We start from the raw sequence: 144,179 nt of genomic DNA on the forward strand, positions 1-144,179 counted from the left end.
CTACTGAGTGTACTTTCTATTTCCTGTATCCTGGGTCACTCATAATAAAACATATCTATTTACTTCCTCATCTCTGCTTGTTTTCTTTTTTTTTTTTTTTTTTTTTTAATTTTTTATTTATTTATGATAGTCACAGAGAGAGAGAGAGGCGCAGAGACACAGGCAGAGGGAAAACAGGCTCCATGCACCGGGAGCCCGATGTGGGACTCGATCCCGGGTCTCCAGGATCGCGCCCTGGGCCAAAGGCAGGCGCCAAACCGCTGCGCCACCCAGGGATCCCTCTGCTTGTTTTCAAGAAAGAAAAGGTAAGTAATTCATTTTGGGAGTTTTAATTAGTAGTTAGTAATCAGTCTGTCCTATAAATAAGCAAAATGGCTTATCTCTGGGTTCAGATGAGACAATATCATATTTCGTGTTTGGATTTAATGTCTTTTGGAGTGATGTGGAAGGATAATTTTCCAGAAATGCATTCAGTTGATTAAAGAGAGGAACCCTCTATTCCCAAAGAGGGTTCTGCCTATAATCAATTTTTCAAAAGGAAAAATTAACAAAAAAATATATCAATGCCAAATAATCTGTCTTTGCTAACAGTTTTGTGTAATCTATATCAAATGTGGTTTCAAGAAAATGTAAATACCTATTTATTAAGAATAAAAAATGTTCTCGATTAAGTCTAGTAATGGAAACTTCAAACACCATTCCAAAATTAATATGAGTCTGCAGTTCTTCTTTTTTTTAACCATCATCAATATTTATGGAGCATTTACAGTGTACTAGGCACAATAGAATATACAGAAAACATTGCCCCTGCTCTTGAGGAGCTTACATTCTAAAAGAAGAAAAAATACACCTCTTTTAAAATGGTATTTTTGTTTGGTGTTTTCTGCAAGGTACTGAGGAAATAGTCTGTAGGGTGAGCTTTAGGTATAACTTAGTCCCATCATTATTTAAAGAGAGAAAGAGGAAGGATTTTAAAGGCAGACAATGACAGACCATTCAGGATGGGTAGGGTTTACAAGGACATAAACACAATTTCATCAACTAAGGAGAGATTTGCTTCAGTAAATAGGATGAGGGAAATAGTTTGTGGAATGCAAGCAAAGGAAGCAAGGTATCCTTAGACATTGAGTGGAGCCAGAAAGAACATGTGGCCTTTTTTCCAAGTACATGGCCACCAACTAGGAATGGTTGGTGACAAGACAGAAGGCTATAAAGGTAATCTTGTGCACCTGACAAATAGAAAGAATAAAGGATCAAAATTGAAGGCAGGCTATAACAATATCAAGAAATTCTTAAAAACAAAAGTGATTTGGAAGCACAAAACTTTGTTAATGCTACCCAATGTCATGATGGGCCAAGAACATTGTGTCTTCCTAAGGTAGAAAATACCATATACCAAAAATTTTTTTTTAATTTTTTTTTAATTTTTATTTATTTATGATAGTCACACAGAGAGAGAGAGAGAGAGAGAGGCAGAGACACAGGCAGAGGGAGAAGCAGGCTCCATGCAGGGAGCCCGACGTGGGATTCGATCCCAGGTCTCCAGGATCGTGCCGTGGGCTAAAGGCAGGCGCTAAACCGCTGCGCCACCCAGGGTTCCCCCATATGCCAAAATTTTAAATGGAACGCATTACTTTTTTCCAATCAATCCCCTGTCTCTGAAAAAAAGCTTTTTTTTTTTTTTTTCAGGGTAGGGGAGGAATACAGGACATGGTTGGGAACAGTAGTAGTTATATTAGTAGTATTTTGTTATGATAAACTTTGTATTTAAACTTGGTAAAAGCCCATTAGCTGTCAAGAGGGAATAAGGAATAAATTTCCAAAAATGTACAATTTCCTTTAGAGAGGTTTCAGAACCAAGAATCTAATTTACATGAAAACCTGTAGAGAAAGTAGTTGAAAAGTCCATTCACAAAACTTTTATTCCACTTACAACTACTCAATACATGTGTTCTTAACAATTATGCTTAGATTGTTCATGAAAATTTCATAAGACACTAAACAAAGCTAGCCATCATCTCAAGTTATTTCCCTGTTAACTATTTTTACAGAACATGCATGTTAGGCAAGTATCAAAAAAAAAAAAAATCACAAGAGCAAAGAATCAAAACAAAACAAAACAGAAAAAAAAACTAACAAAAAGGTTAAATACATGGGATTTTTGTTTTGCTGCTATACTTGATATACATAAAGTAATGGATATCAAGCAATTCATTTTTACTGCGTCTTCACTTGTACATTTGTTCTTAGGTTGCCTGAAACATTTAAATACAAATAAAAGGAGTGTAGCAAAAATAATGAAAGCAAACAGCAGGTAACTTTCCAAATAATGGAATGTGAACCATTTCTGCCCTTAACCAGAGTAAATTGGGTCACAACTAAAGGAACACTCCTGCAACTGTAGTCAAAGGTGTGCACATCGAGAATGAGTATTCCACAGATACTCGTGGTTCACATTTAATATCTACAGGATACCCTTTCTACTACAGCCTTGTAAGTGCCCTAAACCTTAAAGTACCCACAATAACTACACCTGTATCTGGAACCAATTATCCCTTTTATTCCCCACCAGGACAAACCAAGATGTGGGCAGTTTTCGTTGCTTAGACGTGGAAGCAGTTTTAACACTGGCCCTTGTGAAGCCACAATGTACCAAAAGTACTATGCCAAACACTTATAACTAGTATAAAAATTCCACATCCCCATATTGGCCACCTCAAGATGAAAACAGGTAACTCCCTAAATATTAACTGGCTCTACTCCCCTAATATTCAACATAAAAACCACATGGGAAATATAGAAATTAAAACAGAAGTAACATAAACCTGTCATAAATCGTAAACAAAAAACTATTTGTGGGACAGCATGAATGACAAATGGTCTACTGTGTAAATTTTAGAATGAGGCAGACAAAAGTAGGAAGGCCAGTTAATTTTCCCCCCCTTCTCCTGCTTCAGTTTCGTCTCCTAGGGTGTCCGATGTCCACGATGTCAAGTTGTCTCTCAGTAATTGCATTATTAGCGTGCTGTCTTTGTGTGACTCTTCACTTAATGTATCAAGTGCAGCAATGGCTTCATCAAAAGCTGTCTTTGCAAGAGAGCAGGCTTTCTCCGGTGAGTTCAGAATTTCGTAATAGAACACAGAGAAGTTAAGGGCCAGACCCAATCTGATAGGATGTGTTGGTTGCATTTCCTTTCCGCTGATTTCAAAAGCTTCTTGGTATGCTTGTTGTGACTGATCCACAGTCCCTTTCTTGTCATCACCAGCAGCAACTTCGGCCAAGTAACGGTAGTAGCCTCCTTTCATTTTCAAATAGAAGACTTTGCTCTCTGCTTGTGGAGCACTGGGGATCAAACGCTTTGCCGGAAGAGACAGTACATCATTGCAGATATCTCTTAGCTCGGTCTCAATTTTCTCTCTGTATTCTCGAGCCATCTGCTGTTTATTCTCAGCACCTTCCATCTTTTGCTCAATACTTGAGACGACCCTCCAAGATGACCTACGGGATCCTACAACATTTTTATAAGCAACTGAGAGAAGATTCCTCTCCTCTTGGATAATTCAGCTCCTTGCTCAGTTAAGGACTTCATGCAGGCTGCCAAGTCATCATATCGCTCAGCCTGCTTGGCCAGATTGGCCTTCTGCACCAGCTCGACTTTATCCATGACTGGATGTCTGGAGTGGGTGCCGGCGGACGGACCAGGGCTCAGCAGTCTCTGGGCTGCAGCAGCGAGGCTGAGACCGAGCCTGAAGTTCTTCTAATGAATATTACTAACCTAACATACCAGAAAAGACTACTCATAGGGAATAAGATGATGAGTCGAACTTCTACATGTTTGTATTTTATTTATTTATTCACGAGACACACACAGAGAGAGGCAGAGACCTAGGCAGAGGGGGAAGCAGGCTCTCCGCAAGGAGCCTGATGCAGGACTCGATCCCAGGACCCCGGGATCATGACCTGAACCGGAGGCAGACTCTCAACCACTGAGCCACTCAGGCATCCCTACATGTTTGTATTTTAAACCTGCTTAACTAAAGGCTTCCCCTACCTCTGCTTAATCTAGATTTTTTTAAACTTGAAATTTAAAATGAATAATCAACCACTGTAATATTTGGATATGAGAATTTTCATAGGTAGAAAAATATTGAGTTCCCATAAAATTATTCAAAGAAGCCAATGAGAAGTTGGAAATATCTTGTTTATTCTGTTGTAAACACATGAATTCTTAAGGACTTGGAAAGGAAGCAAACAGCAACTTAAAAAAAAAGTCCTATTTGGGAGCTACTTTATCATTATGTTCTGTCCTCAAAACGATTGCCTTGAAATACAACTTTTCGGGGCACGTAGGTGGCTCAGTGAGTCAAGGATCTGACTTCAGTTCAGGTCATGATGTCAGGAGCTGCGTCAGGCTCCCTGCTCAGTGGGGAGTCTGCTTGTCCCTCTGCTCTCCCCCCTGTTGGTGCACTCTCTCTCTCACATAAATAAAATCTTTAAAAAACTGAAAAAATGTTTTCTCCACCTTTTCTGACTGTAAAATTATTTATCAGACTTTTAATCTAAATTATTTTTAGAAGTGTCAAAACCACAATAAACTTTATTGATGCATCCATTCATAGCAAGCTTTTAGTAGACAGGTTAAATGGACCTGATTTGATCCCAAATGTATCTGATTTCAGATGGTGAGATATTTATTAGATCCTTGTTTTCACTCCTTGATCTCTTCAGGTTATGCTGCTTCTAGGGTGACTTCTAAGGTAACTGTAAGTGATCCTGGCCTCTGGAGTTAACGTCCTGTGTAGTCTCTTCCTACATTTTTATCATAGTGTGTCCATGGGACCAAAAGAATACAGAAGTGATGGTGTTGTGATTTCTGAAGCTAAATGATAAAAGAGATTGAGGTTCTGGCTTTGTGATCAGCTGCCTGTCATGAGGATACTCAAGCAGTCCTATGGAGAGGTCCATGTCATAAAGAAATAAGGCCTCTGCCAACAGCCAAAAGGGAGGGAGCCAGTTGGAAGTAGATCCTCAAGCCCTGGTCAATCATTCATGGGACTACAGATCTGGCTGAAGGATTAACTACAACCCCATGAGAGAGCCCAAGCCAGAACCACCCAGCTAAGCTGCTCCTAGACTTCTAATGCACAAAAACAGTATGAGAATTAATGTTTATTGCAATTTTAAGGTTGTATTGTACTTTTTCATAATGTTTACTTGAAGAGGTTCTTTTTTTAAAAGATTTTATTTATTTATTTTGACAGAGAGAGTGTGTGTGTGAGCACAAACACACCAACAGGGGGAGGGACAAAGGCAGAGGGAGAGACAGAATCTCAAGCAGACTCCACACTGAGCATGAAGCCTGTTGCAGGACTTGATCCCTCAACCCTGAGATGGTGACCTGAGCTGAAATCAAGAGTCAGACACTTAACCACCTGAGCCACCCAGGTGTCCCACCTGCAGAGGCTCTTGAGGATTGATTGCTACATTCCTCACACTAAGAATTTTTAAAATTTTTTATTCTATGTTTTTTTTAAGACTTCTTTTATTTATTTGACAGAGAGAGACAGAAAACACAAGCAGGGGTAGAGGGAGAAGCAGACTCCCTGCTAAGCAGGGAAGGTGATGTGGGGCTTGATCCCAGGGTTCTGGGATCATACCCAAGCAGAAGGCAGACGCTTAACCAACTAAGCCACCCAGATGCGCCTCAAATTGAGAATTTAAATGAGCCTAAGTGCAGCAGTGATTCTTGGCACAAGCCTAAATTAGCTTTGCAGATTTTTAAATGTGAGAGCCTTTACATATAATCTCACTTTTGAAAAACATATTTATTCTTTTAATAATTTTTATTGTCAAAAATCAGAAAATTTGGGAAAATATACTTCTGTTTTCTCCAGATTACAAGTCAAATATGATTCTGTGGTAGGCCATTTTCCTCTCTTTCACTCCATATATTAAAAATTCTGATAGTGAGATCATTAGAAGCAGAGATAAAGAGTACATAAGAGGGAGGGGATAGCAGAGGGTTGAAATGTGATCTCACAGTTCCCTGTACCAGTTATTTTCTAAGATTCCCTTCTCACTCAAAGGAAATCAGGACAGAAGGTTTTCTATGTTTACATCTCCCCCTGGGACACAGCCAGTTTATAATTTCCTCAAAAACGGAGAGAAAACTGATTTCTCTTTATCAAAATTTGAAGACCTTCAGTAATAAAGATTAAAAGAAACTGAAGCACTCACGGGACAGGAAGTGGTTCTGTCTTCAGACAATGTGAGATACACACCTCATGCATCCCCATTCTCATTCCAACCCCAACTTTTCCAAAACAAAGAACACCTACCAGCTAACTCAAGACCTACAACACATTAGAGACAAGTGGAGAGTAGTAGGGTCTGAAGCAATTGCATACTTTAGTTTCTGCTGACAAAAAGACTAACGTTGCAGATAATAAAATACTGCTGATGCTTTACTGTTCTGTAGGAGTTGGTCTTTTATTACATACATTTGCAAAAAATCATTCACCTGCAATTTGGTATATATGCTTGCTCCTGGTATTGACATGCTTTTCAGAGTGTTCTCATATCTACTTCTCAGCAGTTTTATTACATAACCAGCTAGAATTATCTCTATTGAACAGATGACAAAAAGTTTGAAGAGGATTTTCTTGAAATCAGCTAGTTAGTAGCAGAGAAGAATATAATTCAGGCCTCCAGGAATTCAACACTGGGCCTTTCTCTAGACAACTTTCTCTGCTGAAAGCACTAGACAAATGTAAAGGACTTAGAAAAATAATTAATTAAGAACACTACCCTGGGTTTTAACTCACTTCAAAGTTCTTTAAAATTAATTCAAAATATTTTATGTAGTTATACTTTTTACTGTTTTATAACATGAGCTTATTATTCTAATATTAACTGTTTCTTACATCTGTGCACTTCTGTAGGTCTCTTCTATTACAAATAATCAGCATTGGTAAAATGAATAGCCTACATATAAAAGAAGGTTTCTTCAAACACTTACATTCAAACATTGACTAAGGTATGAATTTGTGATCATTAAATTTATACTATCCAAGTCAGCTTTTGAAGGATAAGCAGAATGAAGTAGAAGAGAGACAACAGCCATTTCTGGCTTGGACAAGTGGTCAGAAATAGGCCACAAATAGCAAATAAAACAGGGAATGTTAAGTGTGTTACCCAACTATAATACAAATGGCAGATGAGGTGGGTAAGGTGACCAGAGTACAAAAGGGATGGGGGGAGGGGCTGTTGGAGCGTCTGAAAAGAATCAATTAAAGCAGTAACTATAAAAGATGATGCCCTTTAAGGCCCAACTTAAATGGCTCTCCCTCTGTAAAAAATCGACTCCCATTTCCCAGAACAAAATTCTGTCCTCTGAATGACACATTGTCTCCCTGTAGACCTCATCAGGCCAAAGCTATCCATGACTTAGCACAAGGAAACTCTTATCTACTTTAAGTCAGGGTCTTTCTTGGGCTCATTAAACTCCTAACTATTCTTAGTGACAGGTTGGAGGTGGAGAATAAGGAAAGGATGAAAGGAAGGGGGAAATAATTTTAATATTTATTTAATGTCTACTATGAGCTTGAGATTGTGCTAGATACTCTATGTCATCTCATGAGACAACTAAGGCTTAGAGTGTTTAGTAATTAACCCATCAGTTTATCAACTGATAAGCGGTAAAGTCAAGAATTGAACCTAGTTCTTTCTTTCTTCAACACTGGTACTGAGCTGATTAAGTATTTGCTGGAAAAGTAGTTCCATCATGGCATTTACAAATGGCTGAAAGAAAACCTTTCACAGCCTTTTTTTTTTTTTTTTTTTTAAGATTTTATTTATTTATCCATGAGAGACACAGAGAGACAGGCAGAGACATAGACAGAGGGAGAAGCAGGATGCAGGACTGGATCCCAGGACCCCAGGATCATGACCTGAGCCAAAAGCAGACAGACACTCAACCACTGAGCCACCCAGGTGCCCCTCACAGTGGTTCTTAATGATTTCTGGGTCATAGGCCTATGGAAGAATCTCTCCCATAAAATTACATGAATGCAAACACATAGAACATTTTGCATACTAGTTCTGGAGGATCACAGAGCCCCCAGAGTGCACTCAAGGACTGGCCAAGGAACCATGGAAACTAAAGAACCTGTGGAGGGCAGCCTGGGTGGCTCAGCAGTTGAGCACCTGCCTTCAGCGGCCCAGGGTGTGATCCAGGAATTCTGGGATGGAGTCTTGCATCAGGCTCCCTGCATGGAGCCTGCTTCTCCCTCTGCCTATGTCTCTGCTTTTCTGTGTCTCTCATGAATAAATAAAATCTTAAAAAAAAAAAAAAAAGACTGTGGATTATAGTATTTCACACCACTCCTCTCCCATCCCATCCACCCCATTGCTCCTTCTTTCCACAGTCTGAGAGCAATCAAAAACCAGAGAAAATTTAAACACATGAAAAGTTTGATTGGGAAAAGTAAACGCAAAATTTCAATATAATACTGTATTTTAAAATGTCATGGAGCACTTCAGTGAGGGGATCTTAGAGAATGTAGTCTAACAATCTTTAAACTTCAGTTTTGACCTTCAGATCATGTATGATGTAAGACTGAGAGATGAGGTTATCAGAATTCATCCCCAAGAGAGAGAAATAACTGAAAATCAAACTGAATGGAAAATCCCAGGAAGTGTACTACCACTTAGGGGAAAAGAGGTATATTTCTGTCATTTTGCCTGAGGAATTTCTCTTGAAAAATATTTTTGGATTTTGGGGGCTAAGTCAAATGTTTCAAAAGAGGTTTGTATGGCTTTTGTTTATGTCCTGTATTGTTTCAAAGAGGATTTAAGACAGCATATAGGCATAGAGAAAATAGAACAAAATATTATGAATTAAATGTAGAAAGAAAATAAAGGTAGTGACATAAAATAAAGCCAGGAACGGAGCTGATTTTAAGACATGAACTCATGGGGTGCCTGAGTAGCTCAGCCAGTTAAGCATCTGTCTTTGGCTCAGGTCATGATCCTGGGGTTCTGGGATTGAGCCCCATGTCTGGCTCCCTGCTCAGCAGGGAATCTGCTTCTCCCCCTGCCCCTCCAGCACTGTGCTCACTCATATGCTCTCTCGCTCTCTCTCTATATCAAATAAGTAAACAAAATCTTAAAAAAATATGACTCATATGGTGACTACACCTTTTCTCCTTCAAGGTAATTTAAAATAATTATTCAGTACTAAGAGTTATGTATTAAGTATATGTTTTTCATAATTTATAAAATATCTTCACACACAATATCTTATTTGATCCTAAATTGACTGTGAGGCAGTTATTATCTACATTTTCCAAATAAGGCAAATGAGGCTCAAAGGACTTGAAAATCGAGTCTTTGCTCATTTCATTAGATTACACTGCCAGGCAGCAAGCGATCATTACAGCTCCTGTGCATCTCAGGAATGGAGTGATGCCACTCAGTTCTGTGCAAGCATAGTATACATCTGACTCATGGGGCCCCGCCCTTGTCAGGAGAGGATTACTGATACTTTACAGGTAGCTTCAGATCTGGAGGTTGGAGAGACATAAAATTAGACTTCAGACTTAGCTAAAATTAGCTTCAGACTAGTCCTTTAAGGTAACAACATTTAACTCCTTCACTTTACAGATGAGTACACTGAAGCTCTGAGAGGCCACATGATCTGTCACAATCATCCAGTTAATGGTAGGGCCACACCCAGAAGCCAGGCCTCCGAAGTTTTTGGGTTTTGTTTTATGCTATAGCTCTACATTCATTTCTATGATTTTTTTTTTTTACATGCCCAAGTCTGATCTTCTCTTGTTTCCCCTGGGTCCACCTGGTAAAGTACTATATGCATACTGACATGGCTACAAGACCTCGCATAACCTGGCACTAGTGACTTTTCCAGCGACTCACCTCCTCTAACAGTATGGGAACGCTCCTGACTCATAAGGATGCTCAGCTTTTGTGTGTCATCTTGATAGAGCTGTCCTGCTGAGGCTCTGAGTAAAGGCCATGTCTCTGAGAGTAGAAAACAACTGAGGGAACATTCTAGATATCTATCACTCATGAAAGACCTGAGGGAAGGCACTCAGGAAGGACAAAATGGCCACTAGGAGGTCTTGGGCAGGGACCTCCCCTCCCCCAAAGCAAAGATGAGTGAACCAGTTTATGCAATTCCAGGTAACTTTCTGTGTCAAATTCTTGCGTGCTATCCCTGAAACCTTGGTAAAATCCCCTCCAAATACTCCAGAAACCACCAATGAGTTCATACTTGGCAAGGCCACTCAAAGCATGTACTAACCCACGTTAGCCAGCTCAGCATGGAGGTGTCAGTAGAATTATATAGTGAGAGATCCCAAAGGGGAGAGAACGTGAGGCAAGAGGAACCAGGGTCACTAAATCCCAGTGACCCCCCCCCCCCCCCGCCCCCCGCTCCAAAGATGGTCCTTCCATTGCCTTGGTTCGGTAAATGAGCTTCCTCTTGCAACTCTAAATTCCTTCAATGGAGCCACGAACTTTGCAGACTCTGCTTCTCCTGCCTAAACTTCATTTCCCATTCTCCAACTTTTGTCCTTTGCACAAACTCTTCCCCATCATTCATATTCTTGATGCAAACATCACCTTCTCCCGGTAACACATCCTCACACTTCCACGAACTCTACGGCCTCCTCTTCCCAAACTGTTCCTTCACAACAGCGTCCGCCCTCCGTGGCAACGCTGCGCAATGCAGAGACATAGTATGTACTTAATAAATGTTGGTTGAATGGAACAAAAAAGATACTTTGTTTTTTCCTTTCAACCTATGTTTTTTTTCAGTAGGTAATTCAGGAACAGTGCAAAAAAGTTCAAACCGCACATAAAAGATTCAGGGAAACGCAGATGTGTCCTCCGTTCCCACCCGCCCTCCCCTTGATGCCAGCTGTGTTTCAGGATGGCTACAAACAGACGCTATTTCAGTCCACCCTTGACATGCTTTCTTTTTTACAAAATGGTAAAGATACATATATATAATGTATACGACAATAACATGTAATTCGTAAGCATATGAGCATATTTAGCATATAATTGTTATATATCTCATATACATAAGCAATGCATATAACATAAATATACATGTCTAGGGACGCCTGGGTGGCTCAGAGGTTAAGCGTCTGCCTGCAGCCCGGGGTGTGATCCTGGAGACCTGGGATCGAGTCCCACGTCGGGCTCCCTGCATGGAGCCTGCTTCTCCCTCTGCCTGTGTCTCTGCCTCTCATGAATAAATAAATAAAATCTGTAAAAAAAAAAAATATATATATATATATACACACACGTCTACACCGATTTCTGCGCCTTGTTTTTGCATGTGAGGCTTCTCTGTCGGAGCCTCGTAATATTCGGCCACAGGGCACACCACACTCTACTTCACGCCCCCTGACGCACGGTGAGCGACTCGCCCTGTCAAGCCCGGGTCTCCGAACGCGGGGACACCACCGCCCTCCGGCGCACCCCGCGGCGCTCCCGCCTCCCCAAGCACCTTCCAGGAGCCCAAGGCCAGGCCCGCGCCGAACGCGGCCGAACGCGGCCTCCGTCTCCCGCACGTGCCCGCGCGCCCCCGGCAGGGCGGAAGGACGCGGCGCCCATGCGCGTGGCGGCGCGGGGACCCGGCCCTCCGGTTCCTTCCCCTCCCCCGGCGTCCCCCGGCCGCCGGGGCCGCCCCTCAGCAGCGCCGGGACGACGGGCTCCGGGAGGCGCAGGACTCTCGGCGGCCGGGGCGCGGCCGGGGCGCGGCCGGCTCTGCGCTGGGCGGGGCGGGGCTCCGGGGGCGGGGCTCCGGGGGGGCGGGGCTCCGGCGTGCGGGGCGCGGCCGGCGTGCGCGGCTCCTCCCCTTTCCTCCGGCGGCGCCGGCGGCCGCAGCACTTCCGGGTCGGCGCGGAGGCGGGGCGGGGGTGCCGCGGCGGCTGTTATTGTTCGACTGAGCTCGGTCGGGAGCTGTCTCCACCGGCTGTGCGGGTGTCAGTTCGTCCTGCTTCCTCTCGGCCCTTAAGTGTCGGCGGCTGACGGCGACGGCTGCGGCGGGCGGGGCCTGGCGTTTCGAGGCCGAGTGGCGCCGGGGTGAGGGGCGCGGAGGAGGAGGAGGAGCAGTAGCGGGAGGAGGAGCCGTGTGCCCTGGCACCGAGCGGCCGCGGCCATGGCGTACGCCTATCTCTTCAAGTACATCATCATCGGCGACACAGGTGAGGGCCCGGGGTGCGGCCAGGCAAACGTCGGCGGCCTCCCGGCCGGGGCTGAGGGGCAAACGGCGTCTGCAGCGGCGCGGGCGCCAACGGCGCCTCCCTCCCTCCGTGCCGGCCGCGCCGCTCCATTTCCGCAGTGCTGGAGCTGGTGACGTGGGCACTGCGAGCCGAGCGGCCGCGGCCTGGCCGGGCCCTGTCCGCCGCCCCCGCCCCGGGCGGCCCTGCAGCTGGGGGCCGCGGCAGCCGCTTGCGACTTGGGACCTGGGAACCGTGTGACGGGAGGGGCGGCCCGGCCGGGGGTCACCGGGGCCTGACGTGGAGGACTGCACGCCCCGCCGCGGCCCCTCACCTTGGGCCTCCTCGCCGCCCTCGAGAAGGAAGATGGGAGGCAGATGAGAGCAGAAGGTGATGGGAGGAGGCCCTGGGCTCCCCGGTCAGTCCCACCTTTCCCAGCCTACACGCACCTGTCAGGGGCTGGGCAGGGTGCTCCTCGCGTGGGACAGGCGGCTGAGAAGGCTTCAGAGAAGGGAGCCTTAAAGGGGAAAAATTGTTTGTTTGCTTGTTTGTTTGTTTTAACACCCTCAAATCCCAAGTCAGAGTTAGTCGTGTTCCATCGCTTGGCGGCCGGGGAATTCCTTTCGAGGTCATTAAAGCGTGAAAGTTGTGTCGAGTTTGCCACGTGTAAACTGGGGTTATTTGGGAGTGATGCAAGGCCGGCCCGTGCTCTGCGTGTGCCTGTGTGTGTGTTGGGGGCACTGTGATTTCTTGGATGTATCAGATTCCGGGTGGCAACTGTCAGTTTTCAGGTGACACGATAGACAGTCTGAAGCAGAAAGGAATTCAGCGGTTCTCACTTGAGATAACATCAGAGTATATTTCGCAGATCAGTCAACAAACTCGTGATATATTTTTTTAATACCTGTGATTTTGGCATTCCTTTGAATCTAATAATAAAACTAAAGCTTGTTCAAGTGTTGTAACTATTTATATACCAGAGTCTGGTTTCAGTGAGGACTCTTGCACAACTTTGGACCATTTGCACAACTTTGGAAATGTAAGCAGCCGCTTGTGGTTGCACTAGTGATGTGGCGAATTCAGTAAGTAACACAAGAATCACGTTGATTGTTTATTGCCGGCTCCTAGAAAAACTTGCTGCTGTAAATACAGCTTTTTAGCAGGGTTGTTTTTTGTTTTGTTTTGTTTTTTTGTTTTTTGTTTTTCCAGGCGTGCCTGTACAGAGCCTGGATGGTTTTCTATGTAAAGTCTTGGGTAGAGCAGTGTTTTGCAGATGTTTAGTGGCCAGCTTATGTACTTTAAAAAAAAAAAAAAAAGCTGTGGCATGTTTTAAAGGAGAAGGAATTGGGTCTAAAGCCCACTGGAAAATTTTTATTTAGGCAGTAAACCCAAGTTGGAGAGGGAATTTATGTTAACTATGATATGAATATGTTTGAGAAGTACAAAGAAGGGTGGGAATAGACTTAGCAGTGGTGAAGATGCAGATTTTCCGCTTACTTACTGAGCATCTACTCTGGGTAGGGTATTGTGCTGGGAGTACTGGAGCTACAAATCACGCAAACTGGTGCTCTGTGCTCCTGGAATTTGCCCTCATTGGAAAACAACCCCCAGGCAGTTTATAGGGAAGACACTCCTTTCTTGCCATTGCTATTGTTATCACCTAGGTTCAGGCACTTGATGGCAGACTGTATACAGCAGTACTTTCTTTCCACTCCAGCCCATGTAGTTTCCTGTCAGATTAATCTTGGTGATACCTGGCTCTTAGGAGACTGGTCGTCTGTTCACGTTCTTTAGTTTCACCTTCCAGGAACTCCATTATTTTAGCCTCTGTTTTCTTTGCTGGCCTTCTTTCCCACTATTCCCTACCTTCTGCCAGTGAGGCTCAGTGGCTGATTTCTGTGCTTTTTCGTGGTTCCTTCTGCTCCCTCTGCTTAGAGTGTCTTCTCGGTGGAAATTCTATCAGTCCTTCAAAGTTTAATCCAGGTCTTCCATAATGCTTTCAAAGTCAAAATATATTAAGCTCTTTTGATGTGTTAGGCTTTTTCTGGTATCCTGGCTAGCAGTGAGTACTACTCCTTTATCTGGATGTATCATACTTTGTATTGTTCTTATATTAATGCCAGACTGCTTTATAGATTCTTGTGTAGACGTCTGTATTCGATTATATACCTCTGGAGGGCAGGAAAGATGTTTAATATAGCTTTGCATTTCAAGAAGTGCCTAGTAGAAGGCCATGTACATTTAATTAAATTAATGAAAGCATAGCCAAACAGTCCACTATGTTCATGTTTATATACATTAAAAACTTAAATATACAATTCTGCCGCTGACTTGGGCCAAAATCCTTTACCGTGTTTCCTTAATTCAAAATATATGCATAGTTATAAGGTACATCTAATGTTGTCTCCCCACCAAAAGATGGTATTAAATTAGTAGTGTGATAGCCATCCTGATTTCTTCAAAAGTCATAGTATGAAAAATATGTGTCTTAGGGTGAAGGAAATTGCTACTTTTCCTTTTTTTCACTTTCACTAGTTTATAATAAACTATCATTTTTAACCTTTCCTTTTTCTCTCAGTAATGAGATAAAATGAGAACAAATGTAAAAGTACCACACACACTTTGTCTTTCAGACTTCCTGCTTCATAGAGGAGACTTTTTTTTTTTAAGATTTTATTTATTTATTCATGATAGGTACAGAGAGAGTGAGAGGCAGAGACACAGGCAGAGGGAAAAGCAGGCTCCATGCAGGGAGCCTAATGTGGGGCTCGATCCCCGGTCTCCAGGATCACACCCTGGGCCAAAGGCGGCGCTAAACCACTGGGCCACCCGGGGCTGCCCTAGAAGAGACTTTTAAAGACTTTTTACGCCATCATGGTGATACTGTTGAAATCTTTGTTTTCTTAACTCTAGGGCCAAATGCAGTTAAAATGCAGTTTTAAATTTTTTCATTGGTACTGCTGTCATGTTCCTGAGAAACTATTTAGGTGATGTGTCATTTAAATCTAGATATAAAGTGGAAATTGGTTTTTAACAAGCATGGCCTAATAGCATAACCAGACAGTTACCAAATACAGAAAGAGAAAAATTGTAATAAACCTGTTATTGTTGCTCCTAAAATTTTGGCAACTGCTTCCCATTCTAACTTGATCACTAGCCCTCCTTCCCCTTCTCTGCCACTCAGCTAGGCACACAAAAGCTCAAAACCAGTTGTGTTCTATCTGAAATGACCCTCTTGCTTTGCCCCCCACCCAAAAACGATGAAAGATTAGGTCAAAACTTTTCCACTTGACCAAGTCCTGTTCTTTTAAGATTGTTAACAAACCGCATTACTCCCTGCTGCATCATACTCATCCCCTCCACTCTTCCTTCCTTCATTGGTCCCTTTTCTCCCCACTCCCACACAGTTTTTTTCTTCTTTTTCTTAAAATCTTTTGAGGATATGGGACGCCTGGGTGGCTCAGCGGTTGAGCATCTGCCTTCGGCTGAGGGCATGATCCCAGTCCCAGGATCCAGTCGCGCATCAGGCTCCCAGCAAGGAGCCTGCTTTGCCCTCGGCCTATGTCTCTGCCTTTCTCCATGTGTCTCATGAATAAATAAATAGATAGATAGATCTAAAAAGAAAAAATCTTTTGAGGCTAAGAGCTGTATACGAAAATAAATTTTTAGTAGTTAAGTAATGGGGCCCTTGGAGGAGGTGCTGCAAGCTTTACCTGGAAGATGATACTTGAGCTGAAATTGGAATGATGTGTAAGGATTTGCCAGGTGGGCATGTGGGAAATGTCTGGCAGGTAGTTGGAAGTACATGTGTGCCGTTCGATCAGACAATCTCACATATACTACTTCTTGGTGTTTGTTTTTTTTTTAAGTTAACTACTGAGCCTTAGTGGGAGCCATTTTACCAAAGACGGTGAAAGAGAGGGAAGGAGGGAGACGTGTGGAGTTGACACCAAGATCAGGTTTGCAGGAATGTGAAGGGGTGTTGAGTGTGTGTGTATGTGGGCGACGATAGGGGAGAAGTTGAAAGATCAAAAACCTACAACATAGAGGCAGAATCCCAGAGCACTTGGGGAAGAGTGGCATTAGATTCTCCAGAGCTTTAGAGCTGTGACAGAAGAACGCCTGTCTTGTGGGAGACACAAACTTGAGTTTCTTTAGGTTCTTGAGACTCACTTATGGTGGTTTCTTCTTTTTTTTTTTTTTTTTTTTTAAATAAAGATTCAGTGGCCCAACCCCCAGAGATTCTTACTAGGTCTGAGATGGAGCTCCTTGTTGCAAAACCTGAGGCCAGAAACATCAACCATTTTATTTAATCATATGAGCAAGTTTGTTGGATTATCTTCAGAAAACAAACTGGAAAAACAGAGAAATTCGAAGGTAGAAAAATTCCACTTATTTTATGATGAAATGTAGCCTGCATATGTATGTACATACTATGTATACTTGAATAGTTTTAAGGAACAGTAATGAATTACAACATATCCATGCTAAAGAAACACAGATCCTCATCACTTACTTCCTTTCCCAGGCTTCCACCAGCTTGAATTCTCTATTCTTCTCTTGCTTTTCTTCATAGTTCCGGAACTTTTGCATCTCTATATTGTTTCGTTTTGTCTGTTTTTAGGTGTATTAGTCCTGTTTAGTGAGAGAGCTAAAATATGTCTGAAACATACCTTTTAACATCATCTAGAATTTAGACAGTATAGTCTTTTTAAATGATTTTATATATTATTTGAGAGAGAGAAAGAGACAGCATGAGCAGGAGGAGCAGAAAGAGAATCTCAAGCAGACTCCACACTGAGTGTGGAGCTGGTTGCTGGGCTTGATCCCAGGACCCTGAGATCATGACCTGAGCTGAAATCAAGAGTCAGGTGTTTAAACTGAGTGCACCATACAGGTGCAGGTGCCCCTAGAAATATATTCTGGTCTACCTAAGTTGTTGCTTTATGCATGTTATTTGTAGTTGATTTTAGGATTTGTGACTAGCCCTTTTCCTTTTCTCTTTCTCTCCTAACTAGTTTGTTTGCTACTTGCTTCCCCTAACATTATAATTCTTGCTACTAAGACTTTGTATTGAATCATAGAGGCATGGTTGTGGTGGTCTCATCCTTTTTCCCTTCATCTCTCCTGATAAGCCTGCGTCCTCATCTCAAATAATGCCCCCCTCTCTTCTTTCTCAGTGCTCGTCCCTTTTGTTCTCTTTGACCGCTCCTGCTCCAACACAAAATGAGTTTTCTCCTCTCTCTGCCCCTCTGATCCCTCTTCCCCCATTTTATCTCGCCAGCTCTCCATTTCTTGCAGTAGCCAGTAATTTTGCTGGGTTTTTGAGGGATCCAAATTTTGCCAGCTCAGCTGTTTTCCCCCTCACTCTGGCCCAGCTGTGCTTGCTCCATTTTGTTATTTTTTCCTCATCCTGATCTGTGAGGCTGTGTCCTTTGCTACAAAAGATGCAACCACGTACTGATCTCCCTTGTCCCCCTTTCTAACTTTACTTTTTCCATGAAACTTTCCCATTTGGTTCATCAGCCTTGTTTATTTGTAAGTTTTAGAATATATGCTGTTCTTTACTTGAAAAGACATCTGGCAAAAAGATGCTAGATTCCCTCAGTTGTCATTCACCTGTAGTCACCCCCCTTTTAATTCGTACAGTATATTTCAATGAAAACAACTTGGGTCTTATCCTTTTTGAGATGCTGTTTAGAAGACCTGCAGTGGGTCCTGGACATCTATATTTTTTAAAAGCACTGTTTTTTAGTGGTAGTATGATGACATTCATCTGCAGGTCCGTCATGGGCCTTTGTGTATATTTTTCTAGAATGTATTTTTTATTCCTATTGTCAGATTTTCTGCTTTCTGGATTTTTAAGTTAATCTGTAAGTTATAGCCAGGCCGAATTTATATGGAATTCTTCATCACATTAGTTTTGGGTACTATCTGTGCAGTAGGTTTTCATGAGCCATTTTTCAGACTTATAGTTTGTACATGGTATCAAAACTTCGTTTTTTATTGCTTCAAAAGATATTTGAGGTTACCATTTTATAGATGAAGAAACTGAGCAGTGTCGTTTGGGGCAATTACTTATGTATTTCTTCCCTTTTAAGTTTTTACTCTTCACAGCTATGATGTAGCTCTTTAGGTTTTCTCTCAGTTTGCTCTTCAAAATGTTCCAATTTTCGGGTGTGGCTGACAGTGTGTTTCTGGTCATATCTGAGAGAGAAGGGAAGAAAATGAATGTCGATAGATGCATACTGCAGTGAAGCTCTTGGAGCAAGACAGTGCCTGGCACAGAGATGGTGCTTCAGAAAATCATGAGTTTTGTGCTAGGTAGCCTCCACTGGGTAGGCTACATGCATTGGCTAATTGATTTCTTTTTGTTTCAAGAAAGATTTAATGACATTTATATAAAAATTTGTGATAGTTTTATTCCTTCAAATGGGAGAAAGAAGGTACATTTGTTTTGTGTTGCTACCATAATAAACCACCATGCGCTAGAGGAGCTCAGAGAACACAGATTTATTATCTTACAGTTATGTAAGTTCATGTACATGTCAGCATGTGTCAGAAGTCTGATGTGTTTCTCAGCAGGCCAACATCAAGGTTTCAGCAGGGCTGGGTTCCCTTCTAGAGGGATTCGAATTGCTCTTTCAGGTTATTGGTGGAATATACTTTCTTGCCACCATGGGGCTAAGATCTCCCTTTTCTTGCTGGCTGTCTGTCATCTGGGTGACGCTCTCAGCTTCCAGAGCTCACCGCACCCACCTTCCTTGGTCCCTGGCCCCCATCCTCCATCCTCTGTCTTCAGGCCCAGCAACAGCAGGCCAGGTGTTTCCAGTGTCGCGTCTTTCTGACTCTTCTTGGGTCATCTCAGCTCTCTGACCAAAGCTGGGAAAGGTTCTCTGTGTGTAGACTTGTTTGATTAGATTGGATTTATCTGGATAATCCAAGATAATCCCATCTCAAAGTCTCATTTTAATCACATCTGCAAAGAGCCTTTTGCCATGTATAGGTTCTGGGGATGAGAGTGTACAGTTTTTTGTATGGGGGGAGTAGCATTATTCTGCCTACCACAGGGGGCTAAGGAGAAACTGTAAATTGAAAGTTTGAAGCAATATTAATTCTTGACTCTGTATACACCTTTATGAAGTAGGCACTGTATTAAGCTATACAAAGAGAGAACCCTGCTTGTTTACCTTAATTATAGTACGCATTATTTTTTTTAAAGCATGTATGCATATACTTAATCATTCCTGATGGTCTTGAAAAGCGTTTTTCCTCTGATTCCTCTTTAAAAGACTACAGTGTAGTGTAGTGAAGAATATAAATATACGGGATCCCTGGGTGGCGCAGCGGTTTGGCGCCTGCCTTTGGCCCAGGGCGCGATCCTGGAGACCCGGGATCGAATCCCACATCGGGCTCCCGGTGCATGGAGCCTGCTTCTCCCTCTGCCTGTGTCTCTGCCTCTCTCTCTCTCTCTCTCTCTGTGACTATCATAAATAAATTTTAAAAAATTAAAAAAAAAAAGAATATAAATATACAACCAGGATATTTATACATAAAGGGCTTTTTCTAATGGTGTGGCTCATTGAATCTGAGCAGTAATAATTCACGATGAAGGCTTGATTTTACAGGTGAGGAAAGGAAGACTGTCACATCACAGAGCTAGTAACTGACTAACATTTGGAATTTAATCCCAAGTCTTTCTGACTCCAAAGTCCATGCTCTCCCATATCATATGTAGTTCTTGATTCCTACAAATTCCATATCAGATTTTTTTCTTTTTTTAAGATTTATTTTTTTATTCCAGAGACAGAATGAGTGGGAGGGGCAGAGGGAGAGAGAATCTCAAGTAGACTCCTGCTGAGTGACAAGTGGAGACATGGGGCTCAATCTCACAACCCTGAGATCATGACCTGAGCCAAAATCAAGAGTCGGACACTTAACCAACTGAGCTGCCCAGGCACCCTGTATAGACGTCTTTTGTTGGCTTACCAACAACCGCTTGTTTTGTTGAGTTGCAATGGAAGTACATAGTCCCTCAGTCCCCTTTACTAAAACAGACATCACGTCCACTCATGCAAAATGGGTATAAAGGATAAGAAAATAGTAAAGTCCTGTATAAAACAAGAATAAAGTGTTTTCTCTGCCCCTTATCAGCTATATGAACTTGGGCAACATCTTTAATCTGCCTTGGTGCCCTCATCTATAAAATGGAATGAATATATGAGATAATATATGTCATAGTGACTTGAATAAGAAATGGTTACTAGGGCAGCCTGGGGTGGCTCAGTGGTTTAGCACCGACTTCAGCCCAGGGCATGATCCTGGAGACCGGGGATTGAGTCCCATGACGGGCTCCCTGCATGGAGCCTGCTTCTCCCTCTGCCTGTGTCTCTGCCTCTCTCTCTGTATCTCTCATGAAAAAATAAATAAAATCTTAAAAAAAAAAAAAGTCACATGCTCTACTGATTGAGCCAGCCAGGCACTCATGTGTGTTTTGTTTTAAACATGTTTTTTTTTTCTTTTTAACAGTGTTTTTATTATCTATTTCTGACTTTTTTTTTGCATAGGTAAGAGTATGTAGACTGTGTGTATTGATTCTTTAGTTTTTGAAGCTAATTTTGTAGCCAGCTACTTGGTCAGTATGTGTACATACATATTCTGTGTGTGCTTGAAAAGTGTATTGTGTATGCGGTTGGTTCAGGGTTCCATACGTGTTCACCAGATCAGACTTGATATCTGTATATTCTTAATAGTGTCTTGACTTTTAGGGTAAAATAACATCTATTATGACAATGCTTTTATTTTTGTTTTGTTTTTAGTTTTGTCAGAGTGATTATACCCCCAGTAAATTCTAGGGATAATTGGTAAAGTGTGTATGGGCTCAGGTCTTTTTTTCTTTTTTTTTTTTTTAAGATTGTATTTATTCATGAGAGACCCAGAGAGAGAGGCAGAGACAAGGCAGTGGGAGAAGCAGGCTCTCCACAGGGAGCCTGATGCGGGACTTGATCCTAGGACCTAGGGGTCATGAATTGAGCTGAAGGCAGCCACTCTACCACTGGTGCCCCCTGGGCTCAGGTCTTTGCATCTCACTGAAGAGTTATTCTTTTTTTTTTTTTTTTTTTTTTTTAAGAGTTATTCTTTGTCATTAAGTTATCCTCTACTTTTACATACTGTGAGGTTTTGTCTTGTTTTGTTTCTTATGTATTGTTTATTTGGTAGTGTAGTTTGGGGTTCTCAAGTGTTTTAATCTTTTTTTTTATTTTGGCTCATATTTGCTTAGTGTGTGTACTTTTTCATCATTTTTCCTTTTTTCTTTGGACCCAAGGGTTTATTTTTGTGCTTTGTTTAGGAAACAAATATTACAGATACAGTTGAAGCACTTTGTTATACTCTTCACTACTCTCCTAAATTTGGTGTTTATTATTTGTATGAAAGGTTTTAGATGATTACTACATATGTATGTGTGTATTTGTAAACAGTGCACAATTGTTTATATATTTTTTCAACTTTATATTGGAATTTTACTCAGACTTTTTAGTTCAGCATTATTTTGGGAGATTTATCGGTATTCATACATTTTGTTCTATCTTATTGATATTAATTGCTAGATTGGTTTAATTTTAATTAAATTATGTTGGTTTAATTTTACTTATATCCTGTTGTTTGACTCTACCACAATTTTCCCATTCTTTTCGCCTAAGGAAATTTTAGGCCAAGTTGCCTGAGTGGCTCAGTCAGTTAAGCATCTGCCTTTGGCTCCTAGAAGCCTGCTTCTCCCTCTCCCTCTGCCTGCTGCTCCGCCAGCTTGAGTGCTCTCTGTTAAATAAATAAATAAAATCTTAAGGGGAAAAAAAAGAAATTTTAGGCTGGATTGTCTGTGGTGTTTTAAAAGACAGTATACTACGTGGATTATTTTTGTGCCTGCCTCCTTGAACATGTTTGCTAAAGTTCTGGAGATAAACCTTTGAGTGGAATTGTGGGTACGAGGTGTGCACATCTGCTTTAGCTGTGAATTTAAATCATTATTCAGAGTAGTCATTCTTCGGAGTAGTTATCAATTAACTCTCATTCTTATTTTTTCACTTTTTTATAAAGCCCATTGTTTTTTATAAAGCCCATTGCTATTTTATTAAAAGATTCGGTCTGAGATGCTTTTATTAGGATAATTTAATCATTGATGGATGAATTAATTTAATTAATTTTAAGTGGAGCCCATTGCAGGGCTTGAACTCAGGACCCTGAGATCAATACCTGAGCTAAGGTCAAGAGTCAGACGCTTAACCTCTTGAGCCACCCAGGTGCCCCAGTCATTGACCAAATTGAATTAATTTATACTGTCAGGTCCCCACCCTTGCTCAGTCACATGGGCAGGGATCAAGGCATAGGTCGCAAGCATGCCCATTTGCCGTGGGCTTTTGGAGAAGGCAAGTACTATGTCCTGTTTTGGCTTACTATGCCCCACATAGGAAGCAATATGGTAGTCAGATTTCCCAAGCATGTGTAATGTGACCTATTCCTTGTAGGACAATGTGGAAAGAGTCTAATGGAAAGAAGATACTTATTACTAATTCTTATTGTGCACATGAACAATTAACTAAAATTCCTGAGTTTCCTACTTGTAAAATTAATATATTACCTGCCAAGTGTACCCTATAGGCTTGTTCACCAATGCTATACGTTTTTGGTTTTTGTTCTTTTCAAACTTTATAGCTGTCTTTGAAATTCAAGTGTCAGTAATTTGTTTCCCTCCATTTATTTACAGTTGATATGTCAGCGTAAGTGGTGTATTCATGCTTGTTCTGCTTCCCCCAGTGTTGTTAATATCGATGAATGACTCCTCCTTTAGCACTTGTCCAACTTTAGTAATAATTCCTATGCATCTAGGATAGAAGGCAAATACACTTGATCCTGAATGACATGGAGATTAGAGGCACCAACCCCCACAAAGTCAAATCCACTTATAACCTTGACTTCTCAAAAAGTTAACTACTAATAGTGTACTGTTGACTGGAAACTTTGCCAATAACATAAACAGCCGATTAACAAATATTTTCTATGTTACATGTATTATTTACCGTATTCTTACAAAGAAAGTAAGCTAAAGATAAAAATGTTAAGGAAACCATAAGAAAGAAAATACATTGATAGTACTCTACTGTATTTATTGAAAAAAAAAATCCATGTATAAGTGCACTTGCACAGTTCAAACCCATGTTGTTCAAAGGTCGACTGTAATATGTTAATCTAATTCCTCTCTGGTTATTTTAGCTTAGACAACACTCTTGAAAATTTTCCAAGAGCCTAGTATTTGTAATTACAATATCTTGATTAGTGCAAGGACCCCTTTGCTTGCTTGTTCCCTTGGTGAAGTTCAGACCTCTTCAACTTCTATTTTCTCATCTGGAAAAGACAGCAGGAATGCCTGGCTTATATCTATCTCACAGGATTTTTGTATTTGAAGTGAAAAAAATGTGTGCAGGTACCTTATTGTAAGCTGCAAAGTGCTTTATTAATAGTAATATCTTAGAGATAATTTTTCTGATTTGTTGAGCATCTTTAAGTTAGTGAGGGAGGTCTTGTCGATAGAAAAAGCTATTCATTTTGCTGACTGCGAACTGTAATTACTTGGGTTGAAGGAATAAGATCACATATTAATCAGCAAAATGGCAATTCTTTGATCCTGAGATTTTCTTTGGATTCCATAAAGGAAAGTTATTTCCTATCTCAGATAATCCTCACAGGCCACTTGAGATTGAGAATAATATCAAGTAGGAGGTGCCCTTTTTCACTAGTCTTCAGGAAGGATGTATTAAGATCAATAATTGTTTCCTCGATTTCTTCTGTACCCACTTTTGGTACCTTGAGATACCTCTCTTGATTTTGAACCCCCTTGGAAAGAGGCAGGCTTTTTTAGGTCTACAGAAGTCTTCAGTATAAATGAATCTGTTGATCAAAGGTAATCTTTTTATCTCTTTGGAGAAAGTATTGTTAGTTCAGTTTAGTCTTACTGTTTCAAAGGTCAAAGTAAAAGTACACGTTTCCAAAATCATTGATGGTCAAGGTTTTACTTCACTTGGCATAAAAATTAATAAATAGAGAAATGAATTAATTATAAATTAAAGCAATAATTGTGATTTATAATATAATACTTGGTGAATTGATTCATCTGCCTTTTAAGTAAAGGTTGTATAAGTACTTGTTATATTTTTTCAATATAACCTTTGGTATAAGATGAAGAAATTCTCCTGGTTTACCAGCTAGACGGATTTTTAAGTGGTTGAATAACTGTATCCATAATGGGCTGCCCTTGTAGGCAAGCTGCAGGTAGCAAGCTGCTGCTTAGTCCTGTTTTTTTTTTACATTTCACGTTAGTAACAACTTGGATAAAATCCAATTTGATTGAGAGAGCTAATTTGTGGATTATACCAGATAGAATCCAAAATGACCTTGACAGGCAGAACAATTGGCTAAATTTAGCAAAATGTAAATTAATGAAATTGAAGCCTTATATTTACTTTAAAAACCATCATTACAGGGACACCTGTGTGGCTCAGCCAGTTGAGCATCCGACTCTTGATTTTGGCTCAGGTCATGTTGATTTCTTGGTCATGGGATGGAGTCCTGCATTGGGCTCCACCCTCAGTGTGGAGTCCACTTGGGATGCTCTTTCTCCGTCTCCCTCTGCTGCTCCCCCTGCCCATGCACACGTGTGCTCTCTCTCTTTCTCTCTGAAATAAATAAAATCCTTTCTAAAAAGTAAAACAACCATACAAATACAAGATGGAGGTCAACTGGTAAGTAATATATATCCAGCTCTTAAAGTTTTACATGACTTGGTTCAGTATGAGTCAGATAAGTAAAAAAGCCAACAAAGGAATAAATGTGGGCAGTCCGGGTGGCTCAGTAGTTTGGCACCGCCTTTGGCCCAGGGTGTGATCCTGGGGACCCAGGATTGAGTCCCGCGTCGGGCTCCCTGCGTGGAGCCTGCTTCTTCCTCTGCCTGTGTCTCTGCTTCTCTCTGTCTCTCTCATGAATGAATAAATAAAATCTTTAAAAAAATTAAAAACAAAGGAATAAATGTGATGATGGTTAGTAAAGGTATAGTGTACAGATGAGGCAGGTAATAATTCTACTCTACAATTCAATTATGGAAACTTGTTTCAGAGGGGTATCTACACATTGGAGTCTATGCTCAAGAGACCAATAGTACGAGGGCTATATCAACCATGACACTGTAGGAACAACTCAAACTTTTTTTAAAATTTTCCCTCCCCCTACCCTGATACAATGGAAACATTTTAACCTAAAAAAAAAAAGAGAGAAGATTTAAAGGAGCATGTAATAATGACTTTTAAATAGTTAGGTGACTGTCAAATACAAGAGACTTAAATCTACCCTTTTTGAGGGGATCCCTGGGTGGCTCAGAGGTTTAGTGCCTGCCTTCAGTCCAGGGCATGGTCCTGGAAGCCCGGAATCGAGTCACACATGGGGCTCCCTGTGTGGAGCCTGCTTCTCCCTCTGCCTATGTCTCTGCCCTTCTCTCTCTCTCTCTCTCTCTCTCTCTGTGTGTGTGTGTCTCTCATGAATAAATAAATAAAATCTTAGAAAAAAAAAAAAACTACCCTTTTTGGCTTTTCATAGGCAGAACCAAAACCATGAGTAAAAGAGATTTGAACTTCGTATGAAATGGAAGGAGGGGACACCTGGCTGGCTCAGCTGGAAGAGCATGCAGTTCTTGATTTCGGGGTCATGAGTTCAAGCCCCACATTGGGTGTAGAGATTACTTAAAAACAAAAACTTTTTGAAAAAAAGAAAGAGCTTGTTAAATTGTGAGTTGGTTTGTTACTGGAGCTGTTCAGACAGGTTTGATTGACATATAATAGGGTTTGGAGGATGGAATTTATACAAAGATTAGAGGATTGGATTTGGTTTTGGTTTTGATTTTGATTTTTTTTAAAGAAAGAGAGAAGAGAGTGTGGGTGCGCACAGGAGTGGTAGGGGACAGGAGAGGAGCACAGAGAGAGTATCCCAAGCGGGGCCCTGTACCCAGCACAGATCATGATGCTGGGTTATATCCCACAACCCTAAGATCATGATAAGCTGAAATCAAGAGTCAGGCGTTCAGCCAACTGAGCTGCCTGGGCACCCCTCATTTTGTTTTTATTTTTATTTTTTTATTTTTTAAGAGATTTATTTATTTATATGAGGGAGAGAGAAACCCAGGCAAACTCCATGTTGAGTACAGAGCCCCATGCAGGGCTGGATCCCATGACCCTGAGATCATGACTTGAGCTGAAATCCCAAGAGTCATATGCCTAACCGGTTGTGCCACCCAGGTACCCCCCTCGTTTTTGTTTTTAAATAAATTTAAGATACTATGTGGGCAGTCCTGGAGTTAGAAAAATGAACAAGACTATCCTGTCCTATTGGGAAGACCAATTTGCCACAGGGATTAAAAGATAATAGAATAGCAACAGGTACAAAGTACTGAAGGAGCATCAAGAGGATTCATTCTAACTACAATGAATGGCTCATAACGTACTCAGATTTTCAGCAAACATTGAGGGTTGTGCTTTGGCTTTCATATATGTTCTCATGGTAATCCTAGGTACCTCTTTACTCCATTTTACAAATTATATATCAGGTATGATACTATTAGACGTGATCTCATTTGTTTGAATAATTTCCCCATGTAACAATCCTGTAGAATCAGTTTGTGCTTTTGTTCCTACTTTTATGTTATGTGGAGAACAGAGAATTGAGCTGAGCTACCCATAGATTATACAGAGTGTGGCAGGATGATAGGGTTCTTGTCAGGATTTCGTGGGGGCTTAAGACTAAAGGAACTCTGGGGACTATACTGTGAAGAGCATTGTGTGGCAAAAAGAGTTGATTTGTTTATCCTCTGGATAGATCAGAAAAACCTTATTCCCCATCTCTGAATGGTATAAATTTCTACCCTTAACTCAGATTTCTGGCAGGAGCTAGTGAAACCCTTTATACCTTTAAATCTTTTCTTTCTTTTGGGGCCTTTTCTCCCTCATTCTTTCTGGCTTCTAGTTTCCTTTCTTGGAGAATTTACCTGAGAAATGGAAAAACCATGTTGGATTTGAGCATGAATATGTGAATTTTCAGCCTTAACTGAATGAGTAAATCTTGTTAAAGTACGACTTACTAGTATTCTTTACTGGCTTTTAGGAGTTAAAAAAAAAAAGAGATCAAAATCCTTTTCATAGCACATTATTTTACCCACAGACTGTCATAATTTTCTTCACAGACCAACATTTAATGTAACTATTTTTGGCCACACAAGGTTTTACTAGTTATTTAAAAGCCACATCAATATGGACGTTGTTAGATGAGGCCCATGAAAGTATTGCTTATATGGTGTTTGATGCTAAAATAGATCCTTTGAGGAGCACCTGGTGGCTCAGTTGGTTTAGTGTCTGCGATCAGCTCAGGTCATAATCCTGGAGTTTTGGGATTGAGCCCTGCTTCGGGCTCCCCGCTTATTGGGGAGCCTGCTTCTCCCTCTGCCCCTCCCCTGGCTCGTGCTTCCCCCCACCCCCCAAATAAAATTAAAATAGATCCTTTGAAAATTTTATATATATACACATATATATATTTTTAATAGTGTAAGTGATAAATACTCGTGATAAAAAATGAAAATACCACCTCATGTAAGTAAACAATGGTTTTGTATATCCTTCCAGAAATTTTCTGTCTGTAAGCTTGCATGTATGTGTGTTTCCCAATTTTACCAATAGGATTATACACTTAGTACATTTTTTTTTTCTTTTGAGGGTATGTCTTAGTATTAACATATATATAAATCTGTCTCATTCTTTCTAAACACCTGTGTAGATGACCCATAATTTATTCAGTTACTGATTCTGTTATTCTTAGTCTGTGGTAGCAAACAGCAGAAACCTACTATGTGGTTAATTTAAGCAGAAGATTTTATTACGAAGATTGAATATTCATAGATTGATAGAAAAGCAATATAATCCAGCTTGAAAATGGCAAAACCAAGGAAGGCAAGGCACAGCCAGATTCCTGCTGTCAGTACAGCCTGCTGAAGAAGATGCTGGAGACATGTAACTGGTCTCATCATCACTGTAGCCACCGTGGATTCTCTCCTTATGGTCCCTGATAATGGAGCAGTCCCTCAAGATTCTAGATTCTGGACAAGAGCATCTGATAGGTTGAGTCTAGGTCACATGTTTATACCCTCGCTGCTGGGGAATTCAAAGAAAGATGCTTTGATGCTAGGTTGCCAGAAATAACAAATGTTCACCTATGACTCCTTGATGAATATTGTTACACAGTATAACGTGATTCTTGTGGTTTTGTGTAAGAAGGAAAATCTCTGGCCAACTAGGATTTATATTTATATTTTGATAGATACTGCAAAGCACCTTTCATTAAAAATATGGACTTAGAAAGAATATCTAATTTTGAGTATGGTATATATTTTGTGTACTTCATTCAACAGGCTAATCTCAACATTGTGTTAACTGATGCCTAGTCTGTGTTTAGGAATTTAGCAGTTTGGTTTAGTTACTATTATCATGAGCTTCCTTGGGCTCTTGCCAGTTTCATCTAGCAACTGCATGAAATAGTTCTTTTGCTTGCAGCCTTTAACTTTGATATCATTTATATCATAGCTTACTACTTAGAAATCATGTACCACAGATTTATTGTATAATAATTATAGTGTACATTTACATCCCCAAACACCTTCTTCCTTCCATAACATCATGGAAGAGTATCCTCTGCAAGCTGCTTCATTGAAATGTGATTTTGAGATGGCTGCAGTTCTTATTTGGAATCCTTGCTTTTGAAAAGATTAGGAAAATGGTCAGATTAAAGTATAATATATCGATATATTAACTGAAATGTTGGAGTAAAGTCAGCGTCAAGGAAATCATATTTATTTTTTTTTTTAACCTTCTTCCTTTATTACATTCTGCCCTATCAGAGTCATTTAGTTACAAAGTATTCCCTCCTTTTTCTTGGCACTGCTACTGATAATACCTGGAAAGTAGATACCATTATTTTTAGTTAGGAAAGGTATTGGTTGCAGTGTATCTGAGAACAAATTGAGATTGGATGGTATAGTGGAAAAATGATTTAAGGGGTGCCTGGGTGCATCAGTCAATTGGGCACCAGATCCTTGATTTCAGCTCAGGTTGTGATCCCAGGGGCAGGAGATTGAGCCCTGCACTGGGCTCCATGCTCAGGGCAGTGTCTGCTTATTAGTTTCTCTATCCCTCTGCCCCTCTCCCCACTCATTTTCTCTCACTCTCTCCAAAATAAATAATAGTAATAATAAAACCTGATTTGGAGTTTCAATTCTGCCTCTTACTTGAGGCATATCACTTAAACCTCAGTTTCTTTATCTTTAAAATTAGGTTATCATTCCTATTTACCGACCTCATAGACTTACTTTTATGATCAAATAACATTGTGTGCAAGGAAGGAGTCTATTTTCACCTTCTAACTATCAAAAGCCATGCAGATATTTTAAATAAGACAAAAGTACATTAGCATAACTTGATTACAGGACTCCTTAGATGCAATAAAAAAGAGCATCTGTATCAAAGTGGATCCTTGGGTATTTGGCAGGTGGCATGTAGTCCAGCTGTTCTAAGCCAGATAATTGTCAAAAGATACTAAGTGGAAACCAGGATAACTTAACCTCTACTGTGGGGAAACATATATCTCCAGTATTTTCAGTTATTTGTGTTATACCAACCATGTAGGGGCTTAAATTAGTTATAGCTGAAAAACTAAACTGAAGAATGAAGAAGATTGGACACTGACACCAGCATTTTTGTTGGTTATATCTAAGCCAAGAGTTCTCAAACGTCAGTGCACAATAGCATCACCTGGACAGCTTGGCAAAACCCAGATTGCAGGGCTCCAGCCCAAAGTTTCTGATGCAGTAAGTCGCTGATGGGGCTGATCATTTGCATTACAAGTTTACAGGTAATGATGAAGCTTCTGGTATGAGGACCGTATTTTGACAATCAGTGCTTTAGGGAAACTGTATAATTTATTATCCAAGTTGATCCATAATTTATCGGGAAAACAGGAGTTACTGAGCCTTCCCTGGCAAACTAGTGTATCTAGGGTCATCCTAATTTCACCTAATGGAAAAATCTTTTTTACAAAGAGGTTTCTGTAATAGAATGATCACCTGGTGGGTGACGCATGATACTATGTTGTATTTATTTGAATAGATAGGTACATTAAATTGCCAACAGACAATTCAATCAGATTTTACCCTTGATCTCTATCCTTTTAAACGTTAGTTGCGGTTTTTTGTTTTTTGTTTTTTTTTAGATTTTATTTATTCATGAGAGAGAGAGAGGCAGAGACACAGGCAGAGGGAGAAGCAGGCTCCATGCAGGGAGCCCGACGCAGGACTCGATCCTGGGTCTCCAGGATCAGGCCCCGGGCCCAAGGAGGTGCTAAACCACTGAGCCACCCGGGCTGCCCTTTTTAAACGTTAGTTAAAAGAGAATATAAGTATACTGGATTCTTCAGTTGATTTATTTTTCCGTGCATGCTAGCAAAAGTGTCACAGATGAATTCTTTCATTGGAGGTGGTTGGATTAGACACTAGAGAGTAATTTCCAAGTTTGTTTTTGCAAGTCACAGTAATAAGGACATATTTGATTACAGCCCAGCATTCAGATGTTTATGTCCATATATCTCTTTAAAATACAAGTTTCCAAACAGTACCTACCCTTGTATAGTACCCGCAATCTAAATTTGCTATTCTCTAGGTCTTTTTTTATACTGGTTATGATCTACTAAATTGATTTCATGACCTAGATGATTACAGTCTACTGTTTAAAAAACTCTGTTTCCAGCAAATTGTGACTCTTAAGATTCTGAGAGGTAGTTATACATCAGTTTTCTTCATTCTGATTCTTCTCAAACACTCCAGCCGTTTTCCACCATTAAAACAAGTGAGGGAAAGTCCCAGCATTTTGGAGGAAGAAAAGAAAGGTATGTTATTTTTACCACATTGTGCTATCTTACTTGCTATTAGAGTTAATATTTTATCATTTATTCTCTATGGAAATTAGCAAATGCTCCATTGTACTTTATAGTTTTTAAAAATTTAGGTTATATCTGGCTTTGTATTTTTTTTTAAATATTGCACTAAAGAAAAAGTAGGTCTTCCCTAAGAAAATCTAAACTTGGCTTATATTCAAAAACCCTCCACTTCACCAAATTAAATATGGTTTCTCTTAATGAAGGACCTATTAACCATACTGATTGGATCAGTCAGAGTCCAGCAAGGAGACTGAAACCACACAGAAATTTGAACAAGGAAAGTCTAATATAAAGAATCATTAATGGGATCCCTGGGTGGCACAACGGTTTAGCGCCTGCCTTTGGCCCAGGGCGCGATCCTGGAGACCCGGGATCGAATCCCACATCGGGCTCCTGGTGCATGGAGCCTGCTTCTCCCTCTGCCTGTGTCTCTGCCTCTCTCTCTCTCTCTCTCTCTCTGTGACTATCATAAATAAATAAAAATTAAAAAAATTAAAAAAAAAAAAAGAATCATTAACTATCCCATGGATTTAGGGTAACAGAGAATTGGCTCAGAGATAAAGAGAACTCTAAAGAGTACAGTAACAGCACATAGAGAGCATGGCTACTACCCCAAGACCCAGGCAGAGCATGGAAGGAAGGAGCCAATCTGGCATCCAGACCTCTTTGGAGGAGCATGGCTGAGGCCTGCTGAGTGGCAGAGAATTTCACTGAGGGGCTGTGATGGATTGGAAAGCTGCCGTCTGTGTGCTGTGGGAAGCCTTCCATGAGGAGGATCTGTGTTGGGACCTTCATGGGAAGCAGCCTGAAGGAGTGCTGAGGGAAGTTGGCTGTGGAGAGGTGCGGAGTGCTGCCTTCTGCTGCTGACACTTACCGTCATGCCAGCTGGCAAGGGAGAAATGTTCTAGTCTCTCCAGCAGGGCAATGAAGGTTTGGAGAGAGGAGGCACTTGATTGATAACTCATGTACACACTAAAAAGCCAAATTTTTCAAGGGAAAATTAAACTTAAGTTAGGGGTGAATGATAATCAGGGGTGAATGATAAGCAGAGATAGAATTCTAACTCAGCACAGTAAGGTTTTCATCCTCTAGCATCATTTTCATCTATGAAAAATTCACTGTTGAATAAAATAATTTATCATTAGTAAGTTATTTTTTTGAGAAATTGATTTTTTTTTTTTAAATGTAGACTGGAGTTCATCATTACGTAGAAAAGGCTCATCTCACTTTATGACCTTTTTCAGTGAGTGTGTGTGGTACATTAATCCACTATTGACCGAGCATCTGCCTTCTAACTTGGGCCACAGTGCAGGGTGGTTTTCAAAATACAAAAAGGTGAATGTTGCTGTTCCTGAGGGAGGAGAGTAGATAATAAACAGTAAACTGTTAATAAAAGAATAATGTGATAAGTGCTTAATAAAGTATGTATAGAGTACTATCGCCTTAGCATGGAATAAAGTATCAGACTGCCTTCAGGCCCTGGGGAAGAAAAAAGAAGCACAGACATGTGGTCTACATGCTATCTCTTGTATTCCTGAAAATAGCCTTATGAATAAGGTAGGTTGTATGATTACCATTAAACAAAGAAGCAGACACAGTCTTGGAGACCTTAAATAGCTTTTCCTTCAAGTATCACACATAGGATCCAAATCTCCTAAATTAGTGGCATACTTTGAAATGCAGAAGGCTTTACCATAAAAGTTTCCAAGCATTAAAAAAAAAAAAAAGTTTCCAAGCATAAAGCACAGGCCTAGGTACTATTGTGAAGGATTTAAAAAGTGAATTAGGTATGCCCCTGCCTTTAAGGGGTGTATAGTCTAGCAGTGCTGATAGGATGTGATCAGGACTGATGGAGGTACTAGAGAAAGCCTGAAATTCCATAAAAAATTCCAGAATCCAGAATACCTGTCCTCCTTCTTGGAAACTTTAGGGTAAGATGACATTTGAAAGAAAAAAATTTGAGCATTGAATGAAAAGAAATTTAAAAAAAGATAGAATTTGAGCTGGTCCTTGAAAAATGGGTGGAGTTTAGAATAAATGGGTAGAAATCATAAACAAAATGTAAAAATGGGAAAAGTTAGTTGTCATTTATCGTACATCTGTTAAGTGCCACACTTTGTACCTTCCTCAGTGTAAATCATCAAGTTTAACTGTAGTATAGTCTCATAGCAGACAGTTACTAAAAATAAGACTGGGAAGATAAATTCATTAAATGTATTGGACCTATGCTGTGATAGAGGCCGGTTGAATTTGAAATTTATTCTGTAGACAGTAGAAAAGGTAGAAGTTTTTAAGAGAAAAGAGTACAAGACCAGAGTTATGATTACATTAGAAGCTAAATACACACACTTGTGTATATATTCATATTATAATACAGTGGCAGAGACATTCTGGATGTTAAATTCAGTCCTTTCCTTCTGCCTTCTTTTCTCATCTATCCCTGGTGCAGTCATATGTAGGACAGATTAGGAAGGTGGAGTATAGTTAGATGGTTATTCTAGTGGTCCACATAGGAGGTAATAAAGGCCTTATCTAAGGTGGTGATAGTGAAAATGAAGGGGTGGTTACTGGTGAGAGTTGGAATTAACAAGGCTTAGGGGAAGGATGTTGTAGAGAGTGAAAAAATTAAAGATGAAGGTAATTTTCAGGCACTTTCCCATTTCAGAAGAGTACTTCAAATACAGGCAATTTTTCATTTATTTTTAAGTATAAAAGTAATAAATATACATGATAATGTTAAGGCACTGTGTAAAGGCAGAAGATTGGCTAGGGGCAGTGGGACATGGTGGTGAAAGATGACAAACAAAGAGAAACAGGTCAGTGATTAAAACTTTGGTAAGGTCCACTCCCCAAAGGAGTGGGCTATGGGTAGTGACCTCTTTCTGAAGAATGTAGTATGGAAAGAGAAGGAAACATGGTTACTATATAATGGAGAAACCTGTCAAACTACCTCAGGCAGGTGATCAAGGTTAAGATCAACAGTAGTCAGCCATATCCATGGTATTATGTACCCTTGTTATGATAGTAGGTACCTTTGTACAGGCGAGAAAATCTACTCATCTCTGTGGTCTTCCTCCCAAACATCAGTAACTTCAGTAAGTCATGGGGGAGGGGAGGTCCGACAGACTCCATTTGAGGGACATTCTACGATGCCTTGACCAGTACTCCTCAAAACTGTCATGGTCATCAAAACAAGGAAAGTCTGAGAAACTGTCATAGCCAAGAGGAGCATAAGGAGACATCATCACCAAATGTAGTACACCAAATGGTGTCCTCTATGGGATCCTGGGACAGAAAAAGGACATTAGGTGAAAAACAAGAGGAAAAAAATCTTTAGGAGAGGTAAAAGCAAAGAGGTTTCATAAAGAATGCAGGGTAAGGAATAAGCTATGAAGTTAAGGCTTCTTCATTCACTATGCTATGTCCATCATAGGTCCTCAGCATATGGTGGCTGAACAAATAATAGGGTTGGAGCTGTTCCTAAACCTGTTTTTAAAAGTGAATTTTGCTTCTCATTGAGGCCTGACTTCATCTGTTGGTCTTGAGCTCAGGTCTAGATTTGGTTTCCTAGTGTCTGTGCCATACCCAGGGCAAGTGAGATCATCAAAGAAGGCCATTAGTGCTTCTCGGCATCTAGTATTTATAGCAGAAGATACTGTTTTTTCCCCTGAAACCAGACAGTTATATTATTTTATATGCACAGCTGGAAAATCTATATTTTAAAATCAGAAGAATACCTAGCTCACTTTGTGAAGATAAGTATGTATCACAGAAGCTTCCTAGGGGTTATGACACTTGAGTTAAGTTGTAAAGATAAGTAGCTAATAGCTAAGTGGAAAAAAAAGTCACTGAGTATTGTGGAAAGAACACTTAAAGTATGCTAAATAAATATGTGCAAACAGCCAGATGTGTAATAAATACTTGCATTATCTGCTTCAGTCATTTTCATGGTTTTGGTCTTATCCCAGAAGAGTTTAAATTACTTGGTGTACTTTAATATTGTAAACTAAAGATACAGAAGTGATAGTAGATGATTTGCTTCAAGGGAAGGAGGGCTGTATTCCCACAACTTCCTATTTCCTTTTCACTTTATTGATTCTTTTCCTTTTTTAAAGATTTATTTGTTTGAGAGATTGCCCTTGCTCACGCTCCTGTGCACACAGGGGGAGGGGGCACATAGGAGGAGGGGCAGAGGCAGAGGGAGAGAAGCAGATTCCCCACTGCATGTGGATCTTTATGCTGGGCTTTATCCCACAACCCTGAGATCGTGACCTGAGCCCAAATCAAGAGTCTGACATTCAACCGGCTGACCCTACCAGTTACACCTTACTTTATTGATTCTTTAAAGCAACTCCTTCAGCCTTGTCAGCATACTTGTTTCCATACTTCCATTTTCAGGGAAAAGATGTCTTTTGTTTTGAAAGCTACATGCTCTTGGAAACTTTATTTTCCTTACTTTTATTACTAATTTATTTTTACTAGTGCTTGGAATATAGTTAAGTACTTCATAAGTACTTTTTGAGTAACTATCTCTAACCTTTCCTCCTAGCCTTCACTGACATTTCTCAGATAAATGCTCTATATTCCCTGCTTCCACTTCCCTCACTGCTCTTAATATTTCTGGCATTTGAGGCCCTTTATTAATTACAGTAGGAATTATTACAGAAGAAGTCAACAAGCTTGGAAGACTAACAACATACTAGTCCCAGGAGGAGGAGGAATGAAAGATGAGTCTTCATTAGTGTATTGGTTTCCTAGGGCTGCTGTAACAAATGATCACAAACTTGTTTTAGGGCTTAAGACAACAAAAACTTCTCTTATATATAGTTCTGGGGACCAGAAGTCCAGAATCCAGGTATCTGCAGGGCGGCTGTCCCTCTGAAGGCTCCAAGGAGAATCCTTCCTTGCCTCTGGTAGCTTCTGGTGGCTCTGGGTGTTCCTTGGCTCATGACAGCATAACTCCGGTCTCTGCCTCTGTCTTCATGTACTCTTGTCACCTGTGTTATCTGTCTTTGTCTCCCCCTGCCTTTCTCTTATGACTACATTTGTCATTGGATTTAGGCCCCAGCCAAAATCCAGACTGAAATTATCTCAGAATCCTTAGTTATATCTGCAAAGATCCTTCTTCTACATAAGGTCACGTTCACAGGTTCTTAGGGGTTAGTCCTTGGACATATCTCCTTGGGGGCCATTCTTTAACCTTCTATAGTAAGGAACCAGATCAGTATCTAATTGAAATATTTGAAAGGATTGTTGTCTTAGATGTAAGGAAGGACAATGTATGGAGAACCAGTAGAGTAAAAACAACTCTGAGTCATTTTATTTATAAGAAAATTTTAGGTTTGTATATATTATATATTTTCTTCAGTTAATTTTAGAAAAGATGTGTTTAAAACTTTGAACTCAAGATCAGATGGGTTTGGTTGGAGATTTGCACGTTAGCTGCATTCATCTTGAAGAATCCTCAACATTTTTATTAAAACTTTTGAATTTGTAAAATTTGAAATTTTTGCATTTGAGCTTTATGATATTCCTTTGAAGTAGGAATACTGTATTTTATTTTCTTTTTCCCAATTTAGAAATGTGGAAATGGAGCAGTTTCTATATCTAGTTTTTCCACATTCACAGGTCATGAAATGATACAGATGGAATTGAACACCGGTGTTTCAACTGTAGAACACACCTTGTGTTCTTTCTAATATACTATGCTGATTTTTATTAATTTTCTGTTTAAAAAGAGCAGACTTTGTTTTTTCATTACGTTTCTCAATTTGGAAAATTAGTGCAAAGAAGAATAAAATTTTCTATATTTGCAAAATAAACTAATATTTTAGCCAGCTCACCACATCTCAATGATCTGTGTTGGAGGTCTTTCAGTTTTTTGGTATGACTTTAAAACATACAGTTCTTAAAAAAAAAACAATAGGACAGATTGGTGAACCAAGCCAGTTCTTTGAAAAGATCAGCAAAATTGATAAACTTTTAGCCAGATTCCTCAAAAGAGATCGCTCAAACAAACAAAATGAGAAAGATAAAATCTAGGTTCCTCAATGGGTTACTTTTAGTCATGAGATAGGTCACTCATTCATGGAACTTTTGTTGTATTTGGTGTTTGAGAGTCAAGTGTGGTAGATGAAGATATGCAGCCACAATTTCATGATAGTTGGACAAAACTTTACTTTGGTGGTTAAGAATTGGCTCTGGTACTTTTCATACCTTTGCTTTTTTTATTTTAAATAAAATCTGTATGTTTTATGATTTTAAAAATTACCTTGTAATGGTAGAAGTCAATTTGGGACTAAGAAAATAAACCTTAAGTAGAATACCTGGCACTTAAGCCATTGTTACTTGTGAAGGACACATTGCCTAAAAAAAAAAAAAAATCACTGGAGGGCTTATTAATTCGATTTTTGGGTCCAAGCAAAAAGTTCCTGAATCAGAATCTCTGGGGTGAGGCTTTAGGAATGCAGTTTAATGAGTATTACTTGTAATTGTTCGGCATTCATGTGGTATTTAGTTACTCAGGTCTCACCACAGTATTGTCTGAGCAGATGGTGATGTGGATCCAAAGTAAAAGAAAAAGCTAAAAAAACAATAAAAATTAAAAAAAAAAATAGAAAAAGCTGAGGTGACTTCATGGTAGGAACTCTAACAGTAGCGTTATTGAGTATACTAATTTGTATTAATCAAGAGTGAATAGCCAAAGCAATCTTGAGAAAGAACAGAGCTGGATGCTTCACTATACCTTCTGGTTTCAAACTGTGTTACTACAAAGCCGTAGTAATCAAAATGGTATAGTATTGGCATAAAAACAGACACAAAGATCAGTAGAACAGAATAGAGAGCCCAGATAAACCACACACATGGCAAACTCACTTATGACAAAGGAGCCACTTATGACAATGGGGGAAGGGGCAGTGTCTTTAATAAATGGTGTTAAGAAAACTGTACAGCCACATACAAAAAAGCATGAAAGTGGACTACTATCTTACATCATACACAAAAATTCACTCAAAGTGGATTAAAGACCTGAATGTAAGACCTGAAACCATAAAACTTACAGAAAAAAACATAGGCAATAAGCTCCTGGGCATTGGTCTTGGTGATGAGCTTTGGATCCGACAGCAAAAGCAAAGCAGTGAAAGAAAGAAACAAGTGGGACTATGTCAAACCAAAAAGCTTCTACATAGCAAAAAGCCCACAGAGGTCAGTGGTTCATCAAAGGCTACCCAGATAGTGCTTTTAAGCACTGCATAATGCTGACAATTCAGTCAGAACCTCTGGGGTTGAGACCTAATAGGGATTTGGGGATTTTTTGGTAAAGATCAAAAACTTCTAATGGGTAGAAAGTGATTGGGAGCTACTTCACATAGAATGGTCAGGGAAGGAAGGCATCTGTGATGATGAGAAACCAGCCATAGGAGTCTGTCTGCATGGAGAGATAGAAGAGGATGTTTGAAGGCCTTGGAGATTCCAGGTATAAAATGAAAACCAGTGGTAGAAGAATTGAGAGAGGTCACTTTTACGTTTGCTGTGTTTCTGCTTAATTCTGCTATTATATAAAACAAACATGTCTTTTTTCCCTCTCTTTCTGTGGCTTTAAATAGCATCTTATGATGACAGTTCTAATTTATATCTCCAACCTCAACATCTTTCCTGAAGTCTAAACTCAATATTTTGTTGCCTACCCAGCCTTACCACTGGGATGTCTAATAAATATCTAAAATCAAAATAATTAAAGTGAAATTGATAGTCTTTCCTGATCCACTTAAAATTTTCCCCATCCTCATTGATTGTTCCGTTTGATCAGGCAAAAATATTGGAGCCATTCTGAATGCAATTCTCTTTCTTTCAAAACCCACATCCACACTATCAACAAATTCTCTTGGCTCTGCTTCAGATTGCATATAGAATTCAATCATTTCAAACCCCTCCATTGCTACCGCTCTGGTCCAAGAGCCATTTCTTGCCTCATTGAGAAAGCCTTCTTAACCAACTGCTTATACTCTCATTGTAGCAGCCAGAATGATTATTTTAGAACTTAAGTCAAATTATATTACTCTTTTGCTCAAAACCTCCAATGAATCACCTACTTTATCACAAGTAAAATTTAAAATCCCTGTGGGGTCTATGTGATAAGGCCCTGTGATGTCTGCAACCTTACCTCTTTAGGGGCAAGGGCTCTCCCCTGCCTTCTGAGCTATGGCTGGATTTGGCCTCATGGCAGTTTCTCCAAACATCCCCTCACAGCTTTTCCTCTAGCTGTTTCCTTAGCCTAAAGTGCTCTTCTCTCAGTAATCCACTTGCCTCTTTCCTCACCTCTTCAAGTCTTTACTTAAATCTCCCCTTCCCAGTGAGAGACCACCTCATTTAAACACCACACTCTTTTTCCTTCCCCTCCTCCCAACATTCCAGGTCCCATATATTTGCTCAGCTTTTTCTCTGTACCTTAACACATTACACTCTACACTACTGTGTCCTCTTCATCCATCTGTACCCTCCACCTCCCCCAGTATATACACATATATACAAACATGCACATATATATATATATATATATGTATTTTTTTTTTTTTAAAGCTTTTTCATAGTCCCTTCTCACTCCAGAAGGGCAAGGGCCTTTATCTTATTGTTTACTGATATCCCAGTTTCTTAGCCTTAGAAAAAACATGGTACATCTTCAAATATTTCTAGAAAGTTTGAATTTTGGTATGCAATGAAAGTGCATGTTGTTAAACTGAAAATGAATAAAATGTACTTCTTTTAGGGAGTTTGAAGTATACATAGACATGGTAATAAGTGAAAGTAATTTTAATTGTAATAACAAACATTTCTTTAATTCTTTATTGAATTTTACTATGTACCAGATATTGCTGTAAGCACTTAATGTATTAAGTCATTTAATAATCCCAATAAACATCTGAAATAGGTATTATTATCCTATTTTTTATAGATTAGGAAAGTGAGGCACTGAGAAGATAACTAAGTTGAGGTTCTGTTGATGGTGATTGACAAGGCTGGGGTTGGAACCCAAGGAGTGTGGTATGTCTTTGGAGTCAGAAATCGTAACCGCTATGTTAATGCCATTCTTAAGCATTAAATGAGCTGACATGTGTAAATTGCTTAGAACAATACCTGGCACAAGAGTACCTTTATGTAAGTTTATCTGTTGTTGGGAATCATAAATTTTAAAGATTTCAGAGTTTTTGATCATTTAATAACATGAAAATACTCATTTGCCACTTAAACTATTCCTCATTCAATTATTTTTTTCTAAGTGTCTCCCCTCAGGAAAATCAACATATTTGACTGTCATTCTCTATGAAAATGAAGGATGAATCAGTTACAAGTCCTGCAAAATATGTAAATGCTGGAGCACTGCTTGAATTCCATATAGTGCCATTGACGAGTGGGGATCTGATATTTAGGGTAATAAACAGCTGAAGAAGAGGAAAGATATGGAAGATGCCTTTAAAGAACTTATCTGATACAAAGGATTAAGAGAGACTCGTAGGAAAATTGGTGAAAGAAACCTTGGAAATTTTTGCCAATTTTATATTATAGAAAGGATAAATATTAAAGGATGTCCTACAAAGTGTGCAAATTACCAAAACCCTCTAACTTGAAAGATATTTTGTTTACCTATAGAAAGAAATGGAATCTTTAAGTGAAGAACCAAACAGCTAGCCTTTCTATATTTAACTAGCACTTGCTCAGAATAAGTGTTATTAGTATCACTAAAGCAATACATTCTTTTGTAAGATAAGAAAGATTTTTAGGCTCTCGTATCACTTAAATGATTTACCAGTCTGTTAGATGATTCTTGAGGTCTCTCAGTAATAAATACCTGATTTCTAATTAATTATTATTTTTTTCTATACCATATGGGAAAATTTTGGATGTTACAAATAGAAATGAAGAGAGGTGCCTAGATGGCTCAGTCGGTTAAGCATCTGCCTTGGGCTTCAGTCATGATCATGATTACAATCATGATCATGATCAGGCCCTGCAGCTGGCTCCCTGCTCACTGGGAAGTCTGTTTCTCCCTCTCCCTCCACTCCTCTCCCCACTCGTGCTCTCCCTCTCTCTCTTGTTTGTTCATTCTCTCAAATAAATAAAAATCTTTAGAAAAAAAGACAAATGAAAGACACAGGAATCTTAAGTGCATGTTACTAAGTGAAGAAGCCAATCTGAAAAGGCTACATACTGTTAATTTCAGCTATTTGATGTTCTGGAAAAGGCAAAACTATGGAGACAGTAAAAAGATTAGTAGTTTGCCAGGGATTGGGGGCAAGAGAGGGACTAGTAAGAAGAGCATAGGGGATTTTAGGTCAGTGAAACTATTCTATATGATACCATCGTGGTAAATACATTATACATTTGTCAAAACCCATAGAATAAATAACAAGCATGAACCCTAATGTAAACTATGGACTTTGATAATTATGAGTCAGTGTAGGTTCGTGGATTATAGCAAGTATTGTGGCTCTGGTGAAAATAGTGATGATGGAAGAGGCTGTGCTCCTGTGGGGCAGGGAGTAGATGGGAACTTGCTGTACTTTCTGCTCAGTTTTGCTGTGAACCTAAAACTGCTCTTAAAGTCTGTTTTAAAAAGCTGGGCGGGGGGCGGGGGGGCAGCTCAGCGTTTTAGCACCACCTTTGGCCTGCAGTGTGATCCTGGAGCCCCGGGATCAAGTCCCACATCGGGCTCCCTGCATGGAGCCTGCTTCTCCCTCCGCCTGTGTCTCTGCCTCTCTGGGTCTCGGTCTCTCATGAATAAATAAATAAAATATTTTTAAAAAATAAAAAGCTGGGGGGTGGAAGAGAGGTGCCTGGGTGGCTTGGTCAGTTAAGTGTACATTTCTTGATTTGGGCTCAGGTCCTGATCTCAGGATTTTGGAGCCTGTTTAAGATTCTCTCTCCCACGTCTTCTGCCCCTCCCCCTTTCCCTCTCTAGGGGGTAAAAAAACACAAAACCCTTGGGGCACCTGGCTGACTATTGGTAGAGCCTGTGGCTCTTGATCTTGGGGTCATGAGTTTGAGCCCCACATTGAGGGGTTGATTGTACTTAAAATATTTTTTAAAGCTTAAAAAAGAACCCTGAAAATTCATACTCAAATGTTCACTTATTTTGTACTCTTACACTTAAAAAATAATTTCCCATTCTATCCTGGATCTGAGAGTCTATTCAGAGGAGCTAGAAATATGATAAAATGAGTTTGGCTTTACACATTTTGTAATGTAAAAAAGAAATCATGAATAAAAGAAAAAAGAAAACTAAGGTCAAATGTTTTGAAATTCCAGTTTATTTTTAGTGAAAACATTCAGGAAACTGAACAAATAAAGTATTTTCCAAAACATAACCACATGCACACACATTTCTTCGAATTGTATAATGGGCATTTTGATAGTCTTTGTAACATTTGACACTAGGGCCCATCATTCAGCGAAATTCTTAACTGCCTTACCTCTGCCTTAAGACAGCAAGATATTCATCATACTTCTCTCATTGAGTTTATAATCTGGAAGACCTTGAACAGCTTAGTTTAAGTTTCACTTCTTCAGAAAAACCTTCTCCAGCCCTTCAGTCTAAATCAATCTTGTTACTCTCCTCATAGTACTCTCTTCTTTCAACTGGCAGTTACTATAATTATTTCAAGTTGCAGTTCGTATAGATTATTTGGCATTCATTCTGTTTAATTTCTCTGCCTGTACTCTACTATAAGGAAGGAAGCGTTCCACATGATTGTATCTTCAAGTCCCAAGTGCAGAGCACAGTTAGCATGCAGTAAAGCCTTTTGAGTGAAAGAATGAATGAAATGCAGGATGCTGTCAAGGAAGCCGACTTGGTCTAATATGAAGATGAGGGCCTGAAAATGAGTAGGAAGATGCTGTGGTGTTCAGTAACCAGTTCTCAGAGGATGAGTAAGATAAATACAGAAAATTTGTCCTTAATTTAGGACTGTGGAAGTTATTCATGATATTAATGAAGTGAAATTAGGTGGCAGAGGGAAGGGATGCAGTTCAGATCAGAGTTGATCCTGGGGAGCCTGGGTGGCTCAATCAGTTAAGGCTCCTGGCATGGAGCCCCACACCTGGCTCCCTGCTCAGCAGGAGGTCTGCTTCTCCCTCTGCCCCTCACTTTGCCCCTCCTCCTGCTCAAGCACAAATAAATAAATAAATACATTTCTCTCCCCACCCCCTCAATAAATAAAATCTTTAAAAAAAAAAAAAAAAGGAGTAGAGTTGATCCTGAAATGAATTAGCCAGAAGATAGAGCAAAGTAGATCCCACACATTTAACTGCCAGTTTGTTTGTTTGTAGGAAAGTAAGGTAAATTACAAAAAGAGATTACTTTGTTTTTAAGTATTCTCACTACTACACAAAAAACAAAGCGCTTGAGCTCTTAACTGCTGGAGTACTGTGGTAGGGGCTACTGGGAGGACCTGTTTGGTTGTCTCGCAGGAGTTCCTGCCAGTTTTACCTTTCAGATTAAAATGTCAAATGAATAACAAAGGATGAAAAGGTGTTTTAGATTGTCAAACACCTTCCACCTAAATCATCAATCTTGTGATTTCTCAAGAAATTCGAGCACCGAGAAATTCTGGTAGACTGTTCACAGAGCACCAGAAACGCTAGCTGCCTCTTTCCTAGGTACTTTGTAAAGTGTTTCTTAATTATTGTGAGTTATGTCTCATTATTTTTTTTTCTAACTTTCAGGTGTTGGTAAATCATGCTTATTGCTACAGTTTACAGACAAGAGGTTTCAGCCAGTGCATGACCTGACTATCGGTAAGTTTTATACAAGAGATGAGAAACCTTCAGAAGTTTTGTGTAGTAGAAATGGAATGTGCTAACGGGGGTCCATTCTATTCCAGATGGGTCGGAAAGAATCAGTGAAACTAAATTTGTTACTGAGTTTAGTGTCACCACTTTTTAAAAATAAAAATATATGAGTATGGTAAAAATATTATCCAACTTTGTAAAAGTGGTCAGAAAATGGGAAAGAAGTCATAAATATTTAGGATTTTGATTGTACTTAATTATTAAATAAATGATTGCCAAACAATATAGCATAGGGACAAGAGCAGAGACTTGGGACCACCTTGCCAGAGTTCAAATCAAGGCTGTGCCACTAACTAGCTGGGTAAGCTGCTTTACCACTCCATGCCTCAGTTTATCTGTAAAATGAAAATAATAGTGGTACAATCTCACAAAGTTATTGTGAGCAATAAATGAGTTAATAACTGTGAAACATTGGAACAGTGCCTGGCCACATGGTAGATGCTTTAGGTTTATGTATAATTACCAATTGAGGAAAAACTGCCAGCAGCCATTTTTAGTGTCCTATGTTGCAGAGAATAAACGAGACAGTTACTAGTCACTGTTAGACTGAAATCTACTTGGATTTCACCACTGATAGCTTGGTGTATCAGGTCTCAACCAGTGACTGCTTATTTTCTACAGATATCTTTATTTTTTTTTTTAAGTTTAAATTCCGTTAGCCCACTATAGATACCTTTCAATCATCATTAATAGCAAGTTGATTCTCATGTCCTGTGTATTTTTAAAATACCAAATCAGAGAGTTTGTTAATCAAATGATTAAATGAATTAATAGTTTTTGGCCAAGCAACATATACTTTGTGGATATATTGAAATCTTTTCCCAAGTAGCTACTGTCATTGAGAATATTCAGATTCTAATTTTTATAGTTTTAAGTGATACAGTAATGAAGGATTAAACAGGTACTACTGTTTCATGCTGGTCCTCATTCATAGTTTAACTTTGGTGAGTTCAATTTTGTGTAGGATCTGCTCTTTGCCCAGATGCTCTAAACCTTGGGGCTGTCTCTTTGGCCTGCCTCAGTCCTGAAACAACTAGCCACATGGTTGGTTTTAGGATAGGGAACTAAACAAAAGTGTCTCCCTTTTCATGAAGCTTCGTATACATTTCTAAGGTGTTATGGCACAGGTAATAGATGGGCCTAAGCGTGCTGTCAGAAATTGGCAAGGCTTATCCTTGTAGAGAGAGGGAAGGAGATGGACCAAAGGAAGTTGTTTGAAACTGTAACTCAGCTGTACCAGCTGCCTTCCCCCTGGGTTTGCTGGTGGGTGGCTCTGGGAGGTAGGAGGCTGAAAGCAAAAGAATGCCAAGTGTTCTCTTTTCTCTGTCTGCCTGGATTAACTGTACATCTTCCAAGACTCTAGCCCCAACTCTGGTGGTGACAGGCCAACCAATGGTCTGACTCCTAAGCTCTCCTAACTTCACTTTCTCTCTTTGTCGCCCCAGCTTCGGGATGGTAGCACTTGCCTGCTGCTGCTAATATCTCAGCTTCATTACCATCCCATCTTTGAACTTCTTGGCTCACTCTTTCCTGTAGCTAACTCCCTACATTAAATTCTCTCTGTTTTAAATATTTAAATATAGTTTCTGGTTTTTCTGGTTGGACCCTGACTTCTGTACTTTACGATACCCATCACAACTATTTATTTTTCAGGTTATTAGCACATATTTGTTTTAAAGGAACATTGGAATGTTTGGTGAAATAGGTGTAAGACAGTACCTTGATTCTGCTGCATACTTTCTTTGCCTGATGAATAGAGCAAGGTGAAAAGGCTGAGGTAGGGCCATGATTAGGAAGTATTAAACGGTGGAACAGAGGAAGTAAAAGATGAGGATGAGCCTATGAAATAATCCGTACCCTTTGACTGCTATCTCAGTGAGAATTGTTAACAATAGGATCAAAGAAGCAGTTTACAAATGGCTTCTGGGTCCAGTTACACTGAAGGTCTAGACTAGAACCTTGCTACTCAGAGGGTGTGTTCAAGCACTGTCCCACTGACCAGCAGCATCAGTATTCTGTGGGAGCTTGTTAAAGAGTCTACTGAGTCAGATTTTGCATTAGAGCAATGGCTTGTAAATATTGATTACCCACCTAGGAATATGTTTTGTATTGTTGATTTGTGCGTGCATGTGAGCACACCTCCCACACACATCCTAGCCTTTCCACTGCTTTACTTCCTCTCCTCCTGTGATCTTGCTTCCCCTCAACTCAGCTCCTCACTCCCATAGTCAAACCTGGTCATTACCAGTGTCTGGAGGTACTCCAGCGTCTTAGTTTCATACATCTAGCCATTTAACTGTTCTGTCCTCCTTCTAGCTCACACCCTCAAGTTGCTGACAATAATGATTTATCTGCTCCATCAGTCCTATAATCCACTGATCCTGCTGTCCTGCTCTCACCTCTCAGGTGGTGGAAATATCCCTCCTTACCCAGTTTTAACTCTAACCACTGTAATTATGTCATTATAATCACCCTTGCATGCACCCTCAGTCCTCCTCCCCTCCTTTGCTTCATCACGGTCTCACGGCTAACCGACAGGTTAAATCCAACTACCTACTCTGTCCTGCTTGGAAAAAAAACCCCACAAAACCATGCTAACTAATCTCATAATTTCTTAGACACAGGGCACCTGGGTGGCTCAGTGGTTGAGTGTTTGCCTTTGGCTCGGTTTGGGATCCTGGGAGCCTGCTTCTCCCTCTGCCTATGTCTCTGCCTCTCTCTCTGGGTCACTCATGAATAAATAAATAAAATTTTTAAAAAAAAATTTCTTAGATACTGAATTCTAACTGCTTGACAATTGCACTTTATTTCCAGTTCATTCATTCTCCACTTTCCTGCCCAACTGTTATGCCTTCTTGCACTTTAAGCATGCACCACCTCTCCTATCTTCACTCTGTGATAATCTCGATGTGTATTTCAAAATAGAGGCAAGCAGAAGAGCATTTTCACAGGTTTCCATCAGCGCACAGGCCCACCTACTTGCATTGCGCCCATAAACTCTGCCTTCTCCCTGCTACCGTAGATGAACTGAGAGTTGTTTGCCATGGCCTACTCAAGAACAGTGCTTCAGCACTTCTTTTTTCCTCCCACACATTACTCATTTTTCCTGGGGTTGTCATTTTTCACGATTTATCTGTTCCAGCTTCCAATCTTTTTATTTCCTTTAAGCAAATGTCTTCAGAAAGAATTGTTCATATTTTCTATCTCTGGTTTTTCCCCTCCCCTCATTCTTTTTTGAATTTACTCCAGTTAGGCTCTCTCCTCCCCATGTGTACATATCCAGCTGCTTCTGCAATATCTCCTTTCTCTTAGATGCCTGTTAGGCATCTCAAACTTAACTTGATCCAAATAGCTCCTGATTTTTTTTTTCTTCCTAGATCTTCACAAGTGTACCTGTATGCACTTGCACACCTTCATACCCATCCCCTTGCTTGGATTTTTTTTTCTCAATTTTTTATTCAGGCGATTATAAGTGAATATTGTCTCTCACCAGTATGAAGGTACAGTGTTTTGTTCAGTGCTGTATCTCCAGTGCCTAGCACATATAAAGACTCTGTAAATGTTTTCTAAATTAATATTACTATCCATGTGGGGAGAAAGCTTCATAAAGTAACATTAAACAGTACAGTGCTTGATGCACACATTTGTTTAATGCTGTTTAATTACACTGTGTAGAGATAATTCTAGTTACAGCCCAATAATTCCCACTACATTTATTTGACTACCTACTAATGGACAATTCAACAAACACCATTTATATGTTCATACCACCTTCCTAACTATTTCCCCCATGTCCTTACACTAGTCATCCTGTAAGAAATGACTGTGAAGAGTCATTGGAGGGAAAAGGTGGTAAAATTGAAGCATCATTTCTTGTATCTGCATTCCCACAAATAAGTTAAAAACACACCTCATTTATTTGGGATTCAGTTTTCTGAGATAACTCGAGTTAGTTAGAATAACATGGCCAAGAACTAGGAAGTTAGCTTAAGAGACCTGTGAACATCTGATTTAGATCTCACAAAGTCAATATTACCTGAATAATAAAATGTAAATGATGGGGTGTGGTTATTTTGAAAACATTGTTAAAAATCCAGAGAAAGTTATATTCTCTGTATGACTTGCCTTTGGCCCTCCTGCATCCACAGGTGTGTATGTCGCCTTCTAGAACTTTAAAATGTATTCATAAACACACAAAGCTGTTCTGATCTGCACTCCCTCCACCTGCGTACTAAACCAAGTACCCGTTTCTGCTCATCCTTGCCCTTCATTGCTGATTCTAGAATTTTACTCTTTGTGAAATGGAGAGAGAAAAGTGGTTATCTTGCTTTGCAATTTCTGAATTTGTAGTGAGACTGAGCATTTTTAACATGTTTAAGAACTACTGTGTGTCTTTTCTCTTTGGATTATCTGTTTTTATCTTTTTGCCTCTTCTAATACCAGTTTGTTTTTTGTTCTTTTGGTCAGATACATTGATGTTTTTCTTCATGGCTTTCAGACCTTACTATGGAAGGCTCCCTAAAACAAAAATTATATAATGTTCTTTTAAATATTCTTCGAATACTATAAATTTGTACCCTATCTGGTATATGGCCATGTATATAATTTTCTTTGTGTATAATGTGTGGCCCCATGCCACTCATTAATTAAATAAGCCATCTTTCTTTCCTGTTTGAACTATTACCTTTGCATATGCTACATCTGCATATGTAAGCAAGTCTGGGTACTCTCAATCTCTTCCATTTATGTTTTGGGGTTTTTATTCCTCTATTTCATGAGAAAATATCACATGCTATTTTTTTTAATCACACTGCTATTTTTAGTAACTGTGTAGTATACTTAATATGTGATTGACATTTTCCTTTTCTAGGTTTTCTTGATCAGTATCATGAATTTTTTCTTCCAAATGACATTTAATCTCAGTTTGCCAAATCACAAAATTTTTAGTAAGGCTTTTTTAAAGTTTGAGAACTTTATGAAATTTATGGGTTAATTCGAAGACAATTTATATTTTTAGTATATTAAGGTAATCTATTTATATACATATGTATTTTCATTTTTACAACTTTTTAAATGCTTTTTGGTAAAGTTTTACAATTTTCTTCATACAGGTCTTTTTTAAAGTTTATTTTGATATTTAATAGATTTTGTTACTATTATGGATAGGAGTTTTTTTTCACCATTATTTTTAATTATTTTGCATGCTGTGAGTAGACTGATCTTATCTGTAAGTCATAATTTTTTCCTTAGCTGATATTTGTACCTTTTAGTTTTGTTTTTGTAATTTATGATCAAAATCTCTAGAGTAGTTTACAAGTCAAGGGCATTATAATCATTTTCTCTATAATTTGAATTCTTTTAGTATTTTTAAGTATGGCATGTACTACTCATTTTTCATAGAAAATTGGGGAAATTACTCTTTAATATTTAGTTTTCCCCCCTTATTTCTAGAATTAGGGGAATAAAGCCTTCTTCCCTCAAGTCTCTGTTGTGAGCCTCCATGACATCTAGGTGCCCAAACAAGTCCGAATGTTCTCCTCTGCTCTACCTCTGCTCTCTGCTTTGGCAGCCCCACAGTCACCAGGCTCTGATAAGTGGCCCTTTCTCAAACAGGCTGTCATCTTTAGTTATGTGAGTGGTGGTTTAGAAATGTTGGTGTACAGTATGGAATGATAAAATAGTTCACACATACTGAGTACTTCCTGTACACCAAGCACTCTTGTATTTTGTATGTAATAACCCTTTTAATCTTGAAAAAAAGTCTTAAGAGAATGGATGTCATTGATACCATTTTACAGATAAGAAAACTATGACACAGAAGAGATTTAACAATTTGCCCATGGTCCCACAGTTAGTAGGTATTGATCATTAAATGCTCAACAAATGGTTGTTCTGCAAGGTTTCAGGTTCTTACTGTATAAGGATGATAATGATCTAGAGAGAGTTAAAAAGTGTATGTATTTGCATTCAGAGTATTTTGTTCTGGAAGGTTGCAAGTGAATAACATATCTGAAAAAATCAGCTTTGCTCCCTAACAATGTCAGGTAAATGAGGCCTTCTTATATTTGGCTCCACAGACAATTTCTCTGGCAGCCAAATTGGCTGTTAATTGAAAATATATCTGGGAAGAGAGCCTCAAGGGCATAGGAGATGATGGTTTATCCCTTGAAAAAAAGATAGGGAAGTCGTTCTAAATGGGATTCTCAAGCATACATACATACTTAAGTTGCAAAAGATTAAAATTTTTTAATAATGCAGGAGAAAAAGGTTTTTAGGTTTTTTGTGTTACCCAGCCTCACAGGACATTTAGGTTTCAATGTTTTCTTTTGCCACATAGTCTACAAAGGTAAAACCTGCATTGAGCCCAGTTACAAGTAACTAAATTAGAAAGAGTTATGGTTCTAGAGCTGAAATTAGATTCTGTTTTTGTTTCATTTCAAAAAACCTTTATTACTTTGAATAAAGAGATAAATGTACCAAATGCAAATGTGGCTAGGCTAACCAAAGGAAAGATACATACTTGGAGTTTTATATAGAACCTGCAGAAGAGGGAAGCCTTGGACTTGGGAGTAGGCAGGAATGAAGCATTCTGAGGCTCCAGGAAGCAGGAGCTGTCCTGAAACAGCAGAGCTGTTCTGAGCCTTTTATCTGCTGGGACAGAATAGAATGCATACAGGTCCCTCTTCGTATCTGTGTCCCTCTCTGCACAAGATGACAGTTTCTTAGAAGAGGCATCTGCTTGCCCTTGCTTGCCTTGCCTGTCTAGCCTTGGTATCAGTCCAAGGGTCTTTTTCTAGTTTTTAGTGGTTTTTTGTCAAATTTGACATTACGCATCCAGTTGAAGAAATCTTTAATCCCAGTGAACAGTGCAGCATTTTTGGATTGTGGTTAAAAGCCCACCCATGACAATGAAAGAAAAAACAGGATTTCTGTCTCTGATTTGTGGCTAGAAGTAATAGAGTCATGAAAGGCTCCCACTTAGTGAAATATTTAGCTATCTAGAATTTTGTACATTAGTACATCCCTTTTAAATACTGACACTTCAAAGAACATTTGTATAATATTTAATTACTGGTTCCATGTCATTAATGGTAAGCTGGTGGGTGGTTGTTTTGTGTTTTTCCTACCTGGTGGCGCAGAATACATGTGAATATATATGTATGTATATATTTATATGTATTTGTAATGAATACATAAGTAGATGTGAAAATGGTTTTATATGGCATAATTTTGCATTTTTCATTCTAGTACATCATGACTGCTGGGTCTCCAGCTTTTCTTTATTTCTGAATCTGAGAAACATACCATTAGTTTTTTGGTATTGACTATGTCCCTAGGATGGAATCAGTATTTAAAATGTAGAGTAAAACCTTGAGGTTACATATCATGAAAGGACAAATTACCTGTGTTTCTGATCCTCCAGATCCTGGTTGGGGAATTATAGGAGATGCTGAAATGGAATTCTGACACTGGGCAGTATGCCCTTCCCTGGGCAACTAGAAGCTGTTTTGCTGCCAGGGTGACATCTGGTTTCTGAGGACCATGTGTGTCTTCCCTTCACCCTGACTCTGATCTAAATACTGATAGAGCACACTCCAAGCAGTAATGACTTGGTGTAATATAAGTGATAGACTTCTTTCAGAGTCTCCTTCACAGCTGTGTGCTGTTCTGAAATTATCCCCTTTTTTTTTTCCTCCTGTTTTGATGATTTCCTGTGTGCTTTCAAAAAAAGATGATAAATGAAGGGAAAAAGCTCAAGTAGTTAACTTATAAGTGTAAAGTGTACTCTCTTTGACCTGCAATTCTTTTTCCTGTAATTTGCCTAAAATCATAATCGTTAGCTGAAAATGTATGCAGAAAGTTCATTTCAGTTTTAACTAACAGTGAAAATTTGGGAATGACCTGAATTTGTAGAAATAGAGTACCAACTAAGTAAAGTTGGCTAATTATGCAGCCATCAGAAATAATGGCATCGTTTTATATATTTATTGGTTTGTAATGAGATTTGTGATGTAGAATAATGTTTATGTTACTGACTGAAAAGCAAATTGCAGAACAACATTTATATGCTTCCATTTATGTAAATTGGTACTTCTGTGTTTCTACACAGAATATGCTACCTATGGAGTAATGTCTGGAAGTATGTTTGAACAATGGTTATCTCTCTAGTGGGTAGATTTGGAGATTTCTTTTCTAATTGATAATCCACGCTGGGAACCAAAACTATGATTTCAAAGTACATTTGCCCCTTTCAGTGATTTTTAAAATATCATATTAATAGTTTTTAAGGTATTTTATTATCTCATTTCTAGTTGTTTTTATATTATTAAGCCTGTGAAACAGGAAGACCACAGTTTGTTTTTTAACTATACTAGACTTGAATATCTTAATATTTTGTGTCTTCAGCTTATGCCTTTTAGTACCTCTGCCTTAGATTATATATATGTTGTCTAGTGGTAAGAGCTATATTTGTTAAAGTTCATCTGTGTATCATCTGGTGTAGTATGTCCTGGAAATAGATCCTTAAATGTGAAATACAGTTCCTCTTGTTTGTGTAACAAATCATTTTTTTGTCTGTTTAGGTGTAGAGTTTGGTGCTCGAATGATAACTATTGATGGGAAACAGATAAAACTTCAGATATGGGATACGGTGAGTATAATGAATACACTGTATGCCCTCAATAAAGTTGTTTTATGAAAGTGCAGTATATGTTTTGTTTTGTTTTAATGTCATTCTATGCCTATTACGGTTTGTTGGATACAAATACCCTTACAGCCATGAGATGAAATGTGGTGCCAGAAAAGATTAGGTTTTCTTTCGCAGTGTTTTCACCAGGTAGACCGCAGGTGTTGGTTGTTAGTGAAACATATCTGAACAAATGCTCAGGCTATTCGTCTAAATGGAAATGTGCTAAACTGTGTTTTTAAGAAAATAGCATATCTAAAGTACACATACAAGATAAAATATGAAAGTAAACACCATTGAGTCACTTGATCTGAAAGTTTATTAATTTTAAAAGTTTGATTTAAAAATAAAAGCTTGAGGAGCCCCTGGGTTGCTCATTTGGTTAAATGTCTGCCTTTGGCCTATGCTCACAGGATCCCAGGATCAAGCCCCACATAGGGCTCTCTGCTCCATGGGAAGCCTGCTTCTCCCTCTCCCTTCACCTGCTGCTCTCCCTACTTGTGTTCTATATCTCTTTCTCTGCCAAATAAATAAATAAATCTTTAAAAAAAATTTTTTTAAAGTTTGATGTAGTCCCAACCACTTGAAGCCACTTTCCTTCTCACTTAGATTCATTGAATACCTATTCCATGCCATGCTGTATAGTGTTTAATAACAGTTTGTCATTTTGACCACCGCACCGGATTTGAGTGACTGTTTTCTCTGTTCTCCCAACTTAAATACATAAAAGGGGAGTTACTTTATTACATATGGTAGATGCTTTGAAGTAGTGGTTCTCAAATTTTTTGGTCTCAGAATCCCTTTCTTTATACTTTTAAAAATTAGTGAGGACCCCAAAGAGCTTTTGTTTATGTGGCTTATAGCTTTTGTTTATGTGGCTTATAGCTATACCATATTAGAAATCAAAACTGAGAAACTTTTTTTTTTTTAAAGAGATGAGAAAGAGAGGCAGGAGGAGGAGCAGAGGAAGAGGGAGAGAGAATCTAAAGCAGGCTCCCTGTCCACTGCAGAGTCCACCATGGGGCTCCATCTCATGATCCTGAGATCATGACCTGAACCTAATCCAAGAGTGGGATACTTAACCAATTGAACCATCCAGGTGCCTCCAAACTGAGAAACTTATTAAATATCCAGTTACTAAGTCATTTAAAAATAAGCGTAATAAGGGCATCTGGGTGGCTCAGTCAGTTAAGTGTCTGCCTACGGCCAGGATCCTGGGATCGAGTCCTTCATGGGGCTCCCTGCACAGTGGGGTGTTTGTTTCCCCCCTTCTCCTTCTGCCCCTCTCCCCTACTCATGCACATGTTCTCTTTCAAATTCATAAAATCTTTTAAAAAATATAATAAATTCATTATATGTTAGGCTAAACAAAGCAGTTTTTATGGAAATTGACTATGTTTTCCCAAAACAAAACTTTATTTTTCTAGTGAGAAGAGTGTCGATTTGTTACATTTTGAAAAGTCTCTTCACTATCTGCTTAATAGAAAACAGCTTGGATTCCCATATCTGCTTCTTCACTGAGTCTTATGTGTGTTATTTAGTTGGAGTGTATGAAGAAAATACAACCTCACAGAAATAGGTAGTTGGGAAATGGAGGACTTCATGGACCCTGGAAGAGTCGGAGATCACATTTTGAGAACTACTGCCGTAGGTCAATTAGGACTTAATTCTTCACAGAATCCCAATTGAGAAAGATCAAAAGGTCAGCTGTTATGACAAAAAGCATATTTTCTAAACTAGTAAATGAAATATAAAATATGGGGAATTTTATCATTATATACCCCTGTTTTTTTCTTTTTTCTCTTGTCACTCAGTCTTGAGTCTTACCTGTCACCTATAATAGTTATTGAAGGAAGGAACCTTGGAGAATATTCAGTCTCACAGACTGGATTCCCAAGACCAAGCAAGTTGCTGCAGGCTGTCATGAGCACTACAATCCTGACTGCTCCTATATTATCACGTAATTGTCCCTGAAATGGAAAACCCTAAATCTCTATCTTGCTCTGTCCCAGAGTTATACATTGGACTCTAGGTTCTCGTGGTATCTTACCTCTTCTTTTTAAGGGAAGATTTACGCTTTTACTGTTTCTTAGGGTTCCCCCACCCTGAGCCTGTAGTGTCTCATAACTTTTTTGATTTATTTTCTCCCAGGCAACATGATTTCAAAACTGCATGGAAAAGAGAAAAACGAAATATGCAAAGTCCCTTTCTAGAGATTTAAAATAAATGCTCTCCAGCCAAAATGAAGTATTTTTTACTTCTATATTTGAAGAGTCTCCTTTTTCAGAACTGTTTTGCATAAATTCTGCTAATAACTTAGCTAATAAACTCATGCAGCACAGTGTAGTGTGAACGAGACTACTTGCTATTCTCTGATAAACACATTTTTCATACCTTGTACTGCATGAATACTTGCTTTGCTTAAAATACTTTACCCCCTTTTCCCATTTAAGACCAGCCCAGATGTCAGCTGTTGTGGAACCTTTCTGATACCCATGGGATAGCTCATTCTCCCCATAGTATTTTATATTTCTGTTATAGCTCTGATCCTGTTATTTTACTTGTTTGTTTACCTTCCTCAGAAATCATGAGGGAAACGACCATTGTATTGTGCTTAACATTGTGTCTTATATTCATAGATTGCTGACTGGTTAAGTGGTAAATTTCATTGAACGAATAAGTAAAGCATCTCATTCTAAGCAGCTTGTAGGATCATTGGATATGTCCAAGAGACCCCATTAACTAAAGTACGTAGTTCCAAAGGGAAGACTGATATTGTACTGAAAATATTGTGACATCAGAGGCACAAACCACTTCATTGTAGTCTTAGTTTATCACTTGTTCTTCTATCCTTAAGGTGTTCTCTTAATCCCCTCCAGTTTTTAAAACTTGAACAAGTCATTAATTCCCCAATTGTTTCTTTTGTAGGTTAATTAGTCCTGCCCTTTTTTTTTTCTTAACTTATGAGTTGATTATTTTACACTGCAGTGATGCTTCAGAAGAAATCTGTAGTAATTACTTATTTTGGACCAGTATGAAAGGGAAATAGGAAAAAAACCACAAAACCTTGTTCATCCTTCCTCTAGTAAGGTAGAGGAGGAGTCTTCTTTCTTCTGTCTCTAAAAGAGAGAGACTGGTATCTTCAAAGACATCATGATTCCCAAGAATTCCAGGGCTTCCACATGGAGGGTGCTAGGACCAATAAATAGCCCATTTCAGATTGTAAAGAATGTTCAAAAAACTCTGTTAATTTATTACTTTTGAAATTTGCTTTTTGAGTCTCTGCCTTAGAGGTTCTTCTCTAATTGTCATAGGTTTTCTTATTTCACATAACTTCCAAAACTCTTTAATAGACGTTATCTGACACACATACAGTTTGGTTCCACACTTGGTTTCCCATATCATTAATGTTTTTTTTTTTTTTTTGGTCTGTTTTAAGATTTTATTTATTTATTCATGAGAGACACAGAGAGAGAGAGACAGACACAGGCAGAGGGAGAAGCGGGCTCCATGCAGGGAGCCTGACATGGGACTTGATCCTGGGTCTCCAGGATCATGCCCTGGGCTGAAGGCGGCACTAAACCTCTGAGCCACCCGGGCTACCCTCATTAATGTTTTTCAACGTATTGATACATTTAGTTAGGAAACTACATTTTTAGTAGCAAGGATCATGTCTCTCCTGCCCCAGGCCATTTACAAAACCATCCTAGAGTCCTTCAGGAAAAAATTTGCCAAATATTATTATTATTTGTTTCATCAGCCTTAAAGAAATTTTTTTTTCCCCCAAGACCCAGTGTCTTAGGATGTTTGTCATTCATTGTATATCCATTTCCATTCACAAAAAAATAAAAATAAGGAAATTTCCTTTAAAAATTTCCATATCTACCATCCAGCATCTTTGCTTGTTTTGAAAATAGTAAGTATAGTTGCCAACAGATACTCCCTAGAGGCCTTGCTGCAAGCAGTGATGACAGTGTGTCACAACCGCCCTGAAAGCACTTTCCTTTGGCCCTGTGTAACTTTTTTTCTTTTGTCAGAAGTCAAATATGTGGTATTTTTAGTCTCTGTCAGGATGAGTCAAGAAAACAGTTTGCTGCCACTTCTTATTCCTTGACTGATGGAAAGGGAAGTGTAAGAAGAAGTCCATTCTCAGTCTTAGACCCTCATCCAGCCTTTACCTTCCTTTTTTTATTCTTACTCCTCTTTTTGCTTTTTGCCTTCCCAGTTGATCCAAATAAATTTTATTCTCTTCCTCCCAAATTTATAGTATGGGTGTTTTAAGTCCATGTTTCTGCTCAACTTCCCTCGAGAGGTTTTAAATTCACAAATATTTTTCCCCCAAGGAAGATATTGGAACTACGTAAAAAACACTCACATGCAGCCTACATGCTGAAAGTACCTTTTCAGCAAATCACAGGCATTTTTTTGGTTCTTTGTAAAATGTGTCCATTCTTATAACCAACTTCTTACCCAAATGAGTGTTTTTATTTATCAGTGGGGTGGTATAATGATGGATGACCCTCCAATTCAGTGGGAGCAAAGAAAGGGGCTGAAACCAAGTACCAGGAAACAGTTCTGCCTCCATTCCTCTCTGCTCTCATCCCCACAACCCCAGGAGTAGAGAGGCTTTTGCCTTCTATGGCAGCTGTTCATTAACCTTCTCTTGAATAACTACAAGGCCAGGAAGCTATGTTAGACATTTCATTCTACTCTAATATTTACCTCCCACCTGTGGTCTCCAGTTTCTCCTATATGGCAGCATTAAAAGAATCTGAAATCCTCTCTTTTTCAAAGTAAATAGTCTTAATTTCTTAAGGAATTTAACATCCCTCTTCTTTCTAGATATTTACAACCCTGTATCTCTTCTCAAGATGATCTACTTTCATTTCTCTAGGAGACTCCCTTAAAAAGCCTAGACTTAAATAGTCCAGATTGACTTTTTCAGTGTCCTTGCTGTGGACACTGAGACAGCCTTAAAAATCACTCTGATTTTTATTGATGTTACTGTCATCCAAAACAGAAGTCTTGTTCATGCATGTAGATTTCAGAATCTGTTTTTTTTCTTGATGGTAGTTCCTTGATCACAGGTTGAGATTTTTAAGTTGAATCTTTAGTAAGTACCTGAGATTTCATTTTTGGACACTGGACAACTTTTTTGGCTACTTAGTAATCCTTTTCTTCTTTTTGGTTCTTTACTGAGTTTTATATAGCGGGAACTGTTAGATAAATGACTAACAATGAAAGTAGAGGTATTACTGTAATATTGATTCTCACAGATCTGAATTTTCTAACTTTATTGGTCTTTTGAGATTAGTCAAGATAACATAATGTGAGTGCATACTTGTATATACTTCAGTATTCCGAGTTAGGCTATCCCTCAAAGAGAACTAAGGTGGAAACAAACCAGCATTTGAGCAGAGTATGTACCTTTTATATAATCAATAATACTAGAACCATATGATCACATGGAAGTGCTCTTGGGTGTGTGAGGAGAAATGGATAACTATGGGCTATGGTAGACAAGCTTCCTAGCTTTGTGAGAGAATCTGGAGGTTTGGACAGGTCCTCAAAGGGAAGGGAAATTGGGTAGCTGGAGGAAAATAGTTCTTCAGGCAAAGTTACATAGGCACAAAAGCAAGAATATTCTGAATATGGTCAGGATATCAGCAGGAAAAAAAAACTGACTATAAGAACAAGACTTTTCTTGAATAAGAAGATAAAATTCTAGAGAAACAAATAGAGATCAGATTCTCAAAAGCTTTAAGACTTAAAACCAGGGTATTTAGAAATGTTTGAGCAGTAGCTTACTGTGTGTAAAGTTGTATGTTATGGAGGTAACAGAAGAGAAAGAGGAATTAAATTCCCAGCGTGGTTATCACAAAAACTATTGGCAACAGAAAGACTTAGGCACGTAGGGAAGTCAAGTCAGGGTATCTTCATCTGGCGATTGGAAGTCACTTTTAAAGGTATGGGCTAGGGGTGACTGATTGCCTCAGTCAGTAGAGCATGCAGCTCTTGATCTTGGGGTCATGAGTTCGATTTCCATGTTAGGGGTATATTGTACTTAATTTTAAAATAAACAAATAAGCAAATGATGGGCTAAAGAACCAAATTTATTTGATTTAGCAGTCCCCACATGGAAAACAGAGGTCTATAAAGCTTCTTTTCTCACAGAGGTTTTATGACTTGATTGTTCAAATACAAAGCATCACTGAGAACAAACATGTTCCATTATCTGGCAAGGCTGACTTGCTGTCTTTTACATTTTGCACTCTGGGTATCTTGCTGATTTTTTGCAGAACTTGAACAGTTATATTATGAACTGATAAGCTTATGGTCCACTCTGGTCTCTCCTAACCAGGTTTCTCTGGTGCTGTTCACTTAGCTAGTCATTTTCCTTTCATTAAATGTGTTTTGCTTTAATACCCTCAGCCACTATTAGAAATCTCTTACCGCAGGTAATTCTCTATACTGTTCAGTTTCAAGCTTCTAAAACTCCTTAAGCCAACATTTTGTATTGAAGATGATCAAAGATAACATCTATACTTCCTAAGTTGACATTCTTTTTCATGTAAAACATTACAGGTTAACCATCATTTGGCCATGTTTATATTAAGGTGTTTTTTTAAAAAGTAGATTGCTTTAATGTGATCAAGATAATTAACATTGGACTAGCTTTTTATGCAGTTGTTGGACAGTTTGTGTATAAAGAAGTCATAGTAAAAAACTTAATTGGGCAAGATTTATTTTAAGGCTATGAATCCCATTAACAGAGACTAGGCCAATGAGTGAGATGTCTTTACCAGTGACATCTCAAGAATTTGGAAACTATTCTAAATACTAAATACTGATCTTTAAAGTAAGCATAGGTTTTAAGATGCATGGTTATGTTCATAGACCTCACTTGGAATGTTTGGGTTTTTATTTGCTTGAGTCTTTAATTGTAATGGTAGGCAAAACTTGATTGAATGGATTCAGTATAAAGCGATGCATTAAAAACAGTATTTCCATATTATAACATGTTGTTCTTGGTAAAACAATACAAAGGGAGTGAGAATGGTGTACAGGCATGTGGGTTTTTTTTTTCCTTTGTAAAAATTTGTTTTCCCTTTTACTGTTTATCTGAGCTATTAACCCTGAAGTTTTAAATCATATAGTGGTGTTCCTCTTAATGGTATATTCATTTTAACTCCTACCACAGAAAGTCCCTGCAAGACTGTTCTAAAGAACTTTTGCCTTTTCTCAATATTTAGAGCTCTAAACCTGATTTTTAACTAATATATATATATATCTTTTTTATATTATTACCAAGACTCCTTCCTTGATATATATAATTCACAGTGAAAGTGAAAGAAATCTCTCAAAAATATAGTCCTGGGGACGCCTGGGTGGCCTAGTGGCTGAGCATCTGCCTTTGCCTCCGGAGTTGCTGGATTGAATCCCACTTCAGGCTCCTGTATGGAGGCCTGCTTCTCCTCCCTCTGCCTATGTCTCTGCCTTTCTCTGTGTCTCTCATGAATAAATAAATAAAATCTTTAAATATATATAGTCCTTAGTTTTCCTGTGCTAAGCAGTTTTAAAAATTCCCATTATGCTTATATTTTGGTTTATTAAAAGAACTTTTTTGGAAAGATACATCTCAATAAATTATATAAAAGTAATTTTAATGAATTTCATGTTTCCAACTAGTATTATCTAATGTTTTAACCTCGAACTATATGAAATTAATCAGCTATTTGTACAGTTCTTTTGTGTGATGGCTTTCTCAGGATTCAGTTTGGCCAAAGACATTCAAAGTGCTAGAATTGCTTGCAAGTTACCGAGAGAAGGCCTAATCTTTAGTTTCCACATAGAAGTTATTTTTACTGAATCTTTTAGCATGTTAGGATTTACTGATGTCTACTTATTTCAGTGGGATGGAGTAATGACCGTTTTGTGCACTCGATTAAGACATTAGGATTCATTCTTTCATTCTAAAGGCTTTCTCTGCATGTTTGCTGTGTGCCAGACCCAGTGCTAGGCACTCAGAGTGGAGAGCATGGGAGGGAGGGCCCATATATATATATTGTGAGGGCCAAGAAGTACAAGGAATTGTAGTGTGGAGTGTTAGAACAAGGCAAAACTTAAGCTGTCTGTGTGAATTCTGAGGTTTAGTATAGTTACACTGAAAGATCAAAACTCAGCATACAAACAAGAATATTGTTCAAGTTAGTAGATTTTGAATACAGAAATTGTGAAAACTGGCTTGGTGTTTATATAATTTAGATAGTTTTTTTTTTCCTCAGAAGCTATAGAAGTGATCAAAAATGCACAAGTATTTCTGATAATACTTTTCATTTTTCTCATTTTTAAAACTCAGAGGCCGTATGTATATCCCTCACCAGCCTTCTTAAAAACCAGAATATTAGTGCACCAGTAAGAGAGAAAAATGAACTAATTTTGCATAATCTCTGAAGTCTGTTTTCACAAGTGGATATAAAGATGACTTCTACATCCTGTTGCTGTTTGACAAGCATTATATATCACATACAGAGGAAATTGATTAAGTGTGGAGAAAAAAATTATATAAATTAAATTCAGAACCATTTTCTGTTTTTCATAATAAAATGATTGCTCAAAGAATTCCATCTGATGACTGTTGAAAGCTCACTGCAGTTTATGATATAACTGATAAAATCTGCATCCTTGGCCTTCCAACAACCTTTACACCAGCAGATGGTGGGCGTAAAGATGTCATTCATCATTTATTTACAATGGACTTTATTTATTCTAGTGTCAACAGCTGCCCCAGGGAGTGGGTTATTGAATTCAAATGTGAGGCTCTGGGTTATTTGCTTCCTTTCAAATTTGTCTTCAGAGCTTAGTTGCTAGGAGTCCATTCTGTGTTCTAATAATGATTCATGTATTGTGAAGCCATTCAGTAAATTGGGTTGTCAGGGATTGCCAAAAAAGGTTTAGAGGTCTGGGGTGTGTGTGTGGGGGGGGGGCGGGGGTACGTGTGTGTCTGGTTGACTTGAGCAATAGTGGTATTTTGTGACTTTTTCCTAAGACTGGTGAAGTTTTCTTTTCCTTTACATGCTCATTCCCTACCTCCCCACATTCTATATGAATAAAAAGAAAATGTGTAGAGAACAGTTTATTAAAGAAAATTCTCAACCTTTTCTTTCCTCACAGGCAGGGCAAGAGTCCTTTCGTTCCATCACAAGGTCATATTACAGAGGTGCAGCAGGGGCTTTACTAGTGTATGATATTACAAGGTGAGAACTTGGAAATGTATCCGTTTGTTTGGTCAATGCAGAGACTTTCTCTAAATAAACATTGATTGCCAGTTATAAAAGTATGGTTTTGCCTTTATGCCCTGGGTGTTTGACTTTAAAACTTGTGTGTCTCTAATTAAATTTAAATTTACTGCAGAAATCTGCAACTAAATTATTTTCTTCTATAAATAAGCACCTCCAGGTTAATCAATTTGGTAATATTATTTATACACTGGAATTTTCCAAAGTGAGGTTACACTTTATTTCCAGATACTGTACTTGAGAGCTGTTTCTCATTACATAAGTGGATATGGCTGAAAATAGTTACCTTTAATGGAATGTATACTGTTCGTTGTACACTGCTAGGGGAACACACTGGAAATAGTGATCAAATTTTCTTTTCTATTTAGGAGAGATACATTCAACCACTTGACAACCTGGTTAGAAGATGCCCGCCAGCATTCCAATTCCAACATGGTCATTATGCTTATTGGAAATAAAAGGTAAAAAGACTAATTTAAAGCTTTTTTGCAATAATGATGAAGGAGGCTGTGGATAGCTGTTTATGTGATAATTGTTAAAGTGCTCATCTTACATGTTTGTCTAAATGTAAGTTATTGGTTTCTTAAATTACAAAATTTTGAAAATCCTAAGACTGTTTCTTTTGGTTTTTAAAATACAGATATTAAGCTTTGTTGGAAATTGTTATAATCATCATTACTATTATCATGAGAAATCGTTTAGTAATTATTTATTACTAATTATTGACTAATCAGTAATCTGATTTATTTGGAGGGTGAATCACTGTCAAATATTATCCAAATAAAAAAAATAATTATCCAAATTAATTTTTTAATCCAAATTTTTTAAATACTTTACAGTAGAAATAAATATGTGTACAGAACTCAGAAAAATATTTTTTCTCTTTTTCATGACTAAATGTTCATTACAAGTTCATGCAATACATCTATTAATCAAGTGTATTTCCACTTAAAGTCCTGAAACATTTTTAGTATTGTTTACTAGATATCACATTAATACTTTTAAGCTTTTTTTTTTTTTTTTAAGATTTTATTTATTTATTCATGAGAGAGGCAGACACATAGGCAGAGGGAAAGGCAGGCTCCCTCTGGGGAGCCTGATGTGAGACTTGATCCCAGGACTCTGGGATCACAACCTAAGCCAAAGGCACATGCTCAATCACTGAGCCACCCAGGTGTTCCTCAGCTTATTTCTAAGGCTTTATATTAGTGTCATCCTAATGTTGATTTTTTTTTTAATCTCTCTAGGGACCATTATTTGCAGTGACTGTCCCTTGTGCTTTACATTTAAAATAATAGAACATGGGAAAACAGTTTCTTGGACATACCTTCTCTGAACATTAAATTTAGAATGTAGGAAAGTTTTCACTAATTTTAGTCGAAAATTACAGTAGAGGGATGCCTGGGTGGCCCAGCGATTAAGCACCTGCCTTTGGCTCAGGGCATGATCCTGCAGTCCCAGGATCGAGTCTCACCGGGCTCCCTGCATGGAGCCTGCTTCTCCCAATGCCTGTGTCTCTGCCTCTCTCTTTCTGTGTCTCTCATGAATAAATAAAATCCCGATGTGAGACCCAATCCTGAACTCCAGGATCACTCCTGAGCCAAAGGCAGCCGCTCAACCGCTGAGCCACCAGGTGTCCTAAATAAAATCTTTAAATAAAAAAATAAGAAAGAAAATTACAGTAGAAACAACTAAAATGAGCACTTTCAAATGTTCATACTTTTACCAGTGTTTTCCTTGTGACTGAAACATGGTGGGTGGTATCTTACTGTGGCTTAAAACTGGTTGTTGCACTTGAGGACCTTATAGTCCCAATATGAAAAAGCATATGTACAAAGGTGTTTCTCACTACAAAATGAAATGATAATTACATGATATGATGGAGGTGTTAGCTAAGACCAATGGTGGTAATCGTATTGTGTTATATAAATGTATCAACACATTGTACACCTTAAACTTACACAATGTTATATGTCAGTTATATCTCAATAAAAAATAAATAATCCCTAAACAATTTTTAAGAAAGTATTTTCTTCATAGCTATTTGATCCCCAACTCTAAGCTCTAGTTAACATGGCTTTCCTGAATTTCCTTTGTGAAATGACTACTTTCTTAAATGTAGAGTCTTCAGTCAAAACAAACAAACAAAAACCAAAATAAAACCCTAAGTAAATGGAGAGATATATTGAATTCATTGATTGAAAACTAAATATTTTTTAGATGGTGGGTCTTCCCAAATTGCCTCAAGATTCATTTTAATCCCAATCAGAATTCTTTAGGCTTTTTTTAAGGAGGTAGAAGTTAATAAGCTGTTTTCATAATTTGTATGAAAATACAAAGATCAGGGCACCTGGGATGCTTAGTCAGTTGAGTATCCAACTCTTGGTTTCGATTCAGGTCATGATCTCAGGGTTGTGAGATCTGCACTTGGTATGGAGTCTGCCTAAGTTTCTCCCTCTCCCTCTGATCCACCCACTCATGGGCATGCACGCACTCTCTCTCTCTCTCTTTTTAAAATAAATAAAAAATTTATTTAATGCAAAGGTCATAGAGTAGCCAAAGTTGGGGGATTTACTGGCTCCGCTCTACTGATTTCAAAGTTTATTGTAAAGGTATTATAATAAGTTCAGTCTGGTATTGGCATAGGTAGACGTATATATATATATATATATATATATGAGTCTATTTCTGGACTTTTTACTCTGTTCCCTATCTATGTCTACCTATGCCAATACCAGACTGAACTTCTTATAATCATATATATATATATATATATATAGTCAATTTTTTGACAAAGGTTCCAGGACAGTTAATTAGGGGAAAGGATAATCCTTTCATCAAATGATGCTAGAACAATTGAATAGCCATGTATCAAAAAAATGAACCTTGACCCTTACCTCACACCATATACAAAGTTAACTAGAAGTGAATCATAGACCTAAGTGTAAGAGAAAAAAATATTTTAAAATTCTAGAAGAGGGCAGCCCAGGTGGCTCAGTGGTTTAGCACCACCTTCAACCCTGGGCCGGATCCTGGAGACCCAGGATCAAGTCCCACGTCAGGCTCCCTGCATGGAGCCTGCTTCTCCCTTTGCTTGTGTCTCTGCCCCCTCTCTTTCTCTCTGTCTGTCATGAATAAATAAATAAATAAAATCTTAAAAAAAAAAAGATGTAAATGATTCTATTAAAAAAAAATTCTAGAAGAAAACAAAATTTTAGTGACTTTGGTTTTGTCAGACACTGTTTATCTTTTTTTTTTTCCTTTCAAGATTTTATTTAAATTCAAGTTAGTTAACATGTAGTGTAGTATTAGTGTCAGGGGTAGAATTTGATAAGTCATCGCTTGAATATAGTACTTATTACATCCTTAATGCCTATCATCCATTTATTTCATCCCCCCACCCACCTTCCCTTCCAACAACCCTCAGTTTGTTCCCTGTAGTTAAGAGTCTCTTATGGTTTGTCTCCCTCTCTTTTTATCTTATTTTATTTTTCCTTCCCTTCCCCTGTGTTCATCTGTTTTGTTTCTTAAATTCCACATATGAGAGAAATCATAGGGCATTTGTCTTTGACTAAGTTATTTCACTTAGCATAATAACCTCTAGTTCCATCCTCATTGCAAATGACAAGATTCATCCTTTTTGATGGCTGATTAATATTTTAGTGTGTGGGATCCCTGGGTGGCGCAGCGGTTTGGCGCCTGCCTTTGGCCCAGGGCGCGATCCTGGAGACCCGGGATCGAATCCCACATCGGGCTCCCGGTGCATGGAGCCTGCTTCTCCCTCTGCCTGTGTCTCTGCCTCTCTCTCTCTCTCTGTGACTATCATAAATAAATTAAAAAAAAATTAATTAAAAAAAAATATTTTAGTGTGTGTGTATATCATATCTTCTTTATCCATTCATCTGTCAATGGACATATGGGCTTTTTCCATATTTCACCTAATGTGGACGTTGTTGCTATAAATACTGGAGTGCATATGTCCCTTTGGATCACTATATTTTTATCCTTTGGATAAATACCGACTAGCACAATTGCTGGGTCATAGAGTAGTTCTATTTTTAACTTTTTGAGGAACCCCCATACTGTTTTCCAGAATGGCTGCACCAGTTTGCAGAGAGGATGCACCACATCCTCGCCAACATCTATTTTTTCCTGAGTAATTAATTTTAGGCATTTTGACCAGTGTGTATGGCGGTATCTCCTTGTGATTTTGATTTATATTTCCCTGATGATAAGTGATATTGAGCATTTTTCATATTATCTGTTAGTCATTTGTATGTCTTCTTTTGAGAAATGCCTGTTCATGTCTTCTGCCCATATTACAATTGGATTTTTTATTTTTGCGGTGTGGAGTTTGGTAAGTTCTTTATAGATTTTGAATACTAGCCCTTTATCTGATAGGTCATTTGCAAGTATCTTTTCCCATTCCATTGGTTCCCTTTAGGTTTGTTGATTTGTCAAACTTTTTTTTACATGGGACAGAGAAAAGGCATAAAGGGGGAAAAAATAACTATATACTTGACTTTTAAACAACACACAGTCAAAAACTAATGTTACTTTGATTCCCCAAAGCCTTAACTGCTAATAGCTTACTATTGACTGATAGCAAATAGTCAGTTAACATGTATTTTGTATGTTGTATATCTTATAATACTGTATTCTTACAATAGAGAAAAGAAAATCTTATTAAGAAAATGGTAAGGAAGAAAAAAATACATCTGCTGTATTGTACTATAATTTGAGGGGATTAGGGTAGAGGGAGAGGAAAGGAGAGAATCTTAGGCAGGCTTCATGTTCAATCCAAGCAGGCTCCGTTTCACAACCCTGAGATCATGACCTGAGCTGAAATCAAGGGTCAGACACTTAACTGACTGAGCCACTCAGGCACACCCCAGTACTGTCCTGTATTTATTGAAAAAAATTCACATGTAAATGGACCTTCACAGTTCAAACCCATGTTGCTCAAGGTCAACAGAATTGAGAAGTTTTGCTCTTCAAAAGACAGTTTCAGAGAAGTCTGGGTGGCTCAGCAGTTAAGTGTATGCCTTAGGCTTAGGGCGTGATCCTGGAGTCCTGGATTCCACTCAAGCCCGATGTGGGACTCGATCAAGGAGGAACCTGCTTCTCCCTTTGCCTATGTCTCTGCCTCTCTCTCTCTCTGTGTCTCTCGTGAATAAATAAATAAAATCTTAGAAACAACAGCAAAAGACTAGGAGAAAATATTATAACACATGAAACCTATATCCAACAAAATGTTTATATCTAGAATAATGAAGAATGTTACAATTCATTAATAAAAAGACAGCCCAGTGTTTTTAAATGTGCAAAAGGTCTGGATCGCACCTTACTAAAGAAGATATATACAGTTGGCAAGGAAGCACATAAAAAATATTTTAACACCACTAGTCATGAGGGAAATGCAGATTAAAACCTCAATGATATACCATTACACACTCATTAAAATGGCTGACATTAAAAAGATTAACATACTAAGTATTGGCAAGGATATAGAAGAACTGAAACCTTTGTATGGCTTTGGGGCATGTAAAATGATACAATGACGTTTGAAAACAATTCGGTGGTTTCTTTAGAAAATAAATATACATCTGCCGTACTACGTAGGCATTCCATTCCTGGGTATTTATCCAACATAAGCATGTTTTCATAGGGCCACACAAAGAATTACACACAAATATTCTAGCAGCTTTATTTGTAATAACCCAAAAGTGGGAACAACCCACATTTCAAATAATAAGTGAATGCGTAAATTGTGATATAGTCATACAGTGGAATATATTCCACTCAGTAAAGAAGAATGAGCTATTGATACTGTGCATCAGAATGGATAAATCTCAAAACAATTATGCTGAGTGAAAAGACCTAGACAAAAATGAAGATACACCATGTGATCCCATTTATATAAAATCCTGGAAAATTTAGAAAGCGGATCATTAGTTGCCTAGCAGTAAAGTGGGAGGAAAGGATGGATTACAGTGGAGTGTGAGGAAATCCATAGGAGGTGAATGGCTTCACTAGTAAACATGTCAAACTCATCATTTTATATTAAATGTGTGGTTTATTTTAGATTAATTATGTTGTAAAGTTGTAAAAATAGTAAGATAGCAAGTAGCATACTGTATAGATTTAATTTTAGAGTTATTTGTTTTTAAGATTTTATTTATTCATTCATAGAGACACAGAGAGAGAGAGAGAGAGAGAGAGAGAGAGAGGTAGAGACACAGGCAGAGGGAGAAGCAGGCCCCATGCAGGGAGCCCGAATGGGACTGGATCCCCAGTCTCCAGGATCACACCCCGGGCTGCATGTGGCGCTAAACTGCTGCACCACCAGGGCTGCCCTAGAAAGAGTTATTTTAATAGAAATCAAAGTTTGCTGTTAAGAGAAAATATTTACTTGTAATATTTCGATTATAAAAGGCCAATTATTGATTACTTCGTTGTAACTAGAGATCTGTCATCTTGGCCTTTGCTTAAGACCTTTCATTGTTACTCTTTCCTCATTTAAATTATCTCAAGGCTTTTAAGATTAAAGCTATTGTTAGGGAAACTTTAGTCTCTGTGATACAGAAGTATTCATACTACCATTCAGTGGTGATGTGTGAAAAAATAAGAGGAGACTATTGGAGAATAAAGAGAATTTCATACTTTTAATCTTACTAATGTTTTCCTTGTGTCTCAAACGTGGTGGGTGGCAACTTACTGGTGGCTTAAATTTTGTTCCTGCCCATGAGGAGCTTATAGTCTAAATGTGAAAAGGAAAAGCACACTATATACAAGAGGTGTTTCTAATGATTATAGATGGGTGGCGCTTATAATTAAGAGCATAGTAGCAATGGAAAGACATTTTAAGGAAGAAACTAGGAGAAGGGAACAAAGAATGTATGACGTGCAAAGAGTGAATAGGGATGAACAGAGATAAATGAGGTGATTATTATTAGATGAGGTGAATTGGGGTAGACATGGAAACAGGGAATAGGCAATTTTTGAATTAGATGCATTAAGCAGTAGGGAGCCAGTGAAGGGATTTGAGAAGGGCACTGACCTAGTCAGAGTGACAGATGACACAAATTTTTCTTACTATGGCATTTTAAATTGGTTGTACAAGAAATAGGAAGCAGACTCTACAAAGATGAAAAAGTCTTAATAGTCAAGGATTATAATACAAACCCTAAACAAAAAGAGGGTGTGAATTAAGAGAATGGTTTAGGAAAGAAGGATAATTAAGTAATGAAAACAATTTAAAGAGGATTAATAGAGTGAAAAGTCAAAGACAACAGTATGATTTTTATGCCTGGAAAACTGAGGAAACAAGCAAAATAAAGAAGGGTATATAACAAGAAAAACCATGCATTTCTAAATGCCATTTCCTTTTTTTTTTTTTTAAAGATTTTATTTATTTATTCATAAGAGACACACAGAGAGAGAGGCAGAGACACAGGCAGAGGAAGAAGCAGTCTCCATGCAGGGAGCCTGACATGGGACTTGATCCCGGGACTCCAGGATCACACCCTGGGCTGAAGGCAGGCACTAAACCGCTGAGCCACCCGGGCTGCCCACCCCCCCCCCTTTTTTTTAACAATCCCTCAAAGGTACATATCTTTAACCCTCTTTCCTAAAATAACATTTGCAAATGCAAATATAATCAGAGATAGTGCTAGTAGAAAACAGTAATTTTATCCCCAAATAAGATACTGTTTAAATAAGATGTGGCATATGCTTAAAAGGGGATAAGGGATACTTAAGGGTAAAGGTGTTTTCTTGAAGAATTTGAGTAATTAAAAGCTGATTTTCCCTTAAGAAAGACTGTCAGATAAGGGGGCTGAATTCCAGGAGCATGTAACCACATCAATATTGCTAGTGTTTTCTCCCCATTTTTTATTTCTACTAGAATGTAAGCTCCACGAGGTCAGGAAAGTTGGGATTTTTGTCTGTTTTACAAGTGGCCTCTCCCCAGATGTAGGAAAGGGCTTGGCAGACAGGAGGCCCTCAGATTATAGTTAGATGTGTTATCCCTGCCTATGCTCCAATATATGTAAACTTGGGAGATCCCTGGGTGGCTCACTGGTTTAGCGCCTGCCTTTGGCCCGGGGCATGATTTCTGGAGTCTCAGGATCAAGTACCGCATCGGGTTCCCTGCATGGAGCCTGCTTCTCCCTCTGCCTGTGTCTCTGCCCCCCTCTGTGTGTGTGTGTTTCTCATAAATGAATTAATAAAATCTTAAAAAAAAAAAAAAGTAATATATGTAAACTTAATTTGCCTTTTTTATGCTCATTTTACCACTGATATTTCATAGCATGGGCCTTTAAACAGCATGACACGTCCTTGTGGTTCTGTTTCTAATTTTTTTTTTTAATTTTTTTTTTAAGATTTTACTTATTTACTCATGAGAGACACAGAGAGGCAGAGACATAGGCAGAAGGAAAAGCAGGCTCCTTGCAGAGAGAGCCCAGTGCGGGACTGGATCCCAGGACTCCGGGATCACACCCTGAGCTGAAGGCAAGAAGCTCAACCACTAAGCCACCCAGGCACCCCATGTTTGTAATATTTTATATCAAACTAGGTTTCAGATTTTTAGGAGTGTTTTTTGAGCACTTGCACCACTAAATGCTTGGATGACATGTTATAAATTATTTTTAAAGCATAACAATTGTGAAAGTTACAAAATCACTCAGAAGTTTCAATTTCATAAACAGCAGTTACTGATAATGAGCTAAGTTACAACTTTGTAAACATAATTGACAGCTTATCTGGTCAGCCAGCTTTAATGGTATCTAATTCCTGCTGAATTTGTAAAGCTGAAACAGTGATATTAGGTAGATGAGACTTTACATTAGGTGGATAACATCTTTGGTTTTATCCCTAATTCATGTGATGTGGATTTTGCATAAAGTACCACCATTCTTTACTGTACACTCAATAAAAATAATATTGTAGAAGACTGCAAAATGGGAAAATGGTCCACAATATACAGTTGAGTGAAGAAAAGGCAAAATATGGAAGTGGGTATGAGCATCTTCCAGTAAGAAGAAATAGACAATAATAAAGGAGTAACATAGAGTTGTATTCAAGACATTAATAACCTGTGGGAAGTGAAATTATGGGTAGTTTTTCTTTGCATTTTTCCATATTTGACAAAAACCTCTTCAATTATTATCAGAAAAAGCCATCCTCGTCAGCCTGGATGGCTCAGCGGTTTAGCGCTGCCTTCGGCCCGGGGTGTGATCCTGGAGACCTGGGATCAAGTCCCACGTTGGGCTCCCTGCATGGAGCCTGCTTCTCCCTCTGCCTGTGTCTCTGCCTCTCTCTGTATCTCTCATGAATAAATAAATAAAATCTAAAAAAGAAAAAAAAAAGAAAAAGCCATCCCTATATAGCACAGTGATCTGGGGTGGTGATCCCAACTCCATCAGGTGTTCCTAGACTGTGAACTTGGTTGTTTTCCTTACCCTCTTTGTTCCTCCATTTCCTCAAGTCAAGTGCATTCAGTGAGATAATTCACACAGTATTAGATTTATTCTGTTACTCATCATCCAAGGAACTAGTTAAGTGAATTGTGATGGGATATTATTAGTCACTGAAAGTTGTATTTGTAGAAAGGATGTAATGATACAGATTCTAATATTAAGTGAAGAAAATTCAGACACAGAGTTGCAGATATAGCATGGGTTGTGCATATATCTGAGAAAGGTGACTTTGGGTAGAAAAACAGGACTAAGAAGAAATTACAAGTTAGTCAAATTTAGGATGACTGTGCCACTTAATAGAGTAACCTTCCTCCTCTCCCTGGCAATCTTGATTCTGCTTACTCTGCTTTTCCACATTTACCACTTTCTAATATACTATATTCTTTACTCATTATTATTGTCTGTCCTCTTTGGAATGTACACTTTTTTGTCTGACTTGTTCATTAATGTATCCCAAGTGCTTACTAAAATTCCTGGCTAATGAAAGGCATTCAGTAAATATTTGTTGAATGAAGGAATGACTTCCTTTTCTTGTTTTTTTTTTCTGTATTTCTAATGTAATAATGATGATAATAGGCATTTATGAAACTAATATTAAGCTAAAGGAAAATTAACATAAATGTACAATACCATTCACATTCATCAGAGTGGCATATATTAACAAGTGTGATCTTATCACATGTTGGTGAGGATGTGATGTGATGGGAACTTTCAAACATTGGTGCTAGGAGTATAAATTATACAGCTGTTTTGGAAAGCACCTTTGTACTAAGTATATATTCAGGTGCAATGGCTTTTGAGCTTTCTGATTTGACTCAAAATAAATACATTTTTATATAATGTCCTAGTACACATATGTATACCTACCTAAAAAAACAAAGTCTATGAAACAGTAAGTGATACACCCTGATATTTTCTATTCTATTCCTTTTTCTAATTCACTGAGTCACGGTACAGTTGGAAAAATACTGCCTTGGAAAATTTTTGGCACATGTACACCAAAAGCCATATAAATTTTTATTGTAACATTGTTTATAATAACGAAAAGTTACAACTCTGTGAAATGGAAAGTTGAAAGTAGTGTTGCATTCATTCAGTAGACTATGTAATATAGCAATAAAATGTTTAAAAACTTGATATCTATATATTATGTTGGTACATCCAAAAAATATCATGTTGACCAAAATTAACAAGTTGCAGAATAACTACATCTGAATTTTTTTAATATGCAAAAACTACTGTATGGCTAAAAACATGAATTTACATATAAAAAACATGCATGAGAGTGAAAACACCAAATACAGAGAAGTTACCTTTGAGGTGAAAGAGGAAAGAATGAGATTAGGAATAGATGGGTACACAGGAGGTGAATCACCTATAACTTGATTTTATTTCTCAGTGAAAAAGTCTGATATAAATGTGTCAAGATAATGTCAGGGGTAGGTGGAAGTACATGGGTATTCTATTCTCCATTCTCCTATTCTGTGTGCTTAAAATATTTTATAGTAATAAAATCATAATAAGGTATTAAAATTTTTACAATAAAACACACTTGAAAGAGACCTCTACTTTCTCTCCACCTTACTAATACAGTTCCTGTAAAATAAAAATGAATACCATGCTTCCCTCCCAAACCTTCTTAGACTTGTTTTTCAAAAATAATAAAATAAAATAAAAAAGACTTGTTTTTCTCCCTCTCTTTATTCACAGTTTTACTAGGAATCAAACCAAGTGAGATTAATAATCTAATTAATGTTTCTTTGTTGGATTTTGTTAAGCAGTTTCCTAGAGCTTCTGAAAATTATGTGATTTATTTTTTAATCATATTCATAGAAACTCAGTCTGGAAGATTAGACTAGTGTAGCTCTACTCTCTTGAATTATTTTGAGTTAAACAATTCCCTTCTTTGGAACCCAGTATCCTCAAAAGCAGGGTGTGGGGTAAATGTTCCATTTTGGTTTCTCTTCTAGTGTTCTAGGACTCTTAACTCAGAGTCTTCTCCTGTTGGATTGTTTGTTCTTTGAAACAAAGCACTGTGCACTAACCATTTGACCTTCATAATACCCAGAATAATGCAGTTGATTGTTATGTGTTAAAAATTAATTGAAAAAATAGCACAACTTTGAATCTTTTTTTTTTTTTTAATTTTTATTTATTTATGATAGTCACAGAGAGAGAGAGAGAGAGAGAGAGAGGCAGAGGGAGAAGCAGGCTCCATGCACTGGGAGCCCGATGTGGGATTCGATCCCGGGTCTCCAGGATCGTGCCCTGGGCCAAAGGCAGGCGCCAAACCGCTGCGCCACCCAGGGATCCCCCAACTTTGAATCTTTTTGTACACTCTGCACAGATGCCTGTATTTATACTGTGTTGGTTAATAATATGGCCTTTTATTTCCCATATTTAGTGATTTAGAATCAAGAAGAGAAGTAAAAAAAGAAGAAGGTGAAGCTTTTGCACGAGAACATGGACTTATCTTCATGGAAACTTCTGCTAAGACTGCTTCCAATGTAGAAGAGGTAAATAAGAGGTCCTTTTAAATGTTCATCATCTTTTTACTTAATTGAAATGTATTATATACTTTAATATTCATTAACTGGTTTATCTTCCATAAGCTCTTTAGTCTTTGATTATCATAGAGTAGGAAGATTTCTTCTGTTTGAAATACCTTGCCTTATAACATTCATCTTAAATCAGACTCTTAAATTGTATTCTGAGCCTTCTCTTGAAGCCAAATGCTTTTAACACATCTTTGTATATATTTATCCTAAGAGAGGAAAAATGAACACTAATGAAATTTGGAAATGTATCAAGATACAAAACATTTGTAGCTATTTGTATCTACTTTTACTTAAATAGGGAAGGTATTCTTTCTGTGTATCATTACACAAAGCATGGGAGTTCTACCATCTTTAATAAAATTTAAAATAACTCAATTATTTCCATTGCTCAGCCTAAACTGCTACAAGTTTTGTGAACACATCATGTTCTTCTTATGCTTTCTGTATTTGGGTATGGTGTTTATGTACTATACATAGATGAGTTAGATGATTAATTCTCTCTAAAAGTATTGCTACACTCTATTTTATAAAAGGCAGGAAAGAGGCTAAGAAAATAAGTAGTTTGCCTACGGTAATGCTGTAGTTCCCACCTTCTGGGTGAGAATCTTAGCAGCAGCTACAAAAAGTTATTCTAGAAAATAAATGATTTAAGAACGTCATTTTTCTAAGGATAGCCAAGAATAAGATGCTAGGCAGCAGGTAACACTATGACTTTGACATATTAAACAGTGAGTAAATATTATTAAGAATGTACTTGGAGCTCTTTTAATTAACTTTTGAAGCCAGAAATTGACTACAGTAATTCAGCAACATTAATATTTTCACTGGAAAATTCTTTGTTAGGTAAGATATTATACTTACCTATATTTAATGAGGTGTTCTGTGACTGCCCTTAATGCATTTCCTACAGCCACCAATTAATGCTTTTTACTTCTCGTTGCCAGTAATTACAACATACAAGAGTAATACTGCACTTTGCACAGTGAACCCAGAGAGAAATTTGTTCTGCCTCTTTGTTCAACCTAAAATAGACAGATAAAGCTATTTCAGGAGGCGCTCCTTTATTAGAGGTGTTGTATTTGGAAACTATAAGAGCCAATGTGTTGTGAAGATTTCACGATCTCAAACATATCCTTACTGATTATTGATTTTCTCATTGATTTTGAAAACCCTAAAGCCAGAATTGTGTACATTTTAATTAAAAAACCCATACTATGGGGTGCCTGGCTGGCTTAGTCAGAAGAGCCTACAACTCTTAATCTCTGGGTTATTGGTTCAAGCCCCGTGTTGGGTATAGAGACTACGTAAAAAAATAAAATAAAATTTACCAGAAAAAAAAAAAAACATACTATGAAGTCAGATCACAAGGAATCAAATACTGGAAAGTAATCCTAGATTTCTAGTTCTGGGGTGGGGGAGGAGGGTTGTTTGTTTTAAGATTTATTTATTTATATGCATGAGAGTGCACACACATGAGGTGGTGGGGAGCAGAGGGAGAGGAAGACAAGCAGACTCTCTGCTAAGAAGGGAGCTTGACACGGGACCCCAGGATCATGACCTGAGCTGAAGGCAGATGCTTAGCTGACTGAGCCACCCAGGCGCCCCTTTAGTTCTCTTTCTGATTCATTTGTGTTCATTTTCCTTATTTTTAAATAATTAAACAGTAGGTATTTATGTGTAAGCAGCAAATTACTATTGTCATTTGCTGAACACTTCTATTAATGTTCTATTAGCAGCACTTATTACAGAAAATCTGTGTTAATAATAAAAATAAATTGTTTAAATTTGATCTGGGCAGGAATTTCCTATATTCATGAGAGAACTTAATTATGTATATTAATTTGCTTCTAGAAACCAAGGATATTAAGAAATAATCTTTTTAAATTCCATTCTTAAAAGATTCATAGACAGGCATTACATAACAATCATCCATAAGATTTTATCTACAAGCTAAAAATATTTCATGATCAAGTATTTTGAGAAGGCAGAGGGACCATTCTCTGATCCACAAAGGGCAAAGTCAAATCTGAATCTCTGCATGACTTAGGAACTGATTGAACATGAAAGCAATAACCAAAGGGCGTCAATATCTAGAAAAATGTCGTAGACTTCCTTTCACCTCTTCCACCTACCAAGTACAGTTAAACTCTGAATACTATGTGTAAAACAATTAAAAGAGGGCTGAAAGGTAGGGAAAAGAAGGCCAACCAGCTTAAGAGACCTTGGGATCTGAGGAAAATGACATAGCAGTGATTTCCTTTGGTTTTCCTCAGATTGGGTTCTAGCAAAACTGGCAATCCAGAAAGGCCAGCGGGTGCAGGGGGGAAAAAAGCCTACTTTCTAGCCAAAGGACCAAGAAAGCCTAACAAGACAGAAAGTTCTTAGAAAATAACCATTCTACTACAGCCAAACATAGCAGAAAAAATTATGGTGCTACTTCTACCGTCATTTTGCTTTAACAAGTTTTCCCACATTCATTGTTTTCCTGTGGTATTGATACCAGAGGAAGCCAGCAAAAGTAGAGGTTTAAATAAGATCCAGAATCTCATAACACAGTACTCAAAATTTCCAGATTTCGCTAGAAAATCATTCTTCATACCCTGAACCAGGAAGATCTCAAACCGAATGCAAAAAAAAAAAAAAAGAAAAAGAAAAAGAAAAGATACATAGAGCAGGATGACAGAGATGTTAGAACTAACAAAAATTATTAGATTATTTAGGCAACCATCATAAAAATGCCTCAAAAACAATTAGCATGCTTGAAACAAGTGAAGAATAGTCTCAACAGAAGAAATATAAGTAAAAAGAACAAGATAGAAATTTTAGAACTGAAAAAATTTAATAACATAAAAAAGGCTCAGTGGATAGGGTTAACAGCAGAATGAAAGGGACAAAGGAAAATAGTGAACTGGATGATAGAAAAGATATATCATGCAAACAATCAGAAGAAAGCAAGAGTGGCTCTATTTATATCAAATAAAGTAAAATTAAGAGCAAAGAAAATTGCCAGAGACAGAGTGGAACATTGTATAGTAATAAAAAAAGAGTTTGCCAGGAAGACTTAGCAATCCTAAATGTGTATATATCAAGCAATAGAGCTGCAAGATACGTGAAGCAAAAACCAACAGAAAACTGGAAATAAACTAGACAATGGAATTAAACTAGAAATCAGTAATAGTCTTCAATTATGATTATGGATTTGTCTCTTTTCAGTTCTATTAGTTCTGGTTTTCAGTAAGCGATAACAGGGGAAGAAAAATCTCCAGAGACTTGGAACCTAAAACAACACACTTTTAAATAATGTTTCAAGGGGACATCTTAAAAGGAACTTAAAAATACATTGAACTGAATGAAAATGAAACTATAACCTCCCTGAATTTGTAGGTAAGAGGTAACGCAGTACAGAGAGGGAAATGTATAACATTAAATGCATACATTAGAAGAAAAGTCTCAAGTCGAGAATCTTAGCTCCTACCAAAAGCAAGTAGAAGAAAGGAAATAATAAAGGTAAGAGCAGAAATCAGTGAAATTGAAAACAGGAAAATGACATTTGAGAAAAATAAAAAACTGTTTTTTCAAGGTCAATAAAACTGACAAACCTCTATCAAGATTGACAAAGAAGCGGCCAGCCCTGGTGGCACAGCGGTTTAATGCTGCCTACAGCCCGGGGTGTGATCCTGGAGACCCGGGATCGAGTCTCACATCGGGCTCCCTGCATGGAGCCTGCTTCTCCTTCTGCCTGTGTCTCTGCACCCCCCTCGAATAAATTTAAAAAAAAAAAAAAAAAAAGATTGACAAAGAAGCAAATAGAAAATTCAGAGGTTACAAATATCAGGAACAAAAGAGAACATAAAACTACAGATCTGTAGACCTCAAAGGAACAATACATAAATATAATAAATTACATAAAATGGATAAAAAAAATACAACATAAACTACTACAACTCACCTTGTGTGAGATAGATTACTTTGAATAGTCTGTATAGTTATTAAGGAAATTCATTTCATAATTTTAACATTTCCCTATTTATTTTATGAAGGTAACATGAAGGTAACACTGATCACCAAAACCAAAGAAAGTACCAAAAAAGAAGAGTACAGACTGATGCCTCTTAATATATAGGATATATAGGCAGAATTTCTCAATGACATATTAGCAAATAGAATTTCAACAGTATATGAAATCCTACACATGTACCTACATAAAATACGTTATTATATCATGGCCAAATGGAATTTATTCCAGGGATGCAAGGCTGGTTTAATATTTGAAAGCCAGTCAATATAATCTACCATTTTAATTAGGTGAAGAAATAAAACCACAATATAGCAGTGCAGAGAAAGCATTTGACATAATTCAACACCCATACATGTTTTTTAAAAAAAACGGGGGGGGGGGGGACGACTACTTTCTCAGCTTGTTAAAAACCCACAGCTAACATTATGCTTACGACAAAAGGTTAAATGCTTTAGCCCTTGGATCTGGGAATAAGGCAAGGATGTCTGCTCTCACCATTATTTAAGATACTGGTGGAAGTTCTAATTAGTGCAATAAAGCAAGAAAGGCAAATATAGGCAGACAATTCAGAAAGGAAAAAATAAGCTTTTTATTTGTGGCTGACATGATTATCTCTGTAAGAAATCCCAAGGGATTTACACACAAACTAGTTAATAAGTGAGTTCAACAAAATTACAGGATACAAGACAAATACATAAAAATCTATTGTATTTATGGCACTCCTGGCTGGCTCAGTCAGTAGAGCATGTGACTCCTGATCTCAGGGTCATGAGTTTGAGCCCCATGTTGGTCACAGAATTTACTTTTTAAAAAAACTATTATATTTCTGTATATAGCAATGAACACCAAAATTTAAAATACAATACAATCTATATCACACAAAAAGACAATGAAATACCTAGGTATAAATCTAAAAATAACATGTACAGGATAGGACATATATGCTAAAAACTGAAAAATGCTGACAGAAGTTTAAAAAGATCTGAATAAATGAAGAGATATACTATGTTCATTGTTTGGAGTAAACCTAATAGAGATGTCACTTCACAGATTGATAGAGGTTTAACTCAATTCCTATCAAAGTTCCAGTAAGATTTTTTTGTAGATATTTGACAATATTAGGAAATACAAAGGACAAAGGACTTGAAATAGCTAAAACAATTTTGAAAAAGAATAAATTAGGTGAATCACTCTTTGATTTCAAGCTTTAATATAGACTGTGTGATATTGGTAAAGAAATGGATACATAACAGCAGTGGGACAGAACAGAGAATCCATAAATAGACCCACGCAGATATGCCCAAGTGATTTAACAAAAGTACAAAAGCAACTTCTAGAAAAAGATAGCCATTTCAATACATGGTACTCTAGCAATTGCACTTTCATGGACAAAATAAAGGAAACTGAGTCAGGGTGCCTGGGTAGCTCAGCCAGTTAAGCATCTGCCTTCAGCTTGGGTCAGGATCCCAGAGTCCTGGGATCAAGCTCCATATCACGCTCCCTGCTTAGTGGGGATCCTGCCTGTCCCTTTCCTGCTGCAACTCCCCCTACTTGTGCTAGTTCATTCTCTCTCTCTCTCTCTTTTTCAATAAATAAATAAAATCTTTTTAAAAAAATGAACCTGAGTCTTATACAAAAATTAACTCAAAACAGATCATGGAGTTAAATGTAAAACATTCAGCTATTTATCTTTTAGGGACGCCTGGCCGGCTCAGTCGGCAGAGCATGCAACCTCCTGATCTCAGGGTTGTGAGTTGGAGCCCCACATTGAGGCTAGAGTTTATGAAATAAATAAGTAAGTAAGTAAAATTTTAAAAAGAAACTAGGCATTCAGTTACCACACTACCTAGCAGTTGTTCCCCTGAGCATTTATCCCAGAGAAACGAAGATTTCTGTTTACCCAGAAACCAATACACAGATGTTCATAGCATCTTTATTCGCAATATAGCCAAACACTGGTTAACAACCTAGATGTCCTTCAACAGATGAATAGTTACACAAAGTAATATAGTACCTCCGCACCATGAAAATGCTATTCAGCATAAAAAGGGATGAACTATTGATACATGCAACAACCTACATGAGTCTCCAGAAAACTAAGCTTAGTGAATAAAGTCCATCCCAAAAGGTTGCATACTGTATGGTTCCATTTATATCACTTTCTTGAAATGACAAACCTAGAGACTCCTGGGTGCCCCAGTCAGTTAAGCATCTGCCTTTGGCTCAGGTCATAATCCCGGGGTCCTGGGATTGAGCTCTGTGTCGGGCTCCCTCTTCAGCATGGAGTCTTTTTCTTCCTCTCCTTCGAAATTACACTGTTAATCATAAAAGAGACAGCCGAGCTATATGAAATAAGAAAGACCTGGTTAGGTAAGGATGAGTTTTACATGTAGCAGAGTAACTAAGGGGAGAATTCTAAAATTGAGCTAAACATTAGATTTTTTTGCACTTCCATATAAACTAGTTTTTTTTTTTTTTAACAACTGAGTTCATTTATGACCTTTGTGTGTGTCAGACTTTAAAACCCAATTAAGTACATCATTAAGCAAAGAGCATTTTTATGACTGTATATGTTTATCCATTAGTTTATTTTTCTACATTATCTGTATTAAAGCTATTTTGGTCAGCTCACAATAAAATTGATGGTGCAACTATTTTAAATCAGTTTAAACAGTTGTCACCGCTTAAAAAAGGTAAACCTATATATCTGTCATCTGGCTTCAGAAGTTATCACCATTTTGACATTTTGATGATCTCTTTTTATTATGTCCTCTGTTTTTTAAGTAAATTCCAGAAATATTTTACCTATAAATATGTCAGTGGCAATAATTTAAAAACATGCAGCCATGATACCATTATTATACATAACAAACTTAGTAGTAATTCCATAATTATATGTGATATCAAGTATGAGTAGCATCCCCTTTTTTATTTCATTCAGCAATTAATGTTGGAAAATAAGTACTTAGTTTCTTTGAGGTCAGAAATGACTAACAGGTGTTGTTTCTGCGTTGAGAAGAGGAAAGGAGGAGAGCTCAGCATTTTAGGCATCTGCCTTGTAATGGGCACTCAGCACCAGTGCCCAGTGCTGGGTAGGAGAGCCAGTACCTCAATGGGAAAGTATACAGCTCATAAAATTGGAATCTATGATCTCCAGGAATTAAGCAAGAATTAGCCTGCTAGAATTAAATCCAAAGAAGAATAAGAGGTAAATATGCTAGTTTTATAGGTTCTCAGTGGCTTAGACTTGGCATTGGAGCACACAGGAATTAATTTCAGGGAGATATGTTCTAAGTACTATGTCTTGTCATGCCATCCTCCATGGGAGAGGCAGGTTAGCACAATGGGTAGCATCTCAGACTCTGAGCTCAGACAGAATTTATTTCGGCTTACTGCTTAACCTTAGAGGACCCATTTCTGGGAGAGTGGATCATGTCAGGCTTAAGAGTAAGACAGCTATCCTAATGACATATCCTACTCACCCAGTGAGAATGGTTGTTGGGCAGCTCACAGAAGGTCGTTATCCTCTCCCCCCGCCCCCCCCCCACACACACACCTTTTTTTTTAATTTGAGAGTCTGTGCCCTCACATCCTCAAGCGGGAGGAACAGGAGAGGGAGAGGGAATGTCAAGCAGCTCAACATAGAGCACAGAGCCTAGCACAGGCCTTGATCCCACAACCCTGAGCTCACCACCTGAGCTGAAATCAAGAGTCAGATGCCCAATGGACTAAGCCCCCAAGCATTCCCGCTAAACCTTTTTTGTATAATCTATTGAGAAGTACTCAATTCCTAGCCAGTCTTAGACTATAGTGTATAGAGAGGAAGTTGGAGAGCCCCTGCATTAAAAGACAACTCTCTTAAAAGCCTTTTTTTTATATATATAAAATAGAGAATTACAGTAGTGTCTCCCCTTCTTAATTGTGGATGCCTCAAACTGCAAAGTAGCACTAAACCCTATATAACACTGTTTTTTTCTATATATACATACCAGTGAACGTTGATTTATAAATTAGGTTCAGTAAGAGATTAATAACAATAACTTAATAAAATAGAACAATTATAACAGTATAACATACAGAAAGTTATGTGAATGTGGTCTCTCTCAAAACATCATCTTGTACTCACCCTTGTGATGATGTGAGATGATGTAACTCCTGTGTTATGAGATGAAATGCATGACTTAGGCATTGTGACATAGCGTTAGGCTGCTATTGACCTGACTATACATCAAAAGGAGGATCATCTGTTTCTGGAACATGGTTGACTGAGGGTAACAAAAACCATGGAAAACCAAACCACAGATAAAGGGAGACTACAGTATGTTAAAAGAATGGGGATGCTTGAGTGGCTCAGTGGTAGAGCATCTACCTTTGGCTCAGGTCGTGATCCCGGGGTCCTGGGACGTGGGGATCCCACATCAGGCTCCCTAAAGGGAGCCTGCTTCTCCCTCTGCCTATGTCTCTGCCTTTCTTTCTCTTGTCTCTCACGGATAAACAAATAAAATCTTTTTTAAAAAAAATGATTTATACAATACCACTGTCTTGATCATGGACTGTTTGACTAAAGGTTCTCTTGAGGGGCAGCCCCAGTGGCATAGCGGTTTAGTGCTGCCTGCAGCTCAGGGTGTGATCCTGGAGGCCCCGGGATCAAGTCCCACGTCAGGCTCCATGCAGGGAGCCTGCTTCTTCTGCCTGTGTCTCTGCCTCTCTTTCTCTGTGTGTGTGTGTATTCTCTATGAATACATAAGATCTTTAAAAAAAATAAAAAGGAAGGACCTTTAAAAAAAATAAAGGTTCTTTTTAGAAATTTAAAACTACATGATTATTCATTAAGGTTAAACCTGATAGAGTGATGCTTCCTTAATGTTTATTACTAGACCTATTGGCTTTTGCTATTATGCTGTAATCTGTTTTTATATTTTAATCAAGTTCTAGTTACTATAATGCAAATAGAGACCATGAAATTTTTAACTTTTGAACTTCCCTGGAACAGATTGGTTAATTTGCAGCATCAGATGACAGCATTTTTCCAGCATTATTGAGCTGTTGCTGGAAGTAAGTTTACTATTTATCTGTGGATCGGTTGATTTACTACTTGGCTTAATGATTTCATCCATGAAGGATCTTTTGAGGGGAAGAACAGCCAAACTGGTGTTAGAGAAAAGTGCACAGAATAGCTTGCCACAACAAAAAATTATCTGATGCAAATATCAGTAGTATTGAGATTGAAAAACACCGAGCCAGAGTAACAGGATACAATTAAAATCAGTGAAGTGAAGCACCAGCAACTCCACATAGTACATGCCTCCTCTCTATTCATTTAGAAGTAGGTGGGATGTGTATGATGACCTTAAAAATGCTTTATTTCAGGGGCATCTGACTCGTGATTTCAGCTCAGGTCATGATCTCAGGGTCATGAGATTGAGGCCTACCCCCTCCGTCAGTCTCCAAATGCAGTGAGGAATCTACCTGAGATTCTCTCACTTGCTCACTCTAAAATAAATAAAATCTTCTTTAGAAAGTGCTTTATTTCAATGACAATCTAGGGGAGAGGGGGAAGACTGGAAAATGCTATTAGGAAATGACACCACTTCTACTTGATGGGCTCTTTCTAAGCTGTGAATTCTTCAGTGAGTATCCTCAGCTGTTTTCAACATCTTTCTGGTGATTTTGACACCTAGATCCAATTCATCCATCCCTAAACCCTAATGACCTTCTCCTTCCATGTCACCATCATTCAGCACTGCTCTACTTACAGTATCTTGAACTTTGTATTTTCCTTAACTCTAGCCTCTCCTGTACCCTCTATTTTGCTCTTACCTGAATTTATTCTACTGATCTTCAGCTGGGATCTTAAATTTAAAACAAAACCAAGACTATACTTTCAAATATTATTTTTGGGGGGCACCTGGGTGGCTCAGTTAAGCATCTGACTCTTGATTTTGACTCCAGTCATGATCTCAGGGTCATGAGATTGAGTCCCACATCGGGCTCCATATTGAGCATGGAGCCTGCTTGGAATTCTTTCTCTCCTTCTCCTTCTGCCCTTCCCCTCCCTTCCCCCCCCAAAAAAATTTCAAATTATTTTCTAGAGAGCATAAAGATAAAATTATGTTAGTCTGCCTCAACTGGATATTACTCCACAAAGATGAGAATTCCTCAGACAAGATCTATTTATAAAATCATATATAACAGTACCACACACATATAAACATTTGTTATTTACACACAAACATAGAAAGCTTTCTCCATGTAAAACATTTCTGTATTAGCAAACTACCATAGTATTACATTTAAGTATGTCGGTTTCCAAACTGCAAGTTATAATTTCTGAGTTACAAGTTATAATAAAGGACTTCATCCTTCCTATGAAATGGATTTTAATCACTTTTATACAACTTGGGATGGCTCTAAACGTGCTATTATCATTTATCCTTTTTGTTATTCACTGAGGAAATACACCCATAAATGTGATAGTAGAAATACACCCCATAATTCATCTCCTTAAATGTCAATGAAATCAAATAGACAATTTCAACTGAAATAGTTTTGTCTGGATGGTATTCCCACAGTAATAGGAGACCAGAACTTAATTCTTTACATTTACAGTTTCTAGTAGTGATCTCTTAAACATGATATTTGGATGCTATACCCATCTATTTGAGTGCATAGCATATAGAGGGGAAAACCCATTTAGTTGCCTATCATTTATTCAAGTAATATTTCTGCTGAGTATGCAGAGCATTTATAGTGTCATTACATTTTAGGAAAATGAGATTTAGGCTCTTTTATACCTCTGACTGACAAAAAAGAAGAAAATACTTTGACTTCCATTTTACTAAAGATTTTACTGATAGGAAAATAAGAATCAACTATGTGACCAGCAGTAAATATTTTTGAATATTAGTTTTAACTTCTGTTTTCAACAAGTGACCTGAAGGCCACTGAGGACACCAAGATATCATGTGACCTGGTAACTGTGCTGGCTCCTCACAGAAACACCTCTCCAGCTGCCGCCCTCTGGCAGTTCATTCTAGAACCACAGATTTGTTTAGTGTCCTACTCTGCAGTGTCCCAGGAAAATCTGGCCTCTGACAAACTGAGGAGTTGATAATGAAGATTATAAGAACCTCCTTCTGTCACTGGAATCCAGTGATGTTGATTGCACACATGTGATGTCAGCATTTAGAAGAGAGTCCCATAAGTAGAAAATGTGTTTCATAAGAATTTGCAAGCAATTAAAACATGCCAAGTACCTGAAATAATGCTGCTGTATATTTGTATGGCATGTTGTCAAAGTTCTTTCTCATATGTTATCCCCTTTCTACTGTGCCACACAGTAGAGAATAGCAGTATTGAAGATTATTCTGTCTTTTGAGGAGCATTAATTAAAATGATCACCTCTGCATAGGATTCCATGGTCAAACATGTTTAGGAGGATCTGCATGTATCCCCCTTGTAGATAACCAGAATTCACAATAGTTTATTAGTTTCTGAGAACCCCTCCCTTTAAAAAAAAAAAAAAAAGATTTTATTTATATATTCTTGAGAGACAGAGAGGCAGAGATATAGGCAGAGGGAGAAGCAGGCTCCTCGCAGGGAGCCCGATATGGGACTCAATCCCCAGACCATGATCTTGCTCAGCCACTCAGGTGTCCCTGAGAACCCCCTTTTAAGAAACTTGGGCACTTTTAACCCCGAGGTGTCCCAGTATGATTTAATCATTCTCCCCAAAAATGGAATTGGGGTAGGGAAAATGTGGTATCTGAAGGATTAAGGTCTTTTTTATTTTGCTTATTCTCTTCATGGTAACATATAGGTTGCAGTTGAGGGTGTGGAGACTGCTTTTTCCTTAGCTCAGAATATCTTGGTTGGTTTTTGTTTGTTTGTTTAAGATTTTATTCATGAAGGATACAGAGAGAGGCAGAGACACAGGCAGAGGGAGAAGCAGGCTTCCTGTGGGGACCCCAATGTGGGACTTGATGCCAGGGCCCCAGGATCACGACCTGAGCCAAAAGCAGACACTCAACCACTGAGCCAACCAGGTGCCCCAGCTCACAATATCTTGTAGAAACATTTTTTTCCAGAGGAACCTGGCTGGATGATTCAGTGGAGAATATGACTCTTGATCTTAGGGTCATGAGTTCAAGCCCCACGTTGGATGTAGAGCTTACTTTAAAAAAAAAAAAAAAGTTTTTTTTTTTTCTTTTTTTTAGAACTGTGCTTCTCAAACATTAATGTGCACTCAGATCACCTAGGAATCCTGTTAAAATGCAGATTCTGATTCTTTAGGTCCACGGTGTGCCTGAAAACCTGCCTTTGGAACTGTCTGTCTAGTGTTGTTGATGCTGCTGCTCCTGGGCAGGCTCTGAGGAGTATAGAGACCGTGAAGTTCCTTCAGCTCTGTTACCTAACAGAACAACCTGGGAGACTGCTATCTTTTTCTGTTCCTCAGAAACAATCCTTTAAACGATCTCATCCTCTCCTCTAGTGATTCTTAGCTCTCAGCATATAATTACATAATCGAGTTTCAACCTTTTTTTTTTTTTTTAAGATTTTATTTATTCATGACAGACAGAGAGAGAGAAAGAGAGAGGCAGAGATACAGGCAGAGGGAGAAGCAGGCTCCATGCAGGGAGCCCAACGGGGGACTCGATCCCGGGTCTCCAGGATCATACCCCGGTCTGAAGGCGGCGACAAACTGCTGGGCCACCGGGCTGTCCAGTTTCAACCATTTTAAAAACAAAAACCTGTCATTCCCAGTTCTGAATTTGTTCTCTTCTATCGTCTAGTAAGATCCATCTCCATTTCCTCTTTTTTTTTTTTCCACACCTCAGTTTACAGGTTGACTTCTTCTACCATGGCCAAGGTTACCCTGGACCTCCTAATTGCTATGCTGATAAATGCTTTTCTGTTCTTACCTAACAGGCCATAGGGATATTTGACTCTTCAGTGGCCTATGTCCTAGAGTGATTCTTTTTCCCTACCCTTCACATTCAGTAAATACATATTGCTCTCACTTGTGTCTTGTTATTTTTACCTCCCCAAGTTGTTCTCTTTTGTCATTGCTATTGGATTCTCTGCCTTCATTTTTCTATCCTCTGTGTTGCTGCCTCTCAGATCTTCTTAAAAATGAAAATTGAGGGGATCCCTGGGTGGCTCAGCGGTTTAGCGCCTGCCTTTGGCCCAGGGCGCGATCCTGGAGTCCCAGGATCAAGTCCCATGTCGGGCTCTCGACATGGAGCCTGCTTCTCCCTGCTCCTGTGTCTCTGCCTCTCTCCTTCTCTCTATGTCTATCATAAATAAGTAAGTAAGTAAATAAGTAAATAAACAAATAAATAATAAATAATAAATTTTTTAAAAAATGAAAATTGAATGTCACTCCCCAATTTTATTAAAACCCTGTGTAGTGGGTTCCCCACAGCTTCAGAATCAAACTCATCAGCTTGGAAGACAAGTTCCCTTATTAGCCAACTCCATACAACGTGCTCTCTATATTAAAATAAGAGCTCATCATCTGGGTAGTACTGTTTAAACTGGCTTCCACAGAAAGTGTTCTCTGCTCTTAAGATGCCCTTTCTTCCTACCTATAACGAAGTCTCATACCTCCTCTTGGAATGCCGTGACACACAACACACCCTCTGTGTCCCCATCTACCACTCACCACACGTCATATGCACACATAGAAGTTATATGCTCTCTTCTCTGTGTTCATTCCTGTATCTTCCTGAGCAGGAAATTTATCTTAGCACTCTTATGCATGACACTTGTTTTTCATGTTGGTTCAACATAAGGGCAGCATTCCTTGAAAACACAGACTATCTTTTCATCTCTGCATCCCCAGCACCTAGCACAGTTTCTCCCCTGCATAGTAAATAACAAAATATTTGGATGGTTACATATTTATTTAATTACTTCAATCTTATACTTTTTCCCTCAGTCTTTAATCAAATTATGCTTTGGTCCCACTTGTTAAATGTAGGTGAAATTCTGTCTTAAACCGTCTTTGCCCTAAGCGTTCTAAAACCCATGAGTTTTTTGAAAACCCAAAAGAACAGATTGGCTCGTCCTTTGATCAGGAGTTTCCTTCAGTAGCGACCTAGTGTCTTAGTAGTTTGAAAAGATTTTTTTTAGACTCAGGAATGAATGTCACAAAGATTACAGCAGGCTAAGAAAAAGACCTCTTCCCAAAAGCTTCATGCTAACTTTATGAAGATTTCAAAATGCCACAGAAGTGATACATGATTGTATTTATAATTATACATGTAACTGTGTGTGTATGTAGTTATAACTATATAAATTATATATATCCTTCCGTCTTTTCTCTGTATTTTTTTCTATAAAATAAAATTCCATTTTCTCAGAGTTGTACATTATCAAAACTGATAGTATTATATTCCCTCTAGGAACTAAAGATGATTGTGCTGTGAATTGTGGTTAAACTTGCCATTTGCTTAACAGTTGTCTCTTTATCAAATATTCTCACTCTCTTAGCCATTTGACAGGTTATTTTTCCCTGTGTTCATAAATTTTACTTAAAATTAAAAATTTATGGAAAACCAGAAAAATACATAAACATCAAAAAATTTTGAGGTGGGCAGCCCAGGTGGCTCAGCAGTTTAGTGCTGCCTTCAGCCCAGGGCACAATCCTAGAGACCCAGGATCGAGTCCCACATCGGGCTCCCTGCATGGAGCCTGCTTCTCCCTCTGCCTGTGTGTGTGTGTCTCTCTCTGTGTCTCATGAATAAATAAAATCTTTAAAAAAATTTTTTTTTAAGGCAAAAGTCTTAGTAATTTAAAATATCTTTTTTTAAAATCTTAAACTGGGTGCCTGGGTGGCTCAGAGGTTGAGCATCTATCTGCCTTCGGCTCAGGTCGTGACCCCGGGGTCCTGGGGTCGGGTCCTGCATCAGGTTTCCCACGGGAGCCTGCTTCTCCCTCTGCCTGTCTCTGCCCCCTATGTGTGTCTGTAATGAATTTTTTTTTTAAATCTTAAACTTTTGGGGTGCCTGGCTGGCTCATTCAGTGGAACACACTACTCTTGATCTCTGGGTTTTAAATTTTAGCCCCACAGTGGGTATAGAGATTATTTAAAATCTTTAGGGGCACGTGGCTAGCTCAATTGGAAGAGCATGTGACTTCATCTTGGAGTCATGTGTTCAAGCCCCATGTTGAGGTGTAGAGATGACTTAAATAAACAAAATATTTAAACATCTTTAACTATTGAAAAATCAAGGCTGATAATTCCTGGTTTAGCTGCTAAAGTACTAAAAGATATACTGAATATAATAGCTGAAAACAGTCAACTAGCCCTAAGACAGATTGCAATAGCTTGCCAAGCCATCTAACCTGACAGGATAGGTGGATGTCTGTTTCTTAGGGAAAACATGTGACTTGTGTAACTAAGAAGACCAATTTCACGGCCCCTTGCTAATGTTTGTGTCCTGTCCCAGTACTTGAAAACCTCCAGATTTAATTTGTGTTGAGAGGACATCTTAACTTGCGTTGGGCTATATTCTACATGGTGGAACAGGTATTCCTGTAGAGCTGGAATGTGATACAAACTGAAGACTTTCTTGTCCGCTTAACCTTGTTCTCAGTGTTAAGGATACCACCAACTTTTCATTGGAAATTTGACCTGACCTTAATCAGGTTTCCAGCATCCTTGAAGGGGTGTTTAATAAATACTTATTACTCCCTTTCTCTAATTGGAAGATTTTGCTGACTAGGATCAATTTTTCCACCCTTTATTTGGCCATCACCCAGTGGAACTTGGGTCATCCAAGCCTAACTAACTTTGAAAGTTACATCCACTTTCTCTACTAAACCAAAGTAGTTAAATGTTACTGGAGAAAGTCATGCTGATATGTGCACATCACATACTTACTCTATAGTTCATACTCGTATAGAGGCACACAGTTATCTAGATCAACTACCAAGGCTTTTCCACTTGTATTTGACATAAACATTAGAATTCATGTGTTTAAAATATCTTTATTCTCTCTTTGAAGGGAGAGAATAATTCTGTTTTTTTTTTGTTTTTTTTTTTTTTAAGTTTATTCATTTTTGAGAGAGAGGCAGACTCCCTACTGAGTGCAGAGCCTGACTCGGGCTTGATCTCAACCCTGAGATCATGACCTGAGCCGAAATCAAAGAATTGGGTGCTTAACTGACTGAGCCACCCAGGTGTCCCCCTTTTTTATTTATATCAATTCACAGTATACCTTTCCATATCAATCACTTCAGCCAAAATGGAGTCACCCTTAAACACCTTACCATTCTTTCCCTATTATTTACCACGTCCTTTTAATTTTTCCAAAGTAGATATTAAATTTGATCTTTGTTTTCCATTCTTGTTGCCACTGTTAATTTCTCAGGTCTTCATTTCTTACCTGGATTATTGTTTTAGCCTCTCTACAGGTATCCCTGTTGCCAACCTTGCCTCCTTATAAAATTCATCATAAAATAAATTGAAAACAAAATAAATGAAAATTCCTGAGTTGTGTTAGAAGTAAGTGATCCTGATAAAGGAAAGATAAATGTGGTAGGCAGAGTGTTAATCCTGCTCATTGCTTCTGCTGCAGTTTGCGTGGTCTTGGACAAGTCATTTCTCCTTTTGCAGTTCAGCCCAATCTATAAAATGAGTAGATTTAGCAGCGGCTCTCTTTCTTCTAACGAAACACAGGAAACTAAAAGAAAGAAAAGTAGAATGGGATGCCATGGAAAGTGAGGGGGAAAGAAGAGATTCATTCTCCTTTTCACTGGGCTCTTCCTATTACCTACCACATCCCAAGAGGTGGTCCTGACAATTTGTCCGTGAAATACAATTTGAAAGCCATTGTATTGGATGATACATGTAGGAATTCTCTTACTGAAACTAAACCAAATAGGCGAAGAACATTTTAAAGCCATAGAATTTGAAGGAGTTTGTGTTTAAATGGCCTAATCTTGAATTCTAGTCTGATGTTCTTTTCACAAGACTTTTCTTTCTTTGCATCATATTAAGCCTATCTCAATGTATTTTATTCTTCAGGGCTTACTGTAACACGCTTTATGTTGTTAATTTACTTTTTTTAATAGTTAGTTTTTACTTAATCAAGGTATTTTAATTCACTTACCAGTCAGTGTTGATCACCATTTTTCTCCTTTACTCTGTCTGCAGTGTTCCAGGGCACATTCGCATTTCACATGTGTACCCTCTTCTGTTCCCCACACGTCATTGCACTTCCACATTCATGATGAGGAAGGCTAACAAGTGTGAGCGCTTACTACTTGCCAAGCGCTGCTCTCAGTGCTCCACATTCATCCTACCAGCGATTTAGTGTAGTAGGCACCATTGTTATCCTTGTGCTACAGAGAGATTAAGTAGGAGTCCAAAGCACCACATCTAGTAAGAGGTAGAACTAGTTTGAACCTAGACAGTCTGTTTCTAGAACTCTACCCTTGGCCATTCTGCTAATCTTACAGGCATAACTTCATCCCACAGATTTTCTTGGAAGCAAATGAAAAAATTAATTTCCTTATTATACATATTTTGAATTTCTTTCAGAAATAATGAATACCTCTGCAAATTAACTAAGCATATAGACTGGCCCATTAGTGAGTACTTAGTAAATATTGGTTATTAATAGCTTTGTCATCTGGACACATGTGATGTTCATAGCGTTGACTAGGAAATTAGAAGACAGTTAAACAGCATTTAAGTTACCTCATGTTTCTTAGTTCTAAGAGCAAAACTGAAGAGTCACTGATTGTGAAATCAGGGTACTTTACTGTGTAGCATCTCTCTGTTCAAGATGTTTGTTTATTTTAAGATTTATTTTTATGCAATCTCTACACCCAACATGATGCTTGAACTCCCATCCCTCTGAGCAGAAGTTGCCTGCTCCACCAACTGAGCCAGCCAGGTGCCCGTCTGTTCAAGATGTTTAGATAAAACTAAGGTACTTGGATGTATTTTGAATTCTTACCTATTAGATGTTACACTTTTTCTCTTGCCACCAGGTGGCAGCATGTGACATAAAGAAATAATTTAAATCTTTATTGTAGACCATTTTCAGTATTTTGTTTTAAAAACTGATAAACTATAATAAAAATGAAACACTGTTCTGAGGGCGCCTGCGTGGCTCAGTCAGTTAAGCATCTGCCTTTGGCCCAGGTCATGATCCCAGGGTCCTGGGATAGAGTCTCACATCAGGGCTCCCTGCTAAGCATAGAGCCTGCTTCTCCCTCTCTCTCTTTCTCTCCATCAAATAAATAAATAAAATCTTTTTTTAAAAAAAGAAAGAGAAACATTGTTCTGGGTTTCCCCTTGCCTCTCTTCTCCCTCATGGGCTGCAAAGGCAGGCCCCTCTTAGCACATTGTCCTTGGCCTCCATCCAGACCTGCTTCAGTCCTGCCCTGCATGCCGTCTCCCTCTGCCAGTGCAGAAAGTTTCTTTTTCCTGCTTCTTCAACAGAGATTTAAGTCCTGTGCTTAGATTCTCCCACCAAGTTGTTTTAGTTCAGCAGCAGTAAGAACTATATCTGCCTCTTCCCTGTGTCTTCCATTGAACCTAGGGGAATGCTGAGTCTAAGGTAACAATTTAAGAGGTGCCCTTGGGTGAATGACAAATGACAGGTTATGCATCAGCTTGTGTGTAATGAGTATATAGTTCTTAGCCAGTTATATTTATTTTCATTTTTGCTAGGGAAGTTGTTGAAGACTGACTTAAATTCAGGTATTAGGACCATTCAGATAACTACTGCCAAGGGCTAAAAGATTAGTGTCTGAGGTGGAAGGCAGTTAATGGCTAATGAAGGTAAAGAACCGATCATGGCAATTAATCAAAGGAGGGCAAAGGGGGAGAGCTAATGGTAAAATGAAGAGGGAGTCAGGAAGTCCAGCCTCTGATACTGGAGTGGATTCCCGCATGGGAAAGTAAGCAGCTCACCAAATTAAGTTGGCTACATGGAAATCTGTTTATACTTCATAATTGTGGATCTGCCTAGATGTTGTAAGTTTCACAGTGCTAATAATGAAATCTTTTGATACTGGTTTTCCGGCAAATGTTTTTTCCTATTCTATAACCTATTTATTAATGTTCAGATTTGACCGTATTTGTAGAATACAGAAGTATATAACGTACTTGCTTATAGCTCTAACTTATGTGTCACAAACAATAATCTTTAGGTTGTCATGCTTTGACAGTATTGCACGAATGCTAACAATTTCCTGTAGGTGTGCCATCAACTTGCTTCATTTTTCTGATAATAAATAAGTATTCTAGATAGATTAATTTCCCAGGTTACAGCCTCTCTCCTGAATGATACGGACCATTGTCACTAGTGCTTGTACTCCATGTCAGGAGCTGTGAGATGCCCCCTAGTTGGCTATCCCCACAGCTGCCACCATATGCAGGCTCCCCCATTGCCACTGCCCTAACACTACACTTGCTCATCCCCACCTACCACTCAAAACAGATTTGCCCTCACATGTGCTCCTTTTTCTTTCCTTTCCTTTTTTTTTTTTTTTTTTTTTTTTTAAAGATTTTTACTTATTCATGAGAGACACAGAGAGAGGCAGAGACATAGACAGAGGGAGAAGTAGGCTCCTCAAAGGAAGCCCAACGTGGAACTTGATCCCAGGACCCCGGGATCATGTCCTGAGCCGAAGGCAGATGCTTAACCAGTGAGCCACCCAGTGAGCATCCCTCTTTTCTTTTTTTAAGATTTTATTTATTTTATTAGAGAAGGAGAGCATGGGGATTGGAGTGCAGAGGGAAAGGAATAGGGAAAGGGAGGAGGAGACTCCCTGCTGGGCAGGGAGCCTGGTACGGGGCTCAATCCCAGGACTCTGAGATCATGACCTGAGCCAAAGGCAGACGCTTAACTGGCTGAGCCACCCAAGCGCTCCTCCCCTTTACTTTCTCCTGCCCCCTTCTCAGAATTTGTTTCTGTAGCCTGGGAAATAGAAAAAATGAAACTGGTTTCATTTTATGTTTAGAATTGGAAGGAGGGCAGCCCTGGTGGCACAGTGGTTTAGCACTGCTTGCAGTCCGGGGTGTGATCCTGGAGACCCGGGATCAAGTCCCACATCGGGCTCCCTGCATGGAGCCTGCTTCTCCCTCTGCCTGTGTCTCTGCCTCTCTCTCTCTCTCTCTCTCTCTCTATGAATAAATAAATAAAATCTTTAAAAAAATAGAATTGGAAGGAATTTCAAGCTGTCCTATGAAAACGTGATAGCTTTAATGTAAAGGCCTTGTATCGAGCTAAATTGTTGCTCATCATTGTTGTCTGTGTTCTAGAGGTATTTCACATTGTTAGGTCTCTACATTAAAAATATTTTTGAGGAGTTTAGTGACTAGAGTGAAATGAGCAATTAAGATTCTAGCCAGTTATTGTGAGATATCTCTAGTCTTTCCAAGTTCTTGAAATGCTTGCAGCTTTAGGGAAAAGATATTGTCTGTAACACCCAAGGTTCTTATCTTAGAAGTTTCATTTTATCTCTAATAAGCCTTAACAGTATTTGGTTAATGTTCATTATTTTTGGGAATTCAGTAGTTTCAGTTGATAGCCATGGGCTTTTAAAACATGTGAACTAATGTCTGCATTTGTCACATTGGGTTTTAAACTGAGGAGTCATTAAAATTGATCGTTAGTTATTTGATAATATTAAATATAATTAATTTTGCCATCAGATACATAAAATAACCCACTTATATAATATTCTCTTTATAATATGCCCAGAGAATGGAAGATATTTTTATTTCAGTGTTTTCAACATATAATCCTCAGTTGGATGGCAAGTAAATATAGCATTGTCCAAAGACTATTTCATGGAGATGATAAGAATTATGAAAGAAAATCATTTTATCAAAAAAAGAAAAAGAAAATCATTTTATGTACTTCAGTTGTAATGGAATTAATTACATGTTTTTTCAGACACAAAATACATCTTTTTTTTTTTAATTTTTTTATTTATTTATGATAGTCACAGAGAGAGAGGCAGAGACATAGGCAGAGGGAGAAGCAGGCTCCATGCACCGGGAGCCCAACGTGGGACTCAATCCTGGGTCTCCAGGATCGCGCCCTGGGCCAAAGGCAGGCGCTAAACTGCTGCGCCACCCAGGGATCCCCACAAAATACATCTTAAGTCCATTGGATACAACTGTTCTTAAAGGCGCTTAATAAAGTATTAAGTACTATCAAGTCATAAAATTAGTAGTGACTTAAAAAATTTCATGCAGCATAGCTTTCTTTCTTTTTTTCTTTTTAAGATTTTATTTATTTATTCGTGAGAAACAGAGAGGCAGAGACACAGGCGGAGGGAGAAGCAGGCTCCCTGCCGAGAGCCCAGTGCTGCTGGACTTGATCATAGGGCCCCAGGATCACAACCTGAGCCAAAGGCAGATGCTCAACCACTGAGCTACCCAGGTGCCCCCAGCATAGCTTTCTTGAGCCACTTTTTAAAATGATGCATCAACAAATTAACAAAAAAAGTCTGTTTACATAAATCGGCACGTTTAATGGCTTTTATAATATAAGTGCTTGTATATATGAAGTTTATAACTTGTTTATGGGATCTTGTAGTTCCGTCTGATGTTCTAGGGAGATGTACACATACAGGTGCCCCTTTAAGGATTTCAAGCCCTGTGAATTTATGAATCTGTTGACTTCAATATTTAGTTAGCCTGGTTTCTAAGGCCATCACTGTAATTGACATGTTATTGGAAATAAAGTTAAGTTTTTCCTTATTTATAAGGGTAATAACTTCAATTTTGAGGAACGTGAATCAATTCAGAGCTGGCTGGAAGCCAATTTCTCCTTCACTGTAACTCCTGCGCACACGAAAAGCGCACTCACCTCCTAAGTGTCTTGTGAATCTGCAGTGATTAATTCTTCTCATTATTTTGCTGCAAATTCTCATGACCCTCTCTGATGATTCGATCAGCCACTTAGAGTTTATGCATATTCATATCTCTGCGCTCCTGCCGCAGTCGCGCGTCTCCTTCGCTGACCGGTATGTTCCTGGTGCAGTAATTGAGCTGCAGTAGATTGATTACTCTGGGGAGCTGTAAGGCCCTTAAAGGTGGAAACATATCAGTCCTGTTAATTAGGAAACAAAAGCTCTGGTGGCAAGTTCAGCAGTCAAATGTTTCCAGTGTGGAAAAGACGCAAGGTATGATTGGTTCCTCTCCATGAACCTGTTTACTTTTTAAATTTGGAATTACAACTATCAGTGCTAGTGGAGAATAGCCTTATTTTGTGAATTTTCAGTGCTCACTGAAGAGGACCTGATTTGTAATATTAATGCTATTACCTGTGATCTCTCAGATGGGATCATCAGAACATGAGTTTATAAACACCTTCTATAACATTGGCAATATTTGTATAAAACATCTTAATATTTATTCTTATTTATTTGTGTTTTTGGTAATCTCTACCCTCATCATGGGGCTAGAACTCATGAACCCAAGATCAAGAGTCACATGCTGTACTGACTAGGCCAGGCACCCCCTAATAGCTTATATTTTACATAGAGAATGCTTGTGGATTCATTTGATATTTAGAAGCTTAATTTGGTTAGGTTTTTTTTTTTTTAATTTTTTTTTAAAATTTATTTATGATAGTCACACAGAGAGAAAGAAAGAGAGAGAGAGAAAGAGAGAGGCAGAGACATAGGGAGAGGGAGAAGCAGGCTCCATGCACCGGGAGCCTGACGTGGGATTCGATCCCGGATCTCCAGGATCGCGCCCTGGGCCAAAGGCAGGCGCTAAACCGCTGCGCCACCCAGGGATCCCTGATTAGGTTTTAATACTGATTTTGTTTTGTTTTGTTTTGCCAATCTAGTAGTATGCTATATGGAAAAAGGATAAGCCTTTATTCAACATGGCAAGAAGTTTGGCTGCTTTTTATTTCTTTATCATAAGCATCCTTTGAGTCTTTCCCCCTTAAACTGTGTATTAAGTAATACATTGTCCTGGCAAAAAGGATCCTGTGTGGAACAGTAGCCTCTAAAAGTAAGCTAGTTTCAACACAGAAGTTTATTGACCTGACATCTTTTTCTCATGTGTGCTGTTCTCACATTATGGTATCCCTGCCCCGTTCCCTCTCCCCCCCACCCCCTCCAGTGATGAATTTTTCTTCTGGGATATGGTTCACATACCATAAAATTTACGCTTTAGAGAGTACTGTTTGGTGGGTTTTAGTGTATTCACAGCATTATGCAATTATCACCACTATCTGATTCCAGAACATTTTTATCACCCCAAAAGAAACCCCATAACATTAGTCGTCACTCTTCATTCCCTAACCCTTGGCAACAAATAATCTACTTTTTCTCTCTATGAATTGACCTCTTCAGGATATTTCAATAAATAGAATCATACTATGTGTGGTCTTTTACATCTAGCTTCTTTGACTTAGCATAATATTTTCAAGGTTCATCCACATTTTAATATGAATTAATACTTCATTTTTTTATGACTAACATTGCATTATAAAGTTAAACCACATTTTGGTTTTCATTCATCAGTAGATAAACATCTGTGTTGTTTCCACTTTTTGGCTATTGATGCTAATAATGAACATTTGTATACGTCCTTGCCTTGTTCTTGATCTTTAGGAAAGCTTTCAGTCTTCACCACTTGGTATGATGTTCGCTGTGAGTTATTCATAAATGCTGTTGAGGAAGTCCCCTTCTAGTCCTATTTTGTGGGGTGTTTTTATCATAAGGTTGTTGGATTTTGTTAAATGCTGCTTCTGCCTCTATTGAAGTGATCATACAGTTTTGTCCTTATTAATTAATATTCTGTATTATATTTGTTGAGTTCTTATACAGAACCTTATGATATTCTACAGTTTTTATATAATGTTCTTTTACTGTTGCAGTTTTAAATAATTCTAATCAATTTCTCTACTTTATATTTCAGGCATTTATTAATACAGCAAAAGAAATTTATGAGAAAATCCAAGAAGGAGTCTTTGACATTAATAATGAGGTATATATATATATATAGATAGATAGATAAGCAAATGTTGGCTAATATTAGAGTTGAATTTTAATTACTACATGGATTCGTCATTCTACATTTTTTTAATTCATAAAATGAGTCTATGAGGTCAGTAAATGTATGATTAATTGATAATCCTCTAACTGAAAATTTGTTGTATGTTCTGTAATAGATAAATGTTTATGTTCTAGTAGAGCAGCACTTTGTGAAAATAAGTGACCATTTATTGCAAGCAATGCAAAAAGAAAAAAAAATAAACCCTCCAAAGAGAGAAGAAAATCCACTTTCAGCCACATGTCCATATGGTGTCATCTGCTTTGGGGAATAATTTTCTAGTGTGTAAATGCACGAACTATGTTACTGATGCAAGATGCTCTCTCTGTTGTCTAGTATGAAAGAGAGAAAATACCCAATTTGGAAATTACTCTCAGTATAGCATGTTTTCAGGAGACTAATATATATAATTAGCAATTGGCATTGTTTTTGTTTCTGTCTTTTTTGTAAAATTATTTGATGAATATGATTAGGATAAAACAGCTTTGAAGCATGTAATTCAGAGTGTTTACCAAAGGTTATTATTTCTGACCTAAATCCCTGCTGTGCATTTACTTATTTCAGAATGTTTATGTGGATGTATGGTATATTATTTACTTTTACATAAATTTTTTTGCCATTCCATATTAAGACTTTGTGCTTCTGAGGGAAAAACCCCTATTCCTCCCACAGTTGCAATTAGGAAAGCGTTGTTAGGAATCCTTTATTGCACATGTACCTCTCGGCCTATCCATAAACGAGGCTCTTCTATATCTCCCTCGATATTCTCTGCTAAGACAACCGTTTGCCTAAGGTTTCCAAAAAGTACTTGATATTCTCATTTCTCTTTCATTTAGAGTAATATATTTTCTAAATCCTGTCCTCTAGCCTTATGGCGGTAGATTTTGAGTTAAAGACAACGCCCTTCAGAGACTAATGCCATATAAATTGAACAGTAATTGGGCCTCTGTTTAAAAGGGCACGTTCATCGTTTCTGTCTGGTTTCATATAGTAGCTGACTGCTTTACTGGGCTGGGTGCAGCTTTGATTGTAATGTGCTGTCAGGAGCCAACAGGCCGTGCGATTTATTTGGCCCGATGCCAAGTCTGACTCCTTGATTCCTCAAGAAGTTGCTACCAGCCCAGAGGGGGCAAAACCAATGAGCCATAGGGCATGCTTTTTATTAAAGAGGAGTCAAAAGAGCGAAAAGAAACCACATCAGCTGCTGTCAATACTGAGCTAGTGCCAGAAACCCCAAGGCTACTACTGTTGCAGAACAACTGCCAAGCACTATAAATCTGAGATTTACTGTGACGTAAAGTTTCCTTAAGAGCTTAATTTCTGAAGCTACTGTATTACTTTTCTCAAAGTGTTGTATTTTTAGGTAAAATCCACTTGAGGGAGTGAGGGTTAAGACAGAAGTGTGAGTTTGATGAATGAAAGAACTACTCTGTGTGTGGGTTCTTGGCAAGCTGCCATGTCTTTGGGGATCATAGAAATTATTGATGACACAGAACACTCATATGCCTTTAGCCTGTACAGCTGATTCAACATGGAACAGAAATGCTGTCTAGAGAAAAGATTTTACGTTGTATTAGAGCAGTACCGGGCTGTGCATGTTTTTATCTTTTAAAGATTACTTGCAGTAATTGTTCTAAACAATTTCTCCATAGTGAGAATGCCCTGGAAAGCAGCATTGCCTGGGTCTCATTGCCTCCTAAGTACCTGGTGTGATAAAGAATTATTTTCAGAAATATTTCCACGGGATTATTTTTTAAAAAGGAAGGAACAGTCCCCTAAGAGACACTGCTTTAATTGTCGTATACATCTGTTTCATGTATGTTTTTCTGAAGTTGTTCGGTAAAATTATGTCATTAAGAATTCAGTGGAATTCTTTAAATTTAGTTAAACCGCACTGGTCGGGTCCCTTTAACATTTTTTTTTATTCCTTTCCCCTTCCTCCTTTCAGGCAAACGGCATTAAAATTGGCCCTCAGCACGCTGCTACTAATGCCACACACGCGGGCAATCAGGGAGGACAGCAGGCCGGGGGAGGCTGCTGTTGAGTCCGTTTTTACCGTCTCGCTGCCCAAATGTGGCTCCTCACTTCCTCTTTCACTCTCCTGCTCAGCTGAGACATGAAACTATTTGAAATGGCTTTATGTCACAGGAGACTCTAATCCTTCGAAATTCTTGTATAACTTTGAATAAATGGTTAATGTTCACTTAAAAAAGACAGATTTTGGAGATTGTATTCATATCTATTTGCATTTGATTTCTAGGTCAATTGATGTGATTATTTTTGTTAAATGTTGTCTTGTGCCCTTACCTACGAACTGAACTGTATTAAACACTACAAAGTCATCTTGAGTATTTTAAATCAGTTTGTGTGGTTAGGTTTCCCGACACCTGTGGACCTAATGTTTAATATTCTAGAACTGTCCTCAAAAAGTTTGTCAATTTTCAAGGCTATAAGGAAAACCAGAAGGACTCTTTTAATTCTGTATTTATCATTTACTTTCTGTATATACAGTTTAACCTGCTTGGGTGTAATTTGCCAAGCTTGAATTCTTTAATGCATTTGCATAAATTCTATACTGTTTAGAGCTTAAAGCTACAGAAGCATTGTTAGGAATTGCTTGGACACTGAATTTTAAACTTTTTGACATTGTTAACAAGCATGTTCATCTTTTCTTGTCACTAGTCCAAGAAAATATGCTTAATGTACATTACTAAAGGCTATGTATGTGTTAACCTGTTTTAATGCCAAAAGTTTGCTATATGTCCACAGTTTCTTTAAGACCTCCTCAGAAAAGGATTTGTTTGCCTTAATGAATACTGTTGGGTAGAAACACAGTATAATGAGTGAAATGGGCAGAAGCAAGAACTCCCTACACCTAAGCGACTCCAAGAAGAATGAATGTCCACATTTAGATGGCACATTATGAGGACTTTAATCTTTCCTTAAACACAATAATGTTTTCTTTTGCTTTTATTCACATGATTTCTAAGTATATTTTTCATGCAGGACAGTTTTTCAACCTTGATGTACAGTGACTGTGTAAAATTTTTCTTTCAGTGGCAACCTATAATCTTTAAAATATGGTAAGCATCTTGTCTGTTTTGAAGGGGATATGACAATAAATCTACCAGATGGAAAATCCTGTCAAAAGTAGAAAAGCTTTAGTAATTTACTCAGTGTGATGGTTTTATCCTTTTTTTTTTCTCTCTCTCTCTCCCTTGGTCTATAATGAAATTGTTACAGCAGTGCAAAATAAAATCCTATGTATAAAAGTGTTTTTTTATTATGACCACATCATTTCTTTAAATGTACCTTTTTAGTCCATCCACAGCTTTCACATATATTTATTTGAGCATATTTTTTTAAAGGTCAGCATGTTTAACACCCTTTTTAAAAATTTTCCTTAAATGTGATCGCGTTCTTCACAATACTGAAATTTTTTTTGTTACTGTTGATGTAAGCAGGTATTTCCTACTTCTCAAAGAGCACAAGAGCACATTGCATTTAGACTATAAGGAAGGTTTATAGGGACGCCTGGGTGGCTCAGCAGTTGAGCATCTGCCTTCAGCTCAGGGCATGGTCCTAGGATCAAGTCCCAGAGTCCCACATCGGGCTCCCTGCATGGAGCCTGCCTCTCCCTCTGCCTGTGTTTCTGCCTCTCTCTCTGTGTGTCTCTCATGAATAAAATATTTAACAAAAAAGAAGAAAAAGGAGAAGAAGCGTTTATAAAGAAGTTCTAAGTGTGAAACTACTTTCAATTTACCCACCAACTTCAACCTTCTGTGGATCTTCCCTAGAGATTCAGCAATACTCTGTCAAAGCTTTGACATTACTCTTGTGGAAAGTCACCTAATGTTATCTTAGGTTTGTTTTAACTAGCTCCTGGAGGCCAGAGGGAAAGGTGAGAGGAAGTCAAGAGTATTGTCATTATAAACCTGTCTTTCCTTAAAGTGGTTATATAAAATTCACTGTCTTACCATCTTACCACTGTCATTAATGATGAGTAGAAAAGGCTTGGACAGCTATGACTTGTTCTGCTCTATACCAGGAAGGGGAGGATTCTTTGGAAATTGTTATTTTTAAGCCACTGTTAACTTTTCCAGAAGTTTAATGTTTCTTTTCCATGCTCTCTCCCCTAATTCTTTTAAAAATCAAGTATAGGGGATCCCTGGGTGGCTCAGCGGTTTGGCGCCTGCCTTTGGCCCAGGGCGCAGTCCTCGAGTCCCGGGATCAAGTCCCGCGTCGGGCTCCCAGCATGAAGCCTGCTTCTCCCTCTGCCTGTGTCTCTGCCTCTCTCTGTGTATGTGTGTGTGTGTGTGTCTATCATTCATAAATAAATAAATAAATAAATAAATAAATCTTTTTAAAAAGTAAAAATCAAGTATAGGAGGAGAAGCTAATGGTAAAAAAAAAAAAAAAAAAAAAAAAGTCTATCGTATGTATTTTAATGCCCTAAGAAAAGATGGAGCCCTCCTACAGCCCCTACCACAGCAACCTTAATCTGCTTCCATCTTGGTTGCAGGGGTCTTGATAATTCATTACCACTTTCTCAACAAATCTCATCTACCATTAAAGAGTACATGTGATGAATCCTTTATGTCAGTTGACAAAGCAGTATTAGTGTCTGGTTTGTACTCTTTGCTTATTTTATCATCCCTATCATAAATACTATAATATTGGCACCTGTATTTAATCTTTAATGCTGTGAGTCCTTAATTCATCTTTGATCAATTTTTGCAGCATCTGTGGGACATTTAAGAGCTAGGAAATCAGTCACTAAAAAGCTAAATACAACTTTTTTTAAAAGATTTTATTTATTTATTCATGTGAGACACACACACAGAGAGAGAGGCAGGCTCCGTGCGGGGAGCCTGACGTGGGACTCAATCCCGGGTCTCCAGGATCACGCCCTGGGCTGAAGGCGGCACTAAACCGCTGAGCCACCCGGGCTGCCCTAAATACAACTTTCAATGTCTTAACATGTAACATTCCAAAGCTCTAATCTTCATAAAGACAGTGTTACTATTTGTCTTCTGAATTTAAGACAACTGAACCAGGAGCACATTTTTGAAAGAGTGACATGTAATTTGATATGTAATTCAAACAACATGGGAGCTGAATTGAATCTTCATACACAGTTTGCCTTTAATTTAAAAATAGCTTGTTAGCAGGAAAATAGCCCCCATTTATTTTCTCATAGTAGAAAGGGTGGGAATGTAAATGATAATGAAATGTGCCTAATAATCACTCAAGCAGTGATTTATGTCTGGCTTTGGAATACATTATTCATTCTCTCATAGGTAGTTGAACCCTATCAAAACTCAGTACTAAGGTTGACAGCATAGGGTTTGTTGACTATGTGAGCTAAAAAATAATACAAAGAAAATCTTGTTTCAAAGTAAACAAGAATTGACTATACAGAGACAAACTGAAATACCAACCTGTGTTTCTTAGAAGAGTTTACATGAGCTTTCGTGGTCAAATGAAAGTGGAACCTAACCCCATGCATTGGTATTTACTAGATAATAGTACTTGGTTGAAGTCATGATGGAAAACTTTAAAGGGCCAGTTTAGTTCACCCAAAATGGATTTTTAAATTTCCCAAAATATAATTTAAAATTTCAAACATACAGAAATTCAGATTAAAGCAGATATCATTTCTCACCTATGAGATTGGAACTTTAATAAAGTATGACAACAGATTCTATTGGTGAAACACTCTTAGATGTTGCTCGTGGAAGTGCAAACTAGTACTACCTTTCTGAAGAGGAACTTGGCCATACCTAATAAAATCAAAATACACTTACTAGTTGACCCAGCAATCTGACTTCTAGAAAAATACCCTTCCAACAGTACAAAAGCACATATGCACAAAGTTGCTCACTGCAATATTGGTTGTAATTGCAAAATAATTGGAGATGACCTAAATGTCTATACGTAAGGGTGATTGAAGAAACTGATATGTTTACTCAAGGGAGCCCTACACAGCTGTACAAAGTATGAGGAAGAGCTCTGTGAATGGATGTCACTATGTCCGGAATATATTAAGTGACAAAAGCAAAGTGCAAGGGAGTCTACAGGTTACTATCCTGTAATAAAGAAGGCAATATAAAAAGATGGCATGTATCTGCTCATTTGTGCAGAAGAAAGAGCAAGAATCGGGATCCCTGGGTGGCTCAGTGGTTTAGCACCGCCTTTGGCCCAGGGTGCCTGGAGACCTGGGCTCAAGTCCCACATCAGGCTCCCTGCATGGAGCCTGCTTCTCCCTCTGCCTGTGTCTCTGCCTCTCTCTTTCTCTGTGTGTCTCTCATGAATAAATAAGTAAATAAAAAAACAAACAGCAAGAATAAACTAGAAACTAATGAGACTGGTTACCCAAAAGAGGGTGAGTGGGTTCAGTGTGGAAAGTAAGGATTGGGAATGGGGTATTTGGGACAAGTGACCCCCTCTTTCAGTATACATTTTTGTTTAGCTCTGACTCAGGACCATAGTAGTATTTCTAGTATTCCAAAAATAATTAAAATCAACCATGATGTTCAGAGGACTCAAAATGGAATATAAAGTAATGAATGAACCTGCCTATATTATAAACGAGTGACATTATCACCATGAAGGGGACAGGAAAGAAAACTAACGAACAACCAGCAACTTTGGAAAACAGGATATGACTGTATAAGGCTAAAAACATAATGAACTATACACAGTTACACTGTAGTTAGTAAAGAGATATGGGTTAGCAATTATAAAAATAGCTTTTGAGTATTTAGATTGAGCAAATAAATGTATTGTGGATAAGGAAAAATCCATAATGAAAATCTGTTTTCGTTATGGAAAAAAGGAGTTACAAATAAAGGTTGGGAAAGACTAGAATGAACTGTGTGGTAGTGGATTGATATTCGAGGTGTTAGGAACTCATGGTTTTTATATATACGGGTGTGTAGAGAAATACAGATAGATGAGTGAGAATATGTGTACACCTTTCCTAGTTTTGTCTACTGAACGGAAGATCTAAAAGTAAAGACACCCCAGCAGCAGTGAGCACACCAAGTGTACAGATACTGGTTTCTAAATACCTTCCCCTATAAAAGGAACCAAAGCTCCTTGGAGAAATGGTTGATTTAAGGCCGGGGCAGGGAAATTTTAAAACAAGTCTGGAACATCTGTGATGCCAAAAAAAAAAAAGAGTGCTCATAAAATGTACTCAGGAGCCAACTTAATGCTTCTGATGGCCAAATCTGGAATGCTTTGCAAAAAATAATTCATGCTAGTAATGGATTGTAAACTATGGGATAAAATAAACATCCATTATATAAATGAATAATTGCATAAAGAAATGTGAGAAAGCAGCTCTTTTTCCTTATAGTAGAATACCAGTTAGTAGAGCTGGAAGGCATAATGTAAACAGAAAATCCTCAAAACCACAGGAATTGTTAGAGATAGGAGTCATTAATGAATGCTAAATGTGGGCAAAAGAATGACGAGAAACAGAATATATACATAGGCTCAGTGCATCCCCACAAGATACTATTACAAAAGGAAAAATACTAACTTGCTGGTTGGCCAACTTGACACCACCTTCATCAAATGATCAGTAAGACGTGAGGACATCATGGATCAACTGATGGTAACACTGTTCTGTGGGATTCTTGCCCAAAATAGAACCTTAACGTAATCATTAGGAAACCTCAGACAAACCTAAATTGAGGAACACTTCCTACGAAAGAAGCAACTAGTGGGGTACCTGGGTGGTTCTGTCGGTTGAGCTTCCAACTCTTGATTTTGGCTCAGGTCATGGGATCCAGCCCCAAGTTGGGCTCTGCGCTCAGGGCAGAATCAGCTTCTCCCTCTCACTCTGCTCCGCTCCCTATTTGTGCTCTCTTGGTCTCAAATAAATAAAATCTTATTTTTAAAAAAATGACTAGTGCTCTACAAAAATATCAAGATCTTGAAGGATAAAGAATGAGGAAGTATCACAGATTCAAGGAGACGTGACAACTAAATTCAACGTGGGATACTGGATGGACTCTGGGGAAGGGTTCTGACGATGGAGGGGTACACAGGGTGGGTGGGGTGCCTTCTCTGGTACCAGCAAGATTCTGTCTCTTGACCTGAATGGGAGTTACATAGATACTTGCCTTACAATTTTTTAACTGGGATTGAATCCCACGTCAGGCTCCCCATATGAAGCCTGCTTCTCCCTCTGCCTGTGTCTCTGCCTCTCTCTGTGTCTCTCATGAACAAATAAAATACTTAAGAAGGAGGAGGAGGAGGAGGAGATAGCCATGTGACGACACAGAGACACACAGGGAGAAGACCACGTGATGACAGGGCGGAGACTAGAGTTGTGCAGCCTCAAACCAAGGAATGCCAAAGATTGCCAGCAAACCACCAGAAGCTAGGATGAGGCAAGGAAGGATTCCCCTCCAGGTATGAGGGAGCACAGCCCTGCTGCCATCTTGACTTGGAGCTTGTTCCAGCTTCCAGAACTGAAAGACTAAGTTTCTATTTTAAGCCACCCAAGTGTGTGGCCCTTTGTTACAGCCACCCTAGGAGATTGAAACATCCCTTATATCCTGTGAGTGAAGAGGTTTTTTGTTGGATTGTCTCTGTACCTTCAGTGAAAGGTTGTGTTGAAGCCATGGGCTTATGAGAGGGTAACGGCCACTTCACTGCCCAGCACATGTAGAGCTCATCCTGAGAGAAGTAGGGTTACTCTCTAGGGATGCGACATCCTCTGGCTTCAGCTTCATTTACACATCGAGGTGCTATTCAGAACGTGAGATCTTTGGGGGCACCTGAGTGACTGACTCAGTTAAGCAGCTGTCTTCAGCTTGGGTCATGATCTCGGGGTCCCTGGATCAAGCCCCACATCAGGCTCCCTGCTCAGCAGGGAGTCTGCCCCTCCCCCAGTTCCTGCTTGTGCGCTCGCGCTCTCTAAATAAATAAATAAATAAATAAATAAATAAATAAATAAATAAATAAATAAATATTTAAAAAAGAATTTTTATCATTACACCCAGAATTTAGCTTAAAATTTGAAGCCAGGTGTCAAAGGAAATGTGATCTGATGCATATGATGATGAGATGAAAGTGGAAATACTAAACAAATTCTGGAAACGATGGCCTTCCTGTTTGTGGGGATGAGCGAGAAAGAACAAATTACAAAGTGGGGGGGAGCTGACCCAGAGGGTTGTGTTTTGAGTCTGAGATGCTGAAATCCTGATCACCTGAAGAGCGCTAGCAAGCCGCGGGGCACCGAGGCCAGAGGAAGGCCCCAGCCCCAGGGGGCGCCGCACAGACCCTGGGCGCTGCCGGCTTCTAGTTGACGATTAATTTTGCATTAAAATAGCCACAGGGGCAGCCCTGGTGGCGCAGCGGGTTAGCGCCCCCTGCAGCCCAGGGCGTGATCCTGGGGCCCCGGGATCGAGTCCCACGTCGGGCTCCCGCCATGGAGCCTGCTTCTCCTTCTGCCTGTGTCTCTGCCTCTCTCTCTCTGAATAAATAAATAAAATAATATTTTAAAAAATAAAAATAAAATAGCCACAGGCGGGTCCCCAGGAGCTGCAGGCCGCGCAGAAACCCCATTTACAGGAGCTTGGTAAGTGGCCTCCGCTCCAGCCTCCCCGCGCCGCAGGAGTTGGCCCGGCCCCCCTTGCCCGCCCCCGCCCCGGCCCCCAATCCCCCCTTTCCCATCCCCCATCCCCCCTCCCCCCGCCCTCCGCCCTCCGCAGGTGGAGATTCACGTTGAGCGCTGGGATTCCGGCGTCCTCTCGGCAGCCAGTGTCAGAGAAGGCAGAGGGCAGCGCCGGGCCACAGCGTCGCGCGTCCCCAGGACCCGCCCGTGGAAACCTGGTCTGGGAGGACGCGGAGTCCCACGTGACGGCCCTGCGGACAGTGGGCACATGGGGTGAAGAGCAAGGGTTGCTGTGTCACGGACTGCGGGTTAGCGAGGGCCGCCCTACCAGCCCGATCGCCTGCGCTGTACGTGCCCGGCCGGCTCGGGGGGTGGAGCGTGGGACTCTCCACCTCGGGGTCGTGAGTTCAAGTCCTACACCGGGTGCCGCGCCTACTTAAAAAAAAAGAAAAAGAAAAAGAACTCTGCTTTATTCATTTTTTTTAAAGATTTTATCCATGTATTCATGAGAGAGAGACACACACACACACAGGCAGAGGGAGAAGCAGGCTCCATGCAGGGAGCCCGACGGGGGACTCGATCCCGGGTCTCCAGCATCCGGCCCTGGGCTGAAGGCGGCGCTAAACGGCTGGGCCGCCCGGGCTGCCCGACTGCTCTGCTTTTTTTTTTTTTTTTTTTTAAAGATTTTATTTATTATTTATTCATGATAGAGAGAGAGAGAGAGAGACGGGCAGAGGGAGAAGCAGGCTCCATGCAGGGAGCCCAACGTGGGACTCGATCCCGGGACTCCAGGATTGCGCCCTGGGCTGAAGGCAGGCGCCAAACCGCTGCGCCACCCAGGGATCCCCCGGACTGCTCTGCTTTAAACAACAAATGTATCGCCTCACAGTTCTGGTGGCTAAAATTGGAAATCAAGGTGCCGGCAGGGTTGAGGCCTCCTGAGGACTGTAAGGATCGGCTCAGCCCCTCTCCTGGTCTTGGAGGGCTATCCCGGTGTCTCTTCACATAATCTTCCCTTTAGGCGTGTCTTTGTATCCAAATCTCCCCTTCTTAGAAGGACACCAGTGGTACCGGAGTAAGGCCCGCCCCTATGGCATCGGATCCCCCGGATCCCTGCTGTAAAGATTCTATCTCTAGATAAGGTCACACTGTGCTGTACTGGGGTTTAGGGTTTCACCGTATGACTTTGGGAGACGGGAACGCAATTCAGAGGTAAGGAGTGGGGTTGTGGATTACGGATTTGGAGAGTAGGAAAGAGAAGCACTTAGCTCTTTACTCAGCCCAATATGTGTTTACCATGAAGCTGGGATTTGAGGAACACCACAAAGGGCAGGAACCCGCTGGGTGTCAACAGGTGTAAAGATGCTCTTTTAATGGCTCTTCTGTTTGTCTGTGTCACCTAACCCGGGAGAGAAACTCAGCACATGGAATAATCCTCTTCCTGATTCTGAATATCTCACTGTGTAATCAAGGCCCATTGGAACCCAGACCCTTTCCCCTTGCGCCTCCATGATTTCATGGGGCTGTCGTGTGTGTCTCCCAGCAGTTGCCTGGTCCCAGGGCCCCGTGTCATCCTGTCAGCCGGCATCGCCCATCTGCCTAACAAAATTCCTCAGAACATGACATGTGCGGTGGTGCTGTGCTTTCTAATTCTTCTTGCCTTCCCACTCTTTACTTAGCCTTAATACTTTTTTTTTTAAGATTTTATTTATTTATTCATGAGAGACACAGAGAGAGAGAGAGAGAGAGGCAGAGACACAGGCAGAGGGAGAAGCAGGCTCCATGCAGGGAGCCCGATGTGGGACTCGATCCTGAGACCCTAGAACACAACCGGAGCCAAAGGCAAGATGCTCAGTCACCAAGCCACCCAGGCGTCCTCTTTCTTTCTTTTAAACTGAGGTGACATTGGGATGCCTGAGTGGCTCAGTCGGTTAAGCAAAGGACTCTCAGTTTGGGTTCAGGGCCTGATCTAAGGTTCGGAGGAGAATCAAGCCCCACGTTGGACTCTGCACTCAGTGGGGAGTCTGCAGGAGACTCTCTCTCCCTCTCCTTCTGCCCCTCCTGCTTGCTCGCGCTCTCTCTCTCTCTCTCTCTGAAATAAATAAATCTTAAAAACAAACAAACCGAGGTGACATTCCCACAACATAAAATCAGCCATCTTAAGGGAAACAGTGCAGTAGTATTTAGTACATTCACACTCTATGCAACCATCCCCTCTATCTAGTTTAAAAACAGTTTTATCACCCCAAAGGAGGCCCCGTACCTATTCAGCAGTTACTCCTCATTAACCCCTCTACCCAGCCCCTGGTGACTGCAAATCTGTTTTCTTTCTCTGTGGATCCACCTGTTTGGGACAGCTCATGTAAGTGGAGTCATACGATACGGCTTCCTGTGCCTGGCTTCTTTCGCTCAGCACAGTGTTTTCGAGGTCCACACACATGGCAGTGGATATCAGTACTTTGATTCCTTTTTATACTTTAATATTCTGTGTGTGTCCACCACACTTTGCTTAGTCCTTAGGTCACTGATGGACATTTGGTCTGTTTCTACCTTTTGATGATCGGGACTACTGCTGCTATGAGCAAGTATGTACATTTATCAAACTGATTATCAGGGATGCCCGGGTGGCTCAGCGGTTGAAGGCCCGCCTTCCGCCCAGGACATGGTCCTGGAGTCCTGAGATCGAGTCCCACATCGGGCTCCCTGCAAGAAGTCTGCTTCTCCCTCTGCCTGTGTCTCTGCCTCTCTCTCTCTCTCCTCTCTCTCTCTCTCTGTGTGTGTCTCATGAATAAATAAATAAAATATTTTTTAAAAACCTGATTATCTAATGGTACTTGGCACCAACCTAGTCCTGATTTTCCCATATTTAAATAATAAAAATATCCCTTTGGTGTTTTATTTAAAAATTACTAAAATTAGGCACGCCTAGGTGGCTCAGTTGGTTGAGTGTCTGCCTTCGGCTCAGATCATGATCTCAGGGTCCTGGGATCGAGCCTCACACCGGGCTCCGTGCTCAGCGAGGAGTGAGTCTGGTTCTCCTTCTCCCTTTGCTGCTATCCCCTTTGTGCTCTCTTTGTCTCCCTCAAATCAATAAATAAAATCTTTATTAAAAATCACTAAAATTACATATGCACATAGTTTCCAAAAAGTCGAATAGTGTTAGAAGGCTTATATAAAAGCCACCATCCCTTGTCCTGCCTGTCCCCACCTCATAAGCAACTCCTCAGAGTTCTCAGCCCTGCTTTCACCACCTGCTTGGAGCCTGCACCCACTGTCAGCCTCCAGCTCCTGTGTGCAGAGGCATGGAGGCTGGCCCCCGACCCTGCGGTACTGAGAGGTGATGTGCAGGCCAGCCCCACACCTCCGGCTCACCTGCTGCGGTGGCTGTGGCTCGCTGCTCATGGCTTTCACTCTGCTGAGTCCATACACTGTTGTCATTTCCTGTCCACTGCTTCTCCTCCCCTCCTCTTTGCCCTTGTGTATTTGTATATTTGATTCCTTTAATCGCAATTATTGAGGTCTTGGGAGGGAGATAAGGGCATGTGCTGAATCCACTTGGCTTAACTAGAAGTCCAGGAAGTTCCTTTAAACAACAACAACACTGTCTTCCTTTATAACTTGTTAAAATGCAGTGTTTGCTGCAGAAAACACAAGGAAAACAAAGAAAACGTGAAGAATTAAAATGAGTCTCCAAGTTTGGATTCCCCACAAAGCTGAGTCTGAACAAGATTTGAATGCAAGTAATTTGGGGGGTTAGTGCCCCCAGGAGTATAGTGAGGGTGTGCAGAAGTGAGATAGGGAGAGGAGGAGAAATAGCTAACGGGGGTGATGGGGGGGGGGGCTCAGTCGGTGATGCATCTGACTTCAGCTCCCATCATGCTCTCAGGTCGGGCTCCACGCTCAGCAGGGAGTCTGCTTGTCCCTCTCCCTCTGCCACTCCCCCTGCTCCAGCTCTCTCTCAATCTCTCAAATAAATAAATAAAATCTTTTTAAAAAAAAAGAAGGAAGGAAGGAAGGAAGGAAGGAAGGAGGAAACGGCAGGGAAGAATGAGGGAGGCAGGATGTGGTATGGAGGTTCTTGTTCCTTTCCCTTCCTTACCTTCCTTCCCTCCTCCTCATCCCTCCCCCCCTCCCCCTCCCTCCCTCCTCCCTCCCTCCTCCTCTCTCCCTCCCTCCCCTCCTCCTCCCTCTCCCCCCCCTCCCTCACTCCCTCTCTCCCTCCCTCCCCCTCCTCCCTCCCTCCCTCCCTCCCTCCTCCCTCCTCCCTCCCTCCCCCTCCCTCCCGCCTCCTCCCTCCCCCCGCCCCCCGCATACCCCCATACAGAAGAAGCACTCACACTATTGGGGGCTCCTGGGTGGCTCAGTGGTTGGGCATCTGCCTTTGGCTGGGGTATGATCCCGGAGTCCTGGGTCAAGGCCCACACTGGGCTCCCTGCGAGGAGCCTGCTTCTCTCTCTGCCTGGGTCTCTGCCTCTCTCTCTGTGTCTCTCATGAATAAACAAATAAAACCTTTGAAAAAAGAAAGGTACCAATTTATATTCCAACTAGACCTCAAGAGTGTTCTGTTTTCTGTACTGAATTACCAGCAGTGGAAATTTTTATTTAAAAAAAGTTTTTTGCAACTTGAGAGGCCACCTCCAAATCTTTGGTTTGTGTCATTTATTAAGCAGTTCTTTTCCTCACTACATCTAAATGCTTTAGTTTCAGGGATGCCTGGGTGGCTCAACAGTTGAGCATCTGCCTTTGGCTCAGGACACGATCTCAGGTCTGGGGATCGAGCCCCACATCAGACTCCCTGCGAGGAGCCTGCTTCTCCCTTTGCCTATGTCTCTGCTTCTCTCTCTGGGTCTCTCATGAATAAATAAAATCTTAAAAAAAAATAAAAGCTTTAATTTCAGATGACAAAATTTTATATCCATATAAAATCTATGTTTGTATTGTGTCACAGATTTCTATGTTTCTTTTACCACTATCCCTCAAACCCCTCCAATTCTTTTTTAAAGAATTATTTATTGGGACGCCCAGATGGCTCAGTGGTTAAGTGTCTGCCTTTGGTTCAGGGCATGATCCTGGAGTCCCCGGATCGAGTCCCACATCGGGCTCCCTGCACGGGGCCTGCTTCTCTCTCTGTCTGTGTCTCTGCCTCTGTGTGTGTGTGTGTCTCTCTCATGAATAAATAAATAAAATCTTTAAAAAAAAAAAAAAAAGAGATTTATTTAGGGGATCCCTGGGTGGCTCAGCAGTTTAGCGCCACCTTCAGCCCAGGGTGTGATCCTGGACACCTGGATCAAGTCCAACACCGGGCTTCCTGCATGGAGCCTGCTTCTCCCTCTGCCTGTGTCTCTGCCTCTCTCTCTCTCTCTCTCTCCCTCTCTGTGTGTGTGTGTGTCTCATGAATAAATAAATAAAATCTTTAAAAAAAATTGTATGTATGTATTTATTTATTTATTTATTTATTTATTTATTTATTTATTTGAGAGGAGAGACAGAGCACAGGGGAGGGGCAGAGTAACAGAGAATCTTAAGCAGATTCTGTGCAGAGCCCGGAGTCCATGCAGGCTCAAACTCCCCACACTGAGATCATGACGGGAGCCAAATGAAGGGGTAGGTCACTTAACTGACTGGGCCACCCAAGCACCCCAAAACACTCCAAATTCTATTGAAAATTTTTTAAATTGTGCTTAACAGATAGTTTAATTTGAGGAAAAGCTAATATTCCTGTAATATTAAATGTTTCCATCCACTAACAAGTTATGTCTATCTGTGCAACAAGGGCTTTTAAGATAATGATGTTCATTCTAGAAATAGAATTTTTGAGGAGCTCAGTTTTTTCAAAATCTAAAATTAATCTCACGTCTGCATTTTCAAATTCAGTGCAATTTGGGGGAGGACATTTCTACCCATTTTGCTTTCTGTTTGACTAATCTAAGGCATTTCACAATTTCTACTAATTTTTATCTTTCTCATAGACTTTTATTTTTCAACTGCTTGTTTTCTCTTCCATCCATCTCTTAGTTCCTTATCCTAAAAAAATAGCCTTTCTCTTCTTTTAGCTATAAAATGTCATCCAAAAAGAAACAGCAAATATTCACTCTGTGTGCATTTCATTCAACTCAATACGAGTGAGCATTCAGCAAATACTGAGTATTTGCCAAGTAAATATAGTAAAATCATATTAATATGCTACTTGATAACATAATGTGAGATTCCTTCATATTTAGCATCCAAATTATTGAAACATATTGGCTATCAGAGTCCTTGCCTGTAGCTTAATAATGAAGTCTTCCACATGGTATCCAGCCCAATAGACTGGCTCTATTGACTTCTTTTAACCTTGTCCTGAAGACAAATTGCACTTGATTGGCCTGTGGTCTATTCCTTCCTTAGAAAAGTTGTAACAAGGGGCACCTGGGTGGCTCAGTATTGGGCGATTGCCTTCGGCGCAGGTCATGATCCCAGGATCCTGGAATCCCAGGATCCTGAAATCGAGTCCCACATCGGGCTCCCCGCAGGAAGCCTGTGTCTCTGCCTCTCTCTGTGTCTCTCATGACGAAATAAGTAAAATCTTTAAAGAAAAAAAAAAAGCTGTAAAGATGTGTTCTTTTTGTAGACTGCCCATGTACCATAGTACGTGTCCTTAGCCATCTTTCTCCGGCCTGTTTTGGCACCTCCTTCCAACCTGCTAACCCCCACTGGACCTGACTTCCTGCCACTCCCTTCCTCAAGCTTCTTGCTGTGTCCCTCGGGGTGTTTATTGCCGCACCATGGGAAAGAGCAAAACAACCTAAGCCTATCAATACAGGAATTTTCAAGCAAAATTTTCATCTACTCTGCAACTGATCAACAGTGTGATCTTGAGCAAGTCCTTAACCTTTTTGTAACTTAGTTTCCATGATAAAAATAAGGATTCCAGGGCAGCCCCGGGGGGGTGGGGGGAGGGCTCAGCGGTTTAGTGCCGCCTTCAGCTCAGGGCCTGATCCTGGAGGCCCAGGATCGAGTCCCACGTCGGGCTCCCTGCATGGAGCCTGCTTCTCCCTCTGCCTGTGTCTCTGCCCCTCTCTCTCTCTCATGAATAAATAAATAAAATCTTTAAAAAAAAAGGGGGGGGGGGGAATTCCAGTAATACCTACTCCACCGGATAGTGGTGATGATGAAATGGGCTAATTTTTTTTTTTTGAAATGGGCTAATTTTTATGAAGCACTTAGAAGAATACCTTATGCACAGGAAGCAGTATATAGTTGTTCATTAAATAGGAAGAAAAAAAGAAAAATATATGGAATACTAAATAATGCTAAAAAAAATCAGGATTCTAAAATAGGTATATATGGCATATTATTAAGTAAAACCATTTATATAATATAAAAAGCTGTACAAAACATATTGTTAGGTAAAAAATGTGATGGGGAATAATAGATATGATAATAACATCACTTATGCACATATACACACATTTGCACATTATGTATGTTTGATCGCACATACAGAGGAAATTTTTTTTTTTTTTTACACAGAGAATTTTATAGAGAAATACATCCTGGGGCACCTGAGTGGCTCAGTCAGTTGAATGTCTGCTTTGGGGATCCCTGGGTGGCGCAGCGGTTTAGCGCCTGCCTTTGGCCCAGGGCGCGGTCCTGGAGACCCGGGATCGAATCCCACATCGGGCTCCTGGTGCATGGAGCCTGCTTCTCCCTCTGCCTGTGTCTCTGCCTCTCTCTCTCTCTGTGACTATCATAAATAAATAAAAATTAAAAAAAAAAAAAAAAAAAGAATGTCTGCTTTGGGCTCAGGTCATGGAGCTCCCTGCTCAGTGGGGAGTCTGTTCTCATCTCCCTCTGTTCCTCCTTCCTACTGGTGCCCCCCCTCAGATAAATAGATAATCTTAAAAAAAATACATCCCAACTTTTGACTATGATAACTAATTTCTGGATGGAAAATTTTTATCTTTAATTCTTTACACTTCTATACTGTTTGAATTTTTAAATAATCATATTACATTAATATATGACTTGTACAAATGAAAATTACATAAAGAGAAAATATAGGCAAATGGCATGAACAGACAATTAACAAAAGAAGAAATACAAATAGCTTCCAAGCATATGAAAAGGCGTTCAAGATCAGTAAACTATAAGTTGAAACAGAGATACTCATTTTTTTGTCTTTCAAATCGGCAAAAAATAAAAAAGCTTAGTAACATCCATAATTAAGGATTTATTTGTTCATGAAATGTTGATGGAATTTAAAGAAGGGAAATTCTATATATGAGTGTGTGTATGTGTGTGTGTGTAAAATGACCATTGATAACAGTTCTATTCTTCTGACTCTTTCAAAAGATTTAGCACAAATGCATAAAGATTGGCCCCTGGGCGGCTCAGTCGGTTAAGTGTCTGCCTCTGGCTCAGGTCATGAGCCCAGGATCCTGGAATTGAGCCCCACTTTGGGCTCTTTGCTCCAAGGGGAGCCCACTTCTCCCTCTCCGTCTGCTGCTCCTCCCACTTGTGCTCTCTCTGTCAAATAAATAAATAAAATCTATTAAAAAATGCATAAAGATGAATATGTAGCATGTTTACTTAAACATAATTTTTAATGCAAAATTGCTTAAATTTCCACATTAGGAGAAGGGATAGATTAAGGAATACATTCCAGCCATAACAAAAATAAGGTGTAGGGACACTTAGCTGGTTCAGTCAGTGGAGCATGTGACTCTTGATCTTGGGGTTGGGAGCTCAAGCCTCACGTTGGGTGTGGAGCTAGCTTAAAAATAAAATATTTTAAAATAAAGTTTTTATGCACTAAGCTGAAAAGTTATAAAGAAAACAGATTATGCTAGCAGGACAATATTTATGGCAGGATCCCATTTTTATGAGAATAATGACAAAAGAAGAAAACGTACTTCTGCGTAAATATGCTTGCAAAGCATGGAAAAATGATGTCAAGCTTACACACGAATTGAATGATGATCAAGGCAGGAGTCGGGAGCAGGAGAAATGATATTTACATTACACAAGTGTGCATTGCTTATACTTGTTTCTGTGAGCCACTATTGCTCTTGAATTTTAAAAGTTGTAGGTTTTTTTGATCAACATTCTTGTTAATAAATCTACATGTAACCATATTTCTATGAATAACAGCATTGAAAAAAAAAACAAATGTGAGAATGGGTACATGGGAACCTCAATTTTGTTGTGAACCTAAAAATGCCCTAAAAATTAAAGTCTGTTTTTTAAAGCCAAATGTCCATGTAGTTGTACTAAAAAAAAAAGTTTTAGCTTTGTGTTGTGATGCGAAATACAGTTACCTAAACTGACTAGCCCATATCAATAAATAAATTGTGTGCAACATAGTATTTTAAGACAAAACATTATACTGCATTTTTTTCTGCAAAATTTTACATAAAGGGAACAGTTCTTGGAGGAAAAGTATGAAGGTTAAACATTTTCTTATCATATGCTCCTATAATAACTCTCCTTAGCATTTACCCATATGAGTTGAAAATCCATGTTCACATACAAACCTGCACACAAAAGTTTATAGCAGCTTTTTTTTTTTTTAAGAATTTATTTATTTATTCAAGAGAGACACACAGAGAGAGGCAGAGACACAGGCAGAGGGAGAAGCAGGCTCACTGCAGGGAGCCTGATGCGCGACTTGATCCCAGGACCCCAGGATCATGCCCTGAGCTGAAGGCAGACGCTTAACCACTGAGCCACCCAGGTGCCCTATAGCAGCTTTGTTCATGATTGCTGAAACGTAGAAGCAACCTAAATGTCCTTTAATAGATGAATGGAAACACGAATGTGGTCCATCCAGACAATGGAATAATATATAGTGCTAAAAACAAATGAGCTTTTAAGCACAAAAAGATAGGTACTAGCCTTAAATGTATATCAGCAAGTGAAAGATGACAATCTGAAAAACCCACATGTATGGTTCCAGTTATAGGACGCCCTGGAAAAGGCAAAAAAAAAAAAAAAAAACCACTGTAAAAAGATCAGTGGTTGCCAGAGGTTCAGGGGGAGGGAGGGAATGAATGGGCAGAGAGCACAGGGGATTTTTAGGGCAGTGAAATTATTCTGTATGATACTACCATGGTGGATACGTGTCATTATACATTTGTCAAAACCCACAGAATGTGGGGTGCTTGGCTGGCTCCATCAGATGAGCATGCGACTCTTGATCTTGGTTGTGAGTTCGAGCCTCATGCTGGGTGTAGAGATTATTTGAAAATAAAACCTTAAAAAAAAAAACCTTACAGAATGTACACCACAAAGAGGGAATCCTAATGTAAACTATTGACTTTAGCTAATAATCATGTATCGATGTGCATTCATTGATTGTAACAAATTATCAGACCATCAGCGAGATGTTAATAGTAGGGAAAATTGGGATGGATGAGGGCATATACAAATACTTTTGTGTATACCTAAAACTACTTTTTTTAAAAAAGCCTATTGGGGCTCCTGGGTGGCTCAGTCGGTTAAGCATCTGCCTTCAGCTCAGGTCATGATCCCAGGGTCCTAGGATCAAGTCCCGCATCAGGCTCCCTGCTCAGTGGGGAGTCTGCTTCTCCCTCTCCCTCTGCTCCTCCTCCCCGCTGTTCTCTCTGTCTCTCCATCTCTTCTTTTATCTCAAATAAATAAAATGTTTTAAAATTTTTTTTAATTTAAAAAGCTTATTAATTTTGGAAAAGTGTAGTGATTGAGGTCGATGCTTCTTCCACCTGCTGTCCTGACTGAAGAGCCTTAGGCAGAGACCGGGTAGTTTATCACAGCTCAGTCGCTACCTCGGTTGAGAGGCACGCCCAGATACTGGAAGAATGAAGAAGGAAGCATGCAAATGGCAAACAGATTTAGCTGGTTCCTTTGCATGAACAGAAACCCTACCAAAAAATTATAATCACCCTCCTCTCTGCTTCTTCAGACTCCCTCCGCCCCACCAACATCTCTTGCACTTGTACTCACATCTGGACCAAATTCTATTGTCAGACTCTGGCTTCTTGAGTCCGATGAGACCCAGACATGAAGCTCTTCAGCTGGTCTGACTGGCCTTCGCCTCTGAGCAGTCCTGGCCATGGCAGGTGGCTATTCCTAAACACATGCCCACTTTTGTACCCGTATGCCTGGAGGACACTGGGCGATGCCTGGCTGGCTGGGACAGCCTCTTCCTTTAGCTTCTCGGCTTCTCCTTGTTCATTTACTTGGATTTCTGTGCCCTAGTTTCAGATTCAGTTCCCAGAGGAATAGAAGTCCAAGAGGGCAGGGAATGGTGTTTTCACTGTTTTTGTTCTCTGATATATTGCTCGCACGTAGAACAATGCCTCATTCATAAAAGGAGTGAGGACCAACCTTGGAAAAAAGTAATGGATGATTTTTTTTTTAAGGAAAAATACATACATATTTTTTCCCCTAACTATTCCCTTTTGGGGAAAGCTCTCTTTTTCTCTAAGATTATGTCCTTCCTACTTCTCTGGTGTTAAAATGGTTTTTCTCAAGTAACAGCAATCACCTCTGAGGGAGAGACGTTTACTTTACATCATCAGCCTTTGTATCTTTTGGTTTTACCTATTCAGAAATTAAAAAATACAAATTTAAGATAAAATAATTGAAGCCCTGGGCAGCCCCAGTGGCTTAGAGGCTTAACACTGCCTTCAGCCCAGGGCGTGATCCTGGGGACCTGGGATGGAGTCCCACGTGGGGCTCCCTGCATGGGGCCCGCTTCTCCCTCAGACTGTGTCTCTGCCTTTCTCTCTATCTCTCATGAACAAATAAATAAAATCTTAAAAAAAAATAATTGAAGTCCTTGCTGTGATGATGGCGATTTTTTCTATGTTCGTAACTGGCAAAAGAAAAATGTTTTCATTGCAATCTACTTTAATTTCCTAAATTTATTTAATTTGATTTTTTTTAACTAAGAGCAACCCCCCCCCCCCCGCCCCCGCCAAGTCCCAAAGCACTGAGTACAACTTGGCACTGAAGTATTTGATGAATGAATGAACCACCTCCGGTTTGAAATGCTTGAGGTTAGTGTATAGACTTCACAACAATAAAAGTGTCTGTCATGACACCGTGAAGGGCTCTTGTCACCTGTCACTGTACTCTAACAACAAATTCCTGATTGCTTTTTCCACAACTAGGGCCTCCTGCCCAGATTCATTTTTACACACACACACATACACACACATGCCATCGTTTGTCTACCAGCACACTGGGGTGTGGGCCAGCTGGGAAAGATGGGGACCCCTGCTGGGATCCTGATGCCTCCCACCCTAGGTTGCAAGTGAGGCCGTCTGCGGTCAGAGTGGCTTGGCAGTGGGACGCCTGGGTGGCTCAGTGGTTGAGCATCTCCCTTTGGCTCAGGTCATGATCCTGGGGTCCCAGGATGGAGTCCTGCATCGGGCTTCCTACAGGGAGCCTGTGTCTCTGCCTCTGTGTGTGTGTGTCTCACGAATAAATAAATAAAATCTTTTAAAAAAATTAAAAAAATAAAAGAGAAGTATTACATCTCGAATCTTTACTGGTCTCCTAGGGCTGCTGTGACAAAGTACCACACAGGCTGGGGGGCAGTGGGTGCCCCCGGGCAGTGGGTGCCCCTGGGCAGTGGGTGCCGGGCTGCGCACATGCTGCTCTCCCGGGTGCCTGCCTCCTCACCTGCCGCGGTCCTTCCTCCCCCTGGGTAAAACAGGTCGTCGTCAGGGTCATCAGGGATTAAGTCCCCTCTCCTCCCAACTGCAGTATGACCTCGCCTGCCACATGATTTCCAAATAAGGCCACATTCTGCTGGGCCTGGGGACCCCGATCCCCGGCCACCCGAGTTGAAGAAGGTGTGGCCTCTGGAGGAGGTGCAGGCCAGCGGGCAGCAGGAGGGGCTCCGGGGTGTCTCTCCAGCTGGACCCCAGGCCACCCCCAACTCCCATTCTGGTTCCGTGCCCTGGAACCTGGATTCAAATCAAATCCCAAGCGATTCTTTTTTTTTTTTTTTAATATTTTATTTATTCACGAGAGACATACAATTTCAACTCCATGTGTTGATCAGGCTCCGTGAGGTGAGTACTCTTTTTTTATCCACCCTCCCCCCAAATCTTTCCATTCCCTAGAAACATATGCTAAAATAGACGAGGACTGGTCAAATATACAACATGTAAGGGGGTTCCCACTGCCCCAGGGGGGGGCACTCTCAGTTTATCTTCCTTTGAGGGTGCTCTAAGTCCAGGCTGCTCACCTCGGGGTGCCGTGGTCCCCCCAAGCCCTCGCCAAGAGGCCGACTGGGACTCCCAAGGTGCAGGTACAGCCTGAGCTTGTGGTTTCCTCAGGGTCTCGGGTCGCCCGGCTGCTGCTGGAGCTCAGACAGGCAGGGAGCAGCAAGATCTTTCGGTCCCAGCCCCTCCGGGTCCTGGGGACAACAGGGTCCTTCAGCAGAGAGAAGTGGATCTGGGGACGAGGAGACCGGTTCCCCCAACATGGGTGTGAGTCAGGGCCTAGAATCCCGGGCTCTGGGATGCTCACTCCAACAGCGATGGGGGGGGGGGGGGGGGAGGGCACCACTTCGCCAGGGTTATTTATTTGTATTGCCTCGGGCTTATCTTTGGATTCCAATTCACTGACGAAGAAAAGGTCGAAATGCATTGCACAAAATCATAGGGGTTTTGTTGTCGGCTCCTCAGCTACCTGCTGACTGTGATGCCTCTGATTTCTCCCTGGGATTTTAAAGCTCTTCATCTGGACTTAGATCCCTAAACACTTAAAGATGTTTCATTAATAATAATACTAGACGTAATAGGGGCACCTGGGTGGTTCAGGGTTCAGGGTCTGCCTTCAGCTCAGGGTGTGATCCTGGGGTCCTGGAGATCGAGTCCCGCATCCGGCTCCCCGCAGAGAGCCTGCTTCTCCCTCTGCCTGTGTCTCTGCCCCTCTCTCTCTCTCTCTCTGTCTCCCATGAATGAATAAATAAAATCCTTAAAAAATAAAAAATAAATAAAAATTTTAAAATAGTAGCGCTAATAATAATAATTACCACCACAGTAAAACAAGGAACAATTTTAAAGGAAATCTACATTTGTTCAGTTGTCTGATCTAATTATTAAGACAGAGAACATTATTTTGGGACATTTCAACCACCTCCTAGGAGTGATGGAAGGGGAGGATAAATATAAGCTAGTGTTCCTTTTTTATATTAGCATCTGACAATGGGAGAAATAAATTACATCAGATTAAGAAGAGCCTTCCCAACATGCAGGAAGCATGTACCTCGAACAAGCTTTTGCGCCTTCTGAGGATACACAGTGTTAAACTTAACCAGAATCTCCCACTTCTATCACAGCAAGCAGTGCTGGACATTGAGGTGGCCGTACTGTCCTGGGGTGGCCTCGGCAGGTAGCACTCGCCCTATGCACAAGCCATTGATTGTATTTCTTTAGTGGGTTTTATTACTGTGAAGAAAACCTTTTTATTTCTACCACGTGATTTGACACTAAAAATTATTAAAAAGAACTTAACAAACCAAAACCACGACAAAAAAACAATGTGTTGTGTATGGATCATTTTTATGCTTGGGACCAGCTTTATTATTTTTGGAACTATTACAAGACTTCTGTTAAACATGTTGAATGTTAAGAGGAAACAGACTCTTGGCAAATATGGAAAACCAATTACAGAAAACGTCTCTGCTAGAGCTAGAGAAACACAGGGAAGGGGCAGGGGAGAAGCTGGGCCTTCCCCTGCTCTAACTGCCGAAAACACACAGACGGTGGAGTTGCCTTGAAAAGAATATGACTGTTACATCATTCTCCTTATTTTTGTATTTAGGGGCAAAAAAATGGCAAAATGATACTTCTCAGTTAAATCTACTTATGTAGTAGGGCACATTGCAGAATTTCTTTCTTAAGGCAAATCTGATACAAGGAAAGTAGCACTTCCCAAACAAATAATCTAGAAAATGACTGTTATACAAAAACAGAAAGCTTCACCACTAAGAAATCAAATTACCAGGGCACCTGGGTGGCTCAGTGGTTGAGCGTCTGCCTTTGGCTCAGGTCGTGTCTCCGGATTCTGGGATCAAGTTCCATATCAGGCTCCCTGCAGTGAACCTGCTTCTCCCTCTGCCTATGTCTCTGCCTCTCCCTGTGTTTCTCATGAATAAATAAAATCTTAAAAAAAAAAAAAAAAAAGAAATCAAATTACCTTAAAATGTAAACACCTGAATTAGAAATATTTACTCACGTTTTGAGAGCATATCTGGTGTATACAGTGTAGTAAAAGCATGCAATCATGTAAATGTTAATTAAAGAGTATAATTTTTCTACATCGATATTGACAAGGTTGAAAGAAATGAAACTTCAATTTTGAATTGATTAAATTTTGAAAAACTAGACAGTGAATCTGGAAAGAGAATCAATAGAGGAAGTGAAACATTTTCAATTTGTATCTAGCTCTTCCTTCATCATGTTCTTGCATGTGTTCAGCATGGTGCTAAGCACCAAGATGTGCAGATGAATGTCATGAGCTCTGACCTCAAGGGACTTCCAGTCTGGGAAGGGCCAAGTAGCAATTCCAATTCAATGTGGTAAATGTAGTAACAGAGGCAGCCCAGGTGGAAGGAGCCCAAGGAAGTCTTCATACAGCTTTCCCGAGAGAAAGAACGGCATCCTCCAGGGTCAAAGTGTGTGGGGGAGAGGAGTAGTTTGGTGTGTGAGAGGGAAAAAATGCAGAAGGGAAAGGCCACAGATGAACCTGGGGGTGTAGGTGGGGGCCAGATGGTGCTGGATGTCTGATGAGGCAGGAACCATCAAAGGAGGACTTTCAGAAAAGACTTCTAAGAACTGTGGGTGGAGTGAAAGGAATCAGCAAGATAAGGCATCTGGGGACAGCCCCAGTGGGAAGCCCTCTCCACCCTGGGCTGAGGGGTTAAAGAAAGGAAATGACAGGCCAGAATCTGGTTGTGTGCTGGAGCCCAGGAAGAGGGGGTGGCCACCTGTTGAGTGTGAAGTACTAGTACTAAGATAAATGAGTAGGTGCTCGCTATTAGATTAAAATATTTTTACACATTTGTAAGATGTTTAAATATTTGGATTTGAAAAACATCAGAGGGCAGGGCACTGGGTGGCTCAGTGGTTGAGAGTCTGCCTCAGGCTCGGGGCATGATCCCAGGGTCCTGGGATCGATTCCCTCATTGGGCTCTCTGCTCAGTGGGGAGCCTGCTTCTCTCTCTATGTCTCTGCCTCTCTCTGTGTCTCTCATGAATAAATAAAAATAAAATCTTAAAAAAAAAGTATCAGAGGGTAAGAGCATAGTTATGGAATACTGTAAAACTACAATAAAATAAAAAGACAACTTATGACTAAGGAGGCGGGTCTTCAGTTAGGCCTGCAGAAGCGTCTCCCCCGCCCCATCTAGGTACTCTTAGGGATTAAGACACTGATTGTGGCTGTGTCTGTCATCCACTGATGGCAGTGGGACTTGGATTGGGCCAGCCCAGTGCTGGCCCGTCGTCCTCCACACTGCTCTGTCAGCCTCCCTGTCAGGGTGTTCTACTGGAGATGGAGAAGCACCTGTTGGCCAAGGACAAAGAGTACTGGGTGCTGGCCATGGGGCGGGAAGGGGCGGAGGACCACTGAACACAATCCTTTCATCCCTCTCTGTCCCTGGAACCTCAAATCCTAACGCTGATCCTTAATCACAAAAGTTAAACAGACTTAGGCAACTCAATTTTCAGTGATAATGAGCATCAGAAATCACATGGATTAATGAGTCAGTCACAAGTGATCCCCTTCAGAATAATTTTATTTCTAATTTCTTAACCCTCCTGATACTGACACCAGGAATAAGCAACAATAGGGATTGATTGGAGACTGAGGGCCCCTTTCCCTCTGTCTGCTGGCAGAGCTACAGAGGAGTACTACACTGGCCACTCCCTGCAGGACCAGGCCTAAAGACACCAAGGGAAATGGGAGGGCCAGCAACCCTTTACCCCTGATTGTCATTAAGGGTGTACCACTTCTCAGCTAAAGGTACAGACTGCAGAAGAAAGGCAAAATAAAAATAATACAATAAAATAAAATAATAAAATAAAAAATAAAATAACTTGAAGGGGCAGCCCTTTCTCTCAGCTTTATGCTACTGAATCCCCAAATTCCTGTCTTGCATTACTGGTTCCTCCTCCCTTCTCTGTCTTCTGAAGAAAGGAGTGATATGTCAGCCTTCAGCCAATAACTGAATGACTGAGGACTTCTTCTGGGACTGACACCACCCAGATGCACCAAACATGGCCAGTCAGTATTACAGGGGTCCTATGAAGCCACAGGCCTGAAAGAAGAAAAAGTAAGAAGAGAAAGAGAAAACGCAGAAAAGCAGGAGGTGAGCGGACTTTCCCATGTGCTACTGCCCATGTCCACGTCTGCTTAAAAGAGAACAGAGATGCAAATTTCAGGGGGTGTTTCTCTTCAAAGGTGATAGGCATGCTTGACTCTCTGTAGCTAACTAAGCACAGATGGCAGCCCTGTGGCCCCAGGGTCACCTGAAATACAAATGAGTGAAAGGGCAAAACGTTTAAATGTGCAACTGTTGGAAAAAAAAAAAAAAAAAACCTGATCAAAGGTGTATTAGTGACCACATCCCTAGAAATCACTAAGTCCGCTCAGTGAGCGAGTGAGATCACATAGCCTCCCGGCTCTGAGTCAGACAGGATTCTAGGCCCGGGTCCGGCTCTGCGCCGCCGGCTGTCTGACTTCAGGCGAGCGATCTAACCTTTCTGCACCTTTAGAACGGGGATTTTTGTGGGAGTACCTAAGAAGTATACTTAAGACAGTGTTTGGTATACACCAAGTGTTCGGTAAATATTATGATCCTGTAAGATTAGCCTACAGTTATATATGGACTACCAAAGCGAAAGTCCCGAGGAAAAGAACTTGCTGGAACTGTCTCAAACTTTCTTGGCTAGTCATTTCCTACCTTATAGACTTTATCCTATAACCTGCTGCTTGTGTTTATGATAAACAGCTTATTTCATTCAGCTTAATCCCTAACTTTTCATCATTTATTCAATAACTTCTAAGTAAAATCAGCTTAATTATAGAAATCAACACTTTAAATGCTAGAAGTAATCAAAACTAAATTTGCTTCGCTCACAGAGACCAACACAACTATTCATGCTTCACTTCTGGGAACAGCTAGCATCTTTACGCTGATGATTTCTGCTTTTTTATTCCTATATTAGGATGGGTGAGGTAGAGGAACCTGGAACAATTGTCATTTGGGGAAGCTGCAACAATGTTTTAAATTTTTCAGTGTATCTCTTCCCTTTTTCCCTTTTCCATACCACAAAAAAAAAACAATGACAACAACAAGGAAAAAACATATTAGATTAGCGTAATTTTGAGGAAAGTCTGTAAAACAAATTTATTTAACATCAAACCTGGTTTAGTGGAAATCCCTCTAATAAGGAATGAGGTCATGTCTCTTGCAATGAATCATGTCCATTAAATTTATCTTGTTTTCTGGATGTTTTCCTTCCTTCATTTGTTTGTCATTTCCACGTCTCTAATTCTTGTTGATTGTTCAATTAAATGAAATCACTGACTTTTTTTTATTTTGAAGAGGGCATCCAACTGAAGTTACAACATATTACAATAAATCTGTATTGACGCATGGAATTGTTGAATCACTATTTTGTACACATGAAACTAATGCAATACTGTACGTCAACTATCCTGGAATTAACCATCTTAAAAATAGAACACCTAAATATATATGTATGCATGTATATGTTTATATATTTTATATGTGTATGCACGTCTATATATGGACACACATGTGCAAACACACGCAATCTGTGTTAACACGAGTCTGCTTAATTTTAACTCTACGATAATTTCTCCTGTACAGCTTTTTAAAAAAGCAAATACAACTTAGCTTCATTCAAAACTCTCCAAATAGTTCCCATTTGTGTCTCTCTCTTCATTACGTGCCTTCTTTCCCTTGCCGTCTTTCCAGTCCTTTGATACTGGGAACAAAACAGGAAAGAGGGCTATTCTTTACCATAATATTCCTTTACCCAGAAAACTTGTCTAGGATGAGAGAAAACCCTGCTCTTCACAGACTAATAACTGACTGGTCTGCATACACCCCTGTCCTGCTCTCATTTCCCTTCACTGCACAATCCCACGTACAGGCCTCCTCTCCGTCCAGGGAGGCTCTGGGCGCTCCCATCTCCTCGAGGGCTCTTTACAAGATCTCGTTCATCCCGAGACCCTGAGAGGTGACCCGACACGTAGGGCACAACAGGATTCCGGGTCTAGGGCCGGCGTCAGAGTCCTCCTAACAATAGGAACGAACTCGCAAAGCCACCAGCCCCGCGTGTCCTTCTCACGAGCCCGGAGGCCAAGGCCCGGGGAGACGCGCCGCCGCACGGTCCCGGCCTCCGCGTGGATACGCACGTGTGAACGGGCGGCGTGGCGCTGTGCACGGGAGAGCCGGGGCCTCCCACGCCTGACCCAAAGGACGCGCTTGTACAACAGTTGGCCCCTTTCAATCACCTGCATGGTTTTCGCCTTAAAGGAAGCCCGTATCTGCAACACGATGATCTCATTTCCTCGTTGGGGCTGACCCTGTGCTCCGAGGCGCCCCCCCCGCCCCCGCCCCCGCCCCCGCCCCCGCTCGGAAGCCCCGGCCCGGCGCCCCGGCGGCCGCAGACCCGCGCCGCCCGCACCCGTCGTGCTCGCTCGGAGGCGGCCGCCGCCAGACAATGTCCTGCATTCACCGCGGCCTCGGCCAATCACAGGCCGGCGCCTCGCCGCCCCGCGCGGCGCCCCCGGCCCCGGCCCCGGCCCCGGCCCCGGCCCCGGCCCCGGCCCCGGCCCCGGCCCCGGCCCCGGCGGCGAGCTCGCCCGAGCACCCCGGCCCGCGGGCGGCCAGCGGCGGCCATCCCGGGGCAGCCCCGCCCGGCGCAGGGGCCCGGGGCGCGGGTCGCGGGTCGCGCACGGAGGGCAGGAGGCGCCGCCCACGCCGGCACGAACTCGGCGCTGTCCCTTTAAGACGAGCCTCCTCCGGGGCCGAGAGCGCGTCGGCGGCCCCGCCGCGGGGGGCAGCGACATCCGGGCTACCGGGCCGGCGACGACGACGGCCCCTCGGGCAGCTCCCGGGCCCCGCGGGGCGCCCGACCGGCCGCGGCTGGGGAGCGCCGCCGGGGCGAAGGCGGGGCCGGGCCGGGGCGGGGCGGGGCGGGGCGGGGGGGGGCCGCGTGAGTCCCCAGCCGAGCACACCCCGCCGCCGCGGCCGCCGCCCGCCGCCCGCCCCCGCCTCCCGGACGCCGGGGCCCGGACGCCGAGGCCGGCACGCGGGTCACGGACGCTCCGCCCGCGGGACCGCGCCGCGCGCGCGCGCACGCGCCGGGGCCCGCCCCACCTCCTGCGCGTGCACGGGGCGGGGCCGGGGACGCAGCCAATCAGCGGCGTCCGGCCGGGGCCCGCCTCCGAAGTCCTCGCGGGGGGCGGGGCGGGGGGGAGCTTCGCGGGGGGCGCGGCGCCGAGGGGGGCGGGAGGGGCCGGGAGGCTGCGCGGGCGGCGGCCGGGCTCCGAGGCCCGAGCGGCGGGGAGGCCCGCGGGCCGCGCGTGAGAACCGGCGCGGGCGGGCAGACGGGAGCAGGTGGTGCGGCCGAAGGGGGGCGGGGCGGGACGGGGCGGGACGGGAGCGACGGGAGCGGGCGGGGGGGCGCTTGGGCTCGTCCTCGAGCGGGGAGGGCGGGGATGGACGAGCCGAGTCCTAAGCGTGAAGCCGGAATCCGTCAAGGTTCCTTCACGCGGCTCAGAGAACTTGAAGAAGTTGTGTGCGTTCTGGTGGCGCTGGGCTCTAAAATTTTCCTCTATCCGAATCCTGTTCTTGTTTTTACGTATTTTCGATGCCTGGTGGTATCTTATTAGAACTGAACATTGATCACTGTATTTCACGAGGATTGGGAGAAAAAGAACAAAAGGCGTCTAAAAAGGAACATCCCATTTCCGTGATCCGCTCTACCGAAATTTTGAGAAAGAATATGCTTCAGCAGCCGCACACGTTGATCTTCAGGGCAGAGCGGGGGCTCTCGGCTGGAGACGGGAAGTCCAGACTCACCGTCAGGTGACCGTGAACCAGCCCTGCCCAAAGTCTCACTTTTGTCACCTGAAAAAAGTAGAGCAATGAACTCCCCCTGCTTATGTCGCAGCGCGTTCTGTGATTCAGCGTGTATTTGAAGAAAAGTGGAATATGAGCATTGTCCGGGGGGGGGGGGGGGGGGGCGGGGCGCCCAGCTGTCCTGGGCCGTCTTCCCTCCTGTGCGCACCTTAGAGGGTGTCTGGTCCCCTCGCAGCCGGTCGTCCTGCTCCCAGACCGCCCTCTTCTGGGGTCCGGATAGATGGGACTTGGGTGCCGCAGAAGCCTCACAGTCTGCGTGCCCTAAGCGGAGCCCCGCACCTTTCCTGCAAACTTCCCTGCTTCCAAACTGCTTCCCTGCAGCCTGGTCTCAGCCCCCAGCCCCGTCCCGCAGTCGTCGAGGCCCACGGTCCGTTTTACTCGCGTCCCCCTGGTGGTCCGCCCGTCGCTCCTGCCACGCTCCGGCTTCCTGGTACAGGCCCCCAGCGCCTTCCACCTGGAGCGCCGTGGTTTTCGGCTCGTTAGGTCCGTCGGCTCCGGCCCCGCCCCTCCCCCACCTCGACCCTGCGGCCCGACAGCTATGCTTTCCCGTAGAGTGAATCCGATCACGCTGTTCCCGTTTCACATCTTCTAGGAAATCTCCGTTGCCTTCAGGATAAGTCCCGTCTCCCTAGATCCGCTTCGCAAGGGCCTCCGAATCCTGTCTCCAGCAGGATCGTCCACCTGCGGCCGCTCCCCACTGCCCCCCCCCCCCCTTCCCCGAGCTCCAGCCCACCTGAGTGGCTCTCGGTTCTCCAGGGCGACGGTCCTCCCCAGCTTCGGCAACACGCCCCGGCCTCCTCCTTTCGTAAGAGGTGGCTTCCTTCCTTTCCCTCACCTCCTAACCCCGAGTGAAGGGCCGGTGGCGTCCCTCCCAGCAGGGTGCACCCGTCGCCCTGCGCTGCGCTCGCCTGCTGTGCGCCCGGGGTGCTCCAGCCCACACCAGCTCCTCGGAACCGGGCTGCTGCATCCCGCTCACCATTGTTCCCAGCTCCCCAGGACGGTCCTTGGCAGTGCTGGTCGGACCCTCTAAGAATTCAGCGACCGGCGTAGGAAAACAAAAATTAGAGTCGCCTTAGGTATCTACCGACAGATTTATCTTATGTTGCTGTGTTTTTCAGTTTTGAATGCTCCTCATTTAATCAGAAGTTTCTCTAGAAGAATAACTTTTTAAAAAAAATGATATAAATTTTGCTTAGACCATTCTGATGTTTTTGTCACAATTAACCATAAATCTTTTTTAGCAGCCATCGTGTGTGTGGTTTGTGAAGTGAAATTCTGGAACAGTAGCTCCCTGTTTAACGTTAAGGGGCAGAAATGTTCATGTTAAGCCCAGGCTCTGAAACTTTAAAACTGAGCTGAAACTAAATGCCAAAAAATGATAGTGGAAGGAAAGAACATTATGGTGGACGTTCTGATCCTTGATTGTTATTATTAATTTTTAGGACAGCAATTATCAATATGTTAGGAAATTGTCCTGATACTGACTTAAAAAAATATCCTGTACTCTTAATATTTTTCTTTTGTTTAAGAGATGTCATGGTAACAAATTGAAATTATCATTTTCCTTGTGCTCCTTCTGAGCTAGCAGTGTTACATATGTACATTTAGATCTGTAGTATTTCTAAACACCACCCTGCTACACACTTTCAATAAAGTTAAACAAGAATTCTTTGTTGAGAGATGTAATATTTGGAGGGGGGGTATAAGGGAATAAATCTTAACTACTACAAATTGTTTCCCTTCAGCCTTACTCTGAAGGAGATCCTTGTTGGTTTTCTCATTACTGTACAACTAGCCTGTTGACTCTGTTACACTTTGGTGGAGGGGAGTATAATTTAGTAAGAAAAAAAAATTTTTTAAAAAGAGAAAATTTCTTTAGTAAAATAGGCAAAAAATTAATGAGATCATATAAAAGTGAAACCAAGTAATGTATTTAAAGTATTTGGGGCAGGAAAAAAAAGGCATCATAATTATTTACTGTTCTGTAGATAAGTATTCTCTCAGTATGTATCATATCTATTTATATAAAGGACAAACTGAATAATTATCATAAATAATAAGGGAAAAGTAAACCCCAAAGGGCTTCTCTTAGGTGTGTAGGCTTGGATAATTTTGAGTTGAGAAAACATTTTAGGGACGCCTGGGGTGGCTCAGTGGTTGAGCACCTGCCTTCAGCTCAGGGCATGATCCTGGAGTCCCAGGATCAAGTCCCACATTGTGCTCCCTGCAGGCAGCCTGCTTCTCCCTCTGCCTATGGCTCTACCTCTCTCTCTCTCTGTGTGTGTCTCATGAATAAATAAATAAAATCTAAAAAAAAAAGGAAAAAGAACACATTTTAGGCACTGATTTGGTAAAAGTCCTATAAGTACACTTTACTGACATTTTAGCTGTGTTTCTCAATTTTAACCTTTTTAAAAATCTTATTTCCAAACCTTGCGGAGTGTTAAGTGATTTTTTTAAATGTTTATAGTGAAACATTTTTAAAAAGTATAGTTCATTTTAAGAGTATATCTACAATGAAGTACATTTCAGCCTTATTTAAGCATAGCAAACCTGATTAGGCAACCATTTGAAAGAAACACACATTTAAGATGAGATGTAAGATTGCCATTTGCTACATTTGTTGGTTTTAACAGAGATTTCAAGTTAATTGGGTATTGAAAATAAACTACCAGTCTAGTAGAGATATGCAGATAGTGATGACTAGCACATAATATAGTGCGGAAAGCTTGGGATTTGGAATTAAAAGACTCTGGTCCAAATCAGCTAGTTTATGCCTTTTGCAAGTTATGCCTGAGAGTTAGTTTCCACATTATAAATTAGCAACTATTTCCCATTTTGACAAGCTCCCACTGCTGATATGAGGATCAAATGAGGATAATGTGTACCACCAACCTTAAAACACTAACCAAACAGTAGTTGCCCTTATTGTTCTATACATTCCACTTCGGACTTGAAAGGATTTGGTTTTCACAGAAATGATGCACACACAAACACACACAAACACACACCCAGTATGAAAAAAATATCTAAGAAGGAAGTAAAATTACTTTTTCATAAACTCCAATTCCCTTATAGGGATTGATGTGTACTTGCGTTTATTCATGTGTAATAGCTGATATCAGAAGCAACTGGGGCACTCTATATAAAAAAGAATCATTGGAGGATGTTTAAGAGGATTCTGGTACAATCTGGATTTTGTTATGCTCTACATATTATACAAGAGCCAGGTAATGTGTGTGTGTGTGTGTGTGTGTGTATGCGCGCGTGTGTGTGAGAGATACTAATAAAAACGGGTAAAGAAAAATAAGGTAAATACTTAATGAAGTATACCTTATTCAGTGTTCACCGTCAAACTTTAAAAGAGGAAGGTGTTCTTCAATGATAATACTCATTATTGACCCATGATCAAGGATAAAGTAGCACCAAAAGCCCTTCTATTATCCCTGGCTCCTTCACACAAGTCTAAAATATTTGGCCAGTGGTTAATTGCCTTCCCGGTTTTGACTGAGAACTGACTATGTGCAGAAAGTGACAATGCACACACGATGGTTGGTAAAATAACCACAAGATACATTTTATCTCAAAGAAGCTAATATCAAATTCTGAAAAAGAAAGAAGAAGAAGAAGAAGAAGAAGAAAAAAAAAGCCCTAATGCATCTGTGACTGAGCCTCCCTTCTTTTTTTTTTTTTTTTTTTTTTTTTTTTTTTTTTTTTAAATTTTATTTATTTATGATAGTCACATAGAGAGAGAGAGAGAGGCAGAGACATAGGCAGAGGGAGAAGCAGGCTCCATGCACCGGGAGCCTGACGTGGGATTCGATCCGGGGTCTCCAGGATCGCGCCCTGGGCCAAAGGCAGGCGCCAAACCGCTGCGCCACCCAGGGATCCCGAGCCTCCCTTCTTGAGAGGGAGGGGAAGCTGGGCAGACACTTTCCCACCCACTTATCTCTGCAACCTTCTAACCACACCAGCAAGCAGAGGAGGGGACTCCTGCCTGAATACAGTACTCACCCCGGCTGCCATTCTACTGTTACAGTCCCATCCTCTTGACTCCTAAAATTTTCAGTTTTCTAAAGCTGCCCCTTAAAATATAAATCTCCTGTGAGGGGCACAGGTGGCACAGGGCACTTGAAGCTCACACCTAAATCATCTTTTACCTGGTCAACAGAGATCATTTTTATCCTGCTGAGATGAAGAAAGGGAGCAAAGATAGAAAGGAAGAAAAGATCAATGACCCAGTAAGGTGAGACCCAAAAGAGCTTTGACAGTTTTGCCTGGGAACCATCTCTCTGGCTCCATTTCTGTGCTGGTGCGGCATCATGCCATGGGATTCCAGCCTCTGCTCTCAGGCTTCCAGATTCTGCTCATCTGCCCCACACATACTCCTCCTCTGTCAGGGAACTCAGCTGAATTCAGACTAGCACATGGTACTAGAAGAAAAAGCAGTCCGAAGGTCAGAAGACTTGATTTCTTTTTGACTTTGAGTCATTCAGTCCTTCCATGGATGACAATTTTCCCCATTCTATGTAAAAGGAGATAGTGGATGACATTCCTATTCAGCTCTGGGTTTCTCCCTTTCCCTGCCTGCTAACTGCTCCAACTCTTTTTACTCAAAAGGTGAAACAGCCAGGCAGCCCGGGTGGCTCAGCAGGTTTAACACCACCTTCAGCCCACGGCATGATCCTGGAGACCCGGGATCGAGTCCCACGTCTGGCTCCCTGCATGGAGCCTGCTTCTCCCTCTGCCTGTGTATCTGCCTCTGTGTGTGTGTGTGTGTGTGTGTGTGTATCTCACGAATAAATAAATAAAATCTTAAAAAAAAAAAAAAGGTGAAAACCCCAAATATCCGTGAACAAAATGTGATATATACATCCAAGGAAATATTTCTCAGCCAAAAAAGGAGAGAATCCTGACACAGGCTGTAACATAGATGAGCCTTGAAGGCATTATGCTTAGTGAAATAAGCCGTACACAAAGGGAAACATTATATGATTCCCCTCATAGGAGGTACTTTGAGGAGTCAAATTCAGACAAAATAGAACAGTAAGTAGAATAGAAGTTCCCAGGCACTGAAGCGGAGAGGGAATGGGGAGCTATTGCTTAGTGGGGACAGATTTATAGTTTGGGAAGATGAAAGACTTCTGGAGAGGAATAGTGGTGATAGTTGCACAGCAATGTGGATATAATTAATGTCGCTGAACTGTACACTTAAAAATGGTGAAAATGGTACATTTCACATAATGTATATTTTACCACAAAAATTATTTTATTTTTAAGATTGGGATTTGGAATTAAAAGACTCTGGTCCAAATCTCTATTTGAGAGAGAAAGAACACAAGCCGGGAGGAGGGGCAGAGGGAGAGGGAGAAGCAGACTCCCCACTGAGCAGGGAGCCCAATAGAGGGCTCCATCCCGGACCCTGGATCATGACCTGAGCTGAAGGGAGACGCTTAACCCACTGAGCCACACAGGTGCCCCACCGCAAAAAAATATTTTAAACAAAACAGACTTGGAAGCCCACAGTGGGATCCCTGATTGAAGACCTGCTTTGTGCCATCGGCCTAAAGCCTTGCCCCCGACTTTTCCGTGTGGCAGTCTGAATTTTGACGCATCCTCAATCTCTCCCTGCATGACAGGACCCCCTCCATGGCCCTGTGCAAGGGGATGCTCCTACCCCCTCCTTCATAAGCACTCCTGGACCGCCCCAGCTCTTCTCAAGCAACACTCTGCTTCCAGTGCTCCGCCACCACTTGGGGCTGTCATCCAACGGTCAGTGGGACACTGCCGACGACCACCCCACTTCCGAAGCACATCCACGTGTAGCCTACACCCACAGCCTTCATCCTTCTTTGATTTTACTACACCTGCTCTTCAACCTCTTAGAGACCCCATTCCCTCAGCCTCTCCCCCAGCGCAGCTCAGGGTGTCACACAGTTGTGGGCACTGGGCCCGTGACACACTGGCTTACTGTCTGCAACCCCAACTGAGCCCAAAGTGGAGTCTCTCATGCTTTTCTACAAGGCCATTAATGACTCCCTCTTACCCTCTAAAACTGCCCTGTTGGGGCACCTGTGTGGATCAGTGGTTGAGCATCTGCTTTTGGCTCAGGACATGATCCCGGGGTCCTGGGGTCCGGTCGCGCATCGGGCTCCCCACGGGAAGTCGGCTTCTCCCTTTGCCGATGTCTCTGTCTCTCTCTCTGTCTCTCATGAATACATTTTTAAAAAAATCTTTAAAACTGCACTCTCTAAGCCTATCCCGTGTCGCTTTCGGCTTCTCCTAATGCCATGGAACAGAGCATGGCCTCGTCCTGTTCCGGCCTAGCTCTGCATGAACAGAGCTCATTTGGCACGGCCCCGTGCTGCAGCCCTCCAAAGGTGCTGCGCTCCCTGTTCCAAGGCTGCACCGGCAGACCCCACTGCCTGGCAAGCCGCTTCTTTCCTCTTCTTCGTCTGCACAGACCCTATCTGTTCTTGAGGGCTCAGCTGGGACCTCATCTCCGAGAAAGCATCCCCGGGGCCCTACCTCAGTCTGCAGGCAGAGTGTGTGTATGCCCATAGCAGCTTATTCTCTCCCTTGTAATCACTTCCCCAGACATAGGGTTCACGGGGCAGAAACTGGTATATTTGTTATGGCATCCTCCGAGTCTAATACAGGACCCAACACAGGCAAATTGGCTGGAAATTGGTCACTGAATATGCTTTTAAGAACACATGGGGGGGGGAGAATATGTGGTTATAGATTTGATCTAATAGATGATCATTTGGCTTACAGTTTTACTTCTGTGATTTTTTTTTAAAACTTTATTCATTTATTCACGAAAGACACACACACAGAGAGGCAGAGACACAGGCAGAGGGAGAAGCAGGCTCCATGCAGGGAACCTGATGTGGGACTCGATCCCAGGTCTCCAGGATCACGCCCTGGGCTGAAGGTGGCGCTAAACCACTGAGCCACACAGGCTGCCCCCCCACCCCTTTTTAAGTTTTTATCTACTTCTGTGATTTTATAAATTCTGTGATTCTTATAAATATCAAATCATTACCTTTTATTTTAGCTTTTTTTCCCCAACAACTAGTTAATTTTAATACTTTGTATATTAATTAGTATTAGGTTAGGATGCACATAACAGAAAATCCTCCAATAGCACTAGTATAAACAAAACAGAAATTTTATTCCACGTCTGTACAAGCGCAAGCGCAGATGGTGATGGGTTAATATGTGTCTCACTTCAAATCTGCAGGCATCGATTTTCTTTGACTTCACCATCCAGAGGCTGTGCCACTATCTCTGTGGTCTGGGATGGAGGTTGGACTCAAATTCTGGGCAGCAGAGTGGATGAAGGAATAAAGAAAGGGAGAAGTGCATGTACCATGTGTCTTTCTGGAAGCTCTTCTGAAGCTCACATCCAACATTTTTGCCTATGTATCATTGGGCTGATTTAATCACCCCTAGCTGCAAGGGAGGCTGAGCTACATAGGCTTTGTTTTGAGCAGCCATGTGCGCAGCTAAAAATCCTGTTGGTATTGGAAGAGGAGGACCAATGAGTATTGGAGGCCAAAAGAAGGGCAGGCGATCCCTGAGTTTGAAAAGAGATACAGATATGTCAACATCATAATCTGGATGCTTCTAGATTTGAAATGTATTCTTCCCAGATCTTAATCTCCTCTGTCGAAAGATCATGACATTTAGACTCAGAAGGGTTTTTTGTTTTTGTTTTTGTTTTTTCTTATTTAAGATCTTAGTTATTTGTTCATGAGAGACACAGAGCGAGAGGCAGACACAAAGGCAGAGGGAGAAGCAGGCCCCTTGTGGGGAGCCCAATGCAGGACCCGATCCTAGGACCCCTGGGATCAGACCTGAACCGAAGGCAGATGCTCAACCACTGAGCCACCCAGGCATCTCTAGACTCTGGAATTTTTACATCAAGCAAGTTATTGCATTTCCAAGTTTTTTCCTATTATTGGGTAACATAAGAAAGAAGAGCTACCAATTAATTCATCCTTAGGATGCGTCTCAGAGGCGAGGTGATGGGGGTGGGAAGTGAAGGGTGTCAGTAGATTGGAGGGCTCAGAAACAGTAGAGAAAGGATTGTGCATTTTAACGCTTCTAATACGACCCTAAGTCTCATGGGCTAGATTTGTTTTGTGCTGTTTTTCCCTTGGCTCTCTGGGGAGTGCTCCTCTCCTTTCCTTCATCGAGCCCCTGCAGTTCCACCCCGGGAAGCTGGAGGTCTCTATTCCACCTTGGCCACCGTGGTTGCTGCTTCAGTACCAGGGCTGGTGGCCTCCCTTCTCCCACTGCCTGCCTGGTGAGAAGGGAGGCCACCAGCCAGGTCTCCCTTGTCATCCTCTGCCTCTGTCCCAGACACCAAGCCCTGTACTCAGCTAGTGCCTCTTTCATTCTCCTTTCCACACTTCTCCCTTGCATGTCTCAGCTTTTTCCCTCCCTCACAGTCCCTTCCGGTGCTCTTGGAAACCCTGATTCCTCTTGAGGCTTCATCCTGTTTTTATTCTCCACGCCTCACTCACTCGCTGTGAATCAACTTCCCTGAATAACCTCACCCAAAGGCCAGCCCTCCATCTCTCTTCCTTAGTGAGGACGCTGCTCCTGCCTCAGCGCCTCTGTCACTCCCCCTCTGCGGGCTTCTTCCTCTCTCCCCCACACTTGCCAGAGCCCCCTCACTTCCAGAAAGGGCTCCTTTGTCTTTGTTGCTCTATCCCTTTCCTTTTTTCTTGGCCAAATAGGGAGAGATGTACAGAATCCATCGCCACCTCCCCCACACTTCCCCAGCATGCCAGCCCGAGTCTAGTCATCAGGTTGTACTGGCCATGTCTGGACGAAGCCAAGGTGTTGACATCATCAGTGACCTCCAAACCACCTAATCAGATGAACGCACCAGATTCTTTGATTGTAACCTGGCACCAATGTCATTGCCCTGTCATCAAAGTTTCCTCGTGCCTTCTGTTACATTACACTCTCTGGTTCTTTTCCTTACCTCTTCCCACCACTCTGATCAGCAACAAAACCACAAGGTAATAGCGAATGCTCCATGAGTGTTTATTTTGTTTCAGGCAGACTATAAGATGCTGTATACACACTGATTCATTCCACCTCTGTATTATCTCCATGAGGCAGATGCAGTTATTATTCCCACTTTATGGACAACGAACCAGGCTTGTAAGCTGACAGAGGAAAATGGTGTGCTCAGGATGACAAAGCTAGTAAGAGAACTGGACACAAACCCAGATTTGTGGACTTCCAAAGCCATGCTTTCTGCCAGTAGAGCACATTGCTTCTAATCTATCTGTTGTTCTTCTTTTCCTGATTCCACCCTATATATGAGACTTCCCCAGGGTTCTGCTTTGGACTAGCTGCTCACCTGTCTTTAGATGTTTACTTTCACAAGGATATGTTTGATTTTCACGAGGGTGAACTGTTTCATTCATTCATTCATTTGTTCATTCATTTTTACCTACTTATTATAGAACACTTTATTTAAAAAATTTTTAAAGATGGTTTATTTGAGAGGGAGAGACACACACATGCTTGAGGGAGGAGCGCCAGAGGGAGAGGGAGAGAGAGAATTATTTTTTTAAGATTTTATTTATTTATTCATGAGAGACATAGGCAGAGGGAGAAGCAGGCTCCATGCAGGGAACCCAATGTGTGACTCCATCCCAGGACTCCAGGGTCACGCCCTGAGCTGAAGGCAGGTGCTAAACCGCTGAGCCACCCAGGGATCCCTGAGAGAGAGAGAGAATCTTAAACAGGTTCCACACTCAGTGCAGAGCCTGATGAGGGGCTCAATCTCATGACCCTGAGATCACAACCTGAGCCCAATCAAGAGTTAGATGCTTAACCGACTGAGCCACCAAGGCACCCCTATTATGGAACATTTTAAAAGTATGCAAAGGTAGAGAGAATTGTGTGATGATGCTCCCCCTGCCCCCAGGAATTACCAACCATGCCCATCAATCATCCGTTTATGGCTACTCTCATTTCGTCTATACCCCACCATTTCCTATGTCCTATTCCCACTGGATTCTTTGGAAGCAAGACTCAGAAACTGTATTAGATCACTTGTAAATATTCCAGCATGTATTTTTAAATTTTAAGGACTCTTTTTTTTAAAAAAGTTTTAACCACAATAATATTAATATGTCTAAAAATATCCAAATATTTAATCAGATCAAATTTCCTCAGTTGTCTCATAAATTTTTTGAAGAGTCAGTTTGTTCAGATCAGGATGCAAATAAAGTCCACATTTGCACTTGGTTGATGTGGCTTTTTTAAATCTCTTTCAGGGATCCCTGGGTGGCGCAGCGGTTTGGCGCCTGCCTTTGGCCCAGGGCGCGATCCTGGAGACCCAGGATCGAATCCCACATCGGGCTCCCGGTGCATGGAGCCTGCTTATCCCTCTGCCTATGTCTCTGCCTCTCTCTCTTTCTCTCTCTGTGACTATCATAAATAAATAAATAAATAAATAAATCTCTTTCAATCTTTAGATTCTCTTCCTTCTTTTTTTTTTTTTTTTCTTCTTTTCTTTGCAATACATTTGTAGAGAATGTCCGCTCATTTGTCCTGTGCCATGTCCCACATTCTGGAGTTTGCTGATCACATCTCCAGGATGTTGTTTAACACATTCAGCCCTCCACCCACCCAAGTTTCCAGTAAACTGTAGAGGTGTGATCCAGTTCAAGTTGATTTTTTGGCAAGAATATTTCATAGGTGAAATGATGCTCTTCCATCAGGAATCTCATTCATTTACATAGCTTCATTCCTTTATTGTCAGCTAGCTGTGGATCATTTCACTAGAATAATCTGCCATCATCTCAAAAATCAGCATGTCTAAAAACAAATGGATCTTCCCCCACACAAACGATCTCTCTTAACACCATGTCTGTTTCTGCAGTTTCTATGGTCCTTTTACATCACTCAGGCTCCAGGTCTTAGAGCCATCCTCCACTTTTCATCAGCTCCCATATTCAGTTATGAAGACCTGTCAGTTCTCTCTCAATAGAATGTGAACAGTTTTTCCTTTTGATTCTCACACCTATTGCCCTCCTACAGGCTTCAAAAATATTACAATACCTTTCCCCTTCTGGTCTCTTTTTCCTCAGTCCCACTCTAAACTGCCACTGGATTAACCACCTACACATCATGTACTCCTTACTAAGTACTTCCCAGATACAAACCTTCAATGGTTACCCATTACTTTTGGAATAAAGTCTACGCTACTGAGAGTATTCCAGCACAGTCTGATCCCAACCTATATTACCAGCCTCCCCTCACAGTTCATCTTGCTTAGCATTCAATGTTTTTTGATAGCCATGAAAACCAAGTGACTTGAAAACATGTAGACCACTGTCATATCTGACATCCTTTTTCATTGCTGAATATCAGAGAGTCAAATGAACAATTATCCAAGCACTGTAATAAGGCAAATCTTCTCTCTGAGGATAATTCTGGATGTGTCTCAAGGGATACCCTGTGGCCCCATGCTAGAGGACGAGGAAATTGCCTGTCACTCTGGCAAAACACTGCTTGCTAGCTTTCTCAGCTTTCCTAATAAGATGTTCACACTTCTACCTGTTGTCTGATCTTAAAACATGTGACTGGCCATAGACCAGTAATGCAGAATGCCAGCCAGGCAAAATTTTCTAGGAGACATGATATTCATCCAGTATTCTAAGAAGTGTTTTAAGGTAGACCACTGAACATCTGCATCCTGGATGACCTTCAACCAAGGTGCTCCTAATCATTACCCTGCCTTACACTGATCTGCTCAGGGCCATGACTCACTGTCTTCTAGATGAATTCTCACGCAATACTTTATTTTATTTATTCATGAAAGAGAGAGAGAGAGAGGCAGAGACATAGGCAGAGAGAGAAGCAGGCTCCCCGCTGGGAGCCTGATGTGGGACTCGATCCCAAAACCCTGGAGTCACGAACTGAGCCAAAGTCAGACACTCAACCGCTGAGCCACCCAGACGTCCCTCTTACAATTTTTAAAAAAGATTTTATTTATTTATGTAAGAGAAAGAGAGAGCTTACGTGAGTAGAGGGAGGGCAGAGGGAGAAAGAGAGGGAGAAGTAGACTCCCCGCTGAGCACAGAGCCCAACATGGGGCTCGATCCCAGGACCCTGAGATCATGACTTGAGCCTAAGTCAGATGCTTAATAGACTAAGCCACCCAGGCACCTCACTTTCTTACAAAATTTGACACAAAGGACTGGTACTCAGAAAGCTGTTATGCCATCTTTCTTTATGTAGCAAAAACCATGTATTTATGGTTTTCCTTTTTTACTCTGGCCATCAGGAGGCTCAGATGCAATTGCAAAGCTTAATAACTGGTTACTTCTTTTGATAAAAAATTTTATATTTTCCCCCTGCGTCCTGTTCTACTTATACTCAAACAATTTTGTGTTGTTTTTCATCTTATAAATGTCTTCAAATGCATTTTGGAAAAAGCCGGTGTATACATTATGTAAATAAATTATTGCTACATTCCTCCACCTAAGCAAAGATCAATTGATTTACCCCATAGACTCTAAGTTTGCTTATTGTGTGCCTTCTCTCTGGAATGCTGTCCCACTCTACTCTCCCACTACCTCTCCTTCTGCCCCAAACTGCTCATCCTACACATCTCGCTGGAAGGCCCACTCTTCCATGACCTGAACTGACTGCCCCAGCCTAGAGCCAACCTGCCTTCCTCTGAGAGACTTTCTGTTGTTTATACACTATTCATTTACTGCTTCCTTTACTCTGTCTTTTAATTTTATGAAACATTTTTCTAAGTTTAAAGTAATATGTGCACACAGTCAAAAATTTAAACTGTACCAGGCCGGCCATGCAGGAAAAAGGTACTCTGTCATCCACGACTGCCTGAGAGGCAACCACGACCGTTTGTTCTTTGTGTTATCATTACAGACACGTCTATGCATTTACAAACATACATATGAGGGGGCACCTGGATGGCTCTGTCGGTTAAGCAGCTGCCTTCAGCTCAGGTCAGGATCTCGGGGGTCCTGGGATTGAACCCCATGTGCTCTTGCTTGCTATCTCTTTCTGAAAGAAAGAAAGAAAGAAAGAAAGAAAGAAAGAAAGAAAGAAAGAAAGAAAGAAAATCTTTGAAACACACACACAAATACATATATATTTACATATACATAAACATACATACATGTATATATGTGTGTGTGCACTTACAAATTCTTTGATCCTTTCCCCCAACTATGAACATAGCATATATTCTTCTGCGTCTAGACTTTTCCCCCCATATAATACCATGGCTCAGAGATGATAGCATGTCAGCATAAAAATATATACCTATTCTTTTTTTTTGAAATATTTAATTTATTTATTCATAGAGACACAGAGAGAGAGAGGTAGAGACACAGGCAGAGGGAGAAGCAGGCTCCATGCAGGGAGCCTGACATGGGACTCGATCCCGAGACCCCAGGATCACGCCCTGGGCCAAAGGCAGGCGCTAAACCGCTGAGCCACCCAGGGATCCCCTATATACCTATTCTAATACCTATGTAGGTTTTATTGGAAAGATAAACCATAAAAAAAAAGATAAACCATAATTTGTTTGATTAGTTATACCATCATGGCCCATATCTCTGATTACATATGCTCTTTCTGAAGGCAATGGAGGGGATATGTCTACATTTAATATATTCTTTCACAAATCCTATAAGAAAACCTTAACAAATAACTGACTATCAATTTTTATCAGTAAATATTCACAAAGCAAGCAATTCTATTTTATAAAAATATTTAACTTGAAAAAGTCTTATAGCATTATCCAATCAACCACATCTGTCTTTCAGTGAGATTTTCTGGGCTGCGGTACGCTTTTGCTATTATTTACAGCATGTTTTGGAAAGGTCTGACCTTGAGGCATAGTAAGTTTTAGCTCATGAAGAGAAGGGCTGGGTGTGCCTGGTCCTGTGGCGTGGCTTCCAGGGAAGACAGTGGGTTCAGTCAAGTTCCTGCATCTGGAGATAGGAGCAAGGAATCTATAGGACCAAGATAATCACTCCAAGGGGAGAGCACAGCAGCACATGAGGAAGCCAGTCTCAGTTCTGCTCAGGAGGTGACGCCTTCACTGTGGAGTAGGCAAAGGGACAAGGGTGTTGGGAGGAACCAATTTCAGGGAAGGAGGAGTTACAAGATGCCAGGACTTAGGTTGAATGGGTCCTGGTCTTATAGAAGACGAGGGTGCACCCATGTTGATAGTAGTGTTATTCACAATAGCTACAAGGTGGAAACAGTTCCCATTTCTGTTAACAGATGAATGGATAAAGAAAATGTGGCAATACTACAATGGAATATAATTCAGACTTAAAAAGTAAGGAAATTAGGCCACAGGCTACAACATGGGTAAACTTTGAAAACATCGTGCTAAGTAAAATAAGCCAGATACAAAAGAACAAATATTATATGATTCCATTACGTGGGGTCCTAGATTTGGTAAATTGACAGAAAGTAGAGTAGAGAGTGCCAAGGTCTGGAAGATGGGCAGAAGGAGAGAGTTAATGTTTACTGGGTACAGAGTTTCCACTTGAGATGACAAAAATCCTAGAGATGGATAGTAGTAATAGTTGCACAACATCGTGAATGAACTTAATGCCACTGACTTGGAGACTCAAAATTGGGTGGCATAGCGGTTAAGTGTCTGCCTTCGGCTCAGGGCATGATCCTAGAGTCCTGGGATCGAGTCCCACATCGGGCTCCCTGCATGGAGCCTGCTTCTCCTTCTGCCTGTGTCTCTGTCTCTCTGTGTGTCTTTCATGAATACAAAAATAAAATATTTTTAAAAAACTTGGTTATTTATTTATTTATTTATTTATTTGAGAGAAGAAGGGGGAGGGCAGAGGGGGAGAGAGAATCTTCAGCAGGCTGCACACTGCATGTGGAGAAAGCGCCTATAGAAATACTTTTTAAACCAGTCTCAGGGCGCCTAGGTGGCTCAGTTGGTTAAGCATCTGACTCTTGGTTTCAGCGCAGGTCATGATCTCAGGGTTGTGAGATCCTGCCCAGCATGAGGCTCTGAGTTCAGTGGGGTGTCTATTTTTCTTCCTGTCCTCTGTCCTCCCCTCTGCTTGTATGCACA

General features: G+C 40.4%; 2 protein-coding genes and 2 long non-coding RNA genes across 4 annotated transcripts; 2 read left to right on the forward strand and 2 right to left on the reverse strand.

The window, feature by feature from the left end:
• Window positions 1–1,629: 1,629 nt before the first annotated feature.
• LOC609669 (14-3-3 protein zeta/delta-like) lies at window positions 1,630–5,319 on the reverse strand. Its single transcript, XM_038579241.1, is given in 2 exon segments — window positions 1,630–3,554; window positions 3,557–5,319. Coding segments are annotated over 2 exon segments (735 nt in total). The 5' UTR covers window positions 3,666–5,319; the 3' UTR covers window positions 1,630–2,928.
• Window positions 5,320–12,185: 6,866 nt separating this feature from the next.
• RAB2A (RAB2A, member RAS oncogene family) lies at window positions 12,186–100,313 on the forward strand. The gene is given in 8 exon segments (NM_001003318.2): window positions 12,186–12,237; window positions 44,044–44,115; window positions 52,752–52,819; window positions 62,030–62,112; window positions 62,523–62,615; window positions 74,041–74,152; window positions 98,125–98,193; window positions 100,208–100,313. Coding segments are annotated over 8 exon segments (639 nt in total). The 5' UTR covers window positions 12,186–12,191; the 3' UTR covers window positions 100,304–100,313.
• LOC111093112 lies at window positions 27,945–31,669 on the forward strand. Its single transcript, XR_005380989.1, has 3 exons — window positions 27,945–28,605; window positions 30,107–30,243; window positions 31,134–31,669. It is a non-coding gene; the product is annotated as an uncharacterized LOC111093112 (long non-coding RNA).
• Window positions 73,876–82,321, reverse strand: LOC111093111. Its single transcript, XR_005380988.1, has 4 exons — window positions 82,202–82,321; window positions 80,390–80,554; window positions 75,056–75,216; window positions 73,876–74,400 (listed from the first exon to the last, which is right to left on the reverse strand). It is a non-coding gene; the product is annotated as an uncharacterized LOC111093111 (long non-coding RNA).
• Window positions 100,314–144,179: the final 43,866 nt, after the last annotated feature.

Source organism: Canis lupus, chromosome 29 (assembly GCF_011100685.1).
Source record: "Canis lupus familiaris isolate Mischka breed German Shepherd chromosome 29, alternate assembly UU_Cfam_GSD_1.0, whole genome shotgun sequence".
In the NCBI taxonomy this organism is placed as follows: domain Eukaryota; kingdom Metazoa; phylum Chordata; class Mammalia; order Carnivora; family Canidae; genus Canis; species Canis lupus.